Source organism: Mesoplodon mirus (genome assembly GCF_964341445.2).
Source record: "Mesoplodon mirus genome assembly, chromosome: 3".
In the NCBI taxonomy this organism is placed as follows: Eukaryota; Metazoa; Chordata; class Mammalia; order Artiodactyla; family Ziphiidae; genus Mesoplodon; species Mesoplodon mirus.
The window spans coordinates 175,292,498-175,436,676 of NC_138978.1; the positions used below are offsets into that span (position 1 = coordinate 175,292,498).

The window sequence follows — 144,179 nt, forward strand, 5'->3', positions numbered from 1 at the left end:
ACACCAATACCTACTATATTTGAGCATCACTATAGATCCGGTACCATGCTGAGCACTTTCTAAGTATCACCTAATTTAAATTTATCAACAACTCTATGAAGCAGATTCTATTTTTATCCCCACTTTACAAATGGAGAAATTGAACTTTAACCCAAATTAGGGATTTTGACCAAAAACCGATTCCAGAAATGTGTGTGTATATATTTTTTAAATAGGGAATTACAGGCTCAATTAATACTTTCCAAACAGATTCACAGAATACTGGCCCTGGAAAGGACTTCAGAGCTCATCGAGTCCAACTGTCTTGTCTTATAGATGAAGGAAACACATGCCAGGGATGCGCAGCTAGTAAGAAGCAGAGATAAGACTAGCACTGAGTCCCTTACTGCCAGGGGATGTGGTTTCTACTATTTGAAATCCTACCCAAATATGTTATCTTTTCTCCTCCTCCACACACCTTTAACATCCTCAGGTTCTGTGCCTAGCACACATGGTTCAGATATCTTGGGTCCAGAGGCTGCTTCCACAACCCATCTGGAGTGAGCTAGGCTTTCTTCAACGCTCCTTACCCTACCATCCTTTCCCTACCAACCCCCCCTTCATTACCTCCTCCCCTGGCCTGGACTTCTGACCCCAGACTGCATTGCCCCCACCTTTGCCCTTAACCAAATCTTCTCTGTGGCCAAGCAGAGCCGTTAGAATGCTATTCAGGCTGCCAAGAAGCAGACGGTAACACAGACGGTGACACAGGCAGTCCAATCAGGACAAATGCCTCGACTGAAACCAAATTACCTTCCACATGAGCCAGAGAGGGGATTTATACCCCTGCCTCCATCTGGTCCTGCATGGCAGGCTCTGCCTGCCCTGGGTGGGGGAGGAAGGCAAGCGGCTAATTGCATCAGGGCCCTCTAATCCAGTCACAGTTTAATCAAGCTTGGGGCTGTCAGCAGCAATGCAGTTTTCAAAAGTCACTTTGATCTCCTGAGTTGTCACTGCCAGAGCTGCCCACATCAATCTCTCTGGAGCCAGAACCTACCAGACTCATGTGCCCATTTGACCAGGGACTAGCAAAAAGGTCAGCATTCCAGACACACCAAACCAGATCGGAGCAGTCCCCAGATGTTTCACTCAAAGGGAAACTGGGCCTAGACCTCTCAAGGAAGAGCCCGACAAGAAGAGCAAACAGCTCTCTTCTGCTTCCAGGAGGTAAGTATTTTCCTTTATGTCTAATTGTTAACACGGATGGTCATGTACACTAGGACTGACAAAATGTTTCCCAATAAAAAGGCAGAAACGACTCTGAGGAAAGTGTCTTTCTTTCTTTAAAGTTAACAGTGACAAATACAATAACTGACCTCCCCAGGGTCCAATCTCCCCTCTCTCCATTCCATCCTTCAAAAAATAAACTCATTGGTCTATATAACAAATCTCACTTGAGCATCCAATCTGTGGGCCACTGAGGGACAAGATGAATAAGACCTGGTCCCTGGGAAATGAACATGGAGCAGACCATTTCAGTGTGATATGGCCAATAAAATGGGCATGTGAAGTGGGCACTCAGGAGTTGAAAGTGTCACGTCACTCTCCTGCACAAAAGTTTACAAGCACTCCACACATTCTCCATAATTGCAGCAGTCAAGTGCTCTTTTCACCAGTATCCCTGCTCTCTTCTTTCCAGGTCCAGAGTGGCATGGTCCTTCCCTCCCCTCCCCATGACCATATGACTTATATTGACCAAAAAAATGTAAGTGAGAGTGACATGTTATTTTTTGGTGGAAGCCTTTAAGTACTGGTGTGCAAATTTCCATGTCCTCTTCCTCCTACCATAGCAAATTACAATGTTCTACATGGTGGAAACTCCATCAACATGAGCCTGGATTGAGGAGGACAGGGAGCAGGTTCCTTGTTGACCTGAGATGGACTTTATAGCATAAGTTAAAATTAAGCTTTGTTGATTTAAGCCTCTGAGATTTCAGTCTGGTTTTTCCTGCAGGATAATAGTCCATCCAGACTCCTTAGGCTGGCATTCAAGGCCTTTCCATACATCAGAGTAACTACTCTTCTAAGCTTTTGTTTCATGATACTTACATGAATCTATACTCTTAGTCTATTTACCATCTTCCAGCCATATCCAGCACCATCTGACAAGCAGACCTTTTCTTATGCTAGTCTTCTGGCCTGAAATGCCACTCTCCCATCTAAATCCTATCAGCCTTATAAAATCCAGTTTAGTAACTCTCTCTCCCAAGAGGTCTTCCTTGATGGCCTGAGTTAGAAATGAGTTGTACCGTGAATTCCAATAGTTCTTTAAGTATTCCATTCGTGGGTATTTCCCTTACAATTTTCTAGAATATTTGGTCATTCATTGTCTGTGTCCCTGCTAGATAGACTGTGAATTCCTTGAGAACAGGGCTTGGGGTCTCATTGGTCTTTGTGACCCACACTCCATTTAACCTGCACTTTGAGTGCCTTATATATCATACTCCATGACCATTATTTGCACAGGCTAGAACACTCCCCAAGCCAGTTTTCATGAGTCATTTTGTCTTATTCTATATAGAAAATACGATGAGCTCTCTCAGTCACATTATAAATCTGAGCCACTACTAAATTCAACCTCCCAGCCTTTATCTTAAAATTCTATCTTTTAGCCCACTTTCTTAACCCTCTTCATTTTCTTTTCACCTCCATCCTCAACACTAGCTGTTGTTTTCTTCTAGAGGCCATTTTCCACCAAGACACTAAGCTGTTATTTCATGAGTTATGACTTCTAATGGGTTGAGGCACAGGCACTGAGCAGTTCCCCAGCCAGGTAGTTCCCTCTGCACCTAGCCTCCAGCACAACACAGACTCAGCCTCTGCAGCACTGCAGATTGCTACACTCCATGGACCTCCAGGTTGCTTGAGAATAGCTGAAACTGTAAGTGATAAATACTGTAATTCCCAGCTTGCAGGGTTTTTTATGAGGGTTAGAGACAAGCCTGGACAATGCCTGCTACACAACAGGCACTCAGTAAGTGACAGCCATTGTTCTACAAGACAGCCTCAGTGAGGCCACACATGGACACACACAGGTGCCCTAACGTAGTGGCCATAGTGAGACCTAAGGGATGGCCAGCAAGGCTTCTTCTTCCTCACAATGTCTCACCAGCCCTGGTTGGTTCTCTCTCTCTTTCTCTCTCTCTCTCTCTCTCTCTCTCTCTCTCTCTCTCTCTCTCTCTCTCATGCACACACACACAGAGACTCCCCCACTCCCTGTACAGTACCTCAAATTGCAACACTAGAAATTCTATCATTTATTTTTGAAAATATTATATATGTCCAGGAAAGAACCCTAGGAAAACTAAAATAATTTTATGTAGCAATGTAAGCCTTCATTATCCAACATCTCATAGACGATTCCATAACCAGGAGCCAATCCAGGGAGTGGGCCATAAGATCAGGCACATCTCCCACTGTTGGGATAATGGGAAGAGGGAGACCCAGAAATATAGAAAGAGAATCATTGGCCTTCAGATCTAAAGTGATCTTGGAAGTCATTTAGGCCAACCCTTCATCACATATATGAGGACACTGAGTCCCAAGGATGTGAAGTGATTGCCCATAGTCCCAGACCCTTAGCAAGAATGCTGGTTCCCCATCCCAGACCTCCTGACCCCTTGTTTGCTGTTCTTTCTATACCATGCATCTCTTGTAGACCAAAGCTGGAAGACCATTTTGCTGGGTCCCACCTTTACCACCATCCTTTCCTCCTTCTCTCCACTGCCCTGGGTGTCCTCATCCTACAGAAGTTCACACACCCATACAGCAATCCCCTTTTCTATACTACCACCACTGACAGAAAATTCCAGCAATTATTTTTTGACTTGATGGGGAGTAAAGGAAAGAACCAAAAAAAGGGGCTTCCCACACATGTAAAGCCCTGCAGGCCCCAGAGAAACATACAGCTGCTCTAGCTTTGTGATTTGAGCTGTTAGCAAGGATTCCAGAATTTCAGCTGCTAACAGCAGCAATGGAAGTCTTGCCTGCTCAGCCTCCCACATCTGCTCCTGGGCTCCAGAAGTGGGAGAGGAGCCCAGCCTGGGAGGCCTCTGAGCAGATGGCAGCTCTGTTCCATGCAGTTGACTCCACTGGAGTAATTATGACTGATGAGGGGATAGGGAAGCCTCCTTGCTGATGATAATTAACCAGGATAAACAAACTGAGCCCTGCTCGGAGGTCTGGGAGAACATGAAATATTAATATTAATGACTACTGATCACAGAACACCTACTAAGTGCAAGCACTTTACAAAACTTTTTTTGGTTAATCCTCACTATAAGCCTGTAGGTGTAGGTTTTATGATTTCGTTTTACATGAAAAAAAAAAAAAGAAACTAAAGTTCAGAAAATACTAAAGCAACTAGCACAAGATCACACAAGCAGTAGGTAGCAGCTTCAGGGTTCAGACATGAGTCTGACCAGCAGGGGATCTTATGTTTTTTCTGGGGTGTGACACACATACCCATGATACCACTGGTGATCCAACAATGTGGGTCCCTTTAACCAATACGAATCTAGCCCCTACTGTGTGACATACTAAAATAGCCCTGAGCATCCAAAAACAAATAAGACACCATCCGTCACCCAGGGGCTCACAGTCAAGAGGAAAAACAAAAAGAGACATCAACAGTAATTATACCACCAAGTGGGAAATGCCTTCGCAGAGTTAGGTAGTCACTTGCATGATTTGTTTTTTAGTCTACTTCTTTTCCAATGTCCTCAGGACCCTAAAGGGTCATAAGGGCCACACATAAATAATAAAATGCTTTTGAGATAAAGGGGAAAAGATGCAATAAATTCAGGAAAGAAAGAGAGAAAAGAGAATTATATATCTATGTGTTAGAATCCCCAAACTAAGCTAAGAAAATACAATAGGGCACTTGCCACAGTCACTCAGGTCCTAGGAGTGTTGGCTACCAATGACCAGTGCCTCCTCTCATGGCTCAAAAACTTTTATAGAAGATAAAAGGTCACTCAAGTCAGACATCCACCTTTCTTGTTTGAAAAGAGACCCTCAACTCATATCTTCCCATCGTTGGTCTTAAAAGGTCAACAACCCTCCCCATTGCAATCATTTTTCCTCCTGAAAAGTAAAACTGGAAGTACAGCAATTCCATACTCATATCAGTTCCTATAAGGATCTAAAGAGGTTGGATGGGCATCTTCCAGGATGGGACAAAAGGCTTCCTGCACTGAATTAGTCAGAGAATTAAATAGTCTATAAGACCTCACTCCACTCCAAGGTCCTATGCTATGTAAGGTGATTCCAGACAAAAAAAAGGATGAGAAGAAATCCAGTTTAGGCTTTGAAGTTATTGGAAGATGACAAAGGACCAAAAATGAAAAGGTAAAGAATGTCACAGGCCATTTTCATTTGTGAGTCTATTTACTGAGCACAATTATTCACCAGGCAGCAGTTCTTAGGAGCAGTGGCCAGTATAAACCAGAAATTGTCACCCTCAAGACACACACATTTTAGTGGAAGGAAACAGACAATAGGCACATAAACAAAGAAATGTAATAAGGTAATTTCAGGCACCAGTAAATTCTAAGGAGAAAGTAAATAGGATAATGGGATGTAGAGGTATTGTGAAGCTGGCTAACTAGAAAGCACGGGTAGAGGTTTCCTGAGAAGGTGACATTCAAGTTGGATTATGAATGATGAGAAAGAGGTAGCTCAAAAAAGACCAGGAGGGGGCTTCCCTGGTGGTGCAGTGGTTGAGAGTCCGCCTGCCAATGCAGGGGACACGGGTTCGTGCCCTGGTCCGGGAAGATCCCACATGCCGCGGAGCAGCTGGGCCCGTGAGCTGTGGCTGCTGAGCTTGCGCGTCCGGAGCCTGTGCTCTGCAACGGGAGAGGCCACAACAGTGAGAGGCCCGCGTACTGCGAAAAATAAATAAATAAATAAATAAATAAAGAGCAGGAGGAAGAACATTGCCCAGTGACAGAGCAAGGCTGGTATGTTCAAAACCAATGCTGCGGTATCTAGGGAATAAGGAGGAACATGGAGAGAGAGCTAGGTGGGGGTCAGATAATAAAAGGTCTTACGGGCCATGATAAGAAGTTTTATTTTATTCCCATTACAATGGCAAGTCATTGGAGGTATTTAAGCAGCAGAGTGACATGATCTGATTTATGCTTTAGAAAGAGAATTCTGGCTGCTATATGTCACTTGGCAGGAAAGAGTGGAGGCCGAAGGACAAGTTAAACTATTATGAGTGGGACTCTGCACACTAAAAAAGCATCTCCAATGTTGATGCAAAGTTTATCTCATAAATATAAGGATAGTCCAGTACTAAGAAATCTATGAATACACTGTATCGCAAGTTACATATGACAAAAGCATATGATTATTTCAATAGGTGTGAAAAGGACATTTAATAAAATTTGAATACACTTCAAATAAACAACATTTTAAGATGTGAGATTAGACGGGTTGTTTCTCAACATGATACAGAGATACTATTTTCAGCTGGCATCATATTTGTGTGTAAAATACTAGAGGCCCCAAACAAAGATGCCCACCATTTCTATTATGGTTTATTATGTTTATAAAGTTCTAGACAATTCAATGAGACATGAAACATAATAAGAAGCATGCATTTGGAGAGCAGAAAATTATCATTATTGATAGAGAGGGTGATTTATTTTCCTGCTGAGAATGTAACCCTTGGCATGAGCCTAGGTGCCAGGTGCTTCTCATATTTTATCTCAGCAAATCCCACAACACATTAGGGGTGACACCTTTCTTCTCATTTGATAGATGAAGATAAGTAACCTTCCCAGCTATTAGGCTGAGATTTGAACATAATTTTGTGATTACAAAGTCTGTGTTCTTACACCATGTTGTCAAAACAAAAAGATAACTCAGAAGCTGCCAACACTTCCTCTTTCCTGAGGTCCCAGAGCTGTGGAAATTTCACCCCTGCTCTGGGATCAAGGTAGAAGCTAAAGCTCACCAGCATCTCAGAAGTCCTAGTGCCAGAGGAAGGATGGCTGACAGCTGCCTCCTTCCCTGCATCCCGTGGGCCATTCCAACTGGAAAGAGGCCCCAGAGCCTCAGCTACTCAGCACAAATAATGCTGAGGAATTTTGCATTTAAGTGTGAGTCTTATCCCCTCCAGGGAATATTTAAATTTTAAAAGAAGAACGTTTTTCGCCCAGATGAACCTACAATTGCTTGAACTGTGTGAACAATATTTTAACTGTGGGAGGGGTGGGTCTTTGGAGTTTCTCCTGCTTCCTCCAACCTGCTGCCACAGTCACTTTCCCTTATGCCAGAAGAGGCTAGCACCTTGGCCTCCACCTCTGGAAGTGTGCTGACCCTCTGCCCAGAAGTCATGAGTTGTTGCATAAGGTGACTTGAAGAAAGAGGCCAGGCTTTTGAGGTATGACTGCACAACTTGGCTTGTCTCTTCAGATGCAAAGGAGGCTCAACCCCACACTGAGGGCTGCCAAGACTTGTCCCAAACCAAGGAACTCTGCTATCTGAAGCTCCAAGTTCCTGCCAGGATTATGGAACTTTCTCTTTCCCTTCCAGATGATATCAGAATAAAGCATAACTCCTCCCATTTTCAATAAATCCTCAATTCAAAAAATTGAGGCCTATGGACTCTCCAAGATAGACGGAACTGACATCTCTACATTTTCCTTGTTACTCTTGAAATGTGATGTAATGTGTCATGGGCAACAGGCAGTTCAGCACCTGCCTCACATCTGCCTGAACCTGCAGTTGGTAAGTCCAAACTGGGCTCTTCCTAGCTGCCAGACTCCTTGAAGCTTTTCATTTTCCTTTGGATGTTTTCTTTCCTTCCATCATGAACAACACAAAACCCACCTTGGGCTGCTGCAAGCTGGCCCTTCTCCCGTCTCAGCCCTCCATCATGGAGCAGGTACGAAGCTTGGATATGGTAGAGAGGAGAGGGGCAGATGGAGGGGACATGAGGAGGGGAGGGAAGAAGGGCCAAGAGGGTGCCAACAGAAGACTGAATCCACAGGGTGGCAGCACATGGCACCAGCCCTGTCTCAGAAGCATGAATCCTAAGGGAAGTTTCTGTCATAGCCTGAAGCACCTGTCACTGTACCATGAGGACCAAGCTATTCCTAATTTTCTCAACTCATATTCCAGCCAAGCACTGAGGAATATAGTGTTTCCCTGCCCTGGAACCTCAGGAAATCTGCCCTCAAGGAGGCTTCCCATTTTCTCCTGGGAAGAAATGGCCAGCATTGCCTAACTCTGTTCCCCATCCCAGAACCCTGGACAGCTCCCTGCAGGCTATGCAGACCCTGCAGCCACGGCAGCCCATTCCTTTCAGAGATTTCCAACAAAACTACACAGTCTGCCTCTCTTGTATTCCAGTCCCATAAACAGTAGAGACAGACAGACTTTTTAAAAAATTAATTTGTGGGCTTCCCTGGTGGCGCAGTGGTTGAGAGTCCGCCTGCCTATGCAGGGGACACGGGTTTGTGCCCCGGTCCGGGAAGATCTCTCATGCCGCGGAGCGGCTGGGCCCGTGAGCCATGGCCGCTGAGCCTGCGCGTCCGGAGCCTGTGCTCTGCAACGGGAGAGGCCACAACAGTGAGAGGCCCGCGTACTGCAAAATAAATAAAATAAAATAAATAAATAAATAAATAAATTTGTGGCCACCTAATCCACAGGCAGTGTTGAGTATTCTGCAGAACACCAAGGCTATTTAAACATGGCTCCATGTCCCCCCCCCAAAGTTGCCCTGTTTATTATTTATGACAAGATGTTTATTAGCAGCAGAGCAGTGAACGGTGAGTGAACATCTGAAAACAGGGTTATAAAATCCTGTAAATCACAACTCTGCATAGGCAGCCACCAGCCCTGGGACAATCCCTCCTTTCATGGCTCTGGAAACCGTGGCAGGTATCCATCTGCACTGGAGCCATTTACCCTGCTCAGGCGCTGCATAGTAGGATGTGAAAGGCTTTTTCCTAGATAGACTCACTTTGTCCCCTCCTCACTTCTTTTGTAGAGTCCCTACTATGTGCCAGATGCTGCACTCAGTGTCAAGATCTGAAAATGGCCCTAGCCTTCAAGGAACTCATGATCCATGAGCAAGAGGCAGGGGACCAACACTGCAGTTGCATTGTTTACTCTCTGAAGGACCCAGTCCTCCACTTTCTGTGTTTCTGTTTCCTATCACCATGCCCCCTAAGCTCATATTTATTATACAGGACCCAGTTTGTATGTGTCCTGAGGTGAGCTTAGCCATGGATGGCTCAGCATTAGTGATGATCCTCCAGATTCTTGTAGGCCACAGAGAGGAGGGTTTGGCCATGGTTAAAGAACTATTCATTTAAGTTCAATACTATCTTCATGGCAAAGGCCACATCATTATAGTGCTTTACCTACATGGTCAACTGGACCCACTGCTACAGCTGCTTCCAGTCTCCCATGTTGCTCAAGGTACAATATTGCAATGTACTTCGCATCTCATATGTCATACCTCCTGCATCATGCATCCCACCCCCGACACTGGGGAACCACTGAGCCCCACTAAGCTCCTGTGCATACACACTGGCTGGCCCACAAGGTTTCTGCTGCAGACAGGCAGGGAAGGAGGGTGTGACACTGGCCTATGCCACGACCTATGTCGTCAGATCAGGCTTTCCCAGCAGCTGCCCACAGAAGCCAGATAATACAACCTAGGAATACAAAGGAGTTAAGGCCCCGTGGGGGAGAAATTTAAGTTATCACAGCAGGAAGATAGGAAAAAATAGCGGATCAATTCCTCTCCCTTCCTCCTCCCAACAGACTATTACCAGACTCAGTATTTCTGTACAACCTCTCCAGAGACCTCCTATTTGATGCATCGATAGCTATGCTTTTTGGTAAACTGTAGCCAGTTTGGTAACACACTTCCTTGCATTTGCTTTCCCTTCTACTTTGCCTCATTTCCCTTTCTCCCTCACCATCACTTCCCTGGGATTGCACTCTTGCACCCTTATAGAGCATGAACTCATAAGTTTTTTTTCAGTCTCTGTTTCCTAGGAAACTCAGGCTAAGACACTTTTCAACCAATCTGGAAGCTAAAAATACCAAGATAAATATGACCTAGATGCTGACTTCAAAAAGCTTTAAGTCTATTCCACGGCACCAACACATTCGTAGTTTTAATATGATTTGGTATCACAATAGAAATGCCTATTGGGAGCAAAAAGGAGGATATCAGGGCTAGTCGGGAATGCTGAGCCTTGAAAAATTTGTGAGACAGTCTTGTAAGTGAAGGCCATACAGAACAAGGGAATGGCATATGAAAAGGCTTGGAGGGGGAATTCCCTGGTGATCCAGTGGTTAGGACTCCGCACTTTCACTGCCAAGGGCGTGGGTTCAATCCTTGGTCGGGGAACTAAGATCTCACAAGCCACGCTGTGTCGCCAAAAAAAAAAAAAAAAAAAAAAAAGGCTTGGAGAGATTAAACCTTTCTAAAATCTCCTGCCAAATATTTCTCCAAGTGTTCCTCATTCAGCAGCCCCTTGCTCAACGTCCATCAACAGATGAATGGATAAAGAAGATATGGTATATATATATATATATATATATATATATATATATATACAATGGAATATTACTCAGCCATGAAAAGAATGAAATAATGCCATTTGTAGCAACATGGATAGACCTAGAGATTATCACATTAAGTGAAGCAAATCAGACAGAGAAAGACAAATATCATACGGTACCACTTATATGTGGAATCTAAAAAAAAAAAGGATACAAATGAACTTATTTATGAAACAGAAATAGACTCAGACATAGAAACAAACTTATGGGTACCAAAGGGGAAAGGCGGGGGCTATATAAATTAGGAGTTTGGGATTAACAGATACACACTACTATATATAAAATAGATAAACAACAAGGACCTACTGTATAACATAGGGAACCATATGCAATATCTTTTATCATTTTTATTTTATTTATTTATTTTTATACAGCAGGTTCTTATTAGTTCTCTATTTTATACATATTAGTGTATACATGTCAATCCCAATCTCCCAATTCATCCCACCACCACCACCACACCCCACCCACTTTCCCCCCTTGGTTTCCATAAGTTTGTTCTCTACACCTGTCTCTATTTCTGCCTTGCAAACTGGTTCATCTGTGCCATTTTTCTAGATTCCACATATATGCATTATATATTCAATATCTTGTAATAACCTCTATTGGAAACGAATCTGTGTTGGGCGCTCCTTCAGTGCTTAGCCAGGCATTTATTGTTCTGCCTTAGCCTTCACTTGCTGCTTGCATGGATCCTAATGGTCAGCCACAGGTGGAAGCATAGGGTCTTCTCAGGTTTTTTCTGAGCATGTGTCCAGCCATGAGCATGTGTGTGGCCTTCTAGATGCCCCAGTATAAACGGGGAGGTTTTCAAAGTCTTTATTCTGTATCTCCTTCCCCAAGCCTCTTCCTTTCAGGATTTCCCATCTGTCTCTGCTTGCCCTGACTGTTCTCCCTTGCCACAGGTGGCTACAGCTAGTATATTCACCTTTACATGCTTTCAACAAACACCACCCAGGGAAGTCACTTCAACCCTGAAAAAGTTCCAAGGCAGGAGAATCAAAGGCAAGCCCTTGAGCCTATTTTACAGGGAACCACAAGACAGGTCAAAACACACAGCACAGTTCTTTGAAAGAAAGGTCCACGTTGCTTCCTCTGGTACCAGAAAGCTTCTGCAGAAATGCAGATCACTGTCCTCACGGCTGCTGTCCAGCTGAGAAGTGGGGCTTTGTAAGTGTGTAACTTAAAACCATACAGTGCTCTCTTCCCCAACTACAGCAGCTTCTTTCTTCATTAAGCATTCCCCTGATGATTGTAAGTTTTTTAGGAGATTCCAGAGTTCTGAAAAAGCTGATTCTGACAGTTTTTGTCAGTTTAATCATTCCTTTAGTGGAGGGACATAGTTTTTCAGTTCCCTACTCTGTCATTTTTGATGACATGCTTATTCTGTATATGTTTCAATGTTTCTATAATAAAATGTTTTTGTAAAAGCTCCAGGTAACTCTGATAAATTATAATAACTTCCCCTCAACTGAGTTTTCAAAAATCACTAGTTTAAATGAATTCCAGCTTTCTCTCTTCTCGTCTGAGCAACTTTTTTTTTTCTTTTTTTTAATTGAAGTATAGTTGATTTACAATGTTTCAGGTGTACAGCAAGGTGATTCAGTTACACATATAAATATATATATGTATTCCTTTTCAGATTCTTTTCCGTTATAGGTTATTACAAAATATTGAATATATTTTCCTCTGCTATACAGTTAAGTCCTTGTTGTTTATAAAAACATATTCTTTTTATGTAAAGAATTGGAAACAATAAAAAAGAATTGTGACATGATCTAATCTATATAATCCTGCTTTGTACTTTTTTTTTTTTTTTTTTTTTTTTTTTTGTGGTACGCCGGCCTCTCACTGTTGCGGCCTCTCCCGTTGTGGAGCACAGGCTCAGCAGCCATGGCTCAGCGGCCATGGCTCACGTGCCCAGCTGCTCCATGGCATGTGGGATCTATTCCGGACCGGGGCACGAACCCGTGTTCCCTGCATCGGCAGGTGGACTCTCAACCACTGCGCCACCAGGGAAACCCCTAACATCTTTATTGGAGTATAATTGCTTTACAATGGTGTGTTACTTTAACTCACTGCCCCCTTGTGGTCCTTTAAGGTTAACGAACTTCATCACTTCATCAGTGTCCTCCAAGTCTCCAGACACTTCATGTTATTTTCTGTATTTACCAGGGTATCCTGTGTCAGCCACCTCTGTTGGTTCATCTGCAGCCCGTGGAGAATCTACAAGTGCTGAGACATAACAGAGCGTGCACAGAACAAGACTTACTGGACAGGTGTCAGTTTTCGTCCTTCCCAATTGTGAGCAACCTGTCTTCAGTTTTTCTCTGTCCTTGCATCATTTTTTTTCTTATGATAAGCAGCACACAGAAATGATAATGAGGAAACTGCACCCAGATAAGCACATCTGCAATCTGAAGGACAATCACTGCTAAACAAGGTCTGGTTTTACTGTTGTCATTTTGTCTTGCTTTTAATCACTGTGGAAGTTACTTAACTCCCACTCCCCAGAATCTTCACCAGACCCTTGGCAGATAGGCACTGAAAGGATTAGGCTTTTCTCTTCTTGAACATATTTCAAGGAAAGCTTTTCTAACAGCCACATACGCTGCTAAGCATCTGAGTACTTTTGAATGCTTTCTCTGACTTCTCTCTCTCTCTCTTTTTTTTTTTTTTTTTTATTATTTAACCATTTTAGAGGATGTTTCTGGCCACCTAGAGGGAACTCTGAGTAACAAACAGATCTCCATGTGCTTGTTTTTCCTAAAGCAGATGCATGTAGCACCTGGCAGCTGAGTGATTTGAGGAAAACAGCTTCTTGTCACACCTCTCTGCACTCCATCAGCCCTGGGAATCATTAGAGATTTCAGAAACGGTGGCATGGAGCTTGGCATTGCCAGTTCTTACTTTTCGCGGAACGATGGGGAATGTGAGATTCTTTGATTCTTCTTTCTCTTTTCTACAGCTTCTTGGTTTCATCTCAGAAGAGCAAGATGGGAGTACATGCCTTCTCCTCTGTTAATAGCTTGTTAATGTGTGACTCTATACATCATGCTACTCTATGCCCAAAAGAAACCAGTGTCTCCTCACCTCCAGCAAATTAAATCCAATATCTTTTCAAGTCTCAAACAACTGAACCTGACCTCTTTTCCTAATCCTATTTCACACTGTCTAGGATGCTATGATCCAGGCAAAATCAAACATCGTCCCTTTTCAGAACTTGCCCCTCGTGATTCCCTTTGTGCAACCGCATGCATGTCGTCTCCTCCACTGCAGGGACCCTCCCACCAGCTTTCCGGAGGCAGCGCAAACCTCAGGCAACTCAGAGCTCACTTCCCTCTTCCCCAAAGTGGATGCCTCATTTCCTACGTCTCACATTCTGCTTCGTATTACAGCTATTGGTCAGCTACATCTGTCTCTTCCACTGTGTTAAAAGTTTCTATTAGGTAGGGAACACACTTTTGGTGTTGACAATATGTCATAGACACTCAACACTGTTCTCCTGAATGAATAAATGTTAAATAAAAGGAAAGAGAAATAGCATGCCAGTCATTTCTCGGGCCTCCAGCAGCTCCCAAGTAAAATTAAGCCAGTATCTCTTTCCTTCCGATACTCTTTTTAGTGCCATGGAGACAATGAGTTTCCCAATTCAAGTCCTAGCCAGCCAGTGTAGTGCTCGTGGAATTGACTGATCAATGCTAAGGCATTGGAGAGACTCCATTCCAGATGCCTTGCCTCTTCTCTTGCTAATTATCTTCAATGTCTCCTGAACAAACTGCTCCATAATCAGTAACTTCATCTTCTGCAGAGAAAGCACCAGGGTCTAACTTAAGATGTCTGAAAAACAGCTCCATCCTTTCCCACCTCTAACAGGGATAAGAGGGCAGTCAACAGGCCTGAGAATGGGGCCTCAACGCTAAGTGGCTTTAACACACAGAAAGGAAGCCTGCAAGAGCTCAAAGGAATCTTTATGACTATCTGGCCCAATGTTCTCCTTTTACACACAAGGAAAATGAAGACAAAGGAAGGGAGGTGGTTCCTTAAGCGTAGATACGGGACTGGAACTCTGGAGTCCTGGTTCCCAGGACTGTCCTTAACATTAATTATGCCAGTGTTTTCCAAAATCAACCTGAGCACACGAATCACCTTTTTGTTAAGAATCATCAAAACTTTGTTACCCCTGGGTTATGGGTGATGCAGAAAATGCAGACTAAAAGGTTTCATGCTTAGGGGATTGGAAAAGGAGAGGGGCTTACACAGAGGAAGGGAAATCACAAGCTGATGGTAGAACTGCAGAGGGGGGGTGGAGAGGAGTTCAATTTTAGAAACGTTGACAGCTGCAAACCAAGCACCGAGCTAGGCACTGCAGGCAACACAGAGGGCAGCAAAACGTTTTATGATCTAATTGTTAAAAACTAGACTAGGGGGTGCCACACCAGTGGCTTGGAATTAAGCCCTACTGGCATTTGGAGGAGAGGAAATGACCATGATTACTAAATGATTAGTAAAGGTTTTCTTGGAAGAAGTAGTGCTTGAGTCAGACCTTGAAGAGAGAGCAGAGCTTACATGGTGCTGCAGAGGCGTGAGGATCTAGAATAGGGGGAGGAGGAACAAGGTGCAGGGGCGTTTGAGACAAGCCATCATCAATTAAGGGATCAAGGGGATGAGAAAAAATATCAGTTAGTTAAGTAATTTATGCCTCCCTCCACTGGTCTCTTTCACTTCCGTCCTCTTGATGCTCCGTACACGGCCCTGCACGCTCATTTTCCCACCCGTGTCACCCAGGGCCTGCTCGTGGACAGCACCCCACTTGGATCTGTCCTGCCCTAGACATCTCCCCTATTCTCACTCTTCTCAGCCCCTCTCCCCAACTCCTAGCATAAACCATACCTGTTCCATTGCTGATCACCTGCTGGTCTTTCCAAATGACTGGCTGATGAAACGATTACCAAAGGGTCAATGATAGAAAGTAATTCAAGATATGATTCCAATAATAACAGTTAGTTAACAGTTACCGAAGGCTTACTCTGTGCCAGGACCGGTGCCCAACAAATGACACATAGCATCTCATTAGTACTCACAGTTTATACTTATATAATAAATAGTGTTATTATTGGCATTTAGCAGAAGGGTAAATGGGCTTGGTAGACCAAACAAGGCACCCCCTCCAAAATACCCACATCCTAATCACCAGAACCTAGCAATATGGTACTTTCCATGGCAAAAAAAAAAAAAAAAAAAAAAAAAAAAAAGTTAAAGATCTTGAGATGGAGAGATTATCCTAGATAATCACAAGTGTCCTTCTAAGAGGGAGGTAGAAGCACCAGAGTCAGACTGGAGGCGTGATGGTGGAAACAGAGGGAAGCTTAGTGCACCTTGAAGATGGAGGTAGGGGTCATGAGCCTGGGAACAAGGCAGCCTCTACAAGCTGGAAAAGGCAAGGAATTCCATTCTCCCCTTGAGCCTCCAGAAGGAAGGAAAACCTGCCAACACCTTGATTTAACCCATAAGACCCATTTCAGATGTCTGACCTCCAGCCTGTAAGATAATAAATTTGTGTCATTTTGAGCTATAAATTTGTAGTAGTTTGCTACAGCAGCAATAGAGAACCAATACACTGCGTTTTCACAACACTTGCACTTAAACACAGATCTTTACCGTCTTAACTCAGTGCAGTTTCTTCAAACAAAGAAAATTTTGTAAAATCTGGCAGGCCAGCAGGGGAGACATGTATAAGAGTGTGTGTGTGTGTGTGTGTGTGTGTGCGTGTGTGTGTGTGTGTGTCAGTCTGTCTTGTGGAGTGTGAGCAGGAAAGTGTTATAAGGAGTAGCTGTTGGAGTATCTGGAAAATCGTCCAAATGGCAACAATCTGTTCTATTGGAGAGAATTCCCTGGGTGGTTAATGTCACACCCAGAATGAGATTCTGATCCAGGGACCTAAAGAGACCTGGGCAGGATGGACCACGTGGAGTCCTTACTCCTTGTGGGGCTTTCACTTCACTCTCGCCGCCTTTGTGCTGGCATTGGTGATTGCCAGCTTTGCTCACCAGGAGGCTGCCGTCAACCTGACTAATGAGGGTGGTGCAATGATCAGAAATGGAAACGTAAAAGGAAAACTGCTGAGCGGTTGGCTGCTCATTAGAGAAGGGCTGTGTCTATCAGTCCCCATTAATAAAGGAAAGGTGGGACGTTGTGTCAGATCTCAGCTGTAATATTGCCTGGCTGGCTTTTACTGGCCATAGGAGACTCTGGGCAAGAGATGCTGGAACTGTTCCAAAGCACTTTGTTACACAAGATTTACTTTGCACTCACCAGGGCAAGAGTAAAGTGGCTGTGCTGGTGGTTACCTGGAGTGGAGGCATCTGAGCGTTTTTACTCAGTTATTGGGAGAAAGAAGTAAAAGCTGTCCTGTGATGTGATGAGATGTAAATGACACTTTACCTCTGTGGTCTTCCCCCCAAAACTCGTATCCCAGACTAGTCCCGAGACAATCATCAGACAAATCCCAATTAAGGGATGGTTTGCAAAATATCTAACCAGGTTTCCTCAAACTACTGCACATACTGGCAGCTACAGAGACTGCCATTCCCCAGAGTGTGTGAAAGCCCTGGCTCCCTGCTATTGGTCCCTTACCACCAAGGCTCCCCCAAAAGCCTTAGGATTCAGGCAGGTGGTTCTCCTAACTTCAGAAATAACCATGATAAGTGAGCACCTAGACTTGTACATTCAGGGCTCAGAAGACAGGAGTCATGACCTTAGGCAAGTTGCCTCCTCTGGAAGGCCATCTCCCCATTTGTCAAATGAGGCAGTCGGTTTAGATCAGCACTTGTCAATCTCTAACTGCAGATGCACCATCTGAAGAACTTGTGGAGTGTCTGAGGCCCCGAGTCTTCGTTTATAACAAGTGTCTAGATGAGGCTGATGCTACTGGACCATGGACCACATTTTGAGAAGCAAGGGTCTGGATCCATGGTTTTCAAGTAGAGATGATTTTGCCCCATAGGAGACATTTGGTCATGTCTGGAGACACATTTGGGTGTCACAGCTGGAAGGTAAGTACTACTGGCATCTAGTGGAGAAAGACCAGGAATGCTGCTAAACATCCTACAATGCACAACAAAGAATTTTTCAGCCCAAAATGTCAATAGTGCTGAGTTTGAGAAACCCTGGTCTAGATCAGTGTGATCCAGATCATTCTTCGTGTGGGTATGAATCACCTGGATGACTTGTTAAAACACAGATTGTGGGCCCCTTCCCTAGGGTTTCTGATTCAGTAAATCTGGAGTGGAACCTGAACATGTTCCCAGGTGGTGTGATGCTGCTGGCCCCAGCTCGCACTTAGAGAACCACTGGTCTTGATGATGGCTAAACTCCTTGCAGCTCTAGCATGCCTTACTTCTCCCGCTGTCCACACCGAAGAGGCAGCAGCTGCTTACCTAGAAGCCCCACTGCAGTCGGAACTTGTTGATTCCAAGGTAGGAACTGGCATGGCTCCCCTGTGAGAACATTCGATCTAAAGATAAGGTAGCATTAAGAGGGTGGAGGGGGATTGACTCCATCTTGAGGAATATTCCTGATACATCTCGCCTCATGTTTAGGTGGATCCACTTTTCAAATAAACCAAGGACTGTCCTTGTTTTGAGGCTGAAAACAAAATATCGGGAGGACAACCTACTTCCAATTTTACTGCCCCATTTTTTGTTGCTCACAAGTGACCCATTAAATGTCAGAACCATGGGATTCAGCTAATAGGCTATGAAAGTTGGCTGGCTATCCATCAAGGAGGACATCTTGGTGGGCCCATGAGATAGCACACGGTGTCACCAAGCCAACCCAACCCCCCCTCCCCCCATAAAACAGCACAGAAAAAGCTATCCCACTTAATCAGGATGACCTGGGAATGAATATGTGTGCTCTCACCGCCCTGTTTGCCCACTTCTCTGTGTGAACTTAGGCAAGTCCCTTCTCCTGTCTAAGCCTTGGTTTATGATCTGTAGATGAGAATGACACAAGTACTCCACAGGGCCATGGTAAGGATTCGTGCGTGAGGCAATTGTTATTGATTCCCTATTGCGTACCGGCACCATTTTAAGCACCAGGGCTACAGCAGTGAACAAAACAGACAAATACACCTGCCCTGCTCGCTCACAGTAGGCCCTCAAAACTTTTTTATTGAATTTACCCAAGGGAAATGAATGGGGGCGCCTCTCCCTAGGAGATCTGTCAAACGCAGCCTCCAGTCCACTCACAAAGAAAAGCTCCGACAGGCAAGGCAGCTGAAGCAGAGAAACTGGAGCCCAGTGAGGCCGTCTAACCAGGATGATTTATCTTTAGTTCAATGTGGTACAGGGCTGCGGCTCCTGGAGCTTTAAATATTAAGGGTTTCATTATGACTGTTTCATTATCCCGAGCAGTGCTTTGTAGGAGACAAAGTAGCCCGGTGTGACCAGGCGACAGGTGAGGCCCACTGGGGTCAGAAACGGGGTCGTGTTGGGCAGGGAATTGAGAGCTCCTGGCAGAAGGACTGTGTCTCGAGCGGTGATATGGAACCAGCCTCACTTTGTGCCAGCTGCTGCCGGGCACTGGGGACATGGTAGCATTCGGGAGGGGTGCAGAGTGGCTGGCCCTGCAGCAGACTGCCAGACCCTGTCCGAGGTTGGCTGAGAGCCAGAGTCCCTTCTGGGTGAAGGCTTCTTCTAGAAGACAGCCATGAGCTTCTTGCTGGTCAACACAGCAGGTTGGTCCAGAGCCTCTGCAGGCCCAACGTCTGGTTCAGTTCAATGGGGCCAGCAGCCTAAGCCAACCCCCTGCCCTTAGCCTGCCTCCTGCCCTCACTCACGACTCCCCTTTTAGAGGCCGACCTGGGTTGCTTCTCTTGCTACCTCCTCCCAAGTTAAGATTTCCCCCAGCTGTCTGGGCCTTTCTAGCCACATCTTTCGATGCTTACCCAGCCTGTGTCCCTTTCTCTCTGTCCCCACTCCCTGCTGTTCATGGCTTACTAGACGTGATCAACTAGCCCCAGGGCTGGGGTTAGTGGATGAATCTTTACAGGTGTTGCCCCTCCTTCAACACTGATTCACTAAGCATAAGTTTAAATATTTTCTACAAATCTTCTGGAGACTCTTTCTTAACTTAAGGGGATATCAGGTGTGGAAATTTGTGACTATGGAAAAATGCAGGGGGATTAAAGATAAGATGGGAGGGAATTTATTTATAGTTGCGATGGACTGCTAAAGTCACAATTACCCTAAGAGATAGATAGTATTGAAGCAAATTTTTATAAATGAAGAATCTGTGGATAAGAGAGCTTAAGGGACTTTCTCAAGGGTCACACAGCTAGCAAAAGACCCATCAGGATTTTCTGAGTCTAAAATTGCAAGCCCATCGCCTATCATGGGAAGAGGGAGAACTAGTGCTGATAAAATGGGGGATGGGTGAGCCTGGAGAGACGAGGATTTCCCCTAACATCTGCACTGAATCCACTCTCACACTATTTTTTTTTCTGATAAGGGGTTCATTTTTTTTTAATTTTTATTGAAATATAGTTGATTTACAGTGTTGTGTTAGTTTCAGGTGTACAGTAATTTGATTCAGTTATACATATATATAAATATATATACATATTTTTAAATTCTCTTCCATTATTCATTATTACTACTGCGTTATAGCGTAAGCCTGTGTTGTTTTATCTATTTTCTATATAGTAGTGTGTACATGTTAATCCCAACCTCCTAATTTATCCCACTCCCCCCATCCCCACTTTGGTCAACTAAGTTTGTTTTCTATGTCTGTGTGTCTATTTCTGTCTTGTAAATAAGTTCATTTGTATCCTTTTCTTAGATTTCACATCTAAGTGGTATCATATGATATTTGTGCGCTCCCTCGCTTTCATCCTAGCTCCCCAAAGCCCTAGACCCTGGGGTGGAGCTGAAGCAGTTAGAGGAGGAGGCCAAGCAGTAGGGCCCAGCCTGTGCTAATGGTGTGGATGAAAACAGTTCAGGTATTCCCTGGATCCAATCAGCCACCTCACCTGAGAGCTCAGAGGTCCAAACCAGCCAGTTCTGACTCAGGGCAGCTGGCCCTCCGCAGAGCCGCTGCTCCAGCCTCTGCCCTGGGGGCCGACTGAAGCTCCGCTGGCCAGATGAGCAAGCTTCAGCCTAACAGCTGGTGGTGGCTTACAATGTCAGCCCTCCCGACACTGGCATTTTCACAGCCATCTTCACGTTGCCACACTGGAGAGAGGCAGACATGTATGAGAGAGAAGCAGGGCCTTTCCTAGACCCAGAAAAGGTTTTTTTTTTGTTTTTTTTTTTCCTGCGTTTCGCGGGCCTCTCACTGTTGTGGCCTCTCCCGCTGCGGAGCACAGGCTCCAGACGCGCAGGCTCAGCGGCTGTGGCTCACAGGCCCAGCCGCTCCACGGCATGTGGGATCTTCCCGGACCGGGGCACGAACCCGCGTCCCCTGAATCGGCAGGCGGACTCTCAACCACTGTGTCACCAGGGAAGCCCCCAGAAAAGTTTTTGATTCCCCAAGCGCTCTTATTTCTTACGGAAGTCTCCCCACCAAGGCTGCTTCTCGTTTCTTCCCTCTGGGTGGGAAGGGCTCGCAAGGCAGCTTAGCCTCAGCTGGGGCTCCTAATTAGGCAAGAGCCCTGGCTGATGGGCTCCCTGGGCTCTTCCCCAGCCCAGGCTGCAGTCTGGGAGGGGTCCCTGATGCCCTTTCTGCTGCCTACCTCCTCCTGACTCGGGGCCACTCTCCTGCACCTCAGCCCCACCTCCCTCCTCCCCAACCCCGCCTTGGATTTCTGTGCCTCAGACCCAGTGCCTCTGACTACTACACTCCTGTCAGCTCCAGAGCAGATTTGCTAATCGTGTCCCCCCACGTCCTCTCCCCTGGCATGTGGGATCATCACATCACGCCCACACGTGCCCATGGTGAGGAGGCAAGGGCCTCGGGTTCAGAGCTACATGACCCAGGTGTGATCCCAGCTCCACACGGGATCTTGTTAACTGTGTGGGCTTGCTCAGGACCCGTCATCTCTGAGACTCAGTTTACTCACCTGAGAAAGGGGGAGGAAAGCAAGACCTGCCTGTCTCTTAGAGCTCTTGTGAAAGTCAAATAACATCATGCATTTAGGGGGTCAATAAATAATATTCCCATCCTCCCTTCCTGAGCCTAGAACTAGTTAAAAAAAAAAGACAAAACTGAAGCAGAGTGAATTTTTTAAATCAGTTTAGGGGACTTCCCGAGTGGTCCAGTGGTTAAGATTCCATGCTTCTGCTGCAGGGGGAGTGGGTTCAATCCCTTGTTGGGGAACTAAGATCCCACATGCTGTGTGGCACGGCCAACAAACTAAAAAAATAATAAAATAAAATCAGTTTAATTGGTAGAGCTGAATTGGAGAATGTGGATTGAATTCATGGCCAATTTGTGGCTAATATATCCCTCCTGCATTCGTGCATGGCACTCTGGGTTAAGGGATGTACCATTTTTATCTCCAAGAATCACCCAGGAGACCTGAGGCAGGTATGACTCATACCTGTTACAGAAGAGGGACTAAGGCCCAGAGGGATTAGGAATCTTGCCTAAACTCACACAGCTAGTAAGTTGCACAGCTGGGTTCTGAACCTGAGTTAATCGATTGCAAAAGCCCAGGCTCTCACCACCAGCCAGCAGGTGAGAGGCTTTCCTGCCACTAGAGGCAGAGGCACTGGACAACGGTCTCGACCTATGGATAACGCTTCCACTTTTCAGGGTGATTTCCCATGCTTTATCTCATTTCCTTCATTCACCTATTCAACAAATGTGTACTGAGCCTGTCTGTATGCTAGACAATTGGCTGAGGGTATGGCAGGAAGCAATGCAAAGTCCCTGCCCACAAAAGCATACATTCTAGTGAGGAGACAGACCCCAAAGAATTATCTATAGAAGGAAAGGTAAGTAGGTGGATATAGGCCTAGCCATAGACCATCTCAATGAAAAAATTAAATCAGGGGCTTCCCTGGTGGCGCAGTGGTTGGGAGTCTGCCTGCCGATGCAGGGGACATGGGTTCGTGCCCCGGTCCAGGAGGATCCCACATGCCGCAGAGTGGCTGGGCCCGTGAGCCATGGCCGCTGGGCCTGCGCGTCCGGAGCCTGTGCTCCGCGACCGGAGAGGCCGCAGCAGTGAGAGGCCCGCGTACCGCAAAAAAAAAAAAAAAAAAAAAAAATTAAATCAGGGTTAAAGGATAGACAGAGGGACAAGGATGACTGCTCTGAGCATCACATCCAACAAAACCCAAATGAAGTGAGAGAATGTGAGTATCAGAGGAAGGGCATTCCAGGCAGAAGGAATGGCCAATGCAAAGTTCCCGAGACTGGAGCAGTGCAGTGATCAAGGGCTAGCAAGTAAGACATTGTGGCTGCAAAAGAGCAAGAAGGAGGGTGGTAGGAGGTGAGGTCTTAGGGCTGGGGGCAGGAAGGGGACAGCGAGGGGAATATTTAGCCTTGTTGGTCACAGGAAAGACTTCGGATTTTTTTTCTTAAATGTGTTGGAACCTGGAGGATTACAGAACAAGTAGGTGTCTTGATTTGATTTACATTCTTAAAATATGGCTGCGGCTGTTCTGGGGAGAACAGGTTATAAAGGGCAAGAATGGATGCAGAGTCCAGTCCAGTTATAATCCTGATCCTAGCCGGGGACCTCAGCATGGGAGGCATCAGAGCAACACAAAAGGTCCGGCTAGAGGCTCAGCACCAGCCACAGAACGGTCCTTGGTTCCCCGCCCCTCTTTCGTCAAGATGGCAGGCCAGATGCACCATCTAATGCTTGCTGTGTATTTTTCGAATGACATTTCCCCAGCAGTGAAAACACCGCGCGCCAATTTAATGCAAGATGGTGGAACAAAGGCAGAACGCTGAGGGAGGCGCGTCAATTCCTTCCCATTCAGGGAGCCACGCTGTGTGTCCCGCCAAGAGGCTGGGGACGCTTCATTTCAATACATGTTCCTGAGCACCTTCTTGCCAGGTGTTGGCTGGGGCACCAAGCTACACACTTACAAGTGTTGTGCTCTCAGCCTGGTGGTGGGGAGAGAGGCTGGGGGACACAAGAGAAGCAGTGAAGGATGAAGCCAGGAGTAAGTGAAAGGGACCAGGAGAAGGTCTTTAATGTGTGTGCCCTGAACAGGACTAGGGGATGACCATGTGTAAACAGAGGCAGGCAGGTGTGCAGAAGCATGGACCTAAAGCACTCCTGTGCAGGGGGAGTCCCTGTGGCCTGAACAACAGGAGCTGTAGCAGAAACAACTAATATTTACTGAGCAATGTGCCAGGCAAGCCGTGCATGAAGAGCTTAAAGGCAGTTGCTCACTTGATCCTCCCAACTTTGGGAGGCAGGCAGTACCACAGCCGCATCGTATGGGGTGAGGAAACAGGCTCTGAGAGCTTAAGTGAGTTGACCAAGATTATTTAGTAAGAAGAGGAATTAAAAAAAATTTTTTTTAAAGTTTTTATTGAAGTATAACACAGATACAGGAAAGATTACAAATCCTAAGTGTTACAAAACAGAAACAGACTCACAGACTTAGAAAACAAATTTATGGTTACCAAAGGGGAGAGGTAGGGGGGAGGGATAAATTAGGAGTTTGGGATTAACATACACACACTGCTATATTTAAAATAGATAACCAACAAGGACCTACTGGATTGCACAGGGAACTCTACTCAATATTCTGTAATAAACTAAACAGGAAAAGAATTTGAAAAAGAATTGATATATGTATATGTATAACTGAATCACTTAGCTGTACACCTGAAACTAACACAACATTGTAAATCAACTATACTCCAATATAAAATAAAAATTTAAAAATTAAATTAAATTTTAAAATTTTTTATTGAAGTATAACACACATACAGAAAAGAGTACATATCCTAAGTGTACCGATGGATAAATCATCACAAAGAGAATACACCTAGTAACTACCAGCCAGGTCAAGAAACCGAATCTCACCCTTTCCAAATTCTCTCTCCAGCCCCTTCCCCAACTCTTCCTTTCCCTCCTCCCCAAAGGTAAGCACTATCCTGAATTCTGAATCCCTAGATTCATTTTTGGAGTTGAGATTTGCACCCAGGTCTGCGGGACTCCTGAGACCAGGGTTTTTAGTAGGCACAGGACTAGGTGGTTGGACCTCCCCCAGTCTGGCTGGGTGTGCACAGCATTGCCAGGACTGTTTTCCTCAACCACATCCCATTCTGTGCCATTCTCCTTGCAGTATCCTTGGTGGCACCGGAAGACAGGTGACAGCTCTAAAGCGAACTCTGGAAACAGGTGTGGGAGCTGCCTGCATCCAGGCCAGAGTCCCTCCCTTGGCTCAGTGACAGGGGTACGCACTAGACCTTAGGTCAGTGAGGTTGCCCACATCCCTTCTTCAATAACATATGATTTAATGACAAGTCTGTCCTTTAGGAGAGAGCAAATCAATAACCCTGAGCAGTGTCCTTGAATAGATTTAACCATATTCTCAAAGCTAAGAGTTTTTATTTTGTGAAATGTGAAGAAAACTTGGGGTGGGGGGAGGGGGAATGGGGAGTTAATGTTTAAGGCAGAGAGTTTCAGTTTAGGAAGGTAAAGGATTTGGGACATGGATGATGGTGAGGGTTGCACAACCGTGTGAATGTACTTGGTGCCACTGAACCGTGCAGCTGAATATAGTTAAAATGGTATGTTTTATGTTATGTGATTTTTACCACAATAAAAAAACATTAAAAAAAATCTATATAGTCACTGCAAAATAAAATAAAAAGACTCCAGTTTGTCAACAGGACAATAAAACACACCCTCCATTCCCCCACCTCACCCCCTAGTCTCTGTTCTGGTACAAAAACAAAAAAGAAGCGTAAACTTTGCTGAGATAGTGATTAGCTTGGGTTCTTCTGAAGCCCTGAGTAACACAAGCTCTAACCCATGTGCTGCCCGCTTCACCCTCAAGCCTATTTCAGCCAGATCCTTAATACAGAATTCTGTGGTCCACTCCCCTCTTGACAAATCTTATTTTTCTTGTGTCCTTTCACTCAGGACAAGATGAACCCCTGACTTTCTCAGGCAGCACCCATCAAGGTCCTGCTCCCATTCCCTGGCCATCCTGACCAGAGGACTGTTGGGTGGAAACAGTCTAGTGAAGGAATATTCCTCCCCTCTAAGCCATTGTGAGCTCAGGGGGGAGCTACCTGAAGGGAGATGGGCCAAGCCACAGACCCGAGTAAAAGAGCTGCGGGTGGGGTTGGAGAGGTCAGTGAAGAGGGACTTTTAAAGTGCAGCTGTGATCGATACTGTCCCAAATGGGGATGTTGTCGGGAACATGAGGCCCAGGCCAGGTGGCCGAGGTAACCATTTCCTGGTCAGGTGAGCAGGAAAACTAGTTTAGTGGAGAGCAGCATAGTACTTGTAAAGCTCTCCAGGTTGGGGAGACTGGGAGGCAAGAACCCTGTCTTTGGGAGGCAGGACACAGAAAAGGCAGCAGAGTGTAAGGTACAGAGTTGAAGCTCTGCAATCAGAAAAACATGGGTGCCAATGCCAGCACCGCCATGCATTGCTGACTTGGCATAATTTACTTCACCTCTCCTAAACCTCAGCTCCTTTCATGGAAAGTGGGGTAATATAATCCACCTCATATAAGTCAAGTGAGATTTAAAATAAAATAATGTATTTCAGCGACAGACCCACAGCAGAGCCTAGGTACATGGTTGATGAATGAAATGATTAGGAGAAATTTCAATTACGCCCCCTGGTGGAATTAAGCCTAGCACATTGGAAAATGGAAGGAGCATTTAGGAGACGGCGTGACTATAGGATGTCATGGCTAACACACACACACACACACACTCACACGGAAATGCACGGAAATCTCATTTTAATTAAAGTTTTAAAAACAGTGATTGTGATCAAATTTATCAACACATTGTTTTTAAAATAGACTCTGGGGGACTTCCTGGTGGCGCAGTGGTTAAGAATCCGCTTGCCAATGAAGGGGACACTGGTTCGATCCCTGGTCTGGGAAGATCCCACATGCCGCGGAGCAACTAAGCCCGTGCGCCACAACTACTGAGCCTGTGCTCTAGAGCCTGCGAGCCACAACTACTGAGCCCATGAGCCACAACTACTGAAGCCCATGCGCCTAGAGCCCATGCTCCGCAACAAGAGAAGCCACCGCAGTGAGAAGTCCACGCGCTGCAACGAAGAGTAGCCCCCGCTCACCACAACTAGAGAATGCCCGTGAACAACAGCAAAGACCCATCACAGCCAAAAATAAATAAATAAAATAAATAAATTTATTAAATTAATTAATTTAATTAAATAGACTCTAGTGGCAAAGAAATCCAAGAATCCCCACAGGGGTGCTCCTTGATGGGGCAGGAAGATAGCCTGGTAACCTGTCTCCAGGCTGTCCTCCCCTCCCCTCTTTCCATGGACCATGGGAAGGTACCTGGAGTCTCCCGTTGACTAGAGGACTTGGTCCCCTTCCCTCAACTGTGAGTGGGATAGAAAAGACACCCTAGCCACAGGTTCCTTGATCACATTTGTCCTGAAAAGTGACAGAGGATTTTCCTCCTGGAGCTTGTTTCAGGGATTAGGACAGTCACACTCTACCCACACTGTCCTACTTCCCCCGCGATGTCGTCTTCCTCAAGGCCCCTGCACGGGGAAGGAAGAGAGCCCCTCTCCTCAGGCTGAGGCAGACCCCTCCCACAGAGCCTGAGACAGGAACTCCTGCTACAGGAGACCTCCCTTCTTGGATGTCAGGCTGCATCAGGCCCAGGAAACATCAGAGCACGAGGCTCAGCTCAGCACTTCACTGACACTGCTGTTTCCTTGGCTCTGAATCAGCTGGTACACATCAACCAGCTGTGGCCCTCCTTTTCTGGAAGAGCTTACATTCTTTTTTTTTTTTCTATTTTTTTTCTTTTGGCTGTGTTGGGTCTTCATTGCTGCGCACAGGCTTTCTCTAGTTGCGGCGAGTGGGGGCTACTCTTCATTGCAGTGCACAGGTTTCTCATTGCGGTGGTTTTTCTTGTTGTGGAGCACGGGCTCTAGGGCCCGCAGGCTTCAGTAGTTGTGGCACGTGGGCTCAATAGTTGTGGCTTGAAGGCTGTAGAGCACAGGCTCAGTAGTTGTGGCGCACGGACTTCATTGCTCCATGGCATGTGGGATCTTCCTGGATCAGGGCTTGAACCCGTGTCCCCTTCATTGGCAGGTGGATTCTTAACCACTGCACCACCAGGGAAGTCCTTACATTCTAATTCATTCAACAAATGCCCAAGTGGGCCTAACCTTCCCTGAAGGAATTTTAGAGAAATTTATATGAGCAATTATTTTAATGCCTCCTAAGTTTATGGCACTTATGAATTTTCAAAGCATTTTAACCTTTAATACTTCACTTAAATGTGACACCATTCTGGGAGGTTGGAAGGACCGATATTATGATCCCTAAATGAAATTGAGGCTTAGAGAACAGTTAATCCAGGGTCACATAACTAGTCAACTGCAAAGTGAGGCCTAGGAGGAAAATCTGATGGGAATGATAAGATATATACACACAAAACGACTGTAAGAAGAAGTTGGGTGAGACTGGGAGGGGTGACACGCTCCTGGAGGCTCCTGTCTCATAAACTGACCAATCTGAGTCCTGCAGGGAAGAGGTCAGTGGTTCCTCCTTCTTAAGACTCCCTGGGTCGGGCTTCCCTGGTGGTGCAGTGGTTAAGAATCTGCCTGCCAAAGCAGGGGACACAGGTTCGAGCCCTGGTCCGGAAAGATCCCACATGCCGCGGAGCAACTAAGCCCGTGCGCCACAGCTACTGAGCCTGCACTCTAGAGCCCGCGAGCCACAACTACTGAGCCCGTGTGCCACAACTACTGAAGCCTGTGCACCTAGATCCCGTGCTCTGCAACAGGAGAAGCCACCACAGTGAGAAGCCCGCGCACTGCAACGAAGACTCGCTGCAACTAGAGAAAGCCCGTGCGCAGCAACGAAGACCCAACACGGCCAAAAATAAAACAAACAAACAAAAAAAGACTCCCTGGGTCTATGAACTTGAATGTGCACATACCATTCCGCCTCAGATACATGCTGTGTCTATACGTGAGTGGCCATTGGCCATTTATGAGGTCCCTGAGGGCAGAGAAGGCTTGGCACAGTTCCTGGCACATGACAGGCGTTCAATGTTTTTGAATTGACTGCCTTCCAGCTGTGAAGGTTAAAGCAGGACTTGACTTGCTGTGGCTCACTCTCGCCATCTAGTGTCCAGTTCTAAGAGAAACAGACCACAGATGGAGCCGAGTTTCCCAAGCCAATTTGGTTGCAGCATAGTCACACCTAGTCTACAGCCCATTTTTCTGGTCAGGACCAACTCAGACAGATTTCCGTGACACTCTTTAAAAATATGTGTGCATCTCATGCTAACACTGTGCCTGGCTCCAAAACAAAAGTCAAGTAAATGGCCAAATATTAGGCACTGATTATGTGGACAAGTATGTACAGGAGCACATGAAGGTATGAGAAAAGCACACTTCACAGTTCCTGAACTTAAAGAGCCTACAGTTTAACTTGGAGTAACACACTCCGCACCCTAGGCATCCCAGCACACTCACATACTTAGAACCATGGAAGTTTTAGAACTCCCAGTAAGACTTGATCCTGTAGACAAAGCAGAATTTTTCTGGAGAAAAAAGTTTGAAAGAAACCAATGGGATACTTTAATTTTTTTCACTATTGTGAGTCAGATAAGCAGAAAACCCTCTTGCTATAAAATAGCAATTTAGAAATAGAAATTCTAGATAAAATACCAAAATATGTCTTGCTTAATGCATAGTTGAGTACATAAGAAAATTAAAAATTTTTTACAGGGGCCAAGAATAGAAATTGAAAACATAAGGACAAGACACTGTAGAATATCAACAAGCAGACTTATAATAAGATGAAATAGTTTTTCTAAAAGCTAAAAGTATGGTCAATGAAATTAAAAACTCAGTGGGTAAGTTTTAGACAACAGACTGAACATGGCTAAAGAGACAATACGTGAATGGGAAATAGATCTGAGAAACTTTGCAAAAGTAGTTAAAAAAGGAAAAAACAGAATGAGAGTAAGAGACTTAGAAAAAAGAATAAAGGGTCCTAATACATGTAACTACAGATCCAGAGGGTTAAAGGTGAGGAGGCACATTAGAAAAGATAATAGCTATGAACTTTCCAGAATATATGACGCACATAGCTCTTGCCAGTCAGGAAGCACAAGAAGGATAAATAAAAATAGATCCATGTCTCAACACTTCAAGGCAAACTGCAGAACATCAAAGACAAAGAGAAGTCTTTTTTTAAAAAAAGACAGTAGAAAAATATGTTCCAAATGTTGAGAGGAAATATACAGCTAAATTATCTTTCAAAAGTGAAAGTAAAATAGACAGTTTCCAACAAAGAGCATACCACTAACACCCTTTGTAAAAGTATCATTGAAGAGTGTACTTTAGAGAAAAAATTGAATCTGGAACTAAGAAGAACAATGCAAAATGAAATAGTGAACAAAGGCATTATAAAGCTCTGGGTAAATATAAAACAAGCACTGACAGCATAAAACAATAGTGAGTTTTTTTTTTTTTTTTTTTTTTTTTTGCTGTACGCGGGCCTCTCACTGCTGTGGCCTCTCCCGTTGCGGAGCACAGGCTCCGGACACACAGGCTCCGCGGCCATGGCTCGCGGGCCCAGCCGCTCCGCGGCATGTGGGATCTTCCGGGATCGGGGCACGAACCCGTGTCCTCTGCATCGGCAGGCGGACTCTCAACCACTGCGCCACCAGGGAAGCCCCAATAGTGAGTTTTTAAAAACAATAAATGATAACTAACTTAGGGGATATAAAAGCAAGGTGAATATAATGGAAAAGAATCTGAAAAAGAATATATATATATCTGAATCACTTTGCTGTATACCTGAAACACTGTAAATCAACTATACTTCAGTAAAATGAATACATAAATATTAAAAATGAAAATTTTAAATTTTTCATTAAAAATTAAAAAGCGAGGTAGAAATAAAACTCAGTAATGCTGACATGTAAGCTGGACTGCGTGATCAGAGTTAAAACTTTCTAAAGCTCATATTGTTCAGTAGGAGATTAGAGATTTTTTTCAAGTCAAGTATGCCTGTCAATTGTAAAAGATAATCACCAAAGTAAGAAAAATATGTGTAATTTCCAAACCTGTACAGATGATGAAAGTGAATACAGAAATCTCAAGAACTTTTCATTAAATATGGTAGATTAAACCACTGTTATATCTCTGCTCACTCCTGAAACTACTCTAAACATAGTATTAACATTAATAAGTAAGTTTAGCAAGGTTGCAAGATAAAAAAACAGTATACAAAAATCCATTGTATTTCTATATGCTAGCAACAGACAATTGGAAATTAGAATTTTTAAAAATACTATTTACAATAGCACCAAAAATTATGAAATACATAGGAAAAACTCTGATAAAAAATGTACAAAATCTGTAAACTGAAAACTACAAAGTATTGCTGAGAGAAATCAAAGAGCAAAATAAGTGGAGAGATATACCTTTTTCATAGGTCATGATGATATATTGAAGATCATTTAAAAATCAAAATGGAGTAACTCTGGTTCAAGCATTCAAAATGGAGCCAGATGGCCACTGTGGATGCAGTTTCAGACATGTTCCTGCATCACTGAGAACTTAAATTTTCTGAACTCTATCAAACTCAAGGACGCCACCAGTTGTTTTCAAAATAGTATTTGCTAGCAGCTTCCAGCTGCAATCTTGTAACTATGTGACCATTTTGGATCCCAATCAATCCTTGCTTAATAAGCACCCTTACTTCTTACCAGCCCCAATCTTAAGGCTTGACAAACAATTTATATAACTTTGCAGTTTTTGCCTGTATAAGCCTCTCCCATTTTGTAGACCATAGAATATAATTCAAGTGCTTCTTGAATCTGTGTCTCCCAGGCTATAGTCCTCAGCTTGGCTCAAATAAAACTCTTTTCTATTCCTATCATAGATTGTTTATTGATTACTTGCGTTGACAGTCAAAAAACACAACATTGTTAAGACGTCAGTTCTCCCCAAACTAATCTAAGTCTCCAACGCCATCCCAATTAAAGTTCCAGCAGGACATTTTGTGGAAATTGACAAGCTTACTCTAAAATTCATATAGAAATGCAAAGGACCTAAAATAGCCAAAACAATTTTGAAAAAGAACAAAATTGAAGGGCTTATACTACCTGATTTCAAGACTTATTATAAAGCTACAGTAATCAAGACAATGTAGGGGCTTCCCTGGTGGTGCAGTGGTTGAGAGTCCACCTGCCGATGCAGAAGATACGGATTCGTGCCCCGGTCCGGGAAGATCCCACATGCCGCGGAGCGGCTGGGCCCGTGAGCCATGGCCGCTGAGCCTGCGCGTACAGAGCCTGTGCTCCGCAACGGGAGAGGCCACAACAGTGAGAGGCCCGCGTACCGCAAAAAAAAAAAAAAAAAAAAAAAAAAAAAAGTTACTTGGGGGAAGAGGAGGAAGGAGGCTTATGAGGAAACTTCAGGGAATGATGGATATATTTAGTATCTTGATTGTGATGATGGTTTCATGAATATATACATGTCAAATTTTATCTAATTGTAAACTTTAAATATGTGCAGCTTATGTCACTTATAATAAACTTTAAATATGTGCAGCTTATGTCACTTATACCTTCATAACTCTTTTTAAAAAAAAACAAAACAAAAAATTACATTAACAGCTATCATTTATTGAGAACTTGTCATGTTTGATTGGTTTTTTTGCTTATATTACCTTTGCACATTTCTATTTTACTCAGAGTAGGAATGACTCAGCTAAAAGACCACATTTCTCAATCTCCCTAGCACGCAGATATGGACATAGGCTAAGTTCTGGCCAATGAGATATCAGCAGAAGCGTGTGGTACTTCTGAAAAGTCTTTCTTAACAAGAATAAGCCATGTCCTTCTTTTCCTCCTTCTGTATGGAATGCAAACCTGTTGACTGGAGCTCTAGCAGCCTTTTTGGAACACAAAGTAATCTTGAAAATATAAACCAAGTGCTGATGATAGAAACAGAGGCCTGAGTCCCTGACAACATGATGAAACCACCATATTTGCCTTGAACTTCCTGTCGCTAGACTTCTTTTGTGAGAAAAACAAACTACCTTGCTTAAAGCCAATTATTTGGGGTGCTTCGTTAGTTTGTTTTGTTGTTATATGCAACTGAACCTAATCCTAACTGACAGAGCCTCTTTCAATGATGCTTGGTATGGTGGAGCTACTTCTCAGACTTTGGGAAGGTTAGATCCTGTGACAGGTTGACACTTTGACCAGAGGTAAAGAAACAAACACTGTCTTCATGCTTCCTGCAGGTTCACGGACACTGCCCCAAAGCCACGCTCTCCGAGTGGCTGACACAGGCTTTCACTCCATTAATCCACCTTGCTGTTTTTGTCTGCTCTCACCTCCTTTCTGGCTATGTACAGACATCTTATTTTCCTCAACCACACATTGGTCTGAGTCCAACTTGATCATTTCTTAATACCACTTTGGCCCAGTTACACTTTCCACTGAAAATAAATAACACATTTTATGTTTGTATGACAGCTTTTATTGCTCTAATTCATGTTATAGCTGTTCTTTCACATGATCTACTAAACCATTAAGTTGAGGAGGGCAGAGAGGAGTCTCTCATTTCTCAGTTGGAGAGGCCTGGCAGGAGAGGTGATGTGACTTGCCAACATCCCAAGGGAAGAGTGGAAGCTCAGACCAGATGAGGTTCCCTGACTCTGCCCATCTTGCACTGCATGCAGAGCTCTCTGCCCTCATTCCTTTATTCCCCTTTGTTTTTCAAAAGTTTGTCAAACACCTGCTCTGTGGCAGAACTAAGCCATGCCAAGCATTGGGTGGGGATACTAAGAGTAGCCAGACATGCTCTATGCTCTCAAAGAGCTCCCCATGCAGGAAAGACAACTTTTGACACACGCAGACAGTACCGTGGACAAGCATGCAGCATCTCTACCTAGTGAATGAGCTACGGTGAAGACAATTCCCTGGTGTCTTCCCTTATCTGTATTTAGGAAAAAAACAGAAGATTCTGGGATATCCCCCTTTTCTTCTTTCATTACCAGTCATTTCTGCCTTCCATTTCATAATCATCTCCTTTGGACCTCTGTGCGATAAATGGATTTTTTGTGCTCCCCATCTATTCAATATCATCTCAAAGATTTTGCCTTATATTCTTTTTCAACAGTTTTCTTTTTATTTCCCTCCACTCTGAATTGGTCATTTCATCTTCATCCATTGCTGAACCAACATATGTTCTTCCTGCTGTGAGGTGACCCTCCACTTCTGTCATCACCGAATTGCCCTGGAGCCCTTCACTTCTCCGGGATTTTCTACCTTTGGCTGTTTTCCTAGCCCTCTTCACGGGCTTTCAGAGGGGGCACTCCCAACACTTAGGCCCCTCCTGAAGAACTCAAGGCCTTTGGAACCCAGGGCTGGAAAAATGTAATCTTTCCTGAAGGGTAACATGAAGGCAGAAGCCCCACTAGACAAAGGCCTAACCAAGGCCTGGCTCTCTAGTTAACTAGCCATGATTTTGGGCAGGTCACTTCCTCTCTCTGGACCCCAGTACCCACTTTGGTAAAAAGAGAGTATTTAATGGGAGCCCTTGCCTGACCCAAACACAATATAATTCTAACTGTACTGACCTGCACTGTCCAATAAGGCAGCCACTAGCCATGTAGCCATTGAGCCCTTGAAATGTGCCCAGTCCAAATCAAGATGTGCTGTGCGTGTGCGATAGACACTAGATAATGAGGACTTTGTACAAAAAAAAAAAAAAAGAAAATGCAAAATATGAGTAATTTTTACATAGATTACATGTTGAAATATGGTATTTTGGATATACTGGGTTAAATAAAATATAATGTTAAAATTAATTTCACCTTCTTTTTACTCTTTTAAGTGTGGTTTCAAGAACATTTTCAATTACATTGGGGTTGCTTGTTGTGTGTCCACTGGCCAGCACCCAGACAGCTGTCACATAAGAAGCCCAGTGCCATGGCTGGGTCCTGACTCACTCAAGACACATAGTAAAAGGAGACAATTTCGTCTACCTTAGTCACCAGGTGACCTGGAAGATTTGGATCTAGACCAGTGTTTCTTAATCTGAGGATTAAGGACAGAAGCCTTGGACAGAATTCAGGTGGTCTATGATCTTTACAATTTACATCTTTATTTTCACTGGCATCTACTTGAAATTTTAGCCTTTCCTTCCATTATGAATGTAGGAAACAAACCACAGGAATGAATATTAGTTGTACTTGGACTTGTCAGCAATAGAAATCAGAGTTATGTTCCTAACACCTTACAGTTGCCGCAGAATTTCAAAATACGATTTAGTTTCATCACTATGATACCATGTAGTAGTTATTAGACCGGCCACTGAATCTTGTTATTTGATGTGTTAATAAAGAAGCACACGTATCACAGATTTGTTTTTATATTTTGGTAACTGTGTTTCAGTATAATTTATTTTCTTAAATTTCTTTGGATGTTATTTCATACGTGTAAAAACATTATTCTGACAGGTGTCCTTAGACTGCTAGAGGGGTCCATGGCACAAAAAAAGACTGAAAACCCTAATCAAGAAAGACAAGGCACTTTCATCGGCTGGAGTACCAGGGGGGACCCCTAACCCTGAAGGGGCTGCCAGGACAACGTAGGCTGTCCCACTGGAGATGCCCAGTGCCCCCCTTCAGCTTGTTTGCCCCACAGACAGACTCTTCAGCTACAGAACAAGAGAACATAATATCTGACCCCTTTGTTTTGGTGCCAAGGCTTCTGGATATTCAACATTTTGAGGTCCTAAAAAGCACACCATCAAGTATTGGGATCCATTTTAAATAACTAAATGATACGTACAACAGATATCCTTCCTTATTCCATCCCTGAATCCAACTCCCATCTCTGAGCCTCACACCCGTGGGAAGTGTCAGGGTCAACAAGAGGGCCAGAAATGGGTGGGTTTCAGCCTGGGAGGCTCATAGCCCTGGGGGCGGGCTAAAGCTCTGAACCTATTGGGTTGGTCTTTGCATCAAAATATCCTATTGTGGTTTTGTTAAACCCTCCTCTGGCAACTCTGAGATTAGCCCTGGGGCAGGGCTCCAGCAGTAGCTACAGAGAAATCTGGTTTAGGAATTATTCCCCAAGCCAGCCAGCCTCTCCCAGATGCCCTGAGCTACTAAGAAAAAGCCTTCTAGAAACTCAGTCTCACCCACTGCAGCCCAATTACTAAGAGTATAAAGACAGCCGCCACTCCCTGGACACTTTCCACCCAGGCAGTCCTGCCTGTGTACAAGCTCTCATTCAACACTGAGCAAAGCAGGGGTGCTTATCCCTAGAGTACAGGCTGCACAAGACCACACAGCCATTACGTGAAGGAGTCAACATTTAAACTAGATCTGTCATCTCCACAGTGATTTCCCCCAACAGGCTTGAAGTCTCCCTTTGACTTGAAGCCAGACAACACTGAAATCATTGAGCAGAATGTGGAATCCCTTTTACAGAACTCAGCTGACCCCCAACTAACCAAATATAATTTTTAAAAGATGTTCGAGTCTCTCTCTTCATTCTCCTGCCTTCCACCCACCCAGGTCCTTCTTCCTGTAGCTGCCAAAAAGAGTCAGTCCGGGGCTTCCCTGGTGGGGCAGTGGTTGAGAGTCTGCCTGCCAATGCAGGGGACACGGGTTCGTGCCCCGGTCCGGGAAGATCCCACATGCTGCAGAGCGGCTGGGCCCGTGAGCCATGGCCACTGAGCCTGCGCGTCCGGAGCCTGTGCTCCGCAATGGGAGAGGCCACAGCAGTGAGAGGCCCGCGTACCGCACACACAAAAAAGAATCAGTTCAATGGCAGTGATCCACCCCAACTTCTGCCACCAACACCTGCCCTGGAGAAGCTCTGAAGGACTACAGGAGGAGGGACATTTGTTTCCAACCCTGAAATCAAGTCCACTGCAGACCTACAGCCCGGTCAGTAGTAGGATCCAGACCCAGTCGTTTTGCCTCTGGGCCCTAGGTTCCTCATCTGTAAAATGAAGGACTTTGACTTCAATGGCTTCAAAGGAAACCCTGAGAATTCTCAAGGGAGAAGCTGCTTTTCTGCTTTTCACATTGAGACTTCAAGGAAGACTTCATGAAGGGCTCTGTGACTAAAAGCATGCTTGAAGGCACTGGACTAGATGACTTCTAAAAGCTTGCCCTGCTCCTAGGACATCCTAGGAACTTTCCCAGGGCAGACATGCAGCCGTAGTTTAGTGTCTCCTGGTGCCGGGTTTTGGGGTGGGGGTGGGGGTGGAGGGTGTCTTACAACCTAAGAGGCAGTGCTGGAGTTGAATGAGCTTCTGAGCAGCCTTTAATCCCCCTTTCCAGTCCCCATGCAGGCAGCGAAGGGCTTTAAACATCACAGATTTAAACGGTCTATGCGATTAAATACACAAGGTCCTGGGTTTTCAACTCTGCCTATTCATCTGACTCACCTGTCGTTTGTTATAAAAGATCCTCTCCCTAGACCTACAGAGTCAGGATTCTCAGGAATGGATCACAGTAGTGTCTTTATCAAGCCCCGGTGATGATGATGGCCAGCTTGGGGAACCACTAGAGTAGACTGCAGCAACAGAGAAACAAAGAAGTAGGAGCTGATGCTCCTACCTGCCCTAGTGAAGGCTTTAATAAAGATCTTCCAGGACAAAAAAGAAAAAAAAAATCACGTCAGTAGATAAGACTTCTAGGCCCTCTGACCATTCTCTTAGAAACCGTGATAGCCAAGCAAATAGTATTAGTCCAGCAACCCAAGGCAACCCCCAACCCCCGTTGAGAACTGAGTTCCACCACTAGATGGCAGAGACGCACCAGGCAGCCTCCTCCTACAGCATGTCCTACTTCCTAGCTTCCTCGGTAGAACTGGAGCAGGACCACATTCCTAACATACTTTGCAGGACTGCTTGAAGGCTGGAAAAGTCTGATGTGAGTGTTATCATGAAAGTTGGGAAATTTCAAGAACTGAAAAGAAAGTACATGGTGTACATGGTGCTCACTGATAAGGAGGAATCTGGAAATATCCTCAACTCTAATTCCCTTAGTGAGAGCATCCTGGGCTTGTCAGATAAAACCTCATGAAGCACATGAGCCTGTAAGGCAGAGGCCAGGCTGGCTTTCCCTGGCCCAGGGCAGTCAGCACTTAACACCGTGGTGAACCCCAGGCCATTTTCATCCCCTGCATCACGGGCACCACTGACCTAGTCCCAGAAAGTCCTCATTGTAAAAGGGGATGCCAAGCATGGCTTGGACTGTGCGAAAAATGAGTTTGCGTAAGGCACAGTTTCATGTTCTCCCACCCTTAAGCTCCATCCGTTCATCTGAGGAGATATGTCTAGATAAATCTTTAGTCCTAGCTTCAAATTGATTCAGTTGGCTAGTTTGTTATTTTAATTCATGGTGTAATTGAAAAGATACATAAGCATATATGCAGGTATAGCCCAAGATTTAGCAGGAAGGTTAACTTCATTCTGGGTTTTAGCAAATGTGTTTAAACTCTGCTTTAAAATAGAAATCTAAACATCCCCCAGCACCAGATGATGACAGAAATCAATCCCTATGGTCCCATCCTCTCAAAGCTTTCCCACATCCTAGGTCTCCTTCTCCACCTCGTCTTTAAAACTTTTATGCAGGTCCTAACAGGTTTCTTTCAGTCTGAGCCGATGTGGTTTGATTAACTCAGCATTCACTCATCAAAAGGGTGAGCCCAGGATGCAGAGCAGAAAGTGGCTCAAAGGATGCTGTGACAGGCGGGTGGGAGGCAAAGCAAATCGCTCAAGGGCTTCACTGGCCTGCCCAACTGTGCCTCAAATTACAACAAGGAAGCAGAACTGAATTCTGAGAAATGAGCAGAGTCCCAAGCAAAGCTTGGACTCCAGACGTGGTCCACAGATAGGGGAAATGTGAGAGCAATGCACAGAGCAAACTGGATCACAGCTAAAGCGGCTTGCACAACCACGACTCACGTCTTCATCTGCCTGCAGGTAATAATCGAGCTTGATAATACACACCTAAGTGTTATGGAAAAACACAGCGGCCTCCTGAGGATGGATTCCTCTTAAATGCAAGTTCTTTTGGATCTGAATTCCTTGAAGGGTTTGCCTCTGTCCTTGGAACAAGTGGCTGGAAATAGCAGGGCAACTCCACACATCAATGAGGGTCATTTGGTGCCTGGGAGGCGGCAGGTGAAGGGATGAAAGGGAAGCTGAGAAAAGGGGGGGCCGGGGGGAAGAGCTGGGGTGCTACAAAGAGCACAAAAGCCAATTACTTTAATTATTTTAAAATCCTCGGTGGTGGGTGACCTAGATCTTTCAGTAACAAGAGATAGATGATTATCTGCATTTGACTGATGTATGACTATAAACTAAATAGATACAGTCATCCAGGGTAATCACACACACATACATGTATGTGTATTCAACTTGAAGTTGTTCACATTGTCCTAATGTCCACTTTCCTCCATCCAACCCCAATAAAGTTTTCTTTAGTTAGAAGGTTTTGTTCTGGCTTTTATTGTGCAAGTTGAGGAAGGGATGGGGAAGGGAGGGCAGGGAGGGCAGGGAGGGAGGAGACTGCACAAACTGGATGACCTCAGAGGTAGCAGAGCCAGCCAGAGCCAGTGAAGAGAAGCCTCCCAGGGACCCGGACCTGGCTTCAGAAGCAGAGCAGAAACGCACAAGTGCACACAGGGTGGCCTGGGTGCAGCCCAGGAGGGGAGGCATAGTGACAGCAGGCTGGTGCCCGCATCCACACAGCGAAGGCCTGGAGGCGCTGCTTTCCCATCAGCTCGCTGGCCTCAGCCACTGTTCCTCCTGCCCAAGCACCACAAAGAAGGCAAGAGTGGGTTCTTTTCTGTTCAGTCTTTATTTACAGCAAAGTACAGAGTATGTGGTCATTTATGTAACTGCTAACAATAAAGGCAGGGCAGTAGAAAGAAAAGGGGGAAGCGCAAGCATCTAAAAGACAAAAAAAAAAAGCCTACGTCTTTATTTACCTGCTCACTCTTCCTAAGGCAGGACTGGCTAGGCACTCACTGCCTCTAAGGGTGGCCGGATGCTGACCTGTAACCAGCCCCCTGCCCCGGGAGGGCCGAAGAAGGCCCAGAGACCAAGATCAAAGGGGACTCGGCTCCAGGCTCACCCCGACGGTTTCCTCAGCCTGCTCTCCCTCTCGTTTGCTCGGCCACCGAGACGTCCCTCACTCCACCCTGAGGCCAGGGTGAAGGAGAGGAGTGGCAGAGAGGTCCAGTCAGCCCTTCTCAGAAGCCCAGCCCTGGGACCCAGAACCTCCCTAGCCTGCCTCACCCACACGGTTGTGGACAGACAGGTGGGAGACGCCAGGGCAGAGGAAAACACTTCCCTGCAAGAGGCTACTACTTCCCTCCAATAGCCTTGGGCCCTAGTGCAGGTCAAGGATGTCAAATCAGGGAAGCCTCACAAGGACAGCAAAGGAGGTGATACACAAACGAGCTGGGCTCCAGTCCCTCCCGCACACAAGCCTTAGCCTGACCTAGTGGCCTCATGAGACTGGCAACCCACCCTGGACACAGAGACAAGTGTCCAAGCCAGCCCAGGAGAGGCAAGAAGCCAGTGTCCTCGACTGCCCAGCAGCCAAGACCACAGTGTGGTTGTTGCAGAGACAACAGATTCTGAAGGGTGAACCGGAGACCTTTCCCTGCCACCCTCCCCAGCCTGTTCTTCAGAGACCGCTGCCTCTTTGAGAGCCTACCCTATCCATTCCAAATCAAAGGACACCTGAGGTCACAACACTGCATCTTCCGTATACACACTGCCATCTCTCTGATCCTATTGGTCTCAGGCTGCCCAAGAACAAGAAACCCAGGGCAGCAGAAGCTCCACTGGGGTGAAGGTGCATGGGACCTGGCCTTCCCATGACACAATGCCTGTTCCCTAAACACATGGTCCTCAGACAACACGTGCGCAGCTGGGAGAAGCAAGCACCACCGGGTATCCCTGAAGACAAGAGACTCCCATGTACACACAACCAACATTGCCCCACTCTGCTCATCCATGTCGCCTCCCTGGACAGCAAAGAGTACCCAGATGACTCATGTCATGATTTCTGGCCTAATGACTCTCCAATGGAATCAGAGATCCAGTGACTCTTAAAGTACCAAGTCCGGGATTTGCCACATAGAAAGCTCAAATTCAGATACTCAGTTGGCTAAACGCTGGGGTCACCACACAAAGGCAGAGCTCCCTGTCCCCTCCTGGCCCCAGACGTACTATGTCACAGAACCGGAGGAGTCGTCAGCACGGCCCAGTGAGCCCCCAACCGAGACACCAAGAATTGGTGATGGTTTTACCCAGAGGCAGGGCAGTCCTAGAGCTGCTTCCAGCGAGGACAGGGCTACTCGGAGACGCTTGGAGGCTTGGTCCCAACACCATGAGTAGATGAGGAAGCGGCTAAGTAAGTCAAGGCTCAGAGATGAGAAGAATCCATCTTCCAAGGCAGTGGGATAGACAGCCAAGGCACTGAATGGTTTGGCACCTGGGAGCTTCAAGTAAAGTTGACCATGCTACCACTAAAGAGCCGAGGCTCTCCCAGACAGGGACGGGCTTCCCCTGAGCACAGACAGGCCCCACCCAGCAAGGCAGGAGACCCTTGGGTCCTCAGGATCCTGCCACCTACCCTTCATCTCAGAACCGCACAAGGCATGACTGGAAAGATAATTAATACTGACTCGGAAACACGCACTCCAGAACTTGGCCGTCCCGCCAGGTACCGGCCTGCAGAGCAGGCACCTCGGGACCCTCCCCTTCTCCAACCAGGCAGCTGCTGCCCTTGGGGGGCTCCCTCAGAGCCTGCAGCACAGTCTCCTGAAGGTCTCAGGGGTGGCAAAGCCCTGTTGGGGATTAGGTTTGACTTTTTAAATGGAGTCCAGAAAAGGGGAAGCAAACTGCATGGTGCTGTTTGCTTCCATGTGACTAGAGTTAACGGCATCAGTTTATCTGAATGGCTCGAGGGGCTATGAAAGCAATGGAAGGAGAAGCGTTCCCCAAAATGTTTCAGGCTGCGGCAGTCACAAGGGAATAACTGAGGGCATAGCCTACCGAGCACTGAGATGGTACACACTGAGGTGAAAAGTTCTGGCTCTTCTGCAGTTAAAAGGTGACGCTTTAGGCCTCTATAATCACACCTCCTCCTTCTCGCTTGGTCCCCTGCTTCCTCCACCCCTCCCCACCAGGAATCTTCAGGAATCCGTACTTCTTGCAAAGAAGGAAGTTTTCACCAAGAGGGAGCCCTCGGAAAAGCTAGAATTCTCCACCCCAAATGTTTTCAGCCTAAGACTCCAACTTGTGACTTAAAAACTGCACTCCCGGGCTTCCCTGGTGGCGCAGTGGTTGAGAGTCCGCCTGCCGATGCAGGGGACACGGGTTCATGCCCCGGTCCGGGAGGATCCCACACGCCGTGGAGCAGCTGGGCCCGTGAGCCATGGCCGCTGAGCCTGCGCGTCCGGAGCCTGTGCTCCGCAACGGGAGAGGCCACAACAGTGAGAGGCCTGCGTACCGCAAAAAAAAAAAAAACCCAAACAAACAAAAAAGCCACTCCCCTTCCCCGCCCCTCCTGCCCGGCAGCTGCCATGTGACGCGCAGCATGGTAACTAAGTCAGTCAATGTGGCTGTGATGCTGCCAGTGACGGCCCCTGTTATCCTCACCTCGCTGCAAATCCCCACGCCTCGGGGAACAAAAGCTACAGGCTCCCTACACGGCAGAGCTCTCTTGCCACCCTGTGAGGGGCAGGCTGCCAGCAGAGGTCCTCAACCGAAGCCCAGACTGCAAGGGTCCACTGTGCACTCCACAGCTTGGGGGACAGCCCAAGGAATCTCACGGGTGACTTCTCTGGGAAGCACCAGCATCTCAGACGATACGACAGGCATAGTCCCACTCCTTCCTTCCCCACTCAGTCAGGAAGCGACCCCATCACATCCCCACCAGGGAAGGAGAGCGAGGCAGCTCTGGCTTTCGGAGAGACTGAGAAGCGGGTGAGGAAGGAAGGAAGCGTGGAGCTACCCGAGCAGCCAGAGGTGGGCAGGGGCGAGAAGAAAACGCAGAAGACTCGCTCCCCTCAGTGGGCCCCTTCCCTGAGTTTGAGTTTTGAGTTGAGGTCTTGCCTAATTTCAACTCAAAAAAAAAAAAAAAAAGAAAAGAAAAAAGAAAAGAGGATCTCTCATCAACATTATCCTAAAGCTCCAGCACCAAGAAGGTGGCATCTGGCAGGGGAAGCGATCAAAAGTTCCAAACTCCACTTCCAACGAGTCCCACAGACACCGAGAGCCGCGAGCCGTGAGCCTCCCTCCCAGATGCCTGAGCCTGCCCCACCTGGAAGCCACCAGGCAACTTCCCTTTGGTGAAACTCCAGCTCCAGCCCCCGAAACACTCAAGTACAGGCCCTCCTGCAGAATACTTACGGCAAACAGCTGTACAGTATTTGTACATTTACACAAAAATAGATCCTTTTCTATATATATATATATATATGTATGTATTTATAACTGGTTACACGTTGAAGTCATGATTAGGCATCACCAGTAGTAGTTGGCACAGTTTGTCATTTAAGCTCAGGGTCAAGTTCTGTTTCATTTCGCTGCTCCGAAGTACCAAAAAAAAAAAAAAAAAAAAAAAAAAAAAAAGGCATTTCATCTCCATGGTGTTTTCTTAAATATAGCAATGTCATAGGAAACCATATGTATAGATGCACAGCGCCTCCTGCCCCCTCCTCCTGTCCCTTGAGGAACGGGGCCAGGGTCTGAGGAGACGGGGGTCAGTGCGGCCGGCTGCTGGACTCCGAGGCCTGCCTCTTGCGTGAAGGGGTGTAGCCATTGAGATAGCCGTTGGTCTGCCGTTTGGAGAGCCCTCCGTTCAGGATGTCCTGGATGTGCTGCACGATGAGGTTGATGGCCACTGTGGGGCAGAGACCAACAGAGTGTTAGGGACACGGGGATGGTGGGAGCACGTCTGTGGGGCTGTGTGTCTGTTTGGGTGGACGGCACTCAGGAACCAAAGGCTAAAAACTGTTCCAGATAAAAACTGGCTCTGCCGCTTGTGAGCAGGTTACGCCACCTCCCCAAGCCTCCATCAGGGATAATATGACCCCCGCAGGGGCGTTCTCGGACTAGGACAACGTAAGACGCGATCAGAGGCACGGACTGGATGAAAGCAATCGACCCACATTCTGTAGACATGAGGTCTGGCCTTCACTCTGACACCATCAATTAGCTTTGAGACCCTTCCACTGGGTCCCCATCCCATGCAGCTCCCCATCTCAAGGACAGGGACCCCACAGAAGGCCCCCCTCTCCTCCGAAGGTCAAATGGGACTCTCTTTCCTTAGCCTTGGAAATAAATCATATGCTTCAAGCAAATGATCAATGTTAACATCACCAAAAATGGGATAAAAATCAAGTGCTCTCTGAGGTGATGCCCCAAGAACACCCCTCCCCCAGGGTATTCTCCAGACTATATAAGCTGAAGCTAATCATGAGGACACAAAGGCAAACCCAAGCTGAGTGCCATTCTACAAAACAATGGGCCTGTACTCCTAAAATATGTTAGTGTCATAAAAAAACAAAGAAAGGCTGAGGAAAGTTAAAGGAGATTAAGTCAGTATTAATTGTCCTGGATGTGATGAGTGCACTGTGGCTATGTAAATGAAGATGGCCTTGTCCTTAAGAAATATACACTGAGGGCTTCCCTGGTGGCACAGTGGTTGAGAGTCCGCCTGCCGATGCAGGGGACACGGGTTTGTGCCCCGGTCTGGGAGGATCCCACATGCCGCGGAGCGGCTGGGCCCGTGAGCCATGGCCGCTGAGCCTGCGCGTCCAGAGCCTGTGCTCCGCAACGGGAGCGGCCATGGCAGTGAGAGGCCCGCGTACCGCAAAAAAAAAAAAAAAAAAAAGAAATATACAGTGAAATTTTCACTGCTGTCACTAACTCCCAAAAGGCTCAGCAAAAAATTTACTTTTTAAACAGAGGAAAATTGAAATAAATGATAAAGAGAATGAGAAGACAGGGTATTCTCACAATTCAACTCTGCCCCATTATGCCTAAGTCCAGGGATAGTCCTACTTTGTAGACAAGTCAAAGCTAACCCATAAATGCACTAGTGGTAGAAATCCCTTTCCCTTTAGGAAAGGCTACCTTAGTGGCAGGTCATTCTAAATTAGATTAAGAAGGAAATCTGCTTTTGCTAAAAAATGGCCTCAGATACAAGGCAGCCAGGTATCATCACTGGGAATGACAGTAGAAGGTAATCTATTGCCCTCTGATTGTTGCCAGAGAAGCACAAGTTCACGTCTGTTCCCATTTATATACGTGCATATTCACAGGGGCCTGTCCCCGAGGCCAGACGCATAGGTATAAATACCTTTCTGGCTCACAGCAGCAGCCAGTGGCTCAACCACATCTATAGAGCCTTGTTTGGTTACCACATCCTACCTCAAAGTATAACTGACAAAGGGTAGAAGTTATGCCCCACGGGATGGCACCCCATGAGGACTCACCTAGATTATCTGCACCTCTAGGAATGATCACATCAGCATATTTCTTTGTCTGTGGAGAAAGATATTTACAATGCATTAAATGCATTACAATGCATTAAAGAGAGAAGCTGGACCAAGCCCCTCTTCTAAGGGAATGTGGGGAAAGGGCCTGCCTTCTCCTACCAATCCCAGAGAGCAGGAGCTTGTGGCTTTAAACATAATACATTTTATCCACGTTATCTAATTTATAATAAATCGTCTTTTCCCTGAGTTCTCATTAGCATGTAACATTGTTTCAGCTTACAATCTGCACAGAGAACATGGTCTTTGAAACCAAATATATAATTGCCTCTTCACCACTAGGAAAACCAAACTTAAAGGGGAGCAATTCACCTTGGATTTCTACACACAGTTTATCTAGCACGAGGGTAAACCCAAAAAAAAGTAATCGCCATTGATGACCACTTTCCCTAGCTCTGTTATGACACAGCCTTAACAAAAAGAAAGAAGGAAAGAAGAAAAAGCCCACAGGCTCTCTTTTTGTTTGTAAAGTTGACTGACATTTTGTGGACCATTTTATAAATAACTTGTGTCCTGGTGAGACCACATAAACGATGCCTTAGGACATGGGCATCTTTACTCTGGGCAGCTTCCACGCTACAACTGTTGAATTGCAACTGAGGCCCAACTTGAACCAGGCAGACAATTTATCAGGCCCAAGTTCCTGGTTGACGTGGGAATGAGCTGCTCTCTTCCCTGAGCTGAGTGGCTGGACAGGAGAAACAGGTAGAACCACCCAGAAAATATTTACGTAAAATTCTGAGCTCCATTACAGCTAAGTTAAACAGCAGAAAGTTGGCAGTAAACTCTAATGTATGTTCAGTAATCAGTTTACTTAGTCTTCTTATTATTAAGTTAAAAAGAGCAGGAGACGTCCTCAGATGGATGGATAGAATTTCACAGCCCCACAGCCACTTCTGCCCTCTTCCCAGAAACCTAATCCTGTGACCCAATCCTCTCCAGGGGAATGAACAGGGCATCAGCGTTACTCAGGCTGACTCAAAGTCCGCCTGGTTCCCGACTGAAACAAATGTCAAGTCTGTTTTGATGCAAAACCTACTAACAGACTTGAAGAAACAAAGAGGCCCCCCGGGGTGGGGGGGATGGGCAGGGGTGGGGTGCGGCGGATGAATTGGGAGATTGGGACTGACATATATACACTACCATGTGTAAACTAGAGAGCTAGTGAGAAGCTGCTGCATAGCACAGGGAGCTCACCTCGGTGCTCTAGGTGGTGACCTAGATGGGTGGGATGGTGGGGAGGTCTAAGAGGGAGGGGATATAGGTACACGTATAGCTGATTCACTTCATTGTACAGCAGACACTAACACGACATTGTAAGGCAATTATACTCCAATAAAAATTTAAAAAGAGAGAAAGAAAGACGGTTTGGGATCATATTTTTCCACGGGAGGAAAAAGAAGTTAATTATTAGGCGAAGCAGAGAAATCCCCACACTCGGCCACACTCTACACCTCTCATCTCCCTGAAGGTATCCCCCAAGACAAGACGAAGACCCAACCTCTCTCGCTTTCTCTCAGAACTTAACCCCACCACTCCAAACCCCATGTCCCTGAGGTCTTCCCTCAACGTTCACCGTTCTTTCATGAAGAAGCTGGGGTGTTTCCTAGGCTGAGGGCTGATTCGCTAAAAGCTGAGAATTCCCCCGTCCTCCCCCTTCCTTCTCTGAAAGCCACCTCACTAGAGAGTTCCCAGCTGCCGTGGGGAGGCCTGACAGAGCCTAGGGCAGAAGTACAGAAGCCTGTTCCAATATGGCGAACCTCCCAAATGGGAACTCACACAGGGACCAACGACAAGCTCGAAATGGGGCTCAGATGTAGTGGAAGAAGAGATTCAGAAGGGAATACCTTGTAGCTGAGGCCTCCTACACCAGTACTCCAACCATCACAGACCTTCTGAAGACCCAAGTGGCTGAGTATATCCTTAGATACTGATGCACCCTCGATAAAAGGGTCTCACACCATGAGGGAGTCTCAAAGGTCGTCTCACACCATAAGCCTACCAAGCAAGAAGTGTACAGCTTGCTGGAATCAGACAGCAGGATCCTGAAGGGGTACCCCAGAAAAAGAGTGGCAGGACAGAGGTCTTGGAGAACACAGTGATAGGAAACAAAGCAGCATAGGCTGCCCTTTCTTGGGACTTGAGGATAGAGGAGGGAATGAGTGAAATCCCAGCCAGGGAGCTCAACTTACAGACCTTTATTTGTTTGATTACATTTTAAAGACTAAATTCAATGAAAAACAAGAACACAACTCACTGGCAAGCAGAATTCCTCAAAGGCAGGCTTGACGAATGTAATGTACTGAGATAAAATCTGCTCAAGGTCCCTCCCTCTTTCGCTGATGTCCCTTAATACTAGAAGAGAAGGAAAAACAAGAATCAAGAAAACGGTGCATGAGTCAATACATGTCTGCCTTTCACGAGGCCGACCAGGATCACACAGGCTTCACAATGACTCTGGATGATTCACAAGCCGGATTCCTAAGAGACTTGACTGAGAGCCAGTCAGCAGCAGCTTTGGGAAAAACAAGTTGCATTTTCACGTCTTGCTACAGTCAAATCCAGCTATGCTCTCCAAAGCAAAAGGTTTTCCAGGAAAAGCCAATAGTCTTCTAGTTTCAAGCAGCATTTGACCCAAATAAAACTTCATTGCGAACCCCAGAAAAAGGCAGGACAAACTCATATATATATATATATAAGAAGTGGACTGGGCCCAGCGAGGTGGTGGGGCTTCCTGGAAAAGGGTGTGGGTTGCCCGGAGACTTCTCCTTTGCCCACCCTGATCCTGTACCCTTACACTTACCTGTGTTCAGGACGGCAGCCCTCTGCCAATGTGCCACCTCCACCTGCCCGGCTCCCACCCACACTCGAGCCCCTACAGGGGGCAGAAGTGGGCAGAGGGCCCAGCTGTGGTCAGCCACTCCTGCCCACCTCAAGCACAGAGGTCTGCAAAGGGAAGACCTCTTAGTGAAAGATGAGAAAACCATGGTGTAAGAAACCGTGGGCCGGAGCTGTGAAGCTGCCCAGATGGACCCAAACACAATCTTCTACCTTCTTCCTCCTGGGGGGGCTGTTATTCGGGGACTTGCAACAAACACTGCTTGTAATACAGTCTTTCATCAAAACACGGAAAAGCGTCCAGAATCCTCATTCCGCCACTGTGCACTAACCTCCCTGGGCCTGAGCTTCTCCCAAACTCAGCAAGTGAGTTTGAGTCCCATAATCAAAAACAGCCCCTCCCTACAGATGTTTTCAATCTTGGCTATTAACTCTTTCCCTCCCACCCCAAAAGGGTATCAAATCCGTCTACAGTCATTTGCAATGGGCTCTCAGCTCCCCTCAATCATTTCTCAGGTAATCGTTTCAGTGTGGGATGAAACTCTAAACAAATATAGGGAATACGTGTAAGTGAATTTCTGGAAAGCCACGTCTGTAAGTAATTCTGTGTTTACACGCAGGCATGCACACAGGAACGCATGCACACGTGGGGAAGCGCAGGTAACAGGGAGAGCCTGTGGTTATGGTCCAGGCTGGCTGAAGTCTGCACGATCAGATGGCTAGAAAACTGTCAGGAAGACCCCATTCCAGAAACCCGGGGAATAAATATACTGCTGTCGCCATTGACTTCTCCACCAGCTCCTCAAATCACAAGGAGTTTTCCCCCCCGCAGGAGCCCTGGCAATAAAACGGTTGGTTGGTCCCTACATCGTCAGGATTTGCCTCACAAACCCTGCCGCCTGTGCACCCAGCCCAGCCAGGAAATGGTCTTCTCAGGCATTTGGACACGGGCCCTGCTCCAGCTGCCACCGCCGCTGCTCTGCCAGGGACGCTCGGCCAAGTAGGAGCCCCAACAGGTGCCACGTGGCTCAGCCCCACGGGCCTCCAAGAGCTCGGGCACTCAGGCCAACGGGCCGAGCTCACCCAAACACACAGCCCATGCGGCCTCCAGCTCTTCACACGTCTCCAGATAAGGTCCAAAGGAAAAAGGAAGCCAGACCAAAAGGGTATCAGAGCCGGGGGGAAAAAAGCAAACACACGCCCGCACTTACTAAGCAGCTTTGACTCAAAAGCCCGGCAAATACCTGATGCTGGGTTTGTTTCACAAGACGTGCATTTCACACAACTGCTGACAGCTTCAGCACTGTGGGAACCTCTGTCCTTCCCCCAGAACACACACACACACACACAGACACACACACACAGACACACACACACACTCCCCTTTCACATCGCTCTGCCACTGCCCTCGGCCCAGGCCTGCAGCTCTCCTGTGTCTTGCAGACCCGAGAGCATCACCTGTCATGTCACGGGAGAGAGGAACGTACCAGGGAGAAAGCAGTGGATGCAGGTGAGTCACACCTGCGACCGCTGAAGCCCAAAGCCACTTCTTGCCCCATCAGCTACAGCGATGGGGGCAAAACTGACCCAGTTTGAATCCTGACCCCATTAACTACTACCTCTGTGGCCTTAGACAAGTTACTTAACATCTTTGGAGCTCATTTTCCTTGACTGTAAAGCAGAGCCCGTAATAGCAACTTTCTCACAAAGCGGTCACTTAGGAAGACAGGGAGATATCCATAAAACTCTTCAGTACCGTGGCTGGCACATGGTGTGTATTCAATAAGCCTAAGTTTCTATGAAGACAACAGGACCTGAGGAAGCTCTGGGGGGTGGCTCCCTGAGACGGCAGACTATCGTATCGGGAGGATGGGAACTGTGAACTCAGGTGAGCAGGCTGGACCCAGTGGGGGTGCGAGTCCCTCAGAGCAGCTGGGAAGGCGGGGTGGGGGGTGATGGTGCTGCAGTGCAGGAGGTGGGGGGCGGACACGTGGAAAGACAGGATGGAGAGGGAGAAACAGGAAGACAGGCAGGAGGCATCCTCCAGCTTCCACCCTGGAAAAGGAGATGGCAGTGGGTCGGCACGTTGCCCAGACGCTGGGAACACGCAAAACCAGAAGGCATCGCCCACCTCCGCTCCCAAGAGCCTTCCATCGAATTATTACCTTAAACAGACGGGCCCCCGCCTTAAGCCAAGGACAGCTCGGGGCCAGCCAGTTCACTGCACTGAAACACCCTCCTCCTCCATCAGGAAACGGGGCCAAGCCAACAACTAAGTCAGAACAAGGTCTTGGCACAAACCAGAAACTCCAGGGACTTAAAACCAGCTTCCTCGTCATCATTCTGGCCCTGGCACATTTGCTGGGCTGGGACCGGCCCTCTCAGAGGGGCCCTGCAGGGTAAAGGGCAGGAAACGACAGGTCTACCCTTCCCTGCTTGGCCTCCACTCAGCCCTTCCAGATCAGCTAGTTGCTGCTTCACATCAGCCAAAGCCGAGAACCAAATGTAGAAGGACCCAGAATAAACACAATTCCTCCATGGTTGTCAATTCACTTTAAATATTCATTGAGGGGACTTCCCTGGTGGTACAGTGGTTAAGAATCCGCCTGCCGATGCAGGGGACACGGGTTCGAGCCCTGGTCCGGGAAGATCCCACATGCCGCGGAGCAACTAAGCCCGTGCGCCACAACTACTGAGCCTGCGCTCTAGAGCCCGTGAGCCACGACTACCGAGTCCACGTGCCTAGAGCCCGTGCTCCACAACAAGAGAAGCCACCGCCATGAGAAACCCGTGCACTGCAACGAAGAGTAGCCCCCGCTCGCCGCAACTAGAGAAAGCCCGTGCGCAGCAACAAAGACCCAACGCAGCCAAAAATAAACAATAAATACATTAATTAATTAAAAAAAAATTCGTTGAGGAGATGTGTTACTCTAGTAAACGAACGCACTTACTATGTCAAGGCTCACTGCAGCCCTAATTCCGTGTAAACTGGGCACAGAGAGCCATGGCGGGAGAGACTAGGGGTCAGCAGTCTCAGGGCCCCCGCCTCACGTCTCCCCTGTCCCTAATTCAAGGGTTGGTTAAATTCACATAGAGAGGGAAGGCAAAGGCAAGCTTTGCTGGGAGGAAACCAATTCCCTAGAAATACAAGGGGGTCCCTGGGAAGGAAGGAAGTCCTTCCAAGGCTATGAGACTTCATGCAGACCTCCCTCCCACATAAGGGTCAGCGTGGAATGTGCCCAGGAGGATGTAACCCACAGACAGGTGAAATCGTAGCACTTACTCAAGTCTCTAGGAATGTTCTTTTGCCCCACAGCTCCCGACTAACCCTCCCTCCCTCTCCCTTACCCACAAGGCACATGCCAGGCATATTTTTTGTCCTAGGTGGACAGAGACTGAATTTGTAGAAACAGCTTTTGCTGAGAGTGACTAAGCAGTGGGTGACGTGACAAGACAGCAGAACGGAAAGGAGGCAGCGACCTGCCCCAGGGGCACCAGGGAAGGCAGGGGATGAAGAGAACTGACCCTAAGAAATCCCCAGAGAAGGCCACCATCACCTCAGGTCTCTCCCCCATTTCACATAAGGACCTCAGTACAAGAAAAGGAGGGAGAAGTTTCTGTTTAATCTACCCTAGGATTACTTGTTTGAATGAATCAGAGTCCAAGGATGTTGCCCCTCCACAAAACGTGGTTCTAATTTCCTATGCAATTTCTTGCACTCGCTCCACCCTCAGGCATTACTCCATCCCCTGGGACTTTAGTACCACCTGCTGGACTAATGATGCTACCAGCCCAGGTGTCACCATCTCCTGAGGACATGAGTACTCAGAGGTTCTGACAAGTCCTGAGAGAACACTCGGAAAACATAACATCATCATTTCAGGTGAAGCAGGTTTCTGATCTGCCACATTGATATTTATCGACTAACGCCACCACCAAATGCAGGCATTTTACCTGCATTACCTCTGATCGGCACAACTATCCCAGGAGTACTAACTAATCCTTACATGATCAACCAATAGGAAAATAAGGTACAAAGAGATTAAAACATAATCTGGGGAAGAGATATGGGAACATATGTATATGTATAACTGATTCACTTTGTTATAAAGCAGAAACTAACACACCATTGTAAAGCAATTATACTCCAGTAAAGATGTAAAAAAAAAAAAACATGATCTGCCCAAGGTCACACATCTACTCAATGGTGAAAGCAGGATTTAAATAATGTCCAGTTCATCTGACTCCAAATTTACCCCCAGTGATGCCTCCCAAATGTGGCAAGCTAATATAGGCAACTGAGCAGATCAGCCTGGGTAGGACCTGGGTTTGTGGATGAAGGTGATAAACCAGACCCTGGGGCAGATGCATAAGCGATTGTCAGGCTCAAGCCTCAATTATCTGTCAAAAAAGATCATGCAATTCTTACCTGGCCTGTGTAACCTAAAAAACAGGCCTGTCTCCTTCATATTACCCATTTAAATAAAAACACCCATGCCTGGGAGGTCACAAGAGGCACCAAAGTCACAAAGCTAGCAAGGGGCTCTGCTGGGAGTAGAATTCTCCTTTTTTCCATCAGGTTACGCCCACTGCCCGACACCACCGGGGAGGGGAAGTACAGCTCCCCTGACTTAAAAGAGTGTGACTCCTATTACTTCTTAGGAGGGTAAAACCCAGGGAGTCATTTCTCTAGATTCTGCCATTTCCACTTATAGTTCTTGTGACAAGAGCACTGAACTGGATAAACTAAAAATCTGTTTCATGAACCGGAAAAGAGGAAACTTCACAGACTCTGAGGTCAGAAGGCTCTGCGCTGGAGCTTATGAAATTTGACTCTGCCAACGACTGGCTCTGCGACTAGGAGCTAACCCTGGCATTTCCTGTGTCACTCCTCTTCCGCATGATGGGGACTCAACCTTAAGTCAGCTTTCATCCCTCTCCTCAGTCACCCACACCCCGCTGCCTTGGCTGGGGTCCGGTCAGCTCTAACTCTGCTAGGAACCTTTCTCATCTCTCCCCAACTCTCCATTCCCCCTCACACCACCCACGGGCGACAGCCCTACCTGTTGTCCAGATCAGCAAGACAGTCCTAACGAGCCATGGTGTCTCTGTTTGCGGTATATGCCTTCCTGGGCTGCCTAGGCCATCACCCCGCCACATCCAAGTCCAGAACCCACTTCCCCCACAAAGCCTCCCAAGCTCTCTGGTGGAAGCAAGCCCTCTGCTTCGGGTGCCGCAGAGCTGAATTCACAGGCTCCGCTCTCCCGCCAGCAAGCAGTTTGGTGTCTTCAGCACTCGTGGAAGGAAGGCCTGCAGAGAGAACAACTGACTTTGCTCCCGAGCTGGGTGGACAGAGTGACCAAACCTCCATAGAACTTTCCGGAAAGCAAAGGGCGAGAGAAGCGGGCAGGCGGGACCAGCTGCCCAGAGCTGCAGGCAGAGGGTGTTCCTGCCCCCCCACCCCAGATGTCCTACAGTGAGTTCCCATCTTGATTATGACACCTGTGGGGAAATCATAAGGAACTGAGCATTTAACCAAACTTTTCCCCAGCAAAACCAAAACGTGAACTTCTTATGTCATCTCTGTGACCGCTCAAGCCTTTCGTTAGCTGAAACAGTAAGTGACTAATCCCTTCTCAAATGTCACCAAATGTTTGGGCAACAGGACATCCCTGGGGCTAGACTGACTCAGTTGGGCTGGGCCACGCAGCCACGAGGCAACCACAAGGCTGCCTCGGGGAAGGCACGGGCCCCAGAATCGGGGAGGGCAGGGGCCTGTCACAGGCCACCGACAGAGCCATCAGAGGCTTTTGGAACGCACCTCTGCGGGAGAGCCGGGTGTCCGCATCTGTGTCCACGAAAAGCTTCATCTGGAACAGGTCTCGCACTTCCTGGGAGTAGAAGGCCAGGATCCCTTCGAAGAGCACCACGTCTGCAGGGTAGACAGTAACCGTCTCCTCCTTCCTGCAAAGCACAGAGCAGATGATGGGCCGAGCCAGGTGGGGGGAGCCCGGGAGGAGGAAACAAGAGAAGTTGTCTGGGAGTCTGGGGTCCTAGCCCCTTGACTGAAAGGGCGCTGAGAGGGTTTAGCTAACACAGCCTTACAGAGCCCTCAGACCACCACGGAAGACCCAAGAATGAGGGCCAGAACGGCTGCAGCAAAGGCCTCCTGTGACCAGTTCTTCTGAGCTTCCGCCATAAAGCAGATGGGTAGACAGCCTTCTCCTTGGAATCAAAAACCTGCTGTTGGGACCTCCCTGGCGGTCCAGTGGTTAAGACTCTGCGCTTCCAATGCAGGACACGCAGGTTCGGTCCCTGGTCGGGGAACTAAGATCCTACATGCCACACAGCGCAGTCAAAAAAACAAAAAAACAAACAAACAAAAAAACACCCTGCTGTTGAATGAAGCATAAAGACAGACAAAAGAAGATGTGATCACTTTTTTTTTTTTTCCCCTCCGAAGGCGTCTCCAGGAATGCTCTCAGTCCTGGCATTTATGGAACCTAACACTGTGAACTTTCAAAAACAGAAACTCACAGTTTTCTCCCAACAACTCCACCCCCTCCCCCAGTGCTGAGGCAACTGGGAGGAAGAAGGAAGGGAAAGATGGAGGGAGGGGAAAAGAAAGCTCTAGGTAAGAGGGTGGGAAGGGGAAAGGATTTCTGTGGAAGGAGAGAGTCCCAGTCCTGCCAGGTTTGGCTCTGCTCAGCTCCTACAGCGGTCTTCCTTATCGGTAAAGCAGGGACATACATTACCTCATCCATCTCCCCACAGGACTGGGAAGCCCAAGGCAGATACTACTGTAAACACGCCTTTTCAAATGGATAACTGGGGCCTGCTGGGGTCCAGCTCTGCCCTGTCTCAACTTTCACTGCAATCTTACCTTTTGCTTCTGTCGGAAAACCACTTTGCACTTCACCTCAAAATTCACTAAAAGGGAAGTAATGACGCCACTGCAAGGTTTACCACTCACCCTAACTAGCAGACATTTGTGAAGAAACATTTGTGAAGAAAACCAAACAGTTATTTCAAAAGTTCCTTAAGATGATAGGTTTTACCTGTGCAGACACAGCAAAGTCAGCAGCAGTTGGCTACTAAGGAGGGACTTCCTTCCCATAAACATGCTTTGATTCTTTACTGGCTCAGTCCCTTGGGTTCCTGTCTAAATTCTAAGGCACCACTGTTGGAGCAACTACCAAGGTGGCAGAATATGGAACATAAAAGACAGCAGAAAAGCACCAGGTTAGTGCAATTAGGAGACCCTCTAGGATGGCGGTATTAACTCTGGATGCACAAAGAATCATCTGGGGAGCCTTTAAAAATATTTATACCTGGACCCTACTCCCCTGGGGCTCTGACTTCATTAGTCTGGGGTGGAGCTAGAGCATCGATATCTTTTAAAAGCTCCCCAGGTATTTCTTCTTTTTTTTTTTTTTAAAGTCATGAAACTTTATTTACTTAACAGCAGAGGTTCGAAGTATATTGAGCGGATAAAAATACCAGGAGAAACCGCATCCACGTTGGTATTGGAGAGATGCCTAACTTCTGGATTTTAGAAACTGACAGATGAAGTAGCAATAAAGAAGGAAATGGAAAGGATGAATAACACAATTAGCAACCATGTACCTGTTTGTGCGTGCACACAACTTTGTACATAACTTTGAAATACAACTGCAGCAGGCACAAAAATTAACTGTTAGGCCACAATGGAATGTTAACCAGTTCCAAAACGTAGAACTCACTTCTGTATTTCTTTTTATTTATCCTGCTTGGGATTTGTTGGGCTTCTTGAATCTATGGATTTAGTGAGTTTCATTAGTTCTGCGGAAAATTAAGCTACTGTCTCTTCAGATATTGCCTCTATTCTCTTTCCTTTCCTTCTGATTAAATATTTTTCAGGTCTTTTCACTGTCTTTCATGTCTCTTAATCTCTCTTCTGTTTTTTTTTTCTGTCTTTTTCTTTCCTTAATGCATTAATGAATGATTTCTTCAGATCAATCCCCTAGTGTTTGAATTGGGTTTTTTTAGGTCCATTTTGCTGCTAAATATGTCTACTGAGTTTTAAAAATGTGCCGTTGTGTTTTCCCTTTCTAGAAACAATGTTCTTTTTCCATATTTGACACATTATTTTTAATTTTTTCTTTTTTTTAAATTTACATTTTCTTCTCCCAGTTTCATTGAGATATAATTGACATAAAGCACTGTATAAGTTTAAGATGTACGACATAATGATTTGACTTACATACATCATGAAATCATTACCACAATAATGGTAATAATGTTTAGTGAACACCTGTCATCTTATATAAATGAAATATTTAAAGAAACATTAAAGAAATAGAAAAATTTTTTTGTGAAGGAACTCAGGATTTAGTCTCTTAACAGCTTTCATATATAATGTACAATGTGATAATTATCTTTATCATGTTGTACATTACATCCCTAGTACTTATTTATCTTATAACTAGAGTACGTACCTTTTGACTATCTAGTTCTCCCTCCCCCTGCAAGCCCATCTCCCCATTTCCCCACCTCCCCAAACTCCCCACACTGGTATCGATAAGTTTGATCTCTTTTTCTATGAGTCTGTATTTTGAAGTATAATTGACATACAATACTACGTTAGTTGCTGGTACACAACACAGTGATTTCATATTTCTATACATTTCCAAATCATTACCATGGTAAGTCTAGTTGTCATCTGTCACCATACAAAGATATTACATTATTATTATTGAGTATATTCCCCACACCGTACACTTCATACCTGTGATTCATTTATTTCGTAGCTGGAAGTCTGTACCTCCTAATCTCCCTCACCGTTTCTTCTTCCCTTACCCCCTTCCCCTCTGGCAACCACCCGTTTGTTCTCTGTATCTGTGACGCTGTTTCTGTTTTCTTGTTTGTTCATTTGTTTTTAGATTCCACATAATACATGAAATCATACAGTATTTGTCTTTCTCTGTCTGACTGATTTCACTTAGCATAATACCCTCTAAGTCCACCCACATTGTCGCAAATGACAAGATTTCAGCCCTTTTTAAAAAAAGCTCCCCAGGTATATCTACTGTGCAGCCAGGGTTGAGACACGCCAACCCTAGAAGAATGTCAGGTACTGGAAAACAGGGTGCTCATTGTGGTTTAGGATAAGGAACCAAACTGGGCAGAGTTCAGAAGCAAGATGGATAGAAAAAAGGATCAATGAGTGAGTGAAATAATGAGTCACTCTAGGCAGCTGACCTGGGCCAAGAAGAGGGCAGAAAGGCTCTGCTGGGAAACAAAACATGTGTGTGGGATTCCTAGGGTTCCATTTGGAATACACAGAGTAAGGGCAATGACCGTGCTAACTTACCCAGACTGACACTGTCTGGCAGTGCTGATCAGCTTGCCTAACTGATAAACACTAAAACGGAACAGGTAGTTTTCCAACTCAACAGTCATGCCTCTTCAATCCTGGGACAGTAAGGAGAACAAACTGCCTGCTCTGTGGGTGGTGCCCCAAAAAGTTGAAATCAATCACTTCCCAAGTCCACATGTAGGTCTAGGTGGGAGAAAATTTAGAAATAGCCTAGAGCTAAAAACAACATTTATTGAGCACCCACTAGCCCAGGATATGCCAGGAACCTATGGTGCAATATTCTGTTTAGGAGTTTAGACATGGGCTGGGAGGTTCACATAAGAAACCTGGAGTATTAGAGCATTTGGGACTACCTAGCCCAATCCTCTCATTTGACAATCATTCCTTACGATAAAGAAGGGGAAGGCCAGAGAAAGGTATTTACAGAGAAAAGGTGACTTCTCAGTTTTAGCCCAACATTTGTTTGTGGTCACCATGAAAGACCCATGGGTGGGATGGGCTCAGTTAACCCTGGACAGCTGGGTCCCTCACAAGTGGCTCTGAAGAGTTGGGGGGGGACTGCTGTCGTCTTAGGCGGTCACAAAGCTTCATGCAAGAGATGGGCTCTGGGCCGCTAAAGAACAGGATTTTTTTTTTTTTTTTTTTTTTTTTTTTGCGGTACGCGGGCCTCTCACTGTTTTGGCCTCTCCCGTTGCAGAGCACAGGCTCCGGACGCGCAGGCTCAGCGGCCACGGCTCACGGGCCCAGCCGCTCCACGGCATGTGGGATCCTCCCAGACCGGGGCACGAACCCGTGTCCCCTGCATCGGCAGGCGGACTCTCAACCACTGCGCCACCAGGGAAGCTCAAGAACAGGATTTAAAAATAAAAGGTATGAGAGGGGAATCTGGAGAAAAAAGTGAAACACATCTGGACGGGCAACTCTGCAGGGTTTTTTTTTTTGTTAATACGTGAACTTGACGGAGCTCGTGCTGCGCGAGATACTCATCTTCACCTCCCGCCCCCCGACTACACTGGTCAGGCCCTGACTCCTGCCAACTGCCCTCACTCCACTCCCTTCCATCAGGCCCGTATCAGCCTCTCACCTGGGCCACTCCAAGGGCTTCCCAAACAGCATTGTGAATCCTCGTTCCTGCCACAAGACTGACCTCTCCATTCCTACAAAACTGCCATCTATGGCTCCTACTGCCAACACGTTTGTCCTCTGGCCCTGGGGTCCATGGTCCTTCCTGATCCGAGGCCTGCCTGCCTCCCAGCCTCCCCACCTCCTGCCGCTCCCCCCACACACTGACCCCTATCCCTCCACACCTAACCTACTGCAATCCCCCACCAAGCTGGCCCCTGAAATGCCTACCTACCCATCACCTCGGAAATCCCTTTCCCAACAGCTTCTCATGCTTTCCAATGCACAGCTTAAATATCATCTCCTTTACGCAACCTGCACTAAATACTCCAGCCCTTCCTCCCTCCTACTGCTCCACATCCCCTTGCCTCAGTCGTCAGGCTGTACTGTAATTCTATAGCAGTACCCCGCCCAGGACCTGAGAGATGGTGGGCTAGACTGTCTCTTGTCAACTTGACATCACCACCACTCCCCCAAGGCTAGAAACTACAATTCCCAGAATCCCTTTCCCTACATGGTCCCAGCTACTTTGCCAATGGGAAACTTAGAAGATGAAAGTGATTACCACAACACTGTAAATCAACTATACTTGAATAAAATAAATGTTTAAAATTAAATTAAAAAAGAAGGTGAAAGTGAAACAAAATCTGTAATTTTTAGGAGACCATAATAGCTAGACAAGGAAACTGCAGAAACTCCATAAGTTCCCATTCAGAGGCTGTGGGCCCGGATGGATGCAGCAGATTCTTGGACTTTGCATGAACCTAGCTTCTTCTCCAGATGGCAGCTCAGGCTGCCATCATTGGGGACGAATTTCTCTGATTCTCCAGCTGTGGACTCCCAGATCTCTACTCTCCCAGCCCCCTCATTATTCATGTTAGCTCCAGTTCCCTATTCTAAGCACCCCTTTATTCCTGCATAGTCTGTAGAGGTTTGATATAGGAGGCATATCTTGTTCTTTGAATGTCCTGCACAGCAGCATCGGGTCCATAATAGGAAGTACTTCAAGAGCTACTGGTGAGGGATGAAGGTGAGAACCAAAGCAGCCCGGCTTTCCATCACAATGTGCTCTTTTCTCCTCCTCCAACCCAATCTTTGCCACACCCTCAAGTTCTGAGAAAGTTCATGAGAAGAGCACAGAACACGTGAGCTAACTGCATTAAAGGCTGAGATGTGTCCTAAAGGAACACACAGGGAGATGAAGATTGGGCTTTTAATTATAGAAACATTTGGTAGTAAACATTTGGTAGTAGAAACATTTTAATGATAGAAACATTCGTTTTTAATTATAGAAATATTTGGTATGAAATCTAATTTCCCATTAAAAAAAAAAATCAACTCAAGAGAGAATGGGATAAAGAAACCAAGAAGGAAAATGAAAAGTGGGAGGGAGAAACTTTCAAAAGAGCCCAGAGCTAAAAACAACACTTAACTGAGCCACTACTAAGCAGCTACACGTGGTGTGACACACCATTTACGAGTGTCGAGTGTGCCTGGGAGGTCCCCCGAAGGAGACAAAGTGAGCAGAGAGCTCTGTGTAGCTCTGAAGGAGCTTTGGGTCTGGCTAGCAGGAGGGAAGTCCTGCAGAAGCCCCTTCCCACCACTCAAGAGGGAAGGAGGCTGTGATGGAGGTCAAGCCACTCTGCTATTCCTTATTAGGAGCATGAGAATCGACAAATGGAAAGGACAGGTCTGACGTGATTGAGAAGCTCTCTGGTGGGTCTAGTCTTTGGTGACCCCAGTGCCCTCACACCTCCCCACACAGCTCGATCCCAAGTAAACCGGGAGAGCAGAAAGAACAGCTTCCTTTCTTCTTCTTCCTGTTTTTCCTCTACTACACCCCCTTGCATTTGTTCCAGGGACAACAGCTTGGGCATGTGGATGAGGACGAATGTGCAGTCCCTCACCTGAGTCCAAATTCACAAATCTATCCCTTCAGAGTTAACAAAGCATGATGATCACAATTGGACTGTTCCAGGAAGCACCTGGATGAATTCCTGACCCCGTGCACCTACAGGCGATGCTAACGCCACCACCCTGTCACTGACAGGCTACAGTGGGCACCAGGCACATGGGCGGGGCGGGAAGAAGCCTGGAACTTCTGGGGACGCTCTGGGGAGCAACAGGTAACAATCCCCAGCCCAGAGCAGCTCACTTACCGGGAATGGGAGACAAAGTCATACACAGGAATCTGGACTGTTTTCCCTTCGGTGATTTCTTTGAGTGTCTTGAAGATGAGTTCATTGTCAAAGGCATCTGAAGGAAATCAAACTATTAAGATGTTTTTAAATTGTAAAATGATTTCTCCTATAATAATGAGCAGGGCATCCCTAGAAACCTATTATTTCACATATGTGTATCACGCCCTAGAGAAGCATCCCCTCCCCACAAAAAAGCCAGATTTCTACCCAAAGCAGAATGCGAATTCCCTGCACCTCAAACCAAAGAGTATAAAGGAGTTCTGAAAAGTGGATTCTTTTTTTTTTTTTTTTTTTGTCTTGCCATTCCATCTCTGGCCTTGGACATCTCTCTCCTCTCTCTAAATCCAGCAGCATATGATAACCTGGAAAGCATACTCACAACTAGGGGACTGCAGCAGGCACCACACCAAGTTTTGACTCCCACAGTTATAAGAACTCCAAACCAGCTAAAGGGGCAGTGTGCTCATCTGGGACTGTCAGGGCAAAAAACATTCAGGCAGCCATCCTGGACCCTCCACCCGACTCTCTGCCAGTCGGTGAGTTTAACACATGAGCCACGTACACGCACGTGCTGGGTGCTGGCGGGAGGGTGTGACACAGGCTGCTGCAGAGCAGGAGGCGGGAGAACCAGCTGCGTGTGCGCTAGCCTGTGTCTGGCCCAGGCTTCTCCAAGAGTCACCCTTGTTTAGACACAGATTCGATCAGTATTTAAGGCGCCAAGCACCAGAGGATGTGACGCAAAGTGCTTCTTTCCTATAAGCCCCGCGGCAACCCTGCAAGGTACCTATCAGTCCTCCATTTTATGGATGGGAAACAAAGAGTTAAGCAACTTCTTCAACCAATCCCCCCACCACACACACACACGCCCCTTCAATGCCCCGACTCACCAGGGTGATCAAAATTGAACTGGCCCTTCAAGGCTTTGGCCTTCTGCTCTGAAGTGAGGACACGGTAGAAGCTATCCTGGCTCAGGATGACCACCTGCTTCTGGTGATAGTCCACCTCATTCTGTCCCAGGAGCTGCACAATCTTAGCACAAACGGAAGACTGTAAGGAAAGAAGGGAACACCACGGAATAAGGGAGGTCCAGTCACTTAGCTGATGTGTGCGCCCTGAGCAAGGAGGCCTTTGGAAGGGAGAACCCAAAGGCTACCATACCTTGGATGATGCATTAGGGGAAGGGAGGAAATGTCTGCTGAGAAGGAATTCGGGGGCCCCAGAAGTCTCTTCCTCTCTTTCCTTAACACAATTTACTACGCTCAGGTATCCACAGTGAAGGCAGGGGGAAGGACGGCCGTAATCTCTAACTCCTCTTCCATAAAGCCTTCCCCAAAGCTACTAATAAAAGGTGACACTATTTTATTCTTCCTTGCTTGCACCCTGGTAGAGATACACAAAAAAGACAGCAGAAAGTGGGGAAAGGGCACATTGAGGCTGTGCTGATGGGCCAAAGGGCCTCTGGGTCATGAAGTGACTGGGCATTTACTAGACATCTCACAGCCCCTGCACATCTCTTTATGTCAAAGGAATCTCATAACAGAGAGCTTGGCTGGTTGGCGGTAAGGCCAAGGTCATGGCTTCCATCCTACTTCTGTTGGTTTCTCTTGCTCTGGTCTAGAGCCGTGGACATGATCGCCCTCACAGTACCCCAGCCAGCCTTGTCACAGATGTGTGCCCCCGCTTTTAGAGCTGGAGACATAAACATCACCAATACCTGAAACAACCTAGGGATATCCCAACTAAGAGTAGGGACGCCAGTTCCAGATGAACTCAAACCTACATGCTTTGTGTTGTGTTGCTAGTAATACACATATCTGACTCCTTTTCTCTCCAATAACATACGCTTTTTGTAAAAGGAAAAGTATAAAACCAAGTGCATTCCAAAGAATGAGATAGTGAAAGATTGTATTTACCAAATAACTCTTTTCTTTTTTTTTCATTTGATACAAAGATTAATTGAAAAATAAGAATGTCTACATTACAAAACCTCTAGAAGCTGTAACTCAAGCCCCCTATGGAACTGGTTGACCTAATTACAAGCGATGAAAAAATGAGCAGTTAGAGGTTTCTTGGGCTCAGCCTTAGAAGCCTTATTATTGAACTTATTTTACCAACTGATTTTACAGGGAAAAACCAGGAAACTTTTAAAAGTTTTCTTATGAAGAATGTATTTGATTTGTCCAAGCATAAGGAAAACTGGTCACTCCTGTTGTACTAGCCAGTGCAAACTAAAACTATTTTGAATTATACTCCAATAAAGTTGTTAAAAAAAAACTATTTTGCACAATATGTCCTGTTGTACACGCAGTGAAACACACTGCCATTTTATAAGGATCTGTGGGGGAAAAATATTTTGACTCAACTGTTAATTGTTAGAAAATTATTTTACTTTTATGACACTTTTGCCTATTAACACACAAAAAAGCATTTAAAACTACTTAGGATTTTTGGAACTACAGATGTGCCAAAAGAAAAAAAAAAAAAGAATCACAGGAAGGTATAAAGCTTGCACATGACAAACTACATTCAAAAGTGAAAATGCTACAACAGAATCAAAGGTTCTATGCAATCAAAACCTCTAAGTTTTTAAACATGTATAGGCCCATAATTTCCTTTTCCTAGCTCAAGGCTATGAGAGGGCAACTTTTATACCTACAGCCTTCACTAGTAGATAGAATTCCTTCCGGAAGTCCAAAGAACAAAAATGAAAAGAGGGATTCATGGAGCCAGATATATATAATCTATCAGGTTATTCAAATAATGGTATTTTTTTTATTTGTAGCTAAAACACATTAAATGTGTGTTTCTTTACGAAGAATAGTAATCCCACCACTGCCAGAAAAGCATATAAGGAAGTTACACTACTTAATTTCACAGATAAACCATCATTTCCCTTAACCCAGACACAACCTAGGACAGAAACTATCCAATGGCCAATAAAACTGGTTAATGAACATACAATTCTAGAATGTCAGTGCTCATCACACTCTCTATCAAGAGTAAGGATGGCTGGGGAATTTCCTGGTTGTCCAGCAGTTAGGACTCAGCACTTTCACTGCCAGGGCCTGGGTTCGATCCCTGGTCGGGGAACTAAGATCCTGAAAGCCACGTGGTGTGGCCAAAACAAAGCAAACAAACAAACAAAAAAAGAGGGTAAAGATGGCTGTTTTGTTGGTCCACAGCTGCTTGTCTCGGCTCTATGTTTTCAAGGACTGAGCTGGTGACCGTTCTTTCCACAAACATACCACCACCGCCAACTGCTAACATTTTAACTGATCATTGGTTAGGTGTCAGGCCCTAGGCCAAGTGCTCCATTACAGCTACCCCCAGAAGTCACAAGTGTTACCCTTCACAGATGTGGACACCAAATTAAAGGACTTGGCTACAGTCATACAATCCTGGTTCCTTTCCTCTTCAACTTAAAAGGAGTCAGGGACTTCCCTGGTGGCGCAGCGGTTAAGAATCCGCCTGCCAATGCAGGGGACACGGGTTTGATCCCTGATCCGGGAAGATCCCACATGCTGTGGAGCAACTAAGCCCGTGAGCCACAACTACTGAGCCTGCGCTCTAGAGCTTGTGAGCCACAACTACTGAGCCCGCATGCCACAACTACTGAAGCCCGTGTGCCTAGAGCCCATGCTCTGCAACAAGAGAAGCCACCACAGTGAGAAGCCCGCATGCGCAATGAAGAGTAGTTCCCACTCGCCACAACTAGAGAAAGCCTACGCGCAACAACAAAGGCCCAATGCAGCCCAAAATAAATATAAATAAATTTATTTAAAAAAAAAGTAGTCAGAAGTGGGGGGTGGGATAAATTTGGAGTTTGGGATTAACATATATACACTACTACATATAAAATAGACAAATGACAAGGATTTACTGTATAGCACAAGCAACTATATATATTCAGTATCTTGCAATACCTATAATGGAAAAGAATCTGAAAAATAGATATAGATATATGTATAAGTGAATCACTTTGCTGCACACCTGGAACTAACACAACACTGTAAGTCAACTATGCTTCAAAAGAAAAAAAAAAAAGGGTAGTCAGAAGTTCCAAGCAGAAGAAACCCTTTTATCACTCAGGAGATAAACACCACTGCATGAACAAGCAAAGAAACACTTGCCTCTAGGTTAATTTAGATTTTTCTAGTATTTTCTTCTTTCTGGAACTTGTTAAAACTGTCAAATCGGGGCGACAGATACTTGGGGAGGGGTTCATTGCCTCTACTGGTGCTTAGGTTTGAATCTTCACACAATCAGAAGGAAGAAGTCCTACAGAGGACGTCTGCAATGAGTGAATGGTTTTTTTCCTTACTGAAGGCCCTCCTTTTATGTGTCCTTCACTTTAATTTCCCTTTTCTCTAGTCCTACCCTTTTCAAAAGGATGCAATGGAGCTGCAAGGTGTCTTGTTCCCTCAAGAAAGGAAGTAAGTCACTAATGACTAGGGTTTGAGAAGAAGGCAGACAATCATGAGCTTGTAGAATGCTAAAAATGGGAGAGAGCACAATTGCTGTGGTGAGCTAAGACTTATAATTATAGTCACAAAACCACAAGTACCATATGATCCCACTCAGGAAGTATGTAGAGTAGTCAAACTCATAGAAACAGAAGGTAGAATGGAGGTTGCCAGGGGCTGGGGGAGGCAGGGTAGTGGGGAGCCATGTAACCGATATAGTTGCAGTGTTACATGATGAAAAAGTTCTGGAGATTGGGTGTCCGACAATGTGAATATACTTAACACTACTGAAACATACACTTAAACATGGTTTAAGACGGTAAATTTTATGTTATGTATATTTTACCACAATTAAAAATAATAATTATTATTATAAGAAGAGTCCACATTTAAGGGGAAGTTTCTCGCTATGTGCTGATACTGGGCTCAACATTTTTAAATCATCCCATTTACTTATTACAACCTTGAGTGCTGGCCATTATTATTATACCCACTCTACTTACGGTGAAGCCTGAGGTGAAGTGACTTGCCCAAGTCAAGTGGCAATGGAGCCAGGATTCCAACGCGAGGAGTCCAACCCCAGAGCCCACCCTCCTTCCAGCTGCACCTCCCAGGCAAACTGGTACCACCCGTGGGGCTGGAGGTAAACTCAGTTTTGCATGGTATCTCCACACGTAGCGCGATGTATCCAGAATGTCTTCTGTCCCTGCCACTTCTACTACACTATTTTAAAAGAAGGGGGGGTGGGGGACAGGACACACAGTGACAAGCCAGCTAGGGTTGCTGTCTGAATACAAAGTTAAGATCAATGAGGTTAGTTTTAGAAAAGGAAAAAAAGAAATCATATGGAAGACTCAGGGAAGGTGATTTACAATTTCTTCACTCCTGTGCCATTTTGAAGATATTATCTCAATTCTTTTATAACAAGATACTATTTTATCTTTTTTTTCTCTTAATGAGAAAACTGAAGCTTAGAGATTTCAATCAAGCTAAATGACTTGCTCAAGGTCATGGAGCCGAATCTCAAGCCACAGATCTTCTAACTGTAAAGGCACAATTCTTTTCACTATTCCAAACTGAAGCAGCTTTGGCATCAGCCCCAATACTCTCTATAAATTTACTCCACAGGGGCTTCCCTGGTGGCACAGTGGTTGAGAATCTGCCTGCCAATGCAGGGGACAGGGGTTCGAGCCCTGGTCTGGGAAGATCCCACATGCCGCGGAACAACTAGCCCCGTAAGCCACAATTACTGAGCCTGCGCGTCTGGAGCCTGTGCTCCGCAACAAGAAAGGCCGCGATAGTCAGAGGCCTGCGCACTGCAATGAGGAGTGGCCCCCACTTGCCGCAACTAGAGAAAGCCCTCGCACAAAAACGAAGAACCAACACAGCCATAAATAAATAAATAAAAATTTTTAAAAAAAGGCAAAATTCCTTTAAAAAAAAAATTTACTCCACTTCCAGAGAGCAGGGAGGGAACTGGTTAGAAACGTAATACTGTTTTGTCCCACTGTACCATTAAAGTCAACTTTCATAGAATTTCATGTGACTCAAGGCAGGCAAGTGATTTGTATATCAAAAAGAAGCTAAAAGTACACACACACACACACACACACACACACACACACTCTCAAGGTATTTGGAACCTAAATTTCGATTATGTTCAACGAATCCAGCTGTTAGGAGCCAGAAATTTGGAGGGCCCAGAAAATTCTCTGAAGAAAAATCTGTAGGACTAAATCTCACAAACAACTACAGTGATGGAGAACAACTCACAATGACTTTAAGATTCCTTCCCACATTGTAATTCCGAGAACATGCCAACACTGGACTTCATCATTAGGCCAGTCCACCAGATGTGCTAACCAATACGGTGGACTCCCTTCTCGGGGACACTTCCCATTGTTTTAGGAAGTACAGCAATTCCCTAAATTGATTCTCACATAGAAGGTGGCTCAGACAGCCTAGACACCATCTTAGTGTGCCATTTCTAGTGTGTGTGTGTCTTCCAAGATCTTCCTTAAGATCCTCTTGTCCAATCCCAATATTGCCAAATGAGGAAAACAAACGAAACAAACAGAGCAAATGAGCTCTGGTGGCCTCTTTGTTGGGTGAACCACCAACCACCCCAACACATAACCTGGATGGAGCCCAAGCTGGTCAGCTGAGAGCAACATAGCTCAGCCCTACAGAGGGCTTCAGGCTGGGTGTGTCCCCAGGGGACGGGGTTGGTATTTCTCATGCGCAACCTTCAGAAGAGTACAGGCTGAGGGCTATGCTGCCCAACATGCAAGAATCACATCAAGCTGTCTGTCCTGCTCAGAGTGAGCTGCTTCATTATCAGAGGGAGCACTGCTGAGATGGAGGAAAACCTAGCAACCACACAGCCCACAGCTTAAAATAGTCAGTCAGCTCCAGGTGAGGCACCTGACTCATCACTCCCTCCCCACCCTCAGAATGGGTTGTGGGCATCAGTTAACACCTGCCCTGAAGGCACCACCCAGCAGCTAAGAGTGCAAGAAGGCCAGATGCTTAGCCTCCTCAGGCAGGAAGACCCCATCTAACTCCGTCACTCTGGGACTGCATACAAGTCACCTCGATAACTCTTAAAAGTAGCTTTCCTGTCACCGTCATCAAGTAAGAAACACACCACTGGAACTTCCCTGGTGGCGCAGTGGTTAAGAATCCGCCTGCCAATGCAGGGGACATGGGTTCAAGCCCTGGTCCGGGAAGATCCCACATGCCGCGGAGCAACTAAGCCCGTGTGCCACAACTACTGAAGCCCACGCGCCTAGAGCCCGTGCTCTGTAACGAGAGAAGCCACCGCAATGAGAAGTCTGCACACTGCAACGAAGACCCAACACAGCCCAAAATAAATAAATTAATTAAAAAGAAAAAAGAAAAAAGAAACACAGCACTACCTTATATGGTGCTCAGCACGGCCCCCAGACATTACATCATACCTTTGGGGGCTGGGGTTGCTCCCCATGCAGCTCAGAAACTCTAATTTACAAGTATGAGAAAACCAAAGCCCCAGTAATTTGCCCGGAGACAGAAGAGAGCTCAAATCTGCTGACTCAATTCCTGGTCAAGCCAACTATATGGAAGCAATAGGGAGGTGTCACTCAATGCTTCCCTGGGAATATCTGTAAGGCCAACCAGCCTTGGGTCCATAGATGACCCCAGAACCCAGGCACTGCTAAATGGGTTCTCCTAGCTACAACTACAATACCACCACCACATACACATACACACACAAGTAAATAAGATCTAAATCAGAAACTCACTAAGTTGTTATGTGATAAAAGGGCTCTTAGACATCAAGAGGTAGCCACAGGTCGGTCCAATCACTAAGACGCGTTGGTGAGCGTAGCTGCCTTACAATAACTAAGAGCTCCTGGAACACAGGAACCAGTTACGACTCACCTTTTATTCCCAGGGCCTGGCAGGCCTTGGCACCTGGGGGGCTCACTCAAATGTGGTTAAATGGATGACCACAGGAAATGTCTGAATTGATGGCCCAACAGTGTTCTTTTTTCTTCAGACCTGGAATTTCAAAAATATAGTTTGCCCTGCTCATCCTTAGCATCAACCTTGATTCCATCCTAAAGCATGTCACATACTCAGGTAGAAGACAACTAGTTGTGTACCCAAATCTCAGCCCCCGAGTTTTAGCTGGGCACATGACTACATTTCCCAGCCTCCCTTACAGCTTGTGATTGTACTAAGTTCTGACCAATTAGACCAATTGTGAAATGGAAGCTTCTAGAATCTCCTAAAAGGATAAGGGTCCCCTTTTAACTTTCTCCTTTCTGTTGGCTGGAATGAAAACTTGATGGCTGGAGCTCAAGCAGCCACACTGTAGGATTTATACCATGCTAACCAAGGGTAGTGAAGCAGCTAAATAAAGGAGCCTCAAAGGATCATAGAACTAAGAGAGGAATGAGGTAAACTATCTTGTTTAAACCCTGTTGTTTGAAGTTTTCTGTCTCTTTCAACTTAAATAATCCTAACGTCAACACCCACATACCCAGTATACCTTAGTGTAAATGTCCTTTTGAAAGCTGCAATAATTCTCCTGTCCTGGGCCAAGAGGCTGCCTTATTCATCACAGGTGCCACAAGCATCCCCTCAGCCAAGGGGAGTTGTGAGTTTTAAAAGGTGAGGTGTGGAGCATTTTGCCTGGACCAATGTCCCCAGACCACTGGGTACCTCTGTGCCACCTGCCAGCCTCTCTCTCTGTATTTACCCTGATGTGTCAGAGTGGAGTTAAACATCCTCCCCATCTTTTAGCACATTACTTGTGCTGCAGGCCAAGCACTCCATAGAGGAAGCTGCAGCTGGGAGGGGGGAAACCAGATTATAAACAGTACTAGATGAAAACGCCCCACAATGGAAGCTGTCAGTTGTGTGTGTGTGTGTGTGTGTGTGTGTGTGTTTAAATTGGAGTATAATTGCTTTACGATGTTGTATTAGTTTCTGCTGCACAACAAAATGAATCAGCTATATGTATACATATGTCCTCTCCCTCTTGGACCTCCTTCCCCCGCCGCATCCCACCCATCTAGGTCATCACAGAGCACAGTTTTAATTCCTGATCCGTGTTGGTACTGCAAAGGTAGTCCAGCCTAGAAAATACCAGGTATTAGCCTGCAGCTGAGAAAAATTCAGGTTGATCAACAGTCACCAATATAAACATATTCCCAGGACTTTTCAGTGAATTGTCCATCTAAGCTCTATTCCTAGCAAAGACATTTAAAATAATTCACTTCTGGGTTTGTAAAATTACCTAGTTGGCTCTGTTCTCTTTGGAGTCACGAGGCCCTGCAGAGAAACCCCCTCAAAGAACACTCACTCATGACATTAAACTTGTTTAGAATCAACTGAGGGATGATGAACAATAGCTAACACACAGACGCCAGGAACTGTTCTAAGGACTTCACATTTACTATGTTATTTAATCCTCAACCAACTCTATGAGGTGCGTGGTCTTACTGTGCCCATCTGACATACAGGAAATGGAGGTACAGAGGTAGATTAAGTGACTTGGCCCAAGATCACACAGCGAGAGAGAAGCTGCCCCGGTCTTCACATTCAGGCAGGCTGGCTTCAGGACGCCGGCTCTTAACAACCACACACGCTGCCTGCCTTGCCACTGCATCAGAAGGGGACAGAAACCTCTTCTCTTCCCGAGAGCCACAGTGACCCTACAACACGGGTGCAGTGTCCACAACAAATAATACAGGAGCTGCCAGGAATAGAACACTCTCAGCACGGCTGTGTAATTTCCTCCCCTCAGGCTCCAGAGCACAGGCTTGCTGGACTTCCTTAGAAGTTAGTTTTCCTGAGAAATATTTTACTAGGAAAAGAGCAAGACAAGTCACTTCTGATCCCCTACTTTGCTGTATACTTGAAACTAACACAACACTGTAAAATAACTATACTTCAGTTAAAAAGGGGGGGCGGGTACCCATGTTCCTTATGTGAAGCCGAGTTCCAGTCTCAGCCACAGCCTGGTTAACACCTGCCACCAAACTCAGGCAAAACATAAGGCAAGACAGGACTGTGCTTGTGCTCAAGGGGCGATGCGGGCCTCACCACCGGGTTACAATTATTCAGTATAAAACGGTGATTGATTTCAGCCCCCTCTTGCTGATTCTGAGCCTGAATATGGAATCTGTGGACACTTCTTTGCACTCCCCACAGGACAAACACAGAAGGCACCAGCACAACTCTCCCCACTCCTAAAAAACTGGAATGCATCTAGGCTTATTGCTAGCCTTGATGAATTTGCTCCTTATGAAGCCCTCTGCAAAAGGCAGAAGCAAGAGGAGGCACGCTGGGGGGTCAATGCTCACTGCCTCAGGGGTGCAAGTGAGGCTGGATCTCTCTTCTTCCCCTTTTACTTGAGGGGCAGGAGGCAAGCTGAGATGGTAAGACTCAGCCAACCAAGCCCCCTGTCCGAGGAAAAGATGAGCACGTCTTTGGACGAGGGGTGCCAAAACACACCCACTTCGTACAGTTTGGTTTACGAAGCAAGGATAATATGCCTATTACAGAAATTATGGCCCAGGACTTGAAGTCCCTCTGGAGAGAGGCACAAAAAGGAAAGCTGACTCCCCCCTGTTTTTAAAAAATGAATGGATAAAAAGGCGAGCACAATGTGCCAGTTGGATCCTTGACTGAATCTTTGCAAACTGAAGGCCACACATGGGTAAACGTTTAACGTGGACTTAACAGCACAAGACTGCTTTGTTGTACAAAGCGTACTTGAGTTAACCCTTCCTTTCCAGTAATCTTTATCTAAATGGTGGAAAACCAGAAGTTAGACTATCTGGAGGTCAAAGGACTTTTTTTTTTTTTAATTTTCTCTTTAGGGTTCCTCTAGCACCTGTGTCTAACTGAAGCACAGCAGGGAGAGGAAACCGAAAGCGTGTGCCACGCACCCACTTCCCCGTCCTTTTGGAAGGTCTCTTTCACTGTCCTTGAAAACCCAACTTCCCATTTATTCCTCATAGCATCTGAAGAAAGGGGTTCAAATCCTCTATTAAGAGATTCAATTGCCTCAAGTTATCCCTTCCAGATTTTGATGGATTCATCATTCATCAACTACCTCCTTGGCCCCCAAACTCCTCTGGAATCCAAAAATAAATAAATAAAAGAATTCCCAAAGCTACACACCATGTTACTCTATAAAGTATGGTAAGTTTACCACAATGTAAATCATCATAAATCATCAGGGCTAATCTACTGTTGGCAGATAAGAGGCATTAAAGCACATATCTTTTGCAGAGAATGATTTTCTCTTATTAATTTGTGAAACTGAAGCAACTATCAGTAGACACAGGCCAAACTTTTGTTTTAGACTCACACAAATAAGTCCACCTGCTTGACAGAGGAAGGACAGTCTTTTCCAGAAATGGTGCTGGACCAACTGGACATTCATTGGCAAAAAAAAATGAACCTTGACCTAGACCTCATACCTTATATACAAATTAACTCAAAATGGATAACAGGCTTATGTAAAACAGAAAACTTGTTCGGGGTAATTCCCTGATGGTCCAGTGGTTAAGACTTGGCACTTTCACTGCCAGGGCCCGGGTTCAATCCCCGGTGGGGGAACTAAGATCCTGCAAGCCACGTGGCTCGGCCAAAAAAAAAAAAGAAAGTCTTCAGGATCTAGTGCTTGGCAAAGATTTCTTAGACTTGACACCATAAGCATGACCCATAAAAGGGAAAGCTGATAAACTGAATTTTGTCAAAAGTAAACCTTGCTCTCTGAAACCTCTCTTAAGAGGGTGAAAAGACAAGCTACAGACTGGGAGAAAATACTCACAAAGCACATGTCAAACGAAGGACTAGTATCTTATATAAAAAATTCTCAAAATTCAAAAGTAAAATACAAACACTCCTACCAGAACACAGGCAAAAGACATGAAGAAGAATTTCACCCAAGAGGGTATAGAGATGGCAAATACGCACATGAAAAGATGCTCAATATCATTTAGCCGTTAGGGAAATGTAAATTTAAACCAGGATGAGGGCTTCCCTGGTGGCGCAGTGGTTGAGAGTCCGCCTGCCGATGCAGGGGACACGGGTTCGTGCCCCGGTCCGGGAGGATCCCACATGCCGCGGAGCGGCTGGGCCCGTGAGCCATGGCCGCTGAGCCTGCGCGTCCGGAGCCTGTGTTCCGCAACAGGAGAGGCCACAACAGTGAGAGGCCTGCGTACCGCAAAAAAAAAAAAAAAAAAAAAAAAAAAAAAACCAGGATGACATTTCACTACATACCTATCAGCACAGCTAAAATAAAAAATAGTGACCACACCAAATGTTGGTGACGGGAGGGAAAGCGATCACTCATACACTGCTGGGAGATATGTAAATGGCTCACATCCTCAGGAAAACAATTCGGCACTTTCAAAACTAAACATGCAACTACGATATGATCCTGCAATTGTACTCCTTCCTGGGCATTTATATAGCCCAGAGAAATGAAAACATGTTCACACAGAGGCTTGTACCCATATGTTCACAGAAACTTTAGTCATAACAGGCAAAAACTGGAAATCACCCAGAAGTTCTCCAGTGGGTGAATGCTTAAACAAACTGGTGACACACACCATGGAGCACCAGGTGAGCAATGAAAACGAATGAACTAACCTACCTGCAGGAATCTCCAGAGAATTATGCTAAAGGCGCGGGGGAGGGGGGTAATGTATGATTCCTTTTATGTAACCTAGCAATGACAAAATGATGGAAATGCAGAAGAGGTTACTGGTTGACAGAGATGAGGGACGATGGGGGATCTCAGTGGTGGAAGAAGGCAGGGGTGGCTAATAAAGGGCAACATGAAGGAGGGATCCTGTGGGGATGAAATGTTCTATATCTTCACTTTATTGAGGTCAGTGCCCTGTAAGATATTACGACTGGGGAAACTGAGTAAAGGGTACATGGGATCTCTCTGCTTTATTTCTTACAACTGTATGTGAATCTACAATTATCTCCCAAAAAAGTTTATCTGAAAAAAAGATCAATGACCATCCATCTTTTGTGATTCAACTTCTCTCGTGGGTTGAATTGTGGTCCCCCCAAAAGATATGACCATGTCCTAAACCCTGGAACCTCAGAATGTGACCTTATTTAGCATAAAGGTCTTTGCAAATGTAACTAAGGTTGAGGATCTCGAGATGAGACCATCCTTGCAATGGATGGGCCCTAAACCCAATGACAAGCGTCCTTGTAGGAAAACAGAAAAGGAGGAAACACAGAGACATGAGGGAACACCACGTGAAGATGAAGGCAGAGATGGGAGTGATGTATCTATAAGCCAAGGAACTCCACCAGAAGCTAGGGGAGGAGCACAGAACAGATTCTCCTTCAGAGCCTTCGGAAGAAACCAATGCTGCCGAACATCTATATTTTGGACTTCTGGCCTCCAGAAATGTAAGAGAATAAATTTCTGTTGTTTTAAACCACCAAGTTTGTGATAATTTGTTACTGCAGCCCTAGAAAGCTAATACACCTGTCATTTTTCAATGGCTGGGTTCAATTTCTCTCTTTTTTTAAAATCACAGAGAATATGAGCACGTTCTTCAACTTCTATGAATGTCTACTCTTGGACACAATTTTTTTTTCTTCTTCCAGAGGATATATGCCATAGGATATGTATCATTTCATTCTATAATCTTTTCCTGCAGAATTTTTCCTGATGTTTTCCATTTGCTCTAAGTGTAAACTATTACTAGCTGGCATATAGGAGTGTCTACTTCATCAAATATCCTGGTTAATAATTATCATACATGCTAAACAGACTCAACCACTTTTTAAAGATTTCAACTACACTTAAAAGAAACTAGACTGAGCACTAGGCTAAATCTACTGTTTCCTTGGTAACTAAGAAGTTGCTTTTAGATCCAGCAATGTGCTTCAGGGTCTTCAAAATGAGTACCAATTATTAGGCTGCAGATGTGTAAAAAGTGCCATTTTGTATCGTGATAGAAATGCCCTAAGCTTCTGAGCAAGATAGATTTAAAAAAAATAAAAAAGAGGCCGAGATGGACAAAAACTACCCACTTACCACAAAGTTCTAAAAGGTGAAAAATGGGTCCTTTGGAATCAGGCTGGGAACATGGGACCTGGCTTGATTCCTGACTTTACCACACCCACACCAGTTATGTGTCAGACAACTCAACCTCTCAGACCATTAACTGTCCTTGTTGCAAATGGTAGGAATGACAGCCATTCCACAAATGGGCTCTAAGTGTTAACAGGTCAATATATACAAGACAGTGGCTAACACAAAATACATGCTCAATAAAAATTATTCTTGTCTCTAAAACCCCTTAAATTTTCATTTATACAAATATTTCCTGGAAACAGTCTATTGGGAAACTTTTTATTTTGTAACTCAGTTGAAGACTTCATCCTGATTCATGCCCATTCGTTTTATTTTCTTCACACCTATGAAACCGTACAGGACTACGTTCTCTCTCTAGCTCAGAATTCTGTCATTTGTCTCTGCTTCATTGTTAAACCTTGGTGATCTAAAACCTGAGCTGAAATTCTAGGTTGTTTTGGGGTTTTTTGGGGGTTTTCTGGGTTTTTCTGTTTTTTTTTTTTAGTTTTTATCTTGGTTTTTCTACTTACTTATCTCTATTACCGTTTTCAAGGCAGTTAGCTTTTTAAGAGGCAATATCTGAAACATGGTACAAAATCTAAAAGGTATGAAACAGCACAAAGTGTGAAGTCTGCCTTCTTCCCACCCCACATCCCAACCACCTTTCTGACTTTCTTGCAGGTGCTGTTTTCAGTTTTCATGTACATCCTTTGAGAGGCGGTCACGGCATATAAAAAACAGAAGCGTGTACAAACTTTTCAAACAAACACTAACACAATGCTGTACCTTCATTCACTCATATATTTTGAAGATTTTCTCATCAGCGCATTTAAGACCTCTTCCTTTACAAGTGCATGCATTCCATTGTATGAATGGAACCGCAGCTAGTCTTCCACGGATAAACATTTTAATCATGCCCTACTTTTTCTAAAACAAGCATCACGTATGGGCAAATGTATACACCTGTCAGATAAATTTCTAGTAGTAGATCTGCTAGGGCAAAGAATCTGTATTTTTAAAAATTTCCATACATAAGCCCAGATATCCCCCAGCATCAGTGATTTACACACATCTATTTCCTCATACTCTTAGTATCTAACTTAATGCTATCTACCTATTTAATTTACGTTTCTATTTTAAGTGAGGCTAAACATCTTTTATATGCCTAAAAGCCTTTGTTTCTCTTTTTCTGAAACCAGTCTGTTGATATCCTATTCTCACTTCTCTGTTGAGTTACTGATCTTTTCTTTATTGAAAAGCTCTTGATATCCATTAAGAAAACTGAGCATTTCTCATTTGTATTACAAATATCCTTTCCAGTGAACTGTCTCTTACCCTTAAAAAAGGGATGTTTCTTGAAGAAAAATTTTATTTGTATAGTTAAATTGATTAACTTTGTAATGCTTTTATCATGTTATATTTTAAAAAGACTTCCTCATGCAGAAATGTATAATCAATTCCCCCAAGTTTTCTTCTTCTTAGGGACCCTTTCTTGGCCTTCAACTCCCAAGATCCCAACCAGATCAAAGGAGGACCACAAGAGGGCACCAATTCAGAGGCTCTCTGAACCCTGAACCTATAGGCCAGACACCCAGGGAGCACCGAGGGCAAAAAACTGAAAGGAAATAAGATCTAACAGAGTGGGTTGTAAGGAACTTCCTGTGCACATGCAAAGAGTTACAGAAAAACCTGCAGCTGTGTCCCCCTGGAATTCATCCGGAAAGAGACACAGGATCTGCTTTCAACCCTCTGGTCCACAGCTGCACACATGTTGAGATCAGGCTTGTGTTGTGGCACCACTTTTAGGGGAGAAATCTGCCGCAGGTTTAGAGTCCATCACAGATGAAGGCCATGTGCAAAGTTATGTTTCTTTCAAACAAGGTAATATCTTCCCACCAACATGAAATCCTGTTTCTTCTCTACCGTGACAAATAGCTAAAGTAAGCGCACATATCCCCACTGAAAACCCCCCACAAACTAAAGACTAACGGGGAATTCCAGTCCAAACAAGCCTCCTATAAAGAATACATATATAACTAAAGATAACAGACTAAGAAGCACAGTATATACCAAGTGTTTCTCATCTTACCTTGATAATGTCCTTCTCTTTCCCCCCTTCTCACTTGAAATGGATCCTGCAGATTCCCAGACTTGTGTTGTGGGAATTCCCAGACTTGTGTTGCACAGGAAGTACCCACAGGGAAGCTCCCTGCAGTGTGCTGTCTCTCCATAACGCAGGGAGAGGCTTGAACCTCTTCCTCCTATATCACTCAAACAGAACCCTCTTGCCAGAGACTGTGGCTCAATAACTCCTGTGAGTTGCAGCTAAGCATCTTCTTTCATATATTAAAGTTGTCTTTCAACATATTGTATTAGGAAAACTGAATATCCACAGGAAGGGAGGGAGGGAGTGAGGCAGGCAGGAAGGAAGAGGGAGGGAGGGAGGAAAGAAAGAAGGAAGGAAGGAAGGAGGGAGGGAGGGAGGAAGAGTGAGGGAAGGAGGGAGGGAGGGAGGAAGAGTGAGGGAAGGAGGGAGGGAAGGGAAAAAAGAACGGGAACCGTATCTTATACAATATACAAAAATTAACTCTAAATGGACCAAAGGCCTAAACGTAAGATTTGAAACCACAAAACTCTTAGAAGAAAACACAGGAGGAAAGCATCATGATGTTGGATTAGACAATGATTTTTTGTTTGGGTGTGAAAACAAAGGCACAGGCAACAAGAGAAAAAAATAAAATGGACTTCATCAAAAGTAAAACCTTTTTTGGGGGGGCGGTATGCGGGCCTCTCACTGTTGTGGCCTCTCCCATCGCGGAGCACAGGCTCCGGACGCATAGGCTCAGCGGCCATGGAAGCCCAAAAGTAAAACCTTTTGACCATCAAAGGACACTATCAACAGAGTAAAAAAGCAACCTAAGGAATGGGAGAAAATATTTGCAAATCACATACCTGATAAGGGATTGGTACCCAGAATACACAAAGAACTTTTATAACAACAACAACAACAAAAAAACGGATTAAAAAATGATCAAGACTTGAACAGACACTTCTCTTAAGAATATATGAGTGGCCGATAAGCACATGAAAAGACGTTCGACATCACTAATCATTAGGGAAATGAAAACCAATACCACGTGAGATGGCTCTTCACATCCATTAGGATGGCTATTAGCAGAAGAAAATAACAAGTGATGGCAAGGATGTAGAGAAACAGGAACCCTGTGCACTGCTGCTGGGACTGTAAAATGGTGCAACCACTGTGGAAGACAGTACAGTGATTCCTCAAAACACTAAAGATAGAATTACCATAAGCTCCAACAATTCCAGTTCTAGATACATACCCCAAAGAACTAAAAGCAAGGAACAGATATTTGCACACCCATGTTCAAAGCAGCATTATTCACAATAGCCAAAAGATGGAAGCAATCCAAGTGTCTATTGATGTATGAATGGATAAACAAAATGTGGTATATAACCATACAATGGAATATCTATTCACCCTGAAAAAGGAAGCAAATTCTGACACATGCTACAACGTGGATGAAACTTAATTCTTGGAAGAATTGAGCCAAGTGAAATAAGCCAATCACAAAAGGATCAGCACTGTATGATTTGCTTATGAGGTACCTAGAATAATCAAATTCACAGAAATTAGAATGGTGACTTCCAGGGGCTGGGGGGAGAGGGAAATGAGGAGTCATTGTTTAACAAGTACAGAGTTTTAAGTTGGAGAAGATGGAAAAGTTCTGGAAACGAATGATGGTAAATACATTCACAACGATTTAATGCCACAGAACTGTACACTTTAAAATGGTTCAAACGGTAAATTTTAGGTTATGTATATTATGCCACAATAAAAACTTATCTATTATTTATATTACTAACCTTGTATCACCAAACGACGGGCAAGGGTCTGATCTTTCATCTTTGTACACCTATCCCAGTGCCAAGCCCTCAATAAAAGTATATTGAGCCAAAGTGACATTTCTCAAGTAGAGTCTAAAACCAAGGTGTCTTCCAGCTTCAGGTTCAGAGTACTGAAAAGCAGCCCCTGAAGCTGTGATTTGTGGGGAGGGGCGAGACACACACCATGTCTTATAACCCTTTTCTCAGTTACAGAAATCAATTTGCTCATTAACAAATACTTAACCAAAAAAATTTAAAAATCAATAGTTTGCATTACTAGTTACCAACTTCAAGCCAAGCTCTTAAAAGGTGCTTGCTTCCCGGTATATGCCAAAAGCACAGCATATACTCTAATCTCCCAGAGTTAACGTCCTCTTCCAAGAAGACTTAAAAGATTGCTCCTTGAAAGTATCTTTGCTCCCCCCTCCTCCTCCTTTTCTTCCTCTCCCTACTCCCCACACTGGCCAACCACTCAGTTTTCTACAGCCCTTCTTCCGTTTCCAGCCACACCCCAACTAACTGCTAAGAAGAAAGCCCAGGTTAGTGAAAAGAGAATTAGATCAGGCTCGGTCTCACACCTACACGGAAGCAAGAATCCTGATGTGAGTCCTGCCATCACTGGTGGGAGTCAAGTCTGATGACACACGTGTTCTGTGATTAGTTATCACGGCTGTGGTCACCCTAGTTAACCACCCCCTGGCTTTTCCAAGCTCTCTCATGGGGTCCTCGGCTATGATGGGAGGTCTGCTCCTTTCAGATCACCTCTACCGTCTTCTCATGGTGGACACTCTGAAATGGAATGAACAGTCAGTGGCTCGCTTTTTCGTGTATGAGAGAGGTTTAAAAAAAAAAAAAAAAGACAATCTAGTGTGTACATGTCAATCCCAAACTCCCAATCTATCCTTCCCCCGCCATAACCTTAAGTTCTTTCTCTAAGTCTGTGAGTCTGTTTCTGTTTTGTAAATAAGTTCATTTTTATCATTTTTTTTAGATTCCACATAGAGCCATATCATGATATTTGTCTTTTGTCTGTCTGACTTGACTTCACTTAGTATGATAATCCTGCTGTATTTAAAATAGATAACCAACAAGGACCCACTGTATATAGCACAGGGAACTCTGCTCAGTATTCTCTAACAACCTAAATGGGAAAAGAATTCGAGAAAGAATAGATACATGTATATTAAATAAATAAATAAAGGCAATATAATATAGGTCTCTCTTTTTACATGAAAAAATAAGAAATATATAAATAGGGCTGAGTTTTCGAGAAGGAACTCACCCCGCCCCACTCCCAAAAGAAGCAAGAGCAAAAAATGCTAGTTACAACCGGTTTCCTCATGTTTTTTTTCTACGGCTTGCACTGCTGAGCTCACCAGGCCTGCGGCAGCGGGTGGGGGAGACCCTTACTGCACTGCCGCCCCGGCGGCGACACACTGCATCTGGGGCCCAGCTGTCCTGGGAAACTACTCACAATGCTGCCAATGGCATGCACTGAGGATTTTGTTCCCCGCTTGGCAAGAGCATGAAAAACGTTCATCCTTTTAACCTATAATTAGACTTCTAGGAATTTATTCTAAGGAAATAATTAAAAAGGAACAAAAAATTTATGAAGATGTTCATCAATGCAAAAAAGTTACTGACGGGCTTCCCTGGTGGCGCAGTGGTTGAGAGTCTGCTTGCCGATGCGGGGGACGCGGGTTCGTGCCCCGGTCTGGGAGGATCCCACATGCCGCGGAGCGACTGGGCCCGTGAGCCATGGCCGCTGAGCCTGCGCATCCGGAGCCTGTGCTCCGCAATGGGAGAGGCCACAACAGTGAGAGGCCCGCGTACCGCAAAAAAAAAAAAAAAAAAAAAAGTTAATGACAACCTACATAGTCAACAATGAGGGGAGTGGGTTTGTTAAGTAAATTCTTGTACATTGCACATTAAAATATAACACAGGTACCAGGTCATGTTTGCAAATCAATTTGGGTGATATGGGAAAATGCTCGGGATATATTGTTTTAAAAAGCTATGTTTTTCTAAAAAAAAAAAACTATGTTTTTCTCAGTTTTGTCCGAAAACAAAGTAAGGTCCATGGATGTATATATATTACAGTTCAGAAAGAAATTTAATAGTTTTAACAATGGTTAGGTCTGGGTGAATCAAGTATAAATCATTTTTCTTCCTCCTTATACTATTTTACTTATGTTTTACACACCAAATGATAAAGTTCAAACAGAAAGAGGTCCAATCCAAAACCCCATACACAAGATGCTGAAACTCATAAAAATAATAAAAATGACATTTGTTTCTGAAATGTTATTTTTAAAATCAGTCTGTTTATTTTAAGAAGACTGCTAAGAGGAAAAGCTGTGCACTCAGGTAAGGTTTACAACCCATTATCATTAGAACAGGTAGAGATGGAAAAAATTCTGTGGTTTCCTATTCTCATTTGGCACACTGACTCTGACCATTACAAAAGAACAAAGAATGCACAAAAACAGGTGGCAGATCCAGGACCCTGATATGAAGGGTCACTTACCTAGTTGTTGGAAAAATAAGGGGGGAACTATTAAAAAATAAATGTCATGACTTTTTATAATACATGTAAGGTGATTGTCGTATTTCACAAATACATAATGTAATTGATAGAAACCATATGTGCTTTCTATAGACGTTGCAGACAACTTAATTCTTTATTACAGACAAACCAGTTTGCAAACCAGCAATTAGGAAGCACTAGATCATCTCTATGACTCCACTACTAATATTCTGAATTTCTAAACACCCTGTTGGAAGTTATTCAGCTTCAACCATACTCCAGTCAAGTCCAAAACTCATTTCAAGCATGCTTTTTTAGCATCTGGTTCCAGTGACTCCCCTTTAACCCATAGAAGGACCTGACTTGAAAAGAATGTTTCCTTCTTTACAAAATACCCTACAAGCAGTCCCCAACTTACAAACACACTGCCACCCAAAAGTTCACTGGCTGTGCAAAAATGGGACACATTTTTCCACATAAGGATTAGGTTCCCAGCATAGCTTCTAATGTCATTTAACCCATATTGACGATCAGTCTACAAAACAAGAGAAAGCAATACTGCTGCGTTTCTAAAATTTAAGTAGAGAAGAACACCAGTACAACTGAGTAAATGCTGGTGCTTGAGGACATAGACTTATGCTTCTAAACCTTTTCTCTTCATGCTACTCACAGAAAATGGCCAGCGTGGCTGGTTCTTCAACACATAACCTGTCCACCATCTCTCCGGAAGTCTCTACTCCAAACCTCTTGGCCTCACTAGTTTTCTGTGTGTCTCCAGAGACGAGCCCTCAAGTGCATAAAACCCCCTTAGGGTCAACCTGCAAAGCACATCTTTAGCATAGCTGGGAACCAGGCAGAGGAGAAGGCAGCAGCCTCTAAATGGAGGTCGCAAGAGCTGTGCATCTGTTGTCTTGGGGCCCAAAGGCTCACACGTAATTACATGTATCCTAAGTTCCAGATCTGGCTGGGGGCAGTTGAGAACCAGACAGTAAAATTATCACTAAGTAGCCAAATGCCTCCCTGATTTAGATAAAGCTCTACTTTTTCTACACAGGGAGATCCTCAATTATAGGTTACTCTTTATTTTTGCCCACAAATCTAAGAAGCTTCCCTTCCAGGTTTCAAGTCAAAGGGACAGTAACTAACAGTAATTGTTGAGTGCCTCTGTGTGGCACTATTTTATTCTCATTTAAGGGTCTAAGTGTCTTGTCAAGGCCACGCAGCAATGACATCGGACCTGTGACCTGAAACTAGACCCCACCTGGTGGATCTGAAGTCCCTGGAAGCAGTCAATGCCAGGAGTCAGCAGCCAGCAACAGGCTGAGTGCACTATTATGGTAAGAAAAAAAAAAAAAAAGCTGACAAAAGCCTCAGACTGCAGCAGCTCCATTCACTAACTGCTCGCTGCGGAAACAAAGGGGTGTTTGGGATGTTTTTCGATCACTTCTCCCTAAAATTAAGTTTTCCCAAGTGTTGGGGCTCTCTGAAATGTGCCACCCTCGAGGTTTCGGGGGCGGGTTGGGGTTTTTACTCCCCAGCACCTCATGCTTTCCAGGCATCTCCGGCTGCCATTCCCTGAGCAGCAGAGATGTGGCCGGACTACAACCCTACGGATGTTTTCTGATGGGGATGTGGCCCTGTCCTGGCCCTGGCTGCCTTAGCAAGGGCAACCTCACGCTTCCCTGAGTGTTTTTGAAGCAGCAGGAAGAGACACTTCAGAGCACAGGTGACAGGATTAGCTTCCGAGAATAGTACCATCTGAGACCACTCAAAAGGAAGGGAAAATCGAAAATGAGACTCTGCATAGGAATAAAGAGACCGATGAGAGCACATACCTGGGGACTTGAATGTTTTCAGTCAAGTATTTAGTAAGGATTTCTACCAAGGCTCATAAGAGGACTGATGGCTTTCTTTTCAATAAGCAAGGACTTCCAAGTGGGAATCATTAAAGAATAATAATAAAAAAAAAATGATGAGGGTCTCCTATCAGAACTCCTCTCTCCCGAGGGTCACCCAATAAGTCTCAATCAGTTTACTGAAAATGATAATATAATTTACTGAAATTTAAAAGTGGCTTCATGAAATTGGCATGTATTCCCCTGGAGGCAGAAGAGCATGGTGAAGACAAAACAGGCTTGCGTTACACAGATCTGTGCTTGAATCCGGATGTGGATGGGTGACCTTGAGCAAAGTGATTCATCTCCTTTAGCCTCAGTTCCTTCATCCACAAGATGGCCAGGTAGGGGACACCTATCTTATAGGAATGTACAAGCATTCAATAAACCAGAGCTAATTCGTTTTACTGGCGCTAAGACACAAATTATATTTGACAAGTTGCTTTCTTTTCTTTTTCAAAACAAAAAGCGGTTTCAAGCACTTACTTATGCCTGGTAAAGTATGGGGCATTTATGGAAAATCGTGTAGACTTAAGCCCTACTCTCTTGGAGTTTATCATCACAATCCCAAGGATACTAACAAACAAGGGATATTAGATTAGATATTAGATAAGATGAAGAATTTACTCTGTATAAACGTCACGCATAATTGCAGGGAGGTGAGCTAGAGTCCTGCGGTCAGAGTACTCTCTCTTTTTAACAATAGTGAAAAGACTTCAACAGAGAAAAAGGCAGCTCAATGGTGGTGGTGTTGCAGCCTTAGCAACAACTTCAAGGAAGGAGGGGGACAAAGGTGGGGGAGAAGAACAACTAAGAAGTGGATCCTGGACTTCCTTGGTGGCGCAGTGGTTAAGAATCCGCTTGTCAATGCAGGGGACACGGGTTCGAGCCCTGGTCCGGGAAGATCTCACATGCCGCAAAGCAACCAAGCCAATGCGCCACAACTACTGAGCCTGCGCTCTAGAGCCCCCAAGCCACAACTACTGAGCCCACGTGCCACAAGTACTGAAGCCCACGCTCCTACAGCCCGCACACCGTAATGAAGAGTAGCCCCCGCTAGCCACAACTAGAGAAAGCCCATGCACAGCAACAAAGACCAACACAGCTAAAAATTAATTAATTTAAAAAAAACAGTTAAAAAAAAAAGAAGTGGATCCTGAAAGGCAGGTGGTTAACACTAAAAACAGGGCAAACATCTCAAACCTGCCCTGCAGCACACCAGGCATGCTTGGAGTTAAGGTACAGATGGGCTTCAGATGAAAGGTACATATGAAAGTCCAGAGCTCCCATGGGACGGGAGGGGTCTGTCCTACTGCAAATGCGATGGTGATGTGAGCTGATTCAAAGCTGGGAGCGATGAATACAGACAGCCCCGGCACACAGCAACCTACAAGGAGGCTGGGGAAAGGGGGAGGGCACTGCAGTGGGATGGGAGGGCTACCGTCAAGGGGAGGCAAGGTGGGCAGGGAGGACGGAGTGTTCACCAGAGAGGGTGAGGGACCCTCCCCCGGGGTTCGAGTTTGGGAAGGGACTTTCTCTTCACTCCAGTTGAACCTGCTAACAGGGTGCTGTTTGAGTCTGAAATGCAGGGGAAGGTTTGTATACATAAATTTATATAGATTTTGTTACAGTCTTCCATTCCCTGTGTCATAAATGTCATCAGCCAGTGAACTGTCTTATCTTTCTCAGTCTTCAAATCAAAGTGCAGGGAGTCAGCGCCAGCATCACCTGTAAATCTGTAGAATGGGATTTGAAACGGGACAGCAGCTAGTTCAGTAGATTCTGTGACATGTCCAGACACTTCTGCTGCAAGGCCTGGTATAACCTTCCTGGACTCAGCCTCTCCCTCCAGGGACAAGTTCCCAGGCCTATCAGAGCAGCCGCTGCTGGCTTGCTCATCTGTCAGCAAACATCGAGCTAACGTAGGCAAGGCTGCCAAGGGGGCAGACAGCCACTCTCTGCGTGGCACCCAGGCCAGCACCACCAGACCCACTGACACCGGGCAGGCAGGAAGAGCTGGACAGACACACGTGTGAATCCCCGGGTCCATCCCTTATTGGCTGAGCAACCTTGGGCAGGTTACGTAACCTCTGAGAGTCTCCACTCCCTCCCCTGAAACAGAGGACCAGAACCTCACCTCAGGATACAAGTAAATGGGCAGCTTTCTATCTTTAGGTGCACCCTGCACAGTGGCTAGAACACCCAGTAATGCTTGTGGTCTCACAAACCAACCTCATGCACGTACCTCATGTACCCTGACTTGAGATTTTTTGTAACGGTCTGGAAAACAAACCTTTCTCTAGTCCTCCTACCATTCACCTCCCTCACTTTCTCAGAGTGCTGATGCTAGAGGCCAAGATCCAAGATCCTCAGAACTCCTCCTGTACCGCTCTCTCCATCCCTCCAGGAGACGCAGACACGGGGAAACAACATAGGGAAATCACTCTGAGAGGACACAGCTGGCCTGGTGAGAGCCTGTATCCCTTTAATGTGCGAGGCTGACACTGACAGCCTAAGGAAAGAGCTGGGAGGGGTAAAAAAAAAAAAAAGGAGAAAGGAAGGGGAGGGAGGGTGGCCAGAATGACAGTCAGGTGACAGCCAGAGCAGCACGTAAAGGACATGTGCGGTACAGCGGCAATGGGACATCATTCAAATGCCTCCGCTTGGCACACAGAGCTGCCAAGCTGGCCTCTACTGGCTGCTCCTGCCTCTCGCTCCTGCCATGTACCCGGTGTGAGCACACACTGCTGTTCCCAGCCCTCCCGCTCTGTCTGGAATGCCACCCTGTGAGTGTCCCCACCCACCTTTCCAATCTGGCAAACTCCTGCTCATCTTTCCTACTGCAGCTCAGTCACCGTCTCCGCCTTCTCCAGCTCCCCACCCCTGCGATGACATCTCCCTCTGGGTGTTCCCACATTATGTCACTTACCCAACTGCATGGCCATCGCTTGTATCAGTTATCTGTCTTCTCCTATTGCTTTACTCATCTTTGTATGCCAGGTACTAGGGACTCAACAGGCACTCAACGTTGGCTGAATAAATTGATGACTCAGGTGGTATTCAGTACCATAGCTTGCCTCCTGCTCTGATGGAGTCTCATCAGCTTAGTGGAAACCAGGATTCAGCGAGATGAGGGTTCAAGTACCAGCTCTACCATCTGCTAGCCGTATGTGACCGGGGAAGACACTTGGGGAGACACTCATTTCTGAACATTAGTTTTTCATGTATTAAAAGGAGGGATGAATAATACTGTCCACCTTACATGACTGTGATTGACCTCAGGATCTCGAGAAAGCAGGTAGAAGAGAACTCTGCGAACTGTTCAGGCAAATGCTTTCCCAAGCCCCTGAAAAATGTCCTCTCCGCAGAGAATGAAGCCGCATCACCTGTAGGAGGCCTTCTCAGTCTCATCTCTGTAGACAGGTTGCCAAATGTTAAAAAGAAAGCCCCGGAGCCCATGAAGGTTGCATTTAATGCATATTCTTCATTCTCAGGCTCTAAATGCTGGTCCCAGGTGACATCTGAAACTGCCAAAGGAGTGACATTTGACTCTGGAAGTGTTTTCCAATTAATTTATCTACCAAAGCTTTCCAGCTCCCCCTAGGTGAGCCCAAAGCTGAAGAGTTAGGAAGGTTAACAGTTAAATCACCACCTGGCCAACTAAACACAAGCAAAGCTGACACAATCACATGTCACAACTCCTAGTTCACTTACTGAAGTCATGCCAAGTTTCTCTTCCTAGGAGACACACCTCTGGCCAGTTGCAGGGTATATACACACAGGAATGTCAACTAAGAAATTAAGACTGAGGGCTTCCCTGGTGGCGCAGTGGTTGAGAGTCCGCCTGCCGATGCAGGGGACACGGGTTCGTGCCCCAGTCTGGGCAGATCCCACATGCCGTGGAGCGGCTGGGCCCGTGAGCCATGGCCACTGAGCTTAAGCGTCCGGAGCCTGTGCTCCACAACGGGAGAAGCCACAACAGTGAGAGGCCTGCATACCGCAAAAAAAAAAAAAAAAAAAAAAAAAAAAAGAAATTAAGACTGAGAACCAAGGTTGGAGTAGTTAAAAGAGGAAAACAATTTTTAAGCCCAACACTTTTAAAGATCATTACAAGTTACTTAGAGGGAAAAACTGAAATGACAGCAAACAAAACTCACTTAACACCTAAAATGCCAGGTATTAGGCCTACAGCAGTCACTTAATGTTTGCCAAACAAATTAACCCATCAGATGGTACCTAGTACTATAAGTTGCCCACTGCTTTGATGGACCTTGATTAGCTTAGTAAAAACCAGGTTTCAAAAAAAGAAGATTCAGGTGCTGGCTGTGTCATTCACTAGTTCTATGAGCTTGGGGAAGACACATTTCTGAGCGTTAGTTTTATCATCTATAGTAAGTGGGATGGCGTATCTATTTTATATAAAATGTAACATACTGCTTAGAATACATAATACCTTCTACCCTGGAAAACGCATATCGCCTTATCATGGAGAGTTCTTTAGGGTTTAAAAACATTTTCATACCTATTTTCACCTTTTATTCTCATAACACCTGAGTACCACAGATAGGGCAGATTCCTTTCTACTTTATAGAGATGATCAAACATCCTGGAAGTTAGTCGACCTGCACCAGGACACACCCAGAGGCCAAGCAGAGCGCAGATTCAGAGTATTTTGACTTCTCTACTCTGCGGCTCTTCCCGGGGGCCATGCTGGCCAGGGCAGGGAAACAGAGCTCCAAGTCTCCCAGGGCCAGGCTGGCCCCTCTCTTCACCTCTGCCACCACGTTCTACATCACAGGTAGCCCTGCCTCCACGTGCCACAGCCTCAGACGCGGCGACTCCAGTGCACCACCCAAAGCAAGGTTCAAACAGTACGTGTTCCACCACCCAACCTATGTTCGGACATCTACGAAAACCTTGGGATGCGCAGGCGGACAGAGGTCACGTGGGTCCCAGTTAGACAAGACAGAAGGAGCTTGTGACAGAAAATGCAAAAACTGGGAAGTGACTGAACCCACATGTGAAAACAGTTTTACTTCCTACCGTGGTGGACTGTGTGCCAGCTGAAATGTGTTCAACTGTGAGCTGTTCTGAAACAAGATGCAAGGAAGTAGGATCTGTTGCTATATATAAGTGACTTATTGGGGGACATCTTTACTGCAAAGTACATGGAGATTCAGAGAGACCAGGAATAGGCATTTATAGAATGAATTCAGAAAGCCTGACTCCTTGGAACTAACCTTCACACACTAAGGCCTACAACAAGGGGAAAGAGGTCCTGAAGAGAGCTAGTTGGACCCTGCCGATTACGATCTATAGCATTCCAGAGATGAAGAATGTCCTTTTCCTTTGTTTTACAAGTGTCCAACTATCCAAGGTAAAACCGTTCAGAACAGGCAGAAAAAAATACAGGTTGTGGGCTTCCCTGGTGGTGCAGTGGTTGAGAGTCTGCCTGCTGATGCAGGGGACACGGGTTCGTGCCCTGGTCTGGGAAGATCCCACATGCCGCGGAGTGGCTGGGCCCGTGAGCCATGGCCGCTGAGCCTGCGCGTCCGGAGCCTGTGCTCCGCAACGGGAGAGGCCACAACAGTGAGAGGCCCGGGTACCGCAAAAAAAAAAAAAAAAAAAAGATATAACTATTTGGTATACTGGCATGCTTGGTTTTTTTTTTCATGGAGACAAAAAAATTCTCATAAATATGCCTGACAAGTTCAGTGTTGGAGATGCAATAAGGGAATATCCTTCTCCTTTGACTATGCAAAAACAGATGGGCATTAAAATCACTGACTGAGATGGTCTGCTCTACACTGAGTTGCTCCCCAGCACGCAAATTTTCCCATCCCGCCCTCTCATCTCTGACCAGATCCAGGAGAGAAAAACTGTCAGTAGGTTGGGCTCTTTCTGGTGCCTCCAGGCGCTAATCCGAAAGCCTAATGGCAATCCATAGCTTTAAAGTCTGTTCTCTATGATTCATGTGGTTCTGCAAAACTCTGTGGGAAGGTGGCCCCTCCGAGCTCACAGACGCCAGGCTGGAACCCTGATATTCACAAGACACATAACTCTCAACGAAAGGGACAACTTAGAAGAAAAGAAACCAGAGCCAGGGCCCTGAGAGGGGCACAGCCTGGGGGACAAGAGCCTTGGCGAGGGAGACCTTGCTTTGATACTTGAGAGATGTTTGACTCAAAGTCACAACAAGAGCTGTACTGGCTTGAGTTTGATTCTCATCGCTCTATAACAGGACTTTTCAGAATGTCCCAGTTAAGCCAGACGGTACCAGGTATCCACGCTGGGCACTGATGTCACTCCTAAGAACCTCACCCAGACCCAGTTAAAAAAAAAAAAAAAACAAAAAAACAAAACTGGGGCACAAAATGAAAGCTTCCTTCCAAACATTCAAAAGGAAACTAAGACAAAGGAAAGAGCCTGAGAATCTGTGTGCTTATGGATGAAGCCAGAAGACAAAAGAATAAACCAGAAAGAAGAAGCACAATGCACCTTTCACAGTGTTTCCCCTGGGGGTTGACGGCCACAACCGGATCTCAGAGATACCCAGGTGTGCTAGGTCAGCTCCAAAGATGAGACACAGATCACAGAGGGAAAAGAATCTTGTGTTTAGCTTCCCCAAGATTCAGACTATGTGACCTGGAAGAGAATTTCAAGGCTGGCTAATCCAGTTCCCCTCAACGTGGACCTAAAGAAGGTGTCTGTTCTGGCATGTGGAGCAATCTTGGGTTCTTTTCCTGGCTATTCCTTACCATTTCGGGGTCACCCCAGTCAAACCTCTTACCTGTTAATCCAGTCCATCTCTCTGAGTAATGAGTGTTAGTAATTATACCTTCTTGATACAGAAAATGACCAAGTTACAGAGGCTTATGACTTACTGTTAACTATTCAGCAAAACCTGGTAAAGGCTGAATGAAAAATGTGGAGGAAGGCACCACACCAAGAACAGAAAGGGAGAAGTACTGTGAACAAGAAAACCCTCTGCTGCTCACTCCAAGAGACATGCTTTCCCAGCTAAAACCCGCTTTTCCAGTGTGTATAAACCCTCACTACAATTACCCTACAAAACTGGTCACTAACCCACTACACAAAAAGAGCCAAGAGGGAGGCGATATCTGTATACATATAGCTGATTCACTTTGTCGTACAGCAGAAACTAACACAACATTGTAAAGCAATTATACTGGAAAAAAAAAAAAAAGGTTAGAGCCAAAGATGAGAAAAGGAACTTTGTCTTAAGCAGGAATTAATCTTGTGTTTCTCTCTCAATGCTGCATCTGATCATTCTGTATAAAACAATCATTAGTACCTGAGCACCGGCTTCCTCCTCTCTCCCCACCCTCCCCCCACTCCGGCCCTGCCCTGCCCCTTTCCCGCTACATCTCTGAGGCCAGCAAGTCCCAGACCAGGATCCCTTCAGGACTACTTCATTAACTGCAGCTCCAGAGAGAAATTCTGGTTTTCCCCAACCCGTGTCCCAAATCCAGAACCCACACTTTCACCAGGAACTACACAAAGACAACGTTTGGTCTCCAGTTAGGATTCTCAGAGCAGAGGCACCGCACCACCTGACCTCCTGTCTGGTTTGTTGGTAAACACTTGAGACCCACAAAACCACAACTCCTCCTTTGTCCTTATCTCCGCCCCTCCCCCCAAGGCTGGGTAAACTGTACCACGTATTATGGAAGTAAATCAACACTGACATTCCATCTGTGAGCATCTGCCTAGTCCTTCTGTTGAGCGCACTTTGAAGACTCTGCTCTTCCCTACTGTCATTTGTATTTCCTTTTCATAATCATATTAGCAGTTTGCCTTTTCCCACATTGGGCTCATTTCGTTCCACACCCACCTAGGCAGTCCCACCTTGTGCCTCCCTGAAACCTGGCCTATTTTCTGAAGCCTAAGGATAAGGACCTGAAGGCCAGCTAGTGCCAAAAGCTAACAGACTCACAGACATCCATGTCTGCTCCAAACTCCCGGTCTATCTGAAGCCCGATGTTTCTTCTAGAAATTCAACCTCTAGCAATTCTAAGATTCCTGTATGGTTATACGAACGAATGAGGTAAAACTGAACAGCCGAGGAGAAAAATCAGCGGGTCACAAAATACATCTAAGCAGTTAGCAACCGCATGACAACCTTTAACTTCATAACTGAGAGCAAATCAACAATACCCCCTTCATTTTTTTTTCAATTCAAAATAGCAGTTGAAATATTCAGTAACACCCAACACTATCCCACAACGCAGCTATGAACAAAGTTTATATGATCATAATAATGTAAAACACTAAATGTCGCTCTGCATATATACACTACCAAATGAAAAATAGATAGCTAGTGGGAAGCAGCTGCAGAGCACAGGGAATCAGCTCGGTGCTTTGTGACCACCTAGAGGGGTGGGATAGGGAGGGTGGGAGGGAGGCTCAAGAGGGAGGGGATATGGGGATATATGTATACATATAGCTGATTCACTGATACAGCAGAAACTAACACAACATCGTAAAGCAATTATACTCCAATAAAGATGTAAAACAAAACCCAAAACTGGGGCTTCCCTGGCGGCGCAGTTGTTGAAAGTCCGCCTGCCGATGCAGGGGACGTGGGTTCGTGCCCCGGTCCGGGAAGATCCCACATGCCGCGGAGCAGCTGGGCCCGTGAGCCATGGCCACTGAGCCTGCGCGTCCGGAGCCTGTGCTCCGCAATGGGAGAGGCCACAACAGTGAGAGGCCCGCGTACCGCAAAAAAAAAAAAAAAAAAAAAAAAAAAAAAAAAAAACAAAACTGATTCACTTTGTTGTACAGCAGAAACTAACACAATATTGTAAATCAACTATACTCCAATAAAAATTAATTAATAAAAAAGAAAATTTATGGGACTTCCCTGGTGGCACAGTGCTTAAGAATCCACCTGCCAATGCAGGGGACATGGGTTCGATCCCTGGTCCGGGAAGATCCCACATGCCGCGGAGCAGCTAAGCCTGTGTGCCACAAATACCAAGCCTGCGCTCTAGAGCCCATGAGCCACAACTACTGAGCCCACGTGCTGCAACTACTGAAGCCTGCGGCGCCTAGAGCCCGTGCTCCACAACTAGAGAAACCACAGCAATAAGAAGCCCACGCACCGCAAGGAAGCGTAGCCCCCGCTCGCTGCAACTAGAGAAAACCTGCGCACGGCAACGAAGACCCAATGCAGCCAAAAATCAATCAATCAATAAATAAAAATTTTTTTAAAAAGAAAATTTATTTTTTAACAAGAATAAATAAATAAATAAATAAATAAATAAATAAATAAATGTCGCTCTAACTGAAACTTGATATAATTATATTAGAAGAGGAGATGCAGGGAAGAGGTGTTAGTTAAAACCTCATCATCTACAACAGGGAGTTAATAAAGAATGTTTAATATTGGGAGAGGAAAAATCAGAAAATAGCAGTGAAAATGTGATTTTCTGAAATTCGGAAATAGTGAAATAATCCAAAGAATTGAAAGTGTTTGTCTCTGGGAAATGGGATGGAGTGAAGGAGAAAGGACTCCTTATTTAGGATTATAAGCCCTTCTGCAGAGGTAGCTATCCTTATTGTCATCATCATCTTCCTAAAAGCCAATGTCTATTGGCTGTTTACTATATACCAGGTAACATTTCAACTGCCATCTCTGTATTATTTCACCTCTTTTGAGAGGTACATTTTGGTACCCATTTTACAGATGAGGAAAATGAGGCACAGCAAGCAACTTTCCTCAAGCCCACTGCACTAGGCAGTAGCAAAGGCAGAACTATTTGTCTTTTTATACCAAATACATTCTTTTAACTTTTACCAAGTAATAACATACAGCTTAAATTTTTAATCAGGTACCTGCACAAAAGCAGCAGCATTTGGAAATAAAAACAGCCAGTTAAATATGAGGGTGTGAGCTATTTCCAAACTACATTATAAGAGGCTCAGATGGGGATGAAAGTGGACATGGCAGTGGTGTCACACCAAAATGTTTATTTAATCTGAACAGGTGCCCCCTGTATACAGGCTGAGCCCACACATTCTCCTCAATTAGTGAGAACCTCTGTGCCCTAATGAGGAAATGTCCAAACTGCCCTCTCTAGAGTTTTACTCACACCCACCTCATTTCCTCAGACTAGAAAAAAGTATTTCCAATCTCTAAATCAAGTCAGCCTCCAGGACCACTGTAGCCTGAGAATGAGAGTGGGTTAATACCCGTATTAAAAAGGGCTCTTTGTGCCCTCATGCTCCATTCTGGGATGGAAAGCTCCTCCAGCAAAATGTGCATACTTAACAAGATTCTACATAGTTTAAGAAATTGATGGCCCTTCTGGAACACCATCCTAGGGCCCCAGGCTAACCTAAGAGCCCCTGCCCTTCAGGGAAAGCCTCTGCTCTCACTGGAGGGGAAAAGAAGGAAAGATATGACTTAACCACTTCCCAAACATTATTATAAAAGGCTGTTATTACACAAAGAAAATTTTAAGCAGTCTTTTTTTTTTCTCATCGGCACAATTAGAGGAACTAGGAAAAGACCACAGTCAGTAACCAGGATGCTCAAACCTCCTAATAAGGTATATCCTTAGAATTTAGCAACATTAACTTTCTTTACAGGGATGACATCTTCTAGTAAGAATCAACAGAAAATAGATGGCAGCAGCCATCTGGAGGAGCACCCCTCTCCCCAGGATATCACTGATGAAGCTAAAATGTTCCCCAAATCTCAAGAAGACTGACATTTAGGTAACATCAAACAATTTCAGTGCCGTTCATTGTTGCACAGCTAAGATAATGTCATAGCTCAAGGGACATGTCCCCAAGGAGTCAAGGAGGAAAAGAAATGTTTCCCAAGAGGGTTAACATTTATGTAAAAGGACTCTTATCTGTGAATAAGTGTATGCTTGTAACTGAAAAAAGCTTTCTGAGGAAACCAACCAAATTGTACTGCAGAAGGGTGCTGAAGGAGGACTTCATTTCCACTTTTTGCTTGGTATATTTCATGCTCATTCCACACACCCAGGGCAGAGCAGCACATGGGGAGCTGCAGGAAGCAAGCCACCTGTCCTATCCAGCTTACACTGAGACTCAGCAGAACAGAGTGGGGTTTTGGACTCTGGGGCCAAACTGCTTGGATTTAAATTCCATTACTACCTCATAGTGCTTATGGACTTGAGACAGTTACTTAACTTCTCTGTACTACAATCTCCTCATCTGGAAATCGGGGATAATTACAGTAACGTATCTCTCGGGGTTCTTAGAAGGATTTAAGGAGTTAATAAATATATAACACTTGGAACAGTACACAGTCAGTGCTCAGAAAAATATTAGCTATTATTTGTAAAAGTATTTTGAAAAGAAATAGAAAATCAACGTACGTACAAATAATTTCAGAAAGCGATGCAAAGAAAATAAAATAAGGCAGTGGAATAGAGAGACTGCAGGCACTCCAACATGTCATGCTGATGTTTCACAAGAGCATGTGTTACTTCTGATTAAGAAAAAAAAGAAGTGGCAGAAGATGATAAAAGTTGTACTTTCTAATAAATTAGAAGACTGTGCCTGGCAATTCACTGGCGGTCAGGGAATTCCCTGGCAGTCCAGTGGTTAGGACTCCATGCTTTTATGGCAGGGGGCATGGGTTTGACCCCTGGTCAGGGAACTAAGATCCTGCAAGCCATGGGGCGTGGCTGGAAAAAAATAAAATAAAATAATTTAAAAAAAGACTGTGCCACCCCTCAAAACACCAGTGACCCAACAACTTCTTGAAATTGAAATATCTACCTAGGAACTCAATAGAAAAGCAATGGTTTTTCCTATAAATACAGGGTTCATTTAAAGCTGACTTTTTTTTCACACTCATGTATAATAACTTTTTTTTTTTTTTTGCGGTACGTGGGCCTCTCACTGTTGTGGCCTCTCCCGTTGCAGAGCACAGGCTCCGGACACGCAGGCTCAGCAGCGATGGCTCACGGGCCCAGCTGCTCTGCGGCATGTGGGATCTTCCCGGACTGGGGCACGAACCCGTGTCCCCTGCATCGGCAGGCAGACTCTCAACCACTGCGCCACCAGGGAAGCCCTATAATAACTTTTGACATGAACTAGCAGTTTATAAATTCATGAGATCAAAGTTTTCTGAACTAGTCCCATGTTCTAAAACATCAGTGCCCAGTCCATCTGCCATCCCCATGCCTGCTCCTCTCCTTTCACACACCTACACACACATGACAGGCATGGCAGAGGGTAAACCAGATGCAACATCAACAAGTGTGGGACTTCCCAGGTGGTGCAGTGGTTAAGAATCCACCTGGCAATACAGGGGACAAGGGGTCGATAAATTGGTCTGGGAAGATCCCACATGCCGCAGGGTGATTAAGGCCGTGCACAACTACTGAGCCTGTGCTCTAGAGCCTGTGAGCCACAACTACTGAGCCCACATTCCTAGAGCCCGTGCTCCGCAACAAGAGAAGCCACCGCAATGAGAAGCCCACACACCACAACGAATAGTAGCCCCCAGCTCACCGCAACTAGAGAAAGCCCGCACGCAGCAATGAAGACCCAATGCAGCCGAAAATTAATTAATTTTTTTTAAAAAGGCCTGCCTATAAATTATTTTTTAAAAAATCAACAAGTGTGCCTCCTGCTAGTATACTTCATACCAACACTAGTTTAATGTTCAGCTCTGCAGAGAGCAACTGCCATGAACATCTGTGTCACACCAACCAAGAACTATATATATGTGAGATGAGCTTTTCAGATCTCAAATTCTGATGTTAGAATGAACCCATACATAACTCAATCCCACACTCGTAGCAAAACAAAAAGCAAAAAACAAAACAAAACAAAAACAAAGAAAACCCTCATACCTATGATATTCTAGGCATAGTAGAGATGAAAGACATTGCTCTTAAAACTCAGTCTGCTGGGAAGAAAAATAAGCAAACAGCGAACAGCGTGCTAGAGGAAGGAGAACACAGGATGGGAACCTCAATTCAGAGCACAGTGGACAGCCAGAGAACACCTCCCAGGGCTTTGAAGGGACCAGACAAAAGGGGAGAGGCGACATGTGAAGAAGAAGCAGCCACACGTCCAGAGTTGTGGAGGTGAGCCCTCCAAGATCTGGGAACTGGAAGCTGACATCTGGGTTGGAAAGGACAGGCATCGTGTATGTATGGGGAGAAACAGGAAGTAAGCCTGGAGAGACTAAACCATTGCTTAGGAGGGAGGCAATGCTGACCACAAGACTGAAGGCAAAGAAGAGCCACTAAAGAGCCACTAAAGCATTTTTGGGGAGTGACAGGCATGATCACTCTAGCAACAGTGTGGAGAATGTCTTGAAAGAAGTCCAGATTGGCAGCTGGGAAGTCAGCCACTGGAGAGTTATCCAGGCAAGAAATAATGGATGCAGGTGAGGGAGGGTGGGGGTAATTCCAAGGGAAATTCAGCAAGTAGAACTGGTGGGACCCCGGGAGCCAGGAAGGGTGTGGGAGGATGGAGGAGCGCTGGAGAGAGATGACTTGAGGTTTCTTTCCCGTGCCTTTGTGCGGAGGGAAAATACGGGTGGTGAAGCACCTGTGGCTGGAAGCAGTTGAGACTGGGTACTAGGGACTAGGCGTCTAGTTCTGAATAAACTTAGTTCATGAACATCAAAGGGCAATGCCCAGGAGACAGCTGGATAAGTAGGAAAGGAACCCAGGAACAGGCTCAGGGCAAGAAATCACCTGGGAGTCACCAACAAATGGAGGATACAGAGTATGCAGAGGTTACAAACCAGTGAGCCAAGGAGGGGGTTCTGAGGCATGACACATTCACAGGCAGCAAAAACCCTCAGAGGTGGAAGAACCATGAGACGGGGAGAAAGTCAGCCTAGAGTGGTGAAATCAAAAAACTTTCCCCAGGGACTTCCTTGGTGGCGCAGTGGTTAAGAATCCGCCTGCCAATGCAGGGGACACGGGTTCATGCCCTGGTCTGGGAAGATCCCACATGCCGCAGAGCAACTATGCCCGTGCGCCACAACTACTGAGCCTGCGCTCTAGAGCCCGGGAGCCACGACTACTGAGCCCACACGCCTAGGGCCCGTGCTCTGCAACAAGACAAGCCACCTCAATCAGTGATAAGCCTGCGCACCGCAACCAAGAGCAGCCCCCGCTCTCGGCAACTAGAGAAAGCCTGCGTGCAGCAACAAAGACCCAACGCAGCCAAAAGTAAAAAAAATAAATTAATTAAAAAAAGAAATTTTCGTCAGAGGAATTGGTCATTGTCAATTGTTACAGAAACGTAAACTAAGGAATCAACAGCTTTAACGGGCCTTAGGGACTAGGTGATTATTGGTGACTTTAGCAAGAAAAGCTTTACCATAGCCATTAACATTCTCCAACTCCTCTTAACTTCTGACAACACTTGCTGACTGTACCATTTACTTGGCACTTGTCACACCTTCAATAATCAGACCGAAGTCCTTTCTATGCAAGCGACTAGGAATACAAAGATGGACAACCTGCATTCCAGGATCCTGGAGTCTGGAAGTCAGAGGTCTTGGATGGACCTGGAGGGTATCATGCTTAGTGAAATAAGTCAGAGAAAGACAAGTACTGTATGTTATCACTTATATGTCGAATCTAAAAAATAAGACAAACTAGTGAATATAACGAAGACAACAACAACAAAAACCCAACTCACAGACATAGAGAACAAACTAGTGGTTACCAGTGGGGAGAGGGAAGCGGGGAGGGCTAAGATAGGGGTAGAGGATTAAGAGGTACCAACTGCTATGAATAGAATAAATGAGCTTCGAGGATATATTGTACAGCACAGGGATTATAGCCAATATTTTACAGTAACTATAAATGGAGTATAATCTACAAAAAGTTTGAATTGCTATATTGTACACCTGAACTAATATAATACCATAAGTCAACTATATCTCAAAAATAAATAAATAAAAATGTTTTAAAATACGGGGGGAAAAAGTCAGAGGTCTAACAGCTGAGCACAGTACTACAAAAGGGTAAATGCCATAGGAGAAGAGTTAAGGGATTATATTTAGTTGGGTTTGGAGGACATTTATTAAACACCTGCCACGTGGTTGGGTAGTAGGTTAGCATCCGTGAGTCAGACCTAGACATGTGAGCTCCATGAGGTCAAGGGCTTTATCTAATCATCGTTGTAGTCCCAGTACTTAACAGCGTGTCTGGCACTTTGTCAGAAATCAATAAATATTTACAGAATGAACCAATGAATGGAAGACACAACCTTTTCTCTCAGAGGCAGACAAGGGTGAAAGCTTCAGTGGCTTTATTTTCATATGTATGTATCTCCTATACGAGACCAAGTTCCTAGAGTCCCACAAGTCATACATGGTAACTCTACGGCTATGAAACACTGCTTCGCATCTAGCAGACGATCAAGAGACAATTGAGAGGAGGGTACTGGTGGCAAGGGACTTGCAGTGATGCCGGTCACAATATATTTCTTAACTTGGGCGAGTACCTACACAGGTGCAGTCACTGTGATTAATTCACTGAACCACACACTTGTAATTTACACCCATTCTTGTATGTTCTATTTTTAATTAAAAGGGTTTTTTTTTTTTTTTTTTTAAGAAAGTAATGTTAGGGAATTCCCTGGTGGGCAGTCCAGCAGTTAGGACTCCATGCTTCTATTTCAGGGGGCGCAGGTTTGATCCCTGGTCAGGGAACTAAGTTCCCACAAGCCACATGGCACAACCAAAAAAAAAAAAAAAAGGAATGTTAATTAATTGCTTTTTTTCCCCCATAACTACACTTTATAAAACAAGTCCATCTTAACAGCTACAGAACAGGATCGCTAAGGCCTCCAGCAAGTTGGAGATGAGAAAAAGAACACTGAGAAGTCAACATCTGACTAGTCATGGCCTTATCAGCAAAGAGGACAGACCATGGCCTCAAGGAGACAGCATGATGGTTAGCAAGTGGGAATCACAATGCCCTAATGGGTCCTCATCACTATCAACACTGCAACGCCTGGACAGCGCCAGGCTCATGTGCTCAGGGAGCCGTGCTGGTCAGAAGTGTCAGCAGGATGGCCAAAGAGCCTGCAGTGACAGCATGGCTGCTACAGAGCAGGAACCACGGTGCAGGCAAACAGGTCCCCTGTAGACTCCCTGCGATGTATGTATTTCTGCTCCTTCTCATGAAATCCTAGCAACTCTCCAAACGAGACATGATCTCCTTTCCACAGATGGAGAAAGGGGTTCAGAAGGAACAGATGAAGAGTGGTGGAACTGGGACGTTAACACAAGCACACTGACTCCAAAGCCCGTTGAGCTGTCTGGACCTCCTGGAGATCTACTGCAATCCCTGCTGCAAGGAGAGACATCATAAAGCTTTGATTCTATCACACCAAGACCTTGAACCCCACAAAGACCTGCAAAAGGAGCCTCATGGCAGGCTGGGGATTAGCTCTTCTCAGATGTACAAAACACAAGCTTTTCCACTTCCAGCATGACGTCCCGTGATCGTGTCCCTCCAGAACCCAAATGGTCAATCCAGGACAGCCTCTAGCTTGTGTCCTCCAGAGTCAGACAAGGAGGGCTCTGCCTGCAATGCCTTCAGAAGAGTACTCACTGCCCCTTATTCAACTGCTATGTGTCACTCTGTCGTCTGCTACTTATGCTTTCAGAGGTTTACTTTCTCAGGACTTCCCTGGTGGTGCATGCTCCCAATGCAGGGGGCCTGGTCCTGGCCAGCGAACTAGATCCCACATGCATGCCACAGCTAAGGAGTCCATGTGTGGCAACTAAGGAGCCGCAACTAAGACCCAGCACCGCAATTAAGACCCAGCCGCAACTAAGACCCAGCACAACCAAAATAAATTAATTAATAAGTAAATATTTAAAAAATTACTTTCTCTACAAGGGGGGTAGAGGAAAATGAAACCACTGACTAATTAAAATAGCATGTTTTACAACCTAAACGTCTATCGACATATGAATGGATAAAGAAGATGTGGTACGAACATACAATGGAATACTACTCATCCATGAAAAAGAATGAAATAATGCCATTTGCAGCAACATGGATGGACCTAGAGATTATCATGCTAAGTGAAGTCAGACAAAGACAAATACCATATGATATCACTTACATGTGGAATCTAAAATATGACACAAATGAACTTATCTATGAAACAGAAACAGACTCAAAGACACAGAGAATAGACCTGTGGTTGCCAAGGAGGGTGGGGGGAAGGATAGATTGGGAGGTTGAGATCAGCAGATGCAAACTATTATATATAGAATGAATAAACAACAAGGTCTGACTGTAGAGCACAGGGAAATCTATTCAATATCCTGTGATAAACCATAATGGAAAACAATATGAAAAAGGATGTATATATATGTATAACTGAATCACTTTGCTGTACAGCAGAAACTAACACAACATTGTGAATCAACTGTACTTCAATAAAATAAAATAAAATAAATTTTTAATGCATGTTTTATCTCATTAGAAAAATCAACAGGTCCCCAAGAAATGCAGCCCACCTGAAACAGCAGGGCTCTTAACCAATCTCCTCACCAAACTCAACTACTGGAGAAATTCTGGAGAAAGTTTGCGCAGACAACCAATACACCATGCAACAGAAACAGGTCCTCAGAAACCCTCCACTGGGACTTTCCTGTTGGTGCAGTGGTTAAGAATCTGCCCGCCAATGCAGGGGACACTGGTTTGATCCCTAGTCCGGGAAGATCTCACATGCCGCGGAGCAACTAAGCCCGTGCGCCGCAACTACTGAGCCTGCGCTCTACAGCCCATGAGCCACAACCACGGAGCCCACATGTCACAACTAGTGAAGCCCGTGTGCTCTAGGGCACACATGCTGCAACTACTGAGCCTATGTGCTGCAACTACTGAAGCCTTTGCGCCTAGAGCCCGTGCTCTGCAACAAGAGAAGCCACCGCAATGAGAAGCCCGTGCACTACAAGGAAGAGTAGCCCCCACCCGCCGCACCTAGAGAAAGACCCCGCGCAGCAACAAAGACCCAACACAGCCAAAACAAAACAAAACAAAACAAAACAAAAACCCGAAAAGAAACCTTCCACTGAGACAAAGGGCAGTCATACCACAGCTGCTTTGATAAATGCCAGGCTGATTCCAATGCACCTGTTGGCAGAGGTGATAACCCATGAGCTGCACAGATGAGGCAGGCTACCCATGGCTCCTGGGTATTTGCCCTGGGTTCCAAGTTCTATTCCTGAGCAGAACTACTTATTATCAGTCCTATCATAAATTTACTAGAGCAGTGAAGACCCTAACTGTTTCAGTTTACAAAGTATCTGCATTTCTTTTGTCGAAAAAAAAGCAAACATTTTAAATAGTAGCATCTCAGATCTTAACACTGCTGTTTTACAGCAGAAACTAAAGTTTGTAATACATATAATTATGTCTCATCTGTGTCGATGAAAGGAAGAACACTAATAACCCCAACGGGACAATACAAAATTACACACATAGCTTCGGACAGTGTCTGTCATGTCAAATCTCTCTAATTCAGTAAGGACATACTCTGTTGCCTACAAGCCACACTAAACTCAAAAGAACCTAAAAAGCTACCATGTTTTCCCACCCTATGGCTCTGCTCAGCACTTCTGCAACTCCAATCCATGTTATGAAAGGCCTATATTCAGAGGAATGCAAGCTGCCCAAAGCAGAGATAGTTTTTCTCAAAAGATGATGCATCTACCTTCCTCTAAGAGAAGATAATCGTTTTGGTTTAAAAGATCTACTCTTCTAGCATTTCTTGAGTTAAAGTAAAAATCTAGCTCATATCAACAAGCATTTCATTAAACAAAATTAGGCTGCATCCCTAATATGAATCTGACAGCAAGATATTAAAGTTCATTATATATTTTTTAAATGCGCCATTAAACAGGTACCTAAGCCATCTAGAATGTACACTGACGCCGAGCTCTGTGGTTGGCAATGTGCCCACGATCCTATCCTGGTGAAGTGATGTCCAAGAGGAAGTACAAATGTGACCAGCAAAGGGACAGTGATCTCCCAGCAACAGCCAAAGCAACTGGGTTAAAGTGCTGAAAACTAGTATTAGAAGGGATAACTGAGCAAGGAAATAATGCACTCTTCATCCATTGATTCAACAAATATTTGAGTGCCTACTGGGTGCAATTCTAAATAAGGTGACCAAGGAGGTGAGAGAGTTAACTCTTCAGATGTCTGAAGGAAGTGCTGTCCCCGCAGAATGAACAGCCAATGCAAAGGCCCATTTGTAGGACCCTGTGGATCTTTGAAAGGACTTTGGCTTTTATTGAGAGTAAAATGGGAAGCTACTGCAAGGTTGTGAGCAGAAGCAGGGAAACTGCTATCCAACCTTCCTTCATTTTAACAGAATCACTCTGGCTGCTACGATGAGAACAGAGTATAGAAGGAAGACAAGAGTAGATCAGGGAGATGAGTCAGGATTCTACTGCAATGACCCAGCTGAGAGATGCTGGTGGCTTGGACCAGAGTGGAAGCAGTGGAAATGAAAAGTGGTCAGATTGTGGACATGTAGGTAAGGAGGTAGGGTCAACAAGATTCCTTAATGGATTGGATACAAGTGAACACAAGAGGAGTCAAGAGTGGCTCCAAAGTCTTAGGCCTGAGCAACTAGAAGGCTGAAAATGTCACCAACTGAGATGGGGAAGGCTGCAGGCTGAGCACATTTGAGGGAAGCACAGGACTTAAGTATTGGACGTATTGAGATTCCTGTTATACATCTAAGTGAAGATGTCAGGGAGTTAGAGAAGAGTCCTTAATGTTTGGTTATTTAACAAACACTTATTGAGAACTCACATAGACTGTTTTTAGCCCATGTGTGAGCCTCACTCAGGCAACAGTGAGGTAAACATAGTCCCGGATGCTGACAGCTCTGTCTAGAGAGGAAGACAGACTAAAGAAGCAAGGACCGCCCTGGGTGGGGGAGACTTCTACAACGGAGGTCTGGTAGGACACTTTAGCAGCACAGCAGAGGGACACTCAATCATGGCAGCCTAGGAGGACTGCCTAGGAGACAGAGACACCAACGGAAAGATGAGCAGGGGCTATCCGGGTAAGGAAAAAGAAGGAGGATGCAGGGAGGAAGGAACTCTAGGGAAAAGAAGCAACATCTGTCTGTGAGAGGAAGCACACAGGGCCCCAGGACCTATGAGAAATCCAGTTCAGGTGGATGCTGGCAAGGGCCAAGAGATGACAGCGCCCCAGAACCCCACCAAAAGATTACAAATGCCAACTGCGTCATAGAGGTTTTGAGTTGAACATTGGAAAAGTACTTGATCTGTGTGACCGGTAGTGAGAAAACAATTATAGGATACTCAAGGCAAGCTGTGGAATTGTGAAACGCTAAGAGCTGAAAGGACCCTCTTCTATAGATGAATATACCTAATAAGTAACTGGCAAAGTGGGACCGGAATGCAAGTTTCCTAAACCAGTGGCCATACACTGATTTGAAATACTAGTGCCGATGCTAAAAAGTGAATGACCCAACGAGTGGGTAACAAATGGTTTTACAATTCTGAAGGTTTCCAGTTTTCTGCTTTCAACAAAATTAAAGGGAGGTGAGTGGCAAGCTGGCTGATTCATAAATACACCTCAGGTTCTGACATATAAATAGAAAGATGAAAACTGGGTGACCTTGATATAACAAAAGTTCTTCCATTCCCATCTACTTACGTCAACAAGGTTTCTCAAAATTTACATCTAAACAAGCAAAAAATCTTATTCTAGCATTAAGTAGGAATCATCCCCCAATACATGAAGTAATTGGGTGGGGGAGCTCCACCTGTCTCATCATGTTGCTTTCCGTCATAATTCTACCTTTTGTGTCTAATTACTTACCAAAATGTATATGTACTTGATCTGATTAATTTATGCTAATAACTGTACTGATGCAATCCAAAGGAAATTAACACTGAAGAGACTTATGAGAACAGGAAATGAAGATAATTCCAATGTACATACATATTTTTGTTGCAGAAGGATGACAGAGTGATCGATAAAAAATTTTCAAGCATAAAAATAAATTAACATTTTGTGGAGGAAGTGGAATTGAAATAAGATTTCAAGGAGAAAAAAATGAAAAATTAACATTTCTGATTCAATGAAGAGCTTATTCATGTATTTCTTAAATGGATGGTGTTAGGTCAAATTATTACAGTATTTAGAACATATTTAAGAGGAGGAAACAATTATTTTAAAACGTCAACATTAAAAAAAAGTCAACATTTACAATATATCAGAAATTGCATATTTTGCTACTCTTTACTCATGTGATGAAAAAAACTGATGTCAAAACCATGTGACAGGGATAAAGAATTCTCCAAAATTCTCTTAGCAGAAATGGATGCAAACATGTTTAAAGACCATGGTCCAAAATCACAGGTCAGCACCCTTAGCATCCCATTCTACTACAAGCTCTGTGTAGAGCCTGAGAGAGACTACCAACCTGCAGAGACAGAGCTCATCCTCCACCATGCGGGAGGAGGCAATCCTACAGACAACTGCAGAACTCTGGACTTCCTACAGGACAGGCAAACAAACAGAGGATGTTTGCTGAGATATGACAAAACAGCTCTTCAGCTGAGGGGAAGGGAGGTATGGATATCAGACCAGACAGCATACTTCCAGCCTGATTAAAGCAATAAAGAAGCACAACTCAACTTCAACAACACACACACAGAATTCTTATGCTTCTACCATGTATGTACCAGGCAAAATTCTTACCTTACAAAAGCTCTACAATAATGTGCCACAAGTCATACAAAAAGCAAGTGGTAGAATCTTCTGTCACTATTATTGTGAAAATGAATGCTCCACCAAAATGAAATGTGGGATCACACGGGATGGTGGCGGTGTGATGAATTGGGAGACTGGGATTGACATATACACTAATATAAAATGGATAACTAATAAGAACCTGCTGTATAAAAAAAACAACAACAAAAAAGAAAACATTAAATGGAGCATCTTGGTTTGCAAAAACAGCTGATGGACAACAACAAAGATGAAAATTTTCTAGCTGCATAATTGGGGGATGGGACTCTCATGATTTTATAAATACTGCAAAGGATGAGTTTCTTGTACTTGGATCATTTGGGGGAATAACTTTTTAAAATACAGTCATGAAATCAAGATTCATGATACTTAACTTAGAACCAAATTTTCAGCCTTATATTATCACTAAGAGTAATATCACCAAGATCATCCAAGATTCATGAATCACCACATTTGAAATAAGATTTTTAAAAATAAAACATTCAGTAAGAACCAAAAGTCTTTATACTGCTAAAGAAACCACAATTTTTAAGTGTTGATGTCATTTTTCTTATCCTTTCATAATCCCTATTTTTGTTTTTAATTATATTGATTATACTTACATAATTTGCATATTCAGATACATGACACATTACAATAACAAGATGATCAAATGCTTTAATGATAAATTGGTTTAATGATAAAAAGTTTAATGGACAAGAAAGCACATAAACACACACACACACACACACACAGAATATACATTCAAACGTTTTTATTGATTTAAAAAATTGAGACACACATCTAAAAGACCTTAGAAATCTTAAGCAATTCCAACAGCACCATCTCAGATCCCACTAGCAAAAAAGGTCAGGTCTTCAGCCATGAAATTCCCAAACACAACCTGTCTCCATCACAGGACCTCATGAGAGCAAGACTCAACAAAGAAATAATATCAATGAAAAGACAATCTCCAGGACTTCCCTGGTGGTGCAGTGGATAAGAATCCCCCTGCCAATGCAGGGGACACGGGTTCGAGCCCTGGTCCGGGAAGATCCCACATGCCGCGGAGCAACTAAGCCCGTGCGTCACAACTGCTGAGCCTGCACCCTAAAGCCCGCGAGCCACAACTACTGAAGCCCGCATGCCACAACTACTGAAGCCCGTGTGCCCAGAGCCCATGCTCTGCAACAAGAGAAGCCACCGCAATGAGAAGCCTGCGCACCCAACCAAGAGTAGCCCCCGCTCGCCACACCTAGAGAAAGCCCGCGCACAGCAATGAAGACACAACGCAGCCAAAAATAAATAAAATTAAAATTTAAAATAAATAAATAAATAAATATATATATAAATAAAGCAACATAACTCAAAAGATAATTTTAAGAAAAAAGAAAAGACAACCTACAGAATGGGAGAAAATATTTGCAGATGATGCAACTGACAAGGGATTCATTTCTAAAATTATATAAACAGCTCATACAGCTCAGTATAAAAAAAAAATCAAAAAATGGGCAGAAAACCTAAATAGACATTTCTCCAAAGAAGACATACCGATAGCCAACAGGCACATGAAAAGATGCTCAACATCACTAATTATTAGAGAAATGTACATCAAAACTACAATGAGGTATCACACCTCACATTGGTCAGAATGGCCATCATCAAAAAGTCTACAAACAACAAATGCTGAAGAAAAGGGAACCCTCCTACACTGTGGGTGGGAATGTTTAAAAAAAATAAGAAAGAAATAGTATCAGGCAGAAGACCTAAGCAAATGCTATAGGTACAGTGAGCTGGAGTTAGGTGACCACAGACAGTGTGCATCAGAAACACATTTCAAAGACTTTCCAACAAGAAATGAGGCAGGGGCTTCCCTGGTGGCGCAGGGGTTGAGAGTCCGCCTGCCGATGCAGGAGACACGGGTTCGTGCCCCGGTCCGGGAGGATCCCACATGCCGCGGGGCGGCTGGGCCCGTGAGCAGTGGCCGCTGAGCCTGCGCGTCCGGAGCCTGTGCTCCGCAACGGGAGAGGCCACAACAGTGAGAGGCCCACGTACCGCAAAAAAAAAAAAAAAAGAAATGAGGCAGCAGCTGAGGAAAGGCAGCAGCAGCAAGACCTGCCGCTTGGGCTTCATTCTAGCAGGCGTGTGCTAGACACTGGCACAGTGAACAAGAGGGGAATTTCAGGCAGAGCAAACAGCAAGTGTGAAGAGCCCTGGGCAGGGGGGAAGCATGATGGGCCAAGCTGGGGATGTGGCTGGAATCGAGAGCAAAGGGGAGAGTGGCAGGAGGTCAGCAGGGCCAGATCACGTCAGACTCCCAGGCAGCAGCTTGAGGCAGTACAAAGCAGACAATGCCAGCTCCGAGAAAAACAGCAAAAGAACCAAAGCAGTCCCGTGGTTTTGGGAGCACCTGATGGAGGGAGGGTGCGGGATGAGTGATCTGGCCGGATGGGGATGGCTGCCGAGGTTCCAGGAGCCCAGCAATGGGAGTCGGAGCCGGAGGTCCAGGGAGCATTCCAGAGCGCTCCAAAAGCAGATGCTGACTCATGGTCAGGCCGAGCTGAGGTGACAGCCCCCACCTCTGAGGGGACGGCAATGTTCTGTCTTGGTCTGTATTATTCATACACTGTCCGACTGACCTCCCTCAAAATACGTCCGAGGGCTGGTCCCTGCTTGTGGAGAAAGTTCAAAACAGGCATAGATTTAGTAAAGGAAAAACCTGGATTCCAATCCAAGTTCTATCACTTACTAGCTACATGACCTCAGGCAAGTCAAAAATTCTCCTAACACCTTCCAGTGTTATCCATCAATGGGGAAGCCACCTGCCCCACTTCAAAAGGAAGAGATAAGGAAATGCTTTAATGATAAATTGGCTTAATGAGCTGTTTAAGCAGCTTGTAACTATAAAATACTGACAAAGACTTTCTCTCATATTTCCTTATAACCTGACTTCCTCTTAATACAGTATTCTTCACAATGACATTCAACAAATATTCATTTAGTACATACTAATTAAATGCTAGGCTCTGAATAAGCAATACCAATGTACAGTATTAGGGTTCAGGGGGGTTTTTTACTGCCTAGTCACTGCAACATGAATAGCACAGTTAAATATGGTTTCAACTGTGGCTTCAAAGCCTAATTCAAATAGTCTTATGAATTAGAAGAATAAAAGGATAATTACAAATGATGGTCTGCCTAACTCAGTTCAACAAACGCTGTATCAAACACTGTAATGGGCATTAAGGCAGAAATAAATGAGACGCTCTTACAGAACTTTTACTATAGCGGGGGAAGCAGTCAACAAATAACCCCAGCACTAGGCAAAATGTGGTGAAACTATGGAAGCATTAGAGACAAAAAATAATTCTGATTAAGAAAATGGATAACAAAGTTCCCTGGGGGAAGTATTAACAAAACTGAAACCTTGAAAGGATTAGAGGCCATTCCAGAGAGAAGACCAGGAGCAAAATTATAAATGAAAGCAGTTCCACAGATGTGTGTGTGTGCATTTGGGTGTGGGGAAGGGGGACAAGAGTGGAAAAATAGTCTGGTAGAACTTCCCTGGTGGCGCAGTGGTTAGAAATCTGCCTGCCAATGCAGGGGACACGGGATTTGAGCCCTGGTCCGGGAAGATCCCACATGCCGCGGAGCAACTAAACCCATGCGTCACAACTACTGAGCCTGTGCTCTGTCAGCCCGCGAGCCACAACTACTGAAGCCTGCGTGCCTACAGCCTGTGCTCTGCAACAAGAGAAGCCACCGCAATGAGAACCTGACACACTGCAACAAAGAGTAGACCCCGCTCGCTGCAACTAAAGAAAGCCCACGCGCAGCAAGGAAGACCCAACACAGCCACAGATAAATAAATAAATAAATTTATTTAAAAAAAATTTTTAAGTAAATAAATAAATAGTCAGGGACCACATTTGGGGGCCAGGGGGATGTGCACTGTGCTGAAATATCTGACCTATAGCCTGGGCAATGGAGAGGCATCCAAGGTTTCCAAAAAGGAGAATGACACAGTCAGAGCTACACTAAGGAAGACCACTCTGATGACAGTGCAGACTGAGAAGCTATTTTAATTGGCGAAGAAGTCACAGCGCAGTAAACAGCAAAAGTAAAAAGGAGAGGGAATGGCACCTAAAGTCATGGATATATATTCAGGTAAAGAAGTTTAAACTGTTTTTTTTTCCCCATCCAGTGTTACTTCTTGCTCTCTCTAGACCTGTCCTTTAGGAGGAAATACGAGAATGTGATTTTTAACATAGATCAGAATTACTTTCTCAACCCACCACAATTTTAAGATGTTTTTAACAATGATTTGCCATGTCAGCCTAGCAAAGCCTACTCTAGAGTTCTAATTAATCTTTATGTATAAAACAAACTTTAATGTGATGTATGGGACTTCCCTGGCGGTCCAGTGGTTAAGACCCTGCGCTTCCAATGCAGGGGTGTGCGTTCGATCCCTGGTGGGGGAACTAAGATCCCACATGCTGTGTGGCATGGCCAAAACAAACAAACAAAAAATGTAATATATGGACCACAATCGCTATTTTTGCCTTCTACAACCAAAATAATTTAGGCTAAGATAAAATACTTGTTAACTCAGGGCAGCAACAACTTTGAGACAAATTAGAGCTCTCAAGAGAAGCTGAACAGGGAGTTGTTTTCTCTTATAAAGGAGGGGAGAAAGCAATCAAGATCTATATTGCCAGGCCCCTGAGTACAGAGCAACCTGCATTTCCATTTCCTTTTGGGTCAAGTACCTCTGAAACCATTCTGTAGCCATTTCCAAGTAGCCCCTTTCCAGGTTGAAGGTGTAAACTTGTGTTCTCTGGGCATGCCTTAGTCAATTCTTCTTAAACAAGGCCAATAGCTGGGACGAATATATGATCTGAATTCATTATTTTTCTCATCCGTAAGTGATGAGATGAAGTGTTGGACTCCAGGGCCTCTGGGGTTCCTTCTAGCTCTAAAACTGTCCTTTTTTATTGATGTCCTTGGGCCCTTTGCCTTCTCCCAAATTCCTTTAACAGGCACAGAGCAAATATGCAGGGGGAAGAGTATCGACTTTGCTCCCAGGCCCTCCTGTACCACAATGTTCAGACTTGAGGCTTCCAAAGGAGGTCCAGTTTGTTAATGCTGACCATCCTTTAAAACAAAAACAAAAACAAAAACTTCAAATTCCTTGGAGAAAAGGCACTAGGGACTGGACTAAAGAATCAAGACATAATTGCAGCAAACTGACTGCAGTAAAGAATTTTTGAAGTCCAATGCTCCTTTGGACTTTTTTTAGTAACAAAAAAATTATAAAATCTTACAATGACAAAGTATTTGTTAATGCCTAAAAGATACAACATGCTTTAAAAACTGCATGAAAATAGAGCCTTTCTTAGGAGTATCTTCCTCCTTGATGAGAAATAGGGACAGCAGAGTTAAGAGTTCCCTTAATGGCTCATTCTTCGCTCCTACTTGACACGTTACCGAAATAACACATTTATACTGATTATCCACTGAGAAAAATGAAGATTGAGGAACACACAAGAATAAGAAGCGAGTTAGTTCACCTTTTAGGATCTTAGTTTCCACCTCTGTAGTGACTAAATTATTTAGATTACCAAGGTCATTTTGTTTCTAAATGCTACACTCATCTGCCAGTTTCGGTCTCCTTCCCCCTAGGAGGGCTGGATCTCAAGTTAATATTTGGGTCCAACTATGTGCCAGGCATCGTGCTAGGAGCGCTTTGAATACGGCCATCAACAACAAAAAAGGTCCCAGATAACACGAATATACTATGGAAAGGGCGGGGGTGTGTGTGTGGAGGGGGACTGAGAAAATTCTAATATAACAGGTACATTTCCTAAAAGAGCTGGCATCCTGGTTTGGCTTTGACTTACTAGTAATAGTACCAATAAAGAACATGTAAAATTTTTAAAAATTAAAAAAGGCATTCAACCAGGGGCAAATTCAACATAAACTTCTGGGACATAAAGCAGGCAGATCCCAAGCCCTGGGAGCTACAGTCGAGATTAACTAATCAATAAAGAAGTTCCATAGCGCCAGCTGCCGTGCCTGGACCCCGTGCGCCAAAGTAGTCCAGACCTGGAGGGGAAAATGTAAAACCAAAATGGAGGAGGGGCTACGGCAGAGTCAGCTCCGGAGCAAAAACCTCGTGGCTCGCTTCTCATGGCGCCAACCAGCCTTCCTGCTCCGCTCTCCCTGACCCTAGGAGGCATCATCCCACCTCGCCAAACCCAGCGCGCAGCACCTATTTCTCGCAGGCTCCCCTTGAGGAGCCCGGGCACCAAATGAACTTGTTAAACAGTAGGGTAAACAAGTAGCCACATCTTAAAGGCAGGGGAGCAAAGAAAAACATCTGAGAGGACTCCACCCTTCTCCACCTGCAGAAAAAGCCGCGGGCAAAGCTAGAAAAGCATATCCCTAGTCTCTCCTTGCCTTGCTGAAAAAACAAAGAAAGCAGGCTCCTAGAGGAGTCAGACACCCAGAGAACGAGCCCCTTCCGCGGATGCAAGACGCGTACGGCCCCAGACATCTAAGAGCATGCGGCCAGCACAACTTTCTCATTGAAGCCGACCGCGTTTCCTCTTAAAACCCCCAAAAAAGAGAAGCCCCGACTATGATCATTTCACTGATGTCACCTCGCCTATTTGGCTCTCAGGATTTTACCCGAAAACCTCTGCAGTCCCCGGCACCGGCGTCCTGCCCAAGTGGGGCTCCCCTTCCCCGGGACGCCACCTCGCACGTTCTCGCAGCCCTCCCGGTCGGGCTACCCGGCTCGCTCCGCCCCTGGCACCGGGGTTGCGTCGCCGGGCGAGCACATCAACGCCAGGCCGAGGGAAGACGGGTGTACCGGGGGTTCGTAGAGGACCCCGCTTAAAGCCCTCTCCCCCCACGACGGACTTGCAAAACAATAAGCATCCGCTTTCTCTGCCCCTCCCCCATAGGACCCCGGCCACGAATTACCGCCGCCGGGGGGCGTGCCAGCCCTGTGATCGGTGGCCGCAGTACCCCTGGAACCTCAGATGGCCCGAGTCCCCGGCCGCCCATCCCCTGCCGCGGCGCCCGGAGTCTGCGCGGGGAAGACTCTGCACTGGAGCGCGGCCAGCAGCGGAGGCGCGCGGGCCACGCGGTGGCTGCAGGAACTGACATGGCCCACGGCCGCCGGCCACATGCGGCGCCGCCGGGCCCGGGCCGGGATGGGGAGAGGTGGGGAGGAGGAGAGAGCGCGGCCCCGGGACCCCGCCGTACCTTGCCGCTGGCCGTGCCCCCGCTAACGCCGATCAGGAAGGGCTCGCCGCCGTTGGGCTGCTGGTGGTTCTGCAGGGTCTGCTCGCTGTCCCCGGCCATGGCTCGCGCCGCCCCTCCTCCCGCTGCCTGTGCGAACGGACGCACGCTCCCCGCCCGCGCCGGGCTCCCTCCGCTTCCCGCAGCCTCCGCTGGGCGCTGCCCAGGTCGAGGCTGACGCGGCTCCCTGCGCACCGCTCGGATCCCGGTGCTGGAGCTGGCTTTCCTGGAGGCGCCGAGAGCCTTCCTCTGCCCGCTGCGGCCGCCCCGGTTTACATCCCAGGCAGAGGTCAGCGTGATGCTGCTGCTCCAATCCGGGCGGACAGCGCACTGCTATTCGCCGAGGCAGCGGCGGCGAGGCGTCTGCCCCAGCCTCCGCCCCTCCCGGGCCCCGCCGCCGCCGCCGCCTGGGGTCTCTGGGAAAGGTGTGAGCCCGACCCTTCTCCCAACCCGCCTGGTTAACCCTTTCCGACCTGCAGCGGGACCAAGGGAAAAGAAAGGAGCCTTCTGCGTTTTAATTGGGTATGCTCCCACCTATTTCAAAAGGGATAAAAAGCTAAAAGGACAGATCAAATAATGGAGGAGATGCCTAATGTTTGAGAAGCAAAATTAGAACAAGCTTGGAAGGTTAAGATGAAACAAAGAGTTAATGTCATTTACCCATTAGCCAGACTAAAAACTTGTGTTCCGAAAATGAGATTTCTTTTTCCCCTCCCGTTTGCCAAAATAATAAGTCAGCCGCTGGCTTTGAATATTTCCTCTCTTGGAAACCCCCAAGCACCATCCTCCTTAAACGGCGACTCTCTGGAGTCCTTCCTAGAGAAAGGTAATTTGAGGAGCTCATCTGAGGGAAGCCCTCCCTCCTAACATCAACGCCCTTTCTAACCATAGTTTGAAATCCCAAACACTGAGGTTCCTGTGGAGTTAGGGCTGTGGAAACGTTAACATAATACTTAATGTCACGTTGACTTATTAATACCTTTAAGTGAACTGGTTTTTCAGAGATGGGGAATTAGGCGCTTGGTTACAAAGGCAGTAGCTGCTGATGACTCAGAACAGCGCCACCTCTGGAGCCAGATTTCTGCATTGACGTGCAGTTCCCTGAGCAAGTTACTTAATCTCCCTTGCTCAATGTTCTCATCTGTTAAGTGGGAATAATAATGGCAGTTACATGCTAGGATTATTATATTAAATGAACTATTGTATTTAAAGTACTTAACGTAGTACCCTGCACAGGTACAAGACCTTATATAAATGATCTATGAGGAAAAGCCCCTAAAGGGCTGAAACTGGAAAGGGAAGCTTCGTTTGGGCACTGGGGAGAGAGGGAGGACTAGACTAGTCACTTACAGCCGCTGCCCCTGTGAACCTGGGACTGGTATAAATGAGCTGATGGGGGTCCTACAGTCTAAAGGAGAAGTTACGTCTATAGCATTCTCTTTCAAAACTTAGTAAGTTACCTAAACTTCAGAATTATTTTGAAAAAAAAATACTAAAGAAAATTGAGTATTAGAAAAAACAAATGTTCATTTCACCTTTTAAATATTTCAGGTAACCATCCAAAACCAAACTCCACAGAAGCTCAGACAGGAAACTAAGCTGGGGAGAGCAGCTACCTGGTACCCAGAGGCAGGCGTTTGGGAGAGGTTAGCTAGAAGGGTGCCTTATCAAATGCCTGTGGGGTGGGTGAGTTTTAGCTGATTCATGTGTCTGCTTCTCCTCCTCCAACTGTTTCTCCACTAAAAAGATAAGATCTTCCAGGACTTTTGCAGAGCTCTTCACAGCCCAAGATACGGCCTATTGGAATTTGGAGGTTGCTGGACTCATAGCTAAAGGGGTATTAGGTAGCTGAAAGGAAGAAGAAGAGGATAAAACACTGCCATGACTTCCATGAACTTTCCCCAAATCTCTGCCTTTTTTTTATCATTCCTATAACTTTCTTCTACAATATTTTATCATAAGAATTTTCAGACATACAGTTGAAAGATTTTACAGTAAACACTGATATGGCCACCACCTAGATTCTGCTGTTAACATTGTACTATACTTGTTTTATCACACTAGTTGTCTACCCATCCTCTATCACATTTTTATTATTTTTATTATAGTTTGTTTCCCTTTGTTACTCCAAACTGGTTTATACATTTCTTGCTTTGTCTGTCTAGTTTTTTTTAATCTTTTCTTTTTTAATTTATTTATTCTATTTATTTATTTTTGGCTGTGTTGGGTCTTTGTTGCTGAGCGGGGGCCACCCTTCGCTTCGGTGAGCGGGCTTCTCTTTGCGGTGTCTTCTCTTGCTGCAGAACACGGGCTCTAGGCACGAGGGCTTCAGTAGTTGTGGTTCGCGGGCTCTAGAGCGCAGGCTCTGTAGTTGTGGCACACGGGCTTAGTTGCTCCGCGGCATGTGGGATCTTCCCCAACCAGGGCTCGAACCCATGTCCCCTGCATTGGCAGGTGGATTCTTAACCACTGTGCCACCAGGGAAGCCCCTGTTTGTCTGTTTTTAACTACTATATCCCTAGCACCTAAAACAGTTTCTGAGACATAGTAGGACCTTCATAAATATTTGTTGAATGAATGGACACCATATCTCATTTCTACATTCCTAAGGCCCACAGAGCAGAATAATTGGAAATAGGAAGCACTCAATACATGTTTGTTGAATGAATGGATGAATGAATGAATGAACAAATATGAAAGAGGTAAGAAAATACCAACAAGTAAACTTTACTTCCACCACTTTGGAAGGAAATGTGGTTTTCCCTAGATTGCATTTATGTGGTTACTGTTATTTCTGAATGTTTTGTTTTCCTGGCATTCCAAGTAACTGTCTACCTCTAATCCTAGTATGTGCATCTATTAACTAGTTAAACTAACTCATTAACTGAGCTATCTCTTTACACTTGTCTGCACCCTGTTTAATAATAATAATATTTGACATGAATTAATATACCTAAAAGTGCTCTGGGGACTTCCCTGGTGGCACAGTGGTTAAGAATCTGTCTGCCAATGCAGGGGACACAGGTTCCATCCCTGGTCCGGGAAGATCCCACATGCCACGGAGCAACTAAGCCTGTGCACCACAGCTACAGAGCCTGAGCTCTAGAGCCCGCGAGCCACAACTACTTTAAGACCGCGTGCCTAGAGCCTGTGCTCTGCAACAAGAGAAGCCACTGCACACCACAATGAAGAGTAGCCCCCGCTCACCACTAGAGAAAGCCCGAGCGCAGGATCGAAGACCCAACGCAGCCAAAAATAAATAAATAAATAACTTTAAAAAAAAAGTGCTCAAAAAAACCCAAAAGCTATCTGTATAAAGGCCTAATCCAGCTGCACTCTGCACTCCCTGTTTTCACTTTGCTGTTTTTTCTCTATTCTGTCTCTAGGGCAGGTTCACCTACACATAAGGAAGTTCCCCTCGTCCATTTAAATTATTAAGAGTATTCTCAGCACTGGTGACCTGAGCAAGGACTTTTGCATCTTTGCTCTCTAAAAAGCAAGGCAGGCTGTCTGTGCTATTCCCTGTGCTGTGTCATCCTCTCTTGGGAGCCTGGTCACCAGATCCCACAGCTAGGGATGTTCAAAACATGTTTGAGCCTCCTCTAGCAATTACACTGCAGATTCTGGATTAAGTGATTTCCAGATGCCCTCCTTCCCCTCCCACTAAGAAAAAAAATCAAACATTTTCAATAAAATCCAGAGCTAGAACAGATTCAAGGGAACACATTTTCTCAGTATCTGTGAGAATTTTTTTAATACAAATTCAGATTTCAGTCTGATCAAGCTCTGGCCTAGTTAACATTTGGGAATGAAGTCAGCATGAGTGTGCAACTATAGCTGTAGCCAAAGAAGGAGGAAAGACCTTGCTGTTGACAGTCCTCTATCTGCCTGCCTTCTCTCCTTAAAGCAGCTATAGTTCGGAACCAGACAAGCAACCGTACATTTTGCCTCAAACTGACAAATGCTACCTCTAGGTGCTTCATGCACCATAGCTAACTCTCTAATCGCTTATCACATTTCCCAACCAGAAAAAAATATTCTCACACTTCAGTATGTCTTCTGCAGCATGTTAGTTCCCTGTTTTGCCTTTCCGACTACCTCCTGCCTTTTATCAATCAGCAATTGCTTTGACAATTGACAAAATAAGTACTTTGACAAAATAAGTACTGTTCTGAAAAGATGACCAGATGATATAAAACTACTTCAACATCTGGCTCTGTGACCTTAATGAATCCCGTTCTCGGATACTGTTAAGGAACAGGATATAGCACAGTCTCAGAAAGAGCAGCATCAGCAGCCTCTGAAGGCAAATCCATGGGCCCCATCCCAGAGGTAGTAAACCTGAAACTCTGTGGAAGGGGCCAAGCAATTTGTCTTTCATAAACCCTCCACTTGACTCTAGTGCCCACCAAAGTTTGAGAACTACTGATTTAGTGGAACAAAGACAGTGTGAGCTCTAGTCAGAAAAACAAGCTTTACATCCTTGCTTTGTTACTAACTTGGTAACCTTTGGCAAGTTACTTACTTTGTATAATCCTTGGTTTCTTCAACTGTTAAATGGTACCTGGCTCATAGGATGGTTGTGAAAATAATGAATCTATATTGGTATGCATATAGTGGTTGTTAAATATTATTTCTCTTTCCCTCCTATTTCTGTCACAGGTCCCTGATTATTGCAAGAGTCATACCATTTAGAGATTAGGAATTCCAAATGTAAGGACTCCTAATTCCCAAGGACACTTTAAACTAAAAATGAAATATAATGTCCAGAATAGGTAACTACAAGTAGAGCTTGCCTACAGCTAGAGAAGTTGGGGGATAAATAGGGAGTGGCGACTAATGGGTCCAGGATCTCTTTCTTAGGGTAATGGAAATGTTCTAAAATTAATTGTCATGATGGTTGCACAACTTTTGCCTAAGAAACATTGAATCATTAAGTTGGTGAGTTGTATGGTATGTAAATTATATCTCAAAGCAGTTTCAAAAATTAGGTCTCAAACTGCAGTCTAGGAGGGGGAAGAGATTTTTCAGAATTGGGAACAGAAATGGCAAAGGCACAGAAAAAAGACTGAGAACTAAAAAGACAATGGTCAGAGGACTTTGTAACCTATAAAACAGTACCCAAATGCAAGTCGTTAATTTTGTTAAATTCAATATGTATTGATTTTTGCACATATGCTCTTCCCTTTCCTCAGAAAGATAACAGTCATACAAGGGCCCTTAAATTTTAGCTGGCCCAACTTCAGAAATCCCACATGCCCACAGAAGTCTTCCCAGACTTTGAAAACATTAACATATAGATTTTAGTTCTACAGGGATTTTCTGATTTTCTCTCCCTGCCTTATAACAGGATTTTCTAGTGTGATTCTATGAAAATAAGACTTTAAATAAAATAAGGAGTTCAGTTGTCTTGCCCAGCCAGCTCCCAGCATCACTATTTTGTTCACTCTCCTTGTTCTAAGCCATTTAGCTTCATTTTGTCCCCAGGTCTTATCCCAGACCTGCCTCTGACCCTTTGCTTCTTTTCCTATCACCAGATCACCACCCTGCCCATCCCACTTTTCTACAATGAATTCCTTCACCTTCCTCAATTAGCTACAAGGTCACTTTCTCTGTAATTAATCTACTTCTACTTCTACCCTTCCCCCTCCACCCTGGGGCTGATGCTCTGTCCATTACACCGTAATGGATGCATCGTGGTGGGTGATGTACAGGGCTGGGGACTAGCATGACACAAGGGAGACCCCTAGGGTGCAAAATGTAAGGAGGCTCTGACTCTTGGATGGAGGAAGTGCTAGCGTAGGATGGGCCTTAAAGAGAAGTCTTCTTTACGTGTTTGCTCTAGACCCCTTCCTGGCCTCACCCCAGTCCCGGCCCTGGTAATTGTCAACAGGAGAAGCAGAGGACAGTACAGCTAATGGCATCAACCTCAGAGCAGTAGCTACATTTAGTCTGGTGGCTTGGCTTGTATTTAGACTGGTGGCCAAGGATGGCAGGTTTGACTGTCCTCAGGGTGATGGACTGAGGTGCTAATTGGTGTTGGAGGCTAAATGAGATTGCAGATTTAGCAGGTTAGTTTTTGCTCAGAGTTCAAATGGTATGTTGCTGAAAAGTTACTTTGGTATCTCGAAGCAACCTCTCCCCAGATCATTAGGAGAGAAAATTAGTTCAAATCTGCTTCATAATGAAATTACAGCTGTTTCTGGTGGCAAAGTGGCCTAAGGCTTTGAGAGATGGAACCTAGTGTTTCAGAAATATTTTTAGTCAGAGACTGAGAAAACTAAAAAAAGCAGGCGATTCCCCAGGAACACACACACATACACACACAAGTAGAATTCTGAGTATAATTTACTCAGGCCTGACATAGCCCCAGTTTTCATCCTGGTGGCCAGGGGAGGTGGTGGGGGTGAGGACAGCTTCTGAGGAGAGCACCTATTGCCAGCACAATGGAAGTGTTAATCTCTTTTTAAGGAATATGGGCCACCTCTGCGAGCACAGAGGGCCCAGGGGCATGGTGGTTGCCGAGGAAATATCCTCAAAGGCACCCATCCAGATGTCCCCACCCATATTTTAGGATCTTAGGTTTTTATCACCAAGGCCCTGACATTTTCCTACCAGTCCTGCCTTGGCTGACCAGTGTAAACAACTATTGAGCTCTAAGCCTCTAACAATTAGGTCTTCAGCCTGCTGCTCAAATGTGCCTGCACTTCTACTGCAAAAGATCAGGACCTCTTTGTAAGCTACCAGAGGTTCTCTGACTCTCACACTTAACCATTAACTGCTTGCTAACAATAGCATGTCACAACTTAGCAGCAACCAGCCAACTCCGGTCTTTGTAGGCATTGGTCCCCCATATTTTTTGAAAGGCCTGAAATATTGCTCCTGCCACGGCTTTCTCCGCCACCAGGACATTTTCACAGGCCATCACCAGTGAAACCTTTAGCAACTGAGGCACCATCTTGTGCCACGTCCCATTCCCCAACCAGGACAGCATCTTCTTCCTCTGCTGGGCAGTAAGAGAGCCAGTCCAAATCTCTGTCTGACCACCTATTTTCTTGGACCACTCTTGGTAGCAGTGGTGCTGATCTGGGTCCTCTAAAAAGCAGATGCCAAGATGGGATTAAACACATGAAGATTAGGGGAAGTGACTGTGAGAGGAAAGAGTGGGCTGGAAAAACTTGGAAGAGACCTCAGACTGCAATACAGACCTGGCTCTGAGTGAAGGAGAGAGGTAAGGAAGATTGGGCAGAAGCATGCCAGACTACTGTGCAGACTAAGAAAGGTTCAGCCAAGCTGTTGGGAGTCCTCAAGTTAAAGTTAACAATCAGAAGAGCCTCATCTCTCCTAGGAATGGACCTGCCTTAGTATTCCAGTGACATGGAGTATTCCAGCTGGCTGGCAGTAGCCTATGGGAAGCACAGTCAGGGAGCAAATGCAGCACATTAGCTGAGGCTCTTGGTCAGTTCTGTTCCTTGTGGGTGGAGTTCTGTGAGGCATTTCTCCTGGCCACCACATGTGGAGAGTGAAGTGTTGAAATCTCTAACGAAAATTGTTGAATTATCTATTTTTCCTTTCAGTTATATCACTTTTCGCTACATGTATGTTGGGGCTCTTTTGTTAAGTACATGTAAATTTATGAGTGGTCATATATATATAGAGAGAGATATATATAAAGGATATACATATCCTTTTCCATTATGAAATGGCCCTATTTATCTCTAGGAATATTCTATGCCCTAAAGCCTATTTTGTCTGACATTAATAAGCCACTCCAGCTCTCTTATGATTACTGTTTGCATGGTATATCATTTTCCATCTTTTAGTTTTAACTTCTTTGTGTCTGTGAATCTAAAGTATGTGTCTTGTGAACAGTATATAGTTGGATCTTGCTTCTTTATATAGCCTGACAATCTGTAGTAGATCTAACAGTATAATATAAGTCTGCTAGTAACATCTTCTCTCAGTTTTTGCTTGTCTGGTAATATCTTTATTTCAATTTCTTTTTCAAAGAATGGTTTTACTGGATATAGAATTCTTGGTTAAGAGGATGGTATTTTTTCCCCAGCCCTTTTTTTTTTTTTAACATCTTTATTGGAGTATAGTTGCTTTATAATGGTGTGTTATTTTCTGCTTTATAACAAAGTGAATCAGCTATACATATACATATACCCCCATATCTCCTCCCTCTTGCATCTCCCCCCCACCCTCCGTATCCCATCCCTCTAGGTGGTCACAAAGCACCGAGCTGATCTCCCTGTGCTATGTGGCTGCTTCCCACTAGCTATCTATTTTACATTTGGTAGTATATATATGTCCATGCCACTCTCTCACTTCGTCCCAGCTTACCGTTCCTCCTCCCCATGTCCTCAAGTCCATTCTCTATGTCTTCCCCAGCCCTTTTAATAAGTCATTCCACTGTCTTTCTGGCCTTCATTATTTCTAGTGAAAAGTTAGAAGTTAGTTAGTTAGTTGTTTTCCCCCTATATATGATGAGTCATTTTCTCTTGCTGCTTTCAAGATTTTTCTCTGTCCCTGGCTTTCAGAAATTTGCCTCATATGTCTAGGTGTGGTTTTCTTTTAGTTTATCCTATTCAAATTTCATTGAGCTTTTGGATGTGTAAGTTAAAATTTTTCATTAAATATGGGAAGTTTTCAGCCATTATTTCTTGGAATATTTTTTCTACTCCTTTCTCTCTCCCCATTTTGGGACTCCCATTACATTTAAGTTGGAATGCTTGACTCCAAGTTTTCTAAGACCCTGTTTATTTTTCTTCAATCCTCTTTTTTCTGTGTTCTTTGGAGTGGATAATTTCTATTAGTCTATCTTCAGATTCACTGATTATTTCTTCTGTCATCTCAAATCTGCCACTGGGACCATCTAGTGAGTTTTTCATTTGAGTTATTATACTTTTCAAATCTAGAATTTCCATTTGGTTCTTTTTTATACTGTTTCCTTATTGAGATTTGCTTTGTGTTGATTCATTGTTAGCATTTCTAAAATTATTTGAACATATTTATAATAGCTGCTTTGGAGTGTTTCCCTGCTAAAGCTAAAAGCTGGGCCCACTCATAGTTTCTTCTAACTGCTTTTTTCTCTGTGTATGGGTAGAAGTTTTCTGGGTTTTTTTGCATATCTAGTAGTTTTTTTGTTTGTTTTTTTTTTTTCTTTTTGCGGTATGCGGGCCTCTCACTGTTGTGGCCTCTCCCGTTGCGGAGCACAGGCTCCGGATGCGCAGGCCCAGCGGCCATGGCTCACGGGCCCAGCCGCTCCGCGGCATATGGGATCCTCCCAGACCGGGGCACGAACCCGTATCCCCTGCATCGGCAGGCGGACTCTCAACCACTGCGCCACCAGGGAGGCCCTCTAGTAGTTTTTGATTAAAAAAAATGGACATGTTAGATAATATATTGTAGCCACTCTGAGTTCCATTTTATATTTTTGAGGGTTGTTGGATTTTTTGTTTTTTTGTTTAATAACATGCCTAGATTTAAACTGCAGAATCTATCTCCCTGACGTGCAGCCACTGATGTCTCTGCTGTTTTAGTTTTGTTTGTTAGTTTGTTATTTTGCTTAAACTGGCTCCCTAGTGATTTCCTCTGTGACTTCATAGCTTACTGGTCAGTCAATGCTTTGGGCAGAGGTTGTACTCAAACATCTTGAGCCAATTAGGCTCCTACCCTCTGCTGACTGATACGTGTGTGGACTGGGGAATGCATTCAAAGTTTCAGCCTGTGCTCAAGTGTCCCTCATCTTTTACTTTTTGCTGGGCTCTCCGAGGTCTCTTGGATCTTCTCTAACCATGTGTAGTGTCTCAGTCAGCCAAGGATGTATGAGGAGCTTATCTCAGCTATTCTATGCCTGCCTCATTTCCAGAATTACCCTGTTAAATTTCTGGCTGCTTCACCACTTGCTCTGAACCTGAACCTCATCTTCAAGCTGGCAGAACTGCTTGAAGCATTTCCCTTGCGCCCAAATAAGTCCATTGCTTATTGCTGGCAAGGCTGTGGGACTGTGGCCACTACACTGAATGGGGTCTGACTTCTCTTGCAGAAGTGAGATTCTCTTGCAAAACTGAAAACTATCGAGTGAAATAAAACACAGCAAGATAAAATTCCAGGCTCTGATACTTTCATTAGTGAATTATACCAAACATTCAAAGGAGAGTTAATACCAAGATTTCACAGGCTCTACCAGAGAGAAGAAAAAAGATGGCACACTAAACAACTCATTTTATGAGACCAGCAGAACTTTAACACCAAAACCTGACAACATGTTACAAGAATGGAAAATTAAAGGTTAGTCTCTCTTATAAGCGTAATATGTAAAAATTCTGAACATAAACCACAATTTTAAATCCATCAATACATAAAAAGGACAATCCATCACAAACAAGTTTTGTTTATTTTAAAAAAATGTATTAGTTTAATATTGGAAAAATCTATACCTTCAATATTCTAGATCTGGCTCAAAAATGACATGCAACAAACAGGGTAACTTTATTTTTTTAATTAATTTTTATTGGAGTATAGTTAATTTACAACATTGTGTTAGTTTCTGCTGTACAGCCAAGTGAATCAGTTATACATATACCTATGTCTACTCTTTTTTAGATTCCTTTCCCATATAGGTCATTACAGAGTATTGAGTAGAGTTCCCCGTGCTATACAGTAGGTTCTTATTAGTTGTTTATTTTATATATAGTAGTTTGTATATGTCAGTCCCAATCTCCCAATTTATCCCTCCCGCCCCCTTTCTCCCTTGATAACCATAAGTTAGTTTCTACATCTGTGACTCTATTTCTGTTTTGTAAATAAGTTCACTTGTACCATTTTTTTAGATTCTACGTGCCTAGTTTCCCTTGGTGACAGTGGTGCTTCAGGTGTCAACAGGATGACACTTACTTGGAGTCCCTCCTCTGTTGACCTTCATTTCATTCCAAATCCTGGATTATTGTGAATGAGAGACATCTCCTCCCCATCAATCATAACTGTCAAGTACTGATGTCTTTTATTATTATTATTTTTTTGCAGTACGCGGGCCTCCCACCACTGCGGTCCCTCCCGCCGCGGAGCACAGGCTCCGGACGCACAGGTCCAGCAGCCATGGCCCACGGGCCCAGCCGCTCCGCGGCACGCAGGATCCTCCCGGACCGGGGCACGAACCCGCGTCCCCTGAATCGGCAGGCGGACTCTCAACCACTGTGCCACCAGGGAAGCCCGATTACTGTAGCTTTGTACTATAGTCTGAAGTCAGGGAGCCTGATTCCTTACATGTAGAATCTAAAAATCAAATATCATATGATATTTGTCTTTCTCTGTCTGACCTTACTTCATTCAGTAAGGGTATCTTTATATATGGATAAATCCTGTGATAAATAAGGAGGGGTAGGGTCCTTCATTACCTATCACTATGAAATGAACTCTTTCTTGAACACCCTACAGCAGTGTTTCCCAAAATACGTGCCTTGGAACAGTAGTTCTGGGAGGAACAAAGGTATTGGGAACAAATAAGTTTGGAAAAACCTGTGTAATACCCTCTGTTCCCACTTGTGCATTAGCATATTAAACACCCTGAGAAATACTGCAGTGAAGAAACTTATTTATGTTTGTTTAAACCAGTGTTTTACCAAAGTTACCAAAGCACAGAATCCTTTTTTTTTCCTATATGCCTATTACTAAGGGGCAGAGCTAGTATTTTGTGGAGCTCATCCTAAGAAATGCTTGTCTATAGTAACCAAGGGTCCATATAGCAAATTATCTCCTACCAGGAACTAAATAGTATTTTGCTAGCTTGGAAGAGGTCCTAAGTGACCTATTTACATTGAGAAAGATATTTATTGACTTCAGCTTTCTGTTAGCTCAATATCTCATGTTTAATATTCAGTTATTAATAATTTATTATAATTATTTTCTCACTTAAGTTATAGATGTTTAGTGTATAAAAATCAAGCAATGCAGAAAAGTTTTATATGGAATGTTAAAGTTCTCCTTAATCCCCTCCTTTAGAGATCATCATTATTAGCAGTTTAGTGTTATTATTCAGTTTTTAAAATTCATAATTTTTGCAAAGTTTTTTACAATAATTGCTCACTAGCAGAGAATTTGGTCAGTTTTTGCTATCTAATGAAAATGCACACATTAATACCATTAAAACCTCTAAGCTTTCAAATAAATATGAAAATATCAGAGTTTAAAAACTATATACAAAAGATGAACATTAAAAGTTAAATACAAAAGGGAAGATAAAAGAAGGAAAAAGCCCTAGGAAAAGAAAGCCGATGACTGTGACATCTGATTAACTTGAAGCAAGAAATGGAACACACCAAAGATGGGAAACAAAGGGATAATTTATTTATTTCTGGATACACAAAACACTTATCTTTTGAATGCTCTGACAGTTTCGTAAAAAACAGTTTTCACTATGGCTATTACAAATCAGGCCATACTTACACAGGAAAATACTCACAGGCATGAAATTACTGTTTACGCCAACAAGAGAAAATAGATAAAAGACATCAGTAGGGCTTCCCTGGTGGCGCAGTGGTTGAGAGTCCGCCTGCCGATTCAGGGGACGCGGGTTCGTGCCCCGGTCCGGGAGGATCCTGCGTGCCGCGGAGCGGCTGGGCCCATGGGCCATGGCTGCTGGACCTGTGCGTCCGGAGCCTGTGCTCTGCGGCGGGAGGGACCGCAGTGGTGGGAGGCCCGCGTACTGCAAAAAAAAAAAAATAATAAAAGACATCAGTACTTGACAGTTATGATTGATGGGGAGGAGATGTCTCCCATTCACAATAATCCAGGATTTGGAATGAAATGAAGGTCAACAGAGGAGGGACTCCAAGTAAGTGTCATCCTGTTGACACCTGAAGCACCACTGTCACCAAGGGAAACTAGGCATTCATTGTCCCCTTTCCATTGGTGGCCTTTCTAGGGATCAAGTGGGAATTGAAATGACAAGGAAAAGGGTTTTGTAAATAAGGCCATAGTAATTTTCATACTGGATCAGTCTTATGGGTCATTTAATTCATGACAACATCTGACAGTGGTGTCCAGGGCTATTTTGTGGAAGCGCCTCATTTTCCTCTATGCTGACAACTTCAAACGTTTCAGGTCCAGTTCCAACGATTATTTTCTTTTAACGGCTCAGGCTGAAATGTCAGTGTTTTTATCCTATTCTTCCAACTCTCAGATCAGTTTCATTTCCTCCTGTGGTTCTTTCTCTAGCTTTAATGTATCTTTCCTCCAGTGTGGACACAGAACTACATACTGTATTCTGAATGTGAACTCTTCTGTTTCCTTTACAATGCCATTCCTAATGACCCCACATTTTTGTTGCTCTTTGTGTCTGAAGAACCAGTCTGGACCAGCATGTTCAATGAACAAGATGATTGTCTCTGACCACCCCCCTTTCCTTGGTTTAGATGATAGTCAATCCTTCTTTAGGTTTGGTGGAAACAGCAAGTCAGGAGTCCTTGCCCATGGTCTGGTATTATCAATAATGAGCTATGTAACCTTGTAAGTTATTTAATTTATTCATATATTAAATGAAAGGATTGACTTCTAGGTGCTTTAAGTTCCCTCCCAGCTCTGAATTTATATAATTATGATATTGTAGCTTATCTACCATTTTTCTCTACATTCTTACACCTCATAGGAACTTTTAGCACTATATTTCTATCTTGGCATTTCATTTACTGCAGTTGGTTAGTGTCAACTACAGATGTAAATATTTTACCTTAAATTCTCAAATCTTAATGTAACATACACTTCTGCATCAGTGTGTAAGTAACCATCTCTATTGTGCTTTTTAAAACCCCAACCCTTTATTTCCTAGCTGTAAATTACAACCCTAATAGCCATCATCAAAAAAATCTACAAACAATAAATGCTGGAAAGGGTGGGAGAAAAGAGAACCCTGCTACACTGTTGGTGGGAATGTAAATTGGTACAGCCACTATGGAGAACAGAATGGAGGTTCCTTAAAAAACTAAAAATAGAGCTACCATATGATCCAGCAATCCCACTCCTGGGCATATATCTGGAGGAAACCATAATTCAAAAAGATACGTACACCCCAATGTTCATTGCAGCACTATTTACAATAGCCAGAACATGGAAGCAATGTAAATGTCCATCAACAGAGGAATGGATAAAGAAGATGTGGTACATACATACAATGGAATATTATTCAGGCATAAAAAAGAATGAAATAATGCCATTTGCAGCGACATGGATGGACCTAGAGATTGTCATACTGAGTGAAGTAAGTCAGACAGAGAAAGGCAAATATCATCTGATATTGCTTATATGTGGAATCTAGAAAAATGGTACAAATGAACTTATTTACAAAACAGAAATAGAGTCACAGATGTAAAAAACAAACTTATGGTTACCAAGGGGGAAAGGGGGGGAAATAAACTGAGAGATTGGAATTGACATATACACATTACTATATATAAAATAGATAACAAATAAGGACCTACTGTATACACAGGGAACTCTACTCAATACTCTGTAATGACCTATATGGGAAAAGAATCTAAAAAAGAGTGGATGTAATGTATAACTGTATATGTAATGTATAACTGATTCACTTTGCTGTACAGCAGAAACTAATACAACAGTGTAAATCAACTATACTCCAATAATTTTTTTTTTTTCGGTACGCAGGCCTTTCACTGTTGTGGCCTCTCCTGTTGTGGAGCACAGGCTCCGGATGCGCAGGCTCAGCGGCCATGGCTCACGGGCCCAGTCGCTCCGCGGCATGTGGGATCTTCCCGGACCAGGGCACAAACCTGTGTCCCCTGCATCAGCAGGTGGACTCTCAACCACTGCACCACCAGGGAAGACCCCCAATAAATTTTTTTTAAAAATCACAACTCTATCCACTCATTCACTTATACATTCTTTCATTTTTAAAAAAATATTAAGTTCCTATTAATGTGCCAGTAAGACAGATATCATTCCTATTCTTATTGCGCTTACAATATAGAAAGACAGGTACTTGAACACTCCAAGACAATAAAATGTAATCCTAGGGAAAGTAGTAGGGAATATTTAGCAGAGACATATAACCAAGTCCCAAAGCAACCTCAATTTTTTAAAATGACTTCACTATTTGAAACTATGAATGTTTAAATAAATTACATCTGCAGTTCTCCTTTATTTAAGATAAGGTAATTTAAGTAGTAACATTTAGAAATTCTCCTTTCCCTAAAAAAGTAGCTACATTCAGGCACCTCCATATCAATAACACCTTACAACCCAGGGGAGTGTTTTCCAAATGTCTTTATATTTCCGAGTAGCTTCTTTTCTTTTTTGTGTTAGTTGATAAACAACCTGACATTTTCTCCAAGTATTGTGGAAAAGTGGCCTGACATAGGTGAAATGAATCAAATCCAATATACTTTATGCATTGTTTACAGAAATGTTTTGTCTGTATTCTATATGGGATGCCCCACAAATCAGTGTAATGCATTTGCTACAAAGGAACATAATTGGCCAACACACACAATAGTCTTTTGTGTATTTAAGAGAGTAAAGCTTCACTGTTGCTATTGTTGTATATTTTTAGTCTTAAATTTAATGGTTTTGACGTTTATTATTTCTCCATTATATACATAATATAGAATTATAGTCATATTAGAAACTCGTAAATGAGTAAAAAAGAAAACAATCACCCTTAAAGTTCCAGTCAGATATAACTCCCATTAACAGTTTAGAGTATAACGTCCTAGATGTTTTTTCCTCTTTCCTTTCTTTCCTTTCTTTAATGTACTTCAACTGTACAAATTTGAAATAATCATAACCCTTACTTTGTAACACATTCTCATCATTGACCCTCTATTACTTATTAATAAGCTAATAAACATTTACCACCCTATGCAAGATCTAGAATACTGACAATAAATTACAAGTTATTGTCAATATTCTCGATGTTTTCCTATGTGGTATGTGAGTGTGCATATATATATGTAACTTTTAAAAAAGTGGTCCTTTTTAGCCAAGATCTGATTAGCCAAGTACCCACAGTTAAGAGATTGCACTAAAAAGCAAAGATTGTCCTAACATATTTACCAATGAACGAATATAGTCACATGATATATTGTGAACTTTCAACGTCATCAATATACATTTATATCATTTTAAGTACTGAACAGTATTCCATTGCATAAATTTGTTATAATTTGTTTAACGGTCCTCTTTTTTTAACATTTAGATATTCTGCTTTTTTAATTAGGTAAGAATGTGAAAACATCCTTAAATATGCTTCTTGACCCATCTATCTGATTATTTCCTCTTGTTGGATCAAAGGGTATGCACGTTTTTAAGCCCTTTGATGCATCCTACTAAATTGCTTTTAAAATTTAAACTAATTTAGGTTCCAGTGACCTCACTAGAGAAACAGAAGCTCCTGATGCCAGAAAACCTCAGGCAGCTGGACGTTGGTGGAGTAAGTACAACAGTCAGACCTGAGGTTAGGTAGGGCACTGACAAAGTCTGCTATACTTTAGGAAGGAATCATATACAGAGCATTTAATCTGTGATATTTTAGCATATTTCTAGGTTATGTGTGCAACAGCACAGTAAAACCCACGATGGAAAAAAAGCCACAGAAACAAAATTTAGTGTGGCCAGAGGTACAAGTTTCTATCAGAAAAGACAAATTATATGATGAAGAATGTGGAAATCATTTTAAGAAATAAAAAGGGTAACTGTTCAATCCTATCCAATTTTTATGTATCTGTGACCCTTAGGACAACTTGAAATGCACAATATGTAAACCTTCAGGTAGATGAAGACCTAGAAAAAATATTTTTAAACTGTTACATGTTTCTATGTATACATGTAACAAACACATATTTAAATACTTTTCTAACCTGAATTTGGTAATTTAGGAATATTCCCACCTCATTCCATTCCTCCTGCTTACCATTTATTTTAGGTTTTAGAAACGGTAAAACATTTTTAAAATAGTATATATATATATACTATTGTATTCAGGAAAAACACATACTCCCTTTTTGGCCAACTGCATCATTGGCGAAGTTCTGCCACTTTTCATGTGCTTTCAAGGTGAGTTCAATCTACCTCTTGAAAACTGTTTCCTGCAATTCTGCCTTGCTTTCAAATCCTTTTCGTTGCCTTACCTCAATATATTTTTGGACGATAGTTATCATTTATAACTCCGCAGGTTTGTGAGTTGCAGTGCCCCTGAGCTCCATTTTTCAACTCGCTTTTTTGGGAGCTGGCCACAAAACCGCAGGATTGCTTCAGGCCCTATTCTGGTTACGGGGAACAAGCTGAGCCTTTGGTTAATTCTTCCTGATTGGAAATTAGAGTGACAGGTGCCGGTCCAAACACCTAGAGGTTGTCTCTCATTGGTTCCCCCTCTTCCCGTTCATCCTCGGAAAAATTGCAAACTGTACAAAACAGGAGGTTACAGATGCTGATTCTCCAAGTGGGGAGCTTGTTAGGAAAGAGGCTGGAGGGGTGAACCCAACTACCAGGATATGAAGAGATGACGTGTCTTTTCCAAATTCTTTCCGATCAAACGGTGTACCATCTTCTGGGTGTCACAGGCACGTTTAAGCTGTAGGAAGAGTTCCCTGCAAGTTCTCCTTACAAGGAGAACACCAGGGATTTTTCAAATCAGTGTCTCCCCGAACTAGAAACTGGGAAATTTTTAAGCTACGGGTACATGTTTGTTCATTAAGGGCCTTGGGCAGTAGGCAGATTCCGAGCTTTAGATGATTGAAGTCTTCACGGTCAGAAGCGCTCACCATCGGCCTCCCTTAGGTTACATTTTATCTGTCGTTGATAGAAGATGTCGATATAGATATCTATTCTTTTTCAGATTATTTCCCCTTATAGGTTATTACAAAATATTGAGTGTAATTCCTTGTGTTATACAGTAGTTCCTCGTTGATGATGTATTTTATACATAGCAGTGTGTATGTGTTAATCCCAAACTGTTCATTTCTTCCTCCTCCCACCTTTCCCCTTTGGTAATAGTAAATTATAAGATTTTATACTTCTCAGAAATGGGGGAGCTGAAAGAGAGGTATCATTTTCAATGGAAAAGCATTCAAAACAAGACTGAAGCTTCAGCCAAGATTATTAGACGTACGTCCTTGGAAAGAAATCACTTCATTTCTCTAATGTTGACCTGACTAATAAGACAAACCCTGCCACTGAACTTGCTTATAATAAAGTATGGAAATATCAGATGGAAGTGTTAGAAACATCTTATTTTACTCGAGCCTTATACACTGCTCTATGTTAATTACAGTTTGGCTCACACATCTGTTCACTGAAGTTACAATGTTCTCAATTTCTGTTACTGATCCTCCAGAGTGGGCCCCAACAAGGGTCCCCCTGCCCAGTGTCATTGGAGCCAACAGAACGAGACTGAGTTTGGTTCAGAAGCAAAGGAACACCTTATATTATGATCAGAGAATGGAGAGGTGAGAGCGTGCGCTCCCCCGTGGGCTGTGGGCTGGGCTGCTGTGTAGGGATCCTGTCAGTGTCAGCAGGTGGGAGGGGGCGGAGCTCTCAAGGGCCAGGTTGGCTGGAGCTCAGGCTCTATGTCATGGAGTCTGCACGGGGCCCCTCGAGCTGAGGTGTCTGTCGGTCCAGCCACTTTGCACTAGGAAATCGGGTCTGCAGTGCCGGGTGTGAGGCCTCTGTCTGCGGAACTCTAGGAGCAAGTGAAATCAGACAAAGCACAAAGGAAAAAAAGGTTAGACTTTATTTTATTGCCCAGATTCTATTTTTATCTCCCAGGAATTTTTAATGGGCTTTACCGGTGACAAACCCCTCCCCTGCCTTTTGTCCCATTCCTCATTCTTGGGGCGCTGAGTGTGCAGACCCCTCTTCTGTAAATGCTTCGTGCTGAGTTGGGAGTCCTCATAGCCGGGGGGAGGGGCAGAACTTCTCCCCAGCAGCCTCCAGGTGAGGTTGATTGTCCCCCGGGCTCCTGACTCACTGCTCGTCTGCCTGAGCACCAGCATTGGAAGTGTTATAGATTCTAATGACCTTTAAGGGTCCAGGAAAGAGATGCGCAGAGACACTGGGGGGGCCGGTTTTACCCCACCCCACAGTTGTTTGGCCACCTTAGGCTGACAGTTTCTGCCAGCCTAGATGCTCTGACCAGTAGTCTGCGCTTTGTTCAATTAGGCCACTGAATTAACTTAAAAACAGCACCAGGTGTCAGCGCCCTGCCCGCTCAACTCCCAGACAGTCCAGGGCCGGTGGTGATCCAGGACCATGACGGCCACTGAGTCAACGGCCTTTTGAAGTAGCTTGGAGTCCAGCCGGTCTCATTGGTCACCGTCACCGCGGTGGCTGTTGGCTTTTCTATGGTGACAGTGTTATATACGGTTCCCCCGCCAAGCTTATTAGCTCCCCTGTGGGTGCAGTAAGTCCTGCAAGCAGTAGTCTGCTCTTCTGGGGCACACTCTTGTTTTCTGAGAGAAGCTCCAGGTCAAGTGATGGTCACACGAGTCGTCATGGGGGCCGGTTGCCCCAGGTTGTCTCACTGGAGGTTGGAGCTTGAGGGCCTCCTCACTCGAGGTCTGTGTGCCCACGGAGCGATCCCTGAAACTTCAGGGCATGGTGGGTGATTAGGATCACCAAGTGGGGTCCTTTTCCCTTAGGAGGGAGCTGGCCTTGCAGGCTGCTGATTTCCAGGTTTTTAGATACCCCCAGTATCCTGGCCAGATGGGGCAGTGGGCCCAGGCCTTGGTTTCTGTAGTTTCTCCTACCTGGACGGCATACTTGCGTTGTTCCATTTTAAGTGGTCCCAGCTTTTGCACTAATACTCCAAGGGCGATTCACCTTCTACTGGGAATGTAGGTCAAAGGGTTTAGCTAAATTTGGGAGGGCCAGGGCCTGAATTAACTGCTCTTTCAGTTCTTGAAAGGCCGCTTCTGGATTCTATTCAAAAGGATCATCATCTTTTCCTTTCAATGTTTCATATAGAGGCCCAGCTATTAGACTGTAGTTAGGGATCCAGATGCAGCAAACCCCAGCCTCCCCAGGAACCCTTAAGCTGTCTTCTAGTTTTAGGAGGGGTAAGGCTGCAAATGGCTTCTTCCCTTTCCTGGGATGGCCTTCTCCGACCTTCTGTGAGAATGAAGCCCAAGCAAGTCACCTTAGTCTGAGATATTTGAGCCTTTTTCTTGGACACCTTCTATCCTTTATTGGCTCGGTAGTTCAGAGACCTCCTTAGTAGGGCTGGCGATCAGAATGTCGTCTGCATATTGAAGGAGGGTTCACTTCTCCAGAGGTAGATCTTTTAGGTCTTTAGCTAAAGTTTCCCCAAAGATGGTGGGGGAAGTTTTGAACCCTTGTGGTAGGACGGCCCAGCAGTATTCTTTTTGTTGTATGTTGAGTCCTGCCAGTCAAAAGCTAAAGTTTCTTGTGACTCTGGGACTAATGGAATACAGAAGAAGGCATCTTTTAAGTCTAATACAGAATACCAGGTGCTAGTGGATAGTAGAATGAAGAGATGTGTGTAGGAATTAGGAACTACTGAATGTATATCCTCGGTGGCTTCACTGACTGTCCTGACGCCCTTTACCAGGTACCCAGCAGCCCACGGGGCTCTCGTGGTCAGGCCCCCCCCCCAGGATATGGAGCTCACCTGGGCTGGCACCCAGCAGCCCACAGGGCTCTCATGGGCAGGCCCCTTGCAGGATACGGAGCTCACCTGGTCAGGTAACCCGGCAGGGCTGGGCACACAGGAACCGTGCACATAGCCCTCATTGGAGAGCACCTCCAGCTCATCTGTTGGTCAGAGCTGACCCAGAGCACCTCAGAGCAGGACTTGAACTACCAAAGAGCAGCTCCGACAGGTCTGTGACTCTGGCCTTCACTCTGGGCCGCCTCACTCCACCTGGTCTTCCAGAGGCTTCCACTGCAGCTGGGGCACCAGGCCTCTGTCTCCACCCACCACCCCTCCTCTCCCTGACTCCTGGGTTCCTCTCATTAGGAGAGGGTCTTCTTGAAGTTGTCTCCCACTCATGGACCAGATAAAATGATTAGAAAACAAGCCGTAGCTGCAGCCCCTTATTTATCCTGACTCTCAGGAGCCCACACCTGTTCCTTGTACCTGGCTGGTGCGGCAAGGCCCATTTTTTTCAGCTGTGAGCCCCTGAGGGGCGAGGATTGGCTGACCTGGGCAGCCTGACCCGGCCGGCCCACCCTCCCCAGGTGTGCCTGGGTTGAGGTCTATATAAACACCCCTCCAGGGAGCGAGAGCCCCTGAAGCTGTGCCTGACGCCATATTCTCTTCCTCGTCAGCAGTCTCGGTGCTAGGCTGGTGGGAGGGAGTGAGGGCCCACGGCTTTGTGGGTGGCCCAGTGTGAGTGGGGCTCTGCTGGACTTTCTTCAGGAGTTGCCAGTCTGCTACCTGCTAAACAAGAGGATGTGTCACCCATACCGGCCGTTGGAATTTCTCCCCGGGCAGAGGTGAGGAAGGAAAAAAGCAGTGGGGGCCGGGACAGAAGGGGTACCTCAGGCAGGGAAATGGAAAGCTTCCAGAAGAGCGCCCGGGGCCAGGACCATCCTGGCTGGCCTGCAGGCACTAAGTCGGCCTGCGTGCTGTGGCTCTTGTGGCTCCACGGCCCTTCCTCTAGGCTTTCAAGTCCTTGCACACATTCAGGTGTTTTACCTGGGAAGGGTGGGAACAGTTCAGGAGCAGCTGGCCTGGGGCTCAGCTTATGTTTACTCAGAGACGCCTCCTCATGGTCCCCCAGCTTTGCAATGAGGACGCTCCTTGCGTGGGGACTGCTGGCTGCATGGGAGACCATACCCCACCTCTGACCAACTTCAGAATTGTTTACCACTGGAGCAAGTGCCCTGATAGGGTTTTCCTCTGTAAAACTGGTGGGTTCTGTTTTTTTTTTTTCTTTTTTTGTTTCAAGGTAAGTTTTTTTCTGTGTGTGTGTGGTACGCGGGCCTCTCACTATTGTGGCCTCTCCCATTTCAGAGCACAGGCTCCGGACGCGCAGGCTCAGCAGCCATGGCTCACGGGCCCAGCTGCTCCGCGGCATGTGGGATCTTCGTGAACCGGGGCACGAACCCATGACCCCTGCATCGGCTGGAGGACTCTCAACCACTACGTCACCAGGGAAGCCCTCAAGGTAGGTTTTATTCCTTTTTTTTTGTATTTGTAGATATAAGCATAGAAATAATTCATTCATAAAAATACGTCTATGGGAAGGGAAGAAATATTTCTTTTTAAAAAAATTTTTATTTTATTTATTTTTTATACAGCAGGATCTTATTAGTTATCTATTTTATACATATTAATGTATATATGTTAATCCCAGTCTCCCAGTTCATCCCCCCCACCCAGCCACTTTCCCCCCTTGGTGTCCATACATTTTTTCTCTACATCTGTGTCTCTATTTCTGCCCTGCAAACCAGTTCATCTGTACCATATTTCTAGGACCCACACAAATGCCTTAATATGCGATATTTGTTTTTCTCCTTCTGAATTACTTCACTCTGTATGACAGTCTCTAGATCCATGCACGTCTCTACAAAAGACCCAATTGTGCTCCTTTTTATGGCTGAGTAATATTCCACTGTATATATGTACCACATCTTTTTATCCATTCGTCTGTCAATGGGCATTTAGCTTACTTCCATGACCTGGCTACTGTGAATAGTGCTGCAGTGAACATTGTGGTGAATATGTCTTTTCCATGCTTTTCCGTGGCTACTATTCCATTGTATACATGGACCAGTTTTTCTCGGTGCATTCATTGTTTGATGGATATTTTGGTTGCTTCCAAGTCTTGACTGTGGTAAATATTACTGCAGTGTAGGATTGCCAGCCTGTGTCTTTTGGAATCTGGTCTTCTCAGGTGATAGGCACAGCAGCGGGTCTACCAGATCATATGGTAGCTCAATTTTTACCTAGAAACGCATGTTCTTTCTGTTCTAACTACTGGCTGTTACCAGTTTACATCTCACCGGCAGCTACGGGGTACACACAGTTCTCTAAAACCCCTTCAGCATGTATTGTTCGTGGACTGTTTTGCTGATGATCATTCTGACTGTTGTGAGGTGAACATTGTCACAGATTGGATTTGCATGTCTTTATTAATTTCTGATGTTGAGCATTTTTTCATACCCCTTTTTTGTTTAAAGAAAAGAAAAGAAAGACAGGAAAGACAAAATGTGTGTAAAATATGCCTTTTGAAATTGTCTTCTTACAAGGTTGCCTCTTTTGAGGTTTTTGGTTGATTTACGACCCCAGAATATTTGGTGAGGGCAGGTGTCATTTACAGGCCTGCAATTAAGGTGAATTTTGACTGACCATTATCACTGGGTTTCAAACTGCTGTTGGAGGGAGGCCAAAATGCTGCAGGATTTCTCCATTCTCAAATCTGGTTACTAGGTCAACAGAGCCTTCCTGGAAGCTGTGTTCCACGGCTGGACGTTAGAATGGCTTGAGCCAGGAAGAACCCCCATAATTTTATGCCCCATTATTTCTTGTTCGCTTTTTTAATATAATTTTTATCTTTTATGATAGCAGATTTGATTGTAATCTTTGGTTTGTTCTAGGTGTGCAAGATGTGTTTGTTTTTTACACCAAGACATATATGTATTCTTCTTGGGATCCATTTGCCATGTAGGTTATGACACAGTATTGAGTAGTCTTCTCTTGGAATTCTGTAGGTCTTTGGTGATTATATATTTCACGTGTGTTTGTATATCTCTGTTAAGCCCAACATCCTAATATATCCAGTCTTGACAACTTTCCAATTGGTTAACCATCAGTTTGTTTAATAAATCTGTGATTCCTGTTATCTGTGGAAATATCTCCATTGGTATCAATTTTTAGGTAACACCTATAATTGATAGCATAGGATGTGTGTCTTTCGCTTTGTGACATACTTCGAGTTGTGTGATTACCTCGAGAGCCAACTAGGGTTCTGCAAAGTGCATTGTTTCATGTTTTTTCCGTGGCACATATTCCATCTGTACACGTACCAGTTCTTCTACGTCCATTCGTCTCTTGATGGACTGTTTGGTTGTTTCCATGTCTTGGCTATTGTAATACTGCTGCAGTGCAGGTTTGCCTGAATGTGTCATTCCATTTGTGTCTTCCTAGGTTATAGGCCAAGGAGTGGGCCTGCGGGATCATAAGGTATCTCAGTGTTTACCTTTTAAAGGCTGCTCCATTCCGTTTTCATTAGTGGCACTTACCAGTTTACGAGCCACTTAAAGTTGAGAGTGCATTTCCTCATAACGTCTTCAGCATTTATTGTTTGTATTTCTTTGCTGAGGGTCGTTCTGTCTGGTGTGAGCTGATACCATTTTGTGGCTGGATTTGCATATGTTTAATAATTCCTTACATTGAGCTTCTAGCCATGTATATTTTATTGTTTTTTAAAGAGTGAGTACAGCTTACCTATTCAAATAGTTTCTTGAAGTATGCGGCATATTTTGAATATTTTGGCCATTACCTGCCTCAACACATTTTGTTGGCAGGTGTCATTTATAGCCCTGCCGTCCTTGTGCATATGAAGTGACCTTTAGCACAGGTTGTAAAACTGCTGTTGCGGCCAACGGCCACAGGGCGGCAGCATTTCTACATTGCCTACTCTGGTCCGTGGGGAAAGAGTACCTTCCTGGAAGTAGTGTTCCTTGGTTGTAAATTAGATTGGAATGTGCCCGGAGAAACACACAAAACTTATGTCTCCCTAGTTGTGTATTTTTTAGTATTTAATTTATATTTTTTATCGGAGTAATACTGCATTGTGTACATGGACCACTTCTTTTTTGTGCGTTCATCTGTTGATGGACAGTTTGGTTGTTCCAAGTCTTGGCTAGGGTAAATAGTGCTGCAGTGCAGGATTGTCAGCCTGTGTCTGTTTGATTCTGGTCTTCTCAGGTGATAGAGCCAGTAGTGGGCCTAGCAGATCATATGGTAGCTCAATTTTTACCTTTAAACGCACCTCCTCTCTGTTCTCACCACTGGCTGTTACTGTTTGACATCCCAGCAGCAGCTAGAGGGTATACAGTTCTCTGAAACCCCTTGAGCATTTATTGTTTAGAGATTTTTTGCTGATGATCATTCTGACTGTTGTCACGTAAACGTTTTTGTAGATTGGATTTGCATGTCTTTAGTAATTCCTGATGTTGAGCTTTTTTTCCATGGCCTTTTTTGTTAAATGAAAATAAAAAAAAGAATGTGAGTTAAATATGCCTCTTGAAATTGTATTCTTGAAAGATTGCCCTGTTTTGAGTTTTTTCGTCGCTATTCGAACCTGGGATTTTTTGAGGGCAGGTGTCATTTACACAGGTGCGATTCTTGTGAATATTAAGTGACCCTGAGCACTGTGTTTAAAGCTGCTTTGGCAGGAGACGGTCACAAGGCTGCGGCATTGCTCCATTCCCAAATCTGGTTACTAGGGCAGAAGAGCCTTCCTAGGTGTAATGTTCCAACTTGTAAGTTAGAATTAAATGGGCCAGGAAAAAACCCCATAAGTTTATGTCTCATTACTTCTTGTGGGTTTTCTTAATTTAATTTTAATTTGTTATCACAGCAAATTTGATTATAATGTTCTGTTTCTTCTGGGTGTGCAAGATGTGGTTCTTTTACACATATACATATTATCTGTTCACCTTCAGATCCATTTCCCATGTTGGGTGGGACACAATGTTGAGTAGTCTTCTCTTGGTATTCCGTAGGTCTTTGGTGCTTATATCTTTCACATGTGTTGGTATTTCTCTGTTTCCTGCAATATGCTGATGTATCCAGTCCTCAAACCTTTCCGTTTGGTTAACCATACGTTTGTTGATCGAATACTTGATTGCCTTTCTCTGTGAAAAATCTTCATTGGTATCAATTTTTAGGTAACACCATTACGTGATATCATAGTATATGTTTCCTTCGCTTTGTGACTTACTTCATGTTGTGATTACCTCCAAACTCATCTATGGTGCTGCAAACGGCATTGTTTCATTTTGTTCCTTGGCTACTATTCCATCTGTACATGTACCAGTTCTTCTTTTCCATTCATCTTTGGATGGACTTTTTGGTAGCTTCCATGTCTTGCGTATTGTAATACTGTTGCAGCGCAGTTTTGCCTGCCTGTGTCTTTGTAATTCTGTCTTCTTAGGTCATAGGCTCATTAGTGTGCCTGCTGGATCATACGGTGCCTCAATGGGTACCTGTTAAAGGCACCTGCATTCTGTTTTCATGAGTGGCTCTTTCCAGTTGCGTCCCACTTTGAGATGAGGGTATGCATTTCTCCACAGCCCCTTCAGCATTTATTGTTTGCAGAATTTTTGCTGATGGTCATTCTGACCAGTGTGAGTTGATACAACTTTGAAGATTGGATTTGCATATATTTAACATTTCCTAATCATGAGCATTTTTCCACGCTTTTTTTTTTGTTGTTGTTAAAAAGAAAAAACGGTTCCTGTAAAATATACCTCTTGAAATTGTCTTATGAAACCTTGCCCTCTTTTGAAATTTTTGGTCGATTTTCGATTCCAGGATTGTTTTTGAAGGAGTGTGTCACCTACAGGCTTGCAATTGTTGTAAATATTTAGTGACCGTTAGCACTGGGTTGAAAGCTGCTGTTGTGGGAAACGGCTGCACGGCGGCAGCGTTTCTCCATTCCCAAATCTTGTTACTAGGGCAGCAGAGCGCTCCTGGAACTCGTGTTCCTAGGTTGTAAATTAGAATGGAATGTGCCAGGGAAGAACCGCATAACTTTATGTCTCAGTACATCTTCTTCATTGTTATAATTTAGTTTTTAAAATCAGGGTAATGATTAGCATAGTATTTGTTCTAGGTGTACACAATCTAATTCATTTGTACATTATATATGTATATGTATAACATATACACATGTATAATATATATATAGATATATATATACTCATGTACAGATCCTCTTCCCATATAAATTAATACAGAGTGTTCAGTAGACCTCCCTTGCTATATGGTCAGTGTTTTATATATATGTATTAAATATGTATGTGTATTCGTATGGTAACCCTAATCTTAATTTGCCCATTGCTCCCACCTTTCGTTTTAGATCCCCATAGTTGTTTTCTAAGTGTGTGTCTTTCTCTGTGGAAAGAAGTTCCTTTGTATCAGTTGTTAGATGACACCCAGAAATGATATCATAAGATATCTGTCTTTTGCTTTCCGACTTACCTCATGTTGTGTGATTCCCTCTAGGATCATCTCTGGTGCTGCAAAGAGCAGTGTTTCAGTCTTTTGCACGGCTCATATTCCATTGTGTACATGGATCACTTCTTCTTTGAACATTCATCTGTTGATGGGCATTTTGTTTGCTTCCATGTCCTGGCTTTTGTGAATATTGCTGCAGTGCACTTTTGCTATCCTGTGTCTTCTCGACTCTGGTCTTCTCAGGTGCAGGGCCCAGCGGTGGGCCTGCTGGATTGAGTGGTACCTCAAGTTTTACTTTGAAACACAGTTCCTTTGTGTTCTCATTATTGGCTCTTACTTCTTTACACCTCAACAGCAGCTAGAGGGTACAGAGTTCTCTAAAACCTCTTCAGCATTCATTGTAGACTTTTTGCTGAGGGTCATTCGAGTGGTGTGTGTTGAAACCTTTTCATACATTAGATTGGCATGAGTCTAATAATTCCTGATGTTGAACTTTGATCCATTTCCCTTTTCATTTGTAAAGAGTGTGTAAAACTTACCTCTCATACGATCTTCTTGAAAACTTTGCTCTCTTTTAAGTTTTTTGGCCACTCCCTACCTCAGCACATTTTTCTGAGGGCAGGTGTCCTTTACAGCCCGGAGTCCTTGTGAGTATTATGTGACCATTGGCCATGGTTTAAGGCCGCTCTTGCGGGAACCGGCCACAAGGCGGCAGCATTTCTCCATTTACAACTCGGGGTATTTGGGCAACAGAGCCTTCCTGGAAATCGTGTTAGTAGGCTGTAAATTAGAGTGGAATGTGCCAAGGCAAACCCCCAACAGCTTATATCTGCTTACTTCTTGTTTGCTTTTTAATTTAATTTTTCTATTTTCTCAGAGCAACTTAGATAAAAATGTTGTGTATGTTCTAGGTGTACAGAATCTGGTTCATTATATCTAGGTATCTATCTATTTATCTTTGCCTCCTTTCCCATGGACGTTATTCCAGAGCGTTGAGTGGACCTCTCTTGGTATTCCATAGGTTTTTGGTGAGTATATGTTTCATATGTATTAGTATAGGTCTGACACCCCATATCCTAATTTATCCATTCCTCCCACCTTCCCATTTGGTTAAGCATAATTTTGATTTCTCAACCCATGAGTGTCCTTTTCTTCGAAATAAGGTCTTGGGTATGATGTTTTAGGTAACACGTCTAAGTGATATCATAGGATGTCTTTCTTTCGGTTTCTTTCTCTCTTCAAGGTGTGTGATTATCTCTAGGTCCTTCTATGGTGGTGCCAACGGCACTGTTTCATGCTTTTCCATGGCTACTATTCCATTGTGTACACGGACCAGTTCTTCTTGGTGCGTTCATCTGTTGATGGAGATTTTGGTTGCTTCCAAGTCTTGGCTGTGGTAAATATAACTGCAGTGTAGGATTGCCAGCCTGTGTCTTTTGGAATCTGGTCTTCTCAGGTGATAGGCACAGCAGTGGGTCTACCAGATCATATGGTAGCTCAATTTTTACCTAGAAACGCATGTTCTTTCTGTTCTAACTACTGGCTGTTACCAGTTTACATCCCACCGGCAGCTAGGGGGTACACACAGTTCTCTAAAACCCCTTCAGCATGTATTGTTCGTGGACTGTTTTGCTGATGATCATTCTGACTGTTGTGAGGTGAACGTTGTCACAGATTGGATTTGCATGTCTTTATTAATTTCTGATGTTGAGCATTTTTTCATGCCCCTTTTGTGTTTAAAGAAAAGAAAAGAAAGAAAGAAAAGACACAATGTGTGTAAAATATGCCTTTTGAAATTGTCTTCTTGCAAGGTTGCCTCTTTTGAAGATTTTGGGCGATTTTCGACCCCAGAATATTTTGTGAGGGCAGGTGTCATTTACAGGCCTGCAATTAAGGTGAATTTTAACTGACCATTATCACTGGGTTTCAAACTGCTGTTGGAGGGAGGCCAAAATGCTGCAGGATTTCTCCATTCTCAAATCTGGTTACTAGGTCAACAGAGCCTTCCTGGAAGCTGTGTTCCACGGCTGGACGTTAGAATGGCTTGAGCCAGGAAGAACCCCCATAATTTTATGCCCCATTATTTCTTGTTCGCTTTTTTAATATAATTTTTATCTTTTATGATAGCAGATTTGATTGTAATCTTTGGTTTGTTCTAGGTGTGCAAGATGTGTTTGTTTTTTACACCAAGACATATATGTATTCTTCTTGGGATCCATTTGCCATGTAGGTTATGACACAGTATTGAGTAGTCTTCTCTTGGAATTCTGTAGGTCTTTGGTGATTATATATTTCACGTGTGTTTGTATATCTCTGTTAAGCCCAATATCCTAATGAATCCAGTCTTGACAACTTTCCAATTGGTTAACCATCAGTTTGTTTAATAAATCTGTGATTCCTGTTATCTGTGGAAATATCTCCATTGGTATCAATTTTTAGGTAACACCTATAATTGATAGCATAGGATGTGTGTCTTTCGCTTTGTGACATACTTCGAGTTGTGTGATTACCTCGAGAGCCAACTAGGGTCCTGCAAAGTGCATTGTTTCATGTTTTTTTCCGTGGCTCATATTCCATCTGTACACGTACCAGTTCTTCTACGTCCATTCGTCTCTTGATGGACTGTTTGGTTGTTTCCATGTCTTGGCTATTGTAATACTGCTGCAGTGCAGGTTTGCCTGAATGTGTCATTCCATTTGTGTCTTCCTAGGTTATAGGCCAAGGAGTGGGCCTGCGGGATCATAAGGTATCTCAGTGTTTACCTTTTAAAGGCTGCTCCATTCCGTTTTCATTAGTGGCACTTACCAGTTTACGAGCCACTTAAAGTTGAGAGTGCATTTCCTCATAACGTCTTCAGCATTTATTGTTTGTATTTCTTTGCTGAGGGTCGTTCTGTCTGGTGTGAGCTGATACCATTTTGTGGCTGGATTTGCATATGTTTAATAATTCCTTACATTGAGCTTCTAGCCATGTATATTTTATTGTTTTTTAAAGAGTGAGTGCAGCTTACCTATTCAAATAGTTTCTTGAAGTATGCGGCATATTTTGAATATTTTGGCCATTACCTGCCTCAACACATTTTGTTGGCAGGTGTCATTTATAGCCCTGCAGTCCTTGTGCATATGAAGTGACCTTTAGCACAGGTTGTACAACTGCTGTTGCGGCCAACGGCCACAGGGCGGCAGCATTTCTACATTGCCTACTCTGGTCCGTGGGGAAAGAGTACCTTCCTGGAAGTAGTGTTCCTTGGTTGTAAATTAGATTGGAATGTGCCCGGAGAAACACACAAAACTTATGTCTCCCTAGTTGTGTATTTTTTAGTATTTAATTTATATTTTTTATCGGAGTAATACTGCATTGTGTACATGGACCACTTCTTTTTTGTGCGTTCATCTGTTGATGGACAGTTTGGTTGTTCCAAGTCTTGGCTAGGGTAAATAGTGCTGCAGTGCAGGATTGTCAGCCTGTGTCTGTTTGATTCTGGTCTTCTCAGGTGATAGAGCCAGTAGTGGGCCTAGCAGATCATATGGTAGCTCAATTTTTACCTTTAAACGCACCTCCTCTCTGTTCTCACCACTGGCTGTTACTGTTTGACATCCCAGCAGCAGCTAGAGGGTATACAGTTCTCTGAAACCCCTTGAGCATTTATTGTTTAGAGATTTTTTGCTGATGATCATTCTGACTGTTGTCACGTAAACGTTTTTGTAGATTGGATTTGCATGTCTTTAGTAATTCCTGATGTTGAGCTTTTTTTCCATGGCCTTTTTTGTTAAATGAAAATAAAAAAAAGAATGTGAGTTAAATATGCCTCTTGAAATTGTATTCTTGAAAGATTGCCCTGTTTTGAGTTTTTTCGTCGCTATTCGAACCTGGGATTTTTTGAGGGCAGGTGTCATTTACACAGGTGCGATTCTTGTGAATATTAAGTGACCCTGAGCACTGTGTTTAAAGCTGCTTTGGCAGGAGACGGTCACAAGGCTGCGGCATTGCTCCATTCCCAAATCTGGTTACTAGGGCAGAAGAGCCTTCCTAGGTGTAATGTTCCAACTTGTAAGTTAGAATTAAATGGGCCAGGAAAAAACCCCATAAGTTTATGTCTCATTACTTCTTGTGGGTTTTCTTAATTTAATTTTAATTTGTTATCACAGCAAATTTGATTATAATGTTCTGTTTGTTCTGGGTGTGCAAGATGTGGTTCTTTTACACATATACATATTATCTGTTCACCTTCAGATCCATTTCCCATGTTGGGTGGGACACAATGTTGAGTAGTCTTCTCTTGGTATTCCGTAGGTCTTTGGTGCTTATATCTTTCACATGTGTTGGTATATCTCTGTTTCCTGCAATATGCTGATGTATCCAGTCCTCAAACCTTTCCGTTTGGTTAACCATACGTTTGTTGATCGAATACTTGATTGCCTTTCTCTGTGAAAAATCTTCATTGGTATCAATTTTTAGGTAACACCATTACGTGATATCATAGTATATGTTTCCTTCGCTTTGTGACTTACTTCATGTTGTGATTACCTCCAATCTCATCTATGGTGCTGCAAACGGCATTGTTTCATTTTGTTCCTTGGCTACTATTCCATCTGTACATGTACCAGTTCTTCTTTTCCATTCATCTTTGGATG

At 44.6% G+C, this 144,179-nt stretch overlaps 1 protein-coding gene across 2 annotated transcripts; it reads right to left on the reverse strand.

The window, feature by feature from the left end:
* Window positions 1-39,622: 39,622 nt before the first annotated feature.
* Window positions 39,623-112,716, reverse strand: UCK2 (uridine-cytidine kinase 2). 2 transcript variants are annotated; one of them, XM_082616089.1, is made up of 7 exons: window positions 112,344-112,716; window positions 61,767-61,926; window positions 60,838-60,934; window positions 54,020-54,162; window positions 47,618-47,715; window positions 45,301-45,349; window positions 39,623-43,703 (listed from the first exon to the last, which is right to left on the reverse strand). In XM_082616089.1, exons 1-7 carry the CDS (start codon window positions 112,440-112,442, stop codon window positions 43,564-43,566), a joined length of 786 nt encoding a protein of 261 aa, XP_082472215.1. In that variant the 5' UTR covers window positions 112,443-112,716; the 3' UTR covers window positions 39,623-43,563. The 2 variants fall into 2 exon arrangements, with proteins under 2 accessions (XP_082472215.1, XP_082472216.1); XM_082616090.1 differs by lacking the exon at window positions 112,344-112,716 and adding an exon at window positions 112,059-112,214.
* Between the last annotated feature and the right edge of the window lie 31,463 nt (window positions 112,717-144,179).

What these genes read in the sequence shown, in the direction of transcription:
- UCK2 (XM_082616089.1), bottom strand. Translation starts at nt 112,442, where the DNA reads ATGGCCGGGGACAGCGAGCAGACCCTGCAGAACCACCAGCAGCCCAAC. An exon ending in CACCCGGCTCTCCCGCAGAG is followed by an intron (nt 47,716 to 54,019) that starts GTGCGTTCCAAA and finishes CTTCTCTTCTAG; the next exon opens with TATTAAGGGACATCAGCGAA. An exon ending in TTGAGGAATTCTGCTTGCCA is followed by an intron (nt 45,350 to 47,617) that starts GTGAGTTGTGTT and finishes CTTTCTCCACAG; the next exon opens with ACAAAGAAATATGCTGATGT.